This window comes from Macaca fascicularis, chromosome 16 (assembly GCF_037993035.2).
Source record: "Macaca fascicularis isolate 582-1 chromosome 16, T2T-MFA8v1.1".
NCBI classification, from domain to species: domain Eukaryota; kingdom Metazoa; phylum Chordata; class Mammalia; order Primates; family Cercopithecidae; genus Macaca; species Macaca fascicularis.
The window spans coordinates 48,443,068-48,585,363 of NC_088390.1; the positions used below are offsets into that span (position 1 = coordinate 48,443,068).

The window sequence follows — 142,296 nt, forward strand, 5'->3', positions numbered from 1 at the left end:
CAGGCCCTTTCCCGACGAGAGGGGCCTCTGCATCCTGCATCCTGGCAGCCTGGCACAGGGGTTCAGAGGCCCTCAAGACAGTGGACTCCTTCTCACTCATGGTGCACATGGCCCCTGGAGCAGTGAGAGCAGATGGCTGGGCCCAGAGAACAGGGCCAGCACTGAGGGAGGGGAAGGAGTGTATTTCCCTAGTAGTCTTGCCTGGAGCTTGAACCCTGCATCTGATTGGAGGACTCCCTCCCTCTCCCCTTCCTTCTCAAGTGTGGGGAGGGGCCGGAAGTGGTGTAGGATGGTGGAGTCTAATGTACTCAAGGGGCCCTTGGTAATGTTAGGACCTCACCATGGTAAGCAGCAGCATAAATACTGCTTGTCCTCATTTCCACGATGAGGAGAGGGCTGCTCAGAGGGGTGAAGCAACTTGTCTGAGGCCTTGAAGAAGTGGGGGGCAGTGCCAGGCTGCAGTCGAGGTCATCTGGCTCCTGGGCTCTTCCCACAGGATGACTGGGTGTCTCCCACTCCCATCCCACCAGTCAGGGGATCTGGAGGCCCTGGTTGGGCTAATCTTTCCCAGGGGGTCATTTTAAAAGAAGAACATATGAATATGTATTGGGCAGAAGCTCAAGGAATGTTCTGGAAGTGCTCCTTCAGAGACATCACAGGATCCAAGGATCACTCTAGAAGAGAGTATTTCTCAGAAGGGCCACTGGAAGTGATATTAGCTTCAGCTGTGGGGGACCCAGGCTTGGTTTTCCTTCCTGTTTTATCCCTTGGCACCGCCACCTACCATCCCCCCCACGCCCTCTCTCTTGCTACTCCACAGCCAGTGCTTCTTTTCCCCAGGAGCCCCCTGCCCCTCCCCTTTCTTTGAGAGCTCTTAGAAATCCCACCAAACCATCCCCTCTTACCCCAAGACCCATACACGCACCATCTCAGTGGTAAGACGTGTATGGCCTATAAACATCTAGTTACTTATTTGGCAGTGATTCCAAAGTCCGCTTTGCATCTTTAGTCAGTCATCAGGTGTTTTTGAGCACTTCTAATGTGCTGTGCACCGTGCTAGGTGCCACGGGGAACCCTCGGAGGCAGGCTGACATCCTGGACTAGGGAGCTTACAATCTAGGTGAGAGGACAGGAGGAAAGATAAAGGTCAAGGGCCAAGACTTGTGGAGGGAAGAGGACAGGTAACATCCAGCAAGCTGGAGCAGAAGCGCACCTCAGAGGGGCTAAGTCTTGACAGAAAGGAGAAGCCGCAGGAGCTGAGTATAAGAGCTGGGCGGGCTGAGGCAGCCACCCTGGGGCCTGAGCAAGCTGTTCACCCAGGGGTGTAGAGAAGCCCAGCTGCAAAGAAGGGCTGGGACTTGGGTGTGGAGCTCTAAGGGACCAGATCATTGAACTTGCTTGAAATGACCGTGTGGACCACAGGAAACTTTCCTGTGCAGCGCAGGCTGTATTGGAGCCCAGGCCCCTAATTCTTCACTGAGGCCCAGGGTGACAGGTCCAGCTTGTCAATGGCTGAGCAATCCACGAAGTCATAGGGGTAGCTGTTGGCCCGGAATGGGTCCCGTGGGACCTTGGTGATGCGGGTGTTGTCACAGACAAGGCGTGAGAAGGACATTTTCCGTAAAGAGTCCTTCTGCTCCTTCGTGAAGACCCCAGGGTTTTCCCACCAGAACCTGCAGAGATAGAAGTAGAGTCGCTCCACAGTCTGGCCGCTGGCCCCTCCCCACCCTGTCACAGGGGAAGGAAAGGGTCACAGGAACCATGAAAAGCCCTACTCACGCTGAGATCTGGAATCAGTGCTCATGCAGGACATTGGGATACCCCTCTTGGAGAAGGGACCTGCCCTTCCCTCCCTGGCTGAGGACGCACTTGCCTGTCTCCATCGCGGATCTGCTGGAACTGCTTGCCCAAGAGGCAGGCCAGGAGAAGCCCCACCCGACCCCTTTCCACCAGCGGCTCAGCAATGGCCCCTATCCAGATGTCGATGTTGTCAGGGGTCCCGTAGAGACCCAGTAACTTCTTGGCCAGCATCTTGTTCTTCAGCACTGTGTTCAACTCCTCTAGTGTCTGCGGCTGTGAGAGGTCGCAGAAGGCTCTCCAGGAATTGTACCCTAGGTTGGAGAGGCTGAGGCTGTCTCATCCCAGGGACTTCCTGTTCACAGCCCCCTTTGGAGCCATGTCCACTCCAGCTCTATCAGCCCTGGAAAGTCTGGTCCTATAGCCTTTGGGATGGGGAAGGAGGCAATCCATTGTTTTTTATTTGCACTTCAATCTTGAAGGGGCTAGTTGGTTAAGTCCTATGTAACCACTAAGTAATCGTGAAACCTATGTGGTACTTACTATGAGTCCAGGCACCATTCTAAGCACTGTGCAAATATGTAACTGAAGAACAGAAATGTTAACTAATTTGCCCAAAGTCCTGTAACTAGTAAATGACATAGGTGGGATTTGAACTCAGGCAGTCTGGTTCTTAATTAAATTGCCTTTCATGGGGACAAAAGAAAGGTCCAATAGTCACTGGTTTCTCTCTACTGTTTTCTTAATGTTTTTAGGGCTTTTAAACTGTTTTTAAAGTTAGTTGGTGATCTCTTTTTCATTTAAGGAATGCCAAGATAGTACCAGATATATCCTCTTTTCTCTGCATTAGGGGAAATGGAAGATTCTGCTTCATAGAGAAACAAAGTGGGTTTTAGAAATGGCCTGGGGCTGGACATGGTGGCTTGCACCTGTAATTTCAGTGCTTTGGGAGGCCAAGGTGGGAGATTGTTTGAGGCCAGGAGTTCGAGACCAGCCTGGGCAAAATAGCAAGACTATGTCTATATTAAAAAAAAAAAAAAGGCTGGGCATGTGGCACACCTGTAGTCCCACCTACTTGGTAGTCTTAAGCAGGAGGATTACTTGAAGCTAGGAGTTTGAGGCTACTGTGAGCTATGATCGCACCACTGTACTCTAGCCTGGGCAACAGAGCAAGACCCTGTCTAAAAAAAAAAACAACAAAAAAAAACCAAACAAAAAAACTGGCCTGACTTTTGTTTCAGAATTGATCTGATGATCAGATCCTCAGGGTTATAGAAGAGAGTCTCCAGGAGCCCTAGGAAGTTAGCTAAAATTTCCCCGGCGCAGGCCAGACTTCAGACCCACTCACCAGGTTGCCCATGGTCCCGGCAACGCTGTGTGTTGATGGCAGCCAGGTCAAAGCCATGGATCCTGTGAGTTGGCTGGAAAAGCTTGTTGCGCAGCTCTCCAGTCATCATTTTATTCTGTTTCATCAGCTTGGATTTCTTGGCCAGCAGGCCCCGCACCAGAGGATCAATTCCACCTGTCAAGGGAGACCCAGAAGCCATGCTTAGGATGGGGGTAGGGTGGGAACATCATCCATGGCTTGCCTGTGCCTCCACCAGACATTTTCTCTTGGTTGAATGCGGGTCAGCTGGACATCCCAGGCTGGAAGGAGGGAGAGAAGAGCACAGTGCAGCCTGAAGGGTATGCTCAGGGAGACAGGGGCATCCAGATTTTCTACTCTGGGGGTGGGCAGAAAGGGGCATTCATGCGATGATGGCATGACTATAAACATTGAGATATTTTTTGGCCATGCATGGTGGCTCATGCCTGCAATCCCAACACTTTGGGAGGCCAAGGTGGGAAGATTGCTTGAGCCCAGGAGTTTGGGATCAGCCTGGACAACATGGCAAAACCCTGTCTCTAAAAAGAAGGCAAAAAAATTGGCCGGGTATGAGGGTGTGTGACTTGTAGTCCCAGCTACAAGGGAGGCTGAGGGAGGAGGATCACGTGAGCCCAGGAGTTCAAGGCTGCAGTGAGCCGAGATTGTGCCATTGCACTCCAGCCTGGATGACAGAATGAGACCCTGTCTCAAAAAAAAAAAAAAAAAAAAAAAAAAAAAGATATTTTTAAAGCTCTAGTTCATGGAGTCAGCTTTTTCTTCCATATGTTCTGCTGAGGAACATTGCATAATGGGAAAAGGCTGCATAAATCTCAAGGAAATGGCCTTGACTTGTTAGGCTTTAAGTAAAGTTAATTTCAACACAACATAGCCTAGGGATAAAGGAAAGTTGGGTCCAACCTCTGGCACCTCTATGAAGTAAAAAACTCTAGAGGAGATAAAAGAGCAATGTATTTACCAAATCCATGAACTCTTTCTGTAGGAGTCAGAGAAGCCTACGGCAGGGGAAGGAAGTAGGGAAATCCCAGTCACCTTAGAAGCCAAGAGGAAAGAAAGAATAACTAATACTTATTGGTCACCTCCTGTGTGCCAGGAACCATTGTAGGGTGCTCCACATGTATATCTCATTTAATGTTTTGCATAGCCTTGTGGATGGGTGCTATTATTGTCCCCATTTTATAAATGAGGAAACTGAGGCTCAGTGAGGTGAATTCACTCGCCCAAGGTCATGTAAAAGTGCTTGGAATCTGACTTCCAAGAGAAGTTTCCCTACAATAAACTGCATAGTGGGAGACCAAGGTGACAGCACTTCCCTGAAAGGGCATACCATCTTTGACCATCCTCCAAGTGTTGAAGAAGAGGGTGTGGAGAGGGAGTTCTGGTTCTGGCCCCCATGGCTGATAATTCTCATCCAGGCGGAACACAGAAGAGGGGACCTCCAAATGGCCAAAGCGGAAGGCGAAGGTGAAGACATTGGAAATTCTGGGATCCACAGATTCATTGTAGCCTTGATATGGGGGTATCCACTTCTGCATGTGGTCACCTAGCAAAATGGGTAGGTAGTCCCTAAAGGTGATAATCTGGAGGGAGAATAAAATCAAGAGGAAATGGTGTAAGAAGGCTGAAACCTCTGCAGAGGGAGCTGTGAAAGAGCTGCAGCCAAGAGTGATGAGCTGTTGAAAATCAAGGATGGCAAATGGATAGCATATGTGCCCAGTTCCCATTCCTATGACCATAGTAGACATTGCTAATCAATCATGACATTTTTTCTGTTGATCTCTTACGATTTGTCTCAGCATAGGCTCTACTAATCAGTCATTTAAATTTGGCATATGAAACATACTCTCTTTGTCATCTTTGCACTAAGTTTATGACCTTGATGCTAAAGTGACAGTCTTTGTGTGTCACTTTAATGTAACAATGTCAGGGCAAAAGGAATGATAAACCACAGGAATGATTCAGGAGCAACTGAGGAAAGTTCATCCAGTCTCCAGTTCTGAAAGAAATACAGCAGAATGGAAAGACTGGTTTCTGGTTTTCTTTTACATAAAAACACAATGAACTAACACAAATAAAAAATCTTCGGAAAAGAAAAATGCCTCCGCATAACCTAATAATTATATTAATTTTTATTCTTGTAGTCTTTGCCTATATGTTACCCACTTTTACATAGTTACAATCCTACAGAATGCATACCTGTGCATTCTGCTTTTTCACTTCACGTTTTCCACGTTTCTGTCTAGCTTTCACAGTGAAGCCCTGTGTCTCTTTGCTCTTAACCCAGTGCCATAAGGAGCTCAGGTGCAGTAGTTCCTGTTCCCCTAGAAGGTTGCTCAGCAACAGCAGGCAGTCAGGGAAGTACTTTCCTGCCTTGCAGACAGCACCAGCAGGGATTGAGTGGGAAGCCCCCAAACACCAAAAGAGTGAAGTAGACAAGAATAGCATTGCAAGGCTTAGGAAACTAAGGTTTGGTGGACCTAAAGCCCACAAAAGCAGTCCAGAACCTACATGCTAAATCTAAACAGGGTAACTATGTGCTAAAATAGAAGTGCTTTTTTCTTTCTTTCTTTTTTTTTTTTTGACAGGGTCTCACTTTGTCACCCAGGCTGGAATGCAGTGGTGCCATCTTGGCTCACTGTAGCCTTGACCTCCCATGTTTAAGTGATCTTGCCTCAGCACCCCCAACTAGCTGAGACTACAGCTGCATGCCACCAAGCCCTGCTAATTTTTGTATTTTTAGTAGAGACGGGATTTCACCATGTTAGCCAAGCTGGTCTTGAACTCCCGACCTCAGGTGATCCACCCGCCTGGGCCTCCCAAAGTGCTGGAATGACAGGTGTGAGCCACTGTGCCTGGCCTAAAATAGAAAATTTAAATAGGATCAAGGGTCTCCTAATATAGTAACCAAAATGTCTAAGATACAAATGAAAATCACTCATAATACCAAGAACCAGAAATGCCACGTTTTGAGTAAAAAGGACAATCAACTGATGCCAAGGCTGACATGAATCACATGCTATAATTATCTAATAAAAAATTTAAAGGCAGCCATTATAAAAATGCTTCAATAATTAATTACAGATTATCCTGAAACAAATACAATATCACAGCAAAGAAATAGAAATTATAAAAAAGAAACAAATCAAAATTACAGAACTGAAAATACACTAACTGAAATTTTTAAAAAGCTTGAATAGACTCAGTAACAGAGTGGGAATGACAGAGGATAGAATTGGAGACAGATCAACAGAATTTACTCAATCTGAACAACAGAAAGAAAATAGACTTTAAAAATTGCTCAAACAAACCAGAGCCTCCGGGTTCTGTGAGACCGTAACAAAAGATCTGGCATTCTTATCAATGGAGTCCCAGAAATAGAGGAGAAAGGGGGTGAAACTGAAAAAGCATTTGAATAAATAATGCCTGAAAATTTCTCAAAATTGGTGAGAGGCACACATTTACAGATTCAAGAAGATGAATGAATCCCAAACAGGATAAACATAGTGAAATTCACTCCAAGGCATATAATTAAATTTCTGAAAACTAAACATAAAGTATTAAAATAGTCAAAGAGAAATGACACAGTACCTATAAAGAAACACCAATTCAAATAATGGTAAATGGCTGGGCGCAGTGACTCACGCCTGCAATCCCAGCACTTTGGGAGGCCGAGTTGGGTGGATCACCTGAGGTCAGGAGTTTGAGACCAGCCTTGCCAACATGGCAAAATCCTGTCTCTACTAAAAATACAAAAAGAATTATCCAGGTGTGGTGGTGTGCATCTGTAATCCCAGCTATGCGGGAGGCTGACGCAAGAGAATCGCTTGAGCCCGGGAGGCGGAGGTTGCAGTGAGCTGAGATGTCACCACCGCACTCCAGCCTGGGTGACAGAGTGAGACTCCGTCTCAAAGAAACAAAAACAAAACAAAACAAAACAAAAAAACAAATATCAGTGAAGTTCTCATCTGAAACCATGGAAGCCAGAGGAAGTGGTGCCACATTTTTCATGTGCTGAAAGGCAAAATCTGTCAACCCTGAATCCAATAGCTGGTGAAATGATTCTTCAGGAATAAAGAGGAAATAAAGACGTTCTCACACAAAGGAAGACTCAGAGAATTTGCTGCACACAGACCTATCCTTAAACAATGGCTAAAGAAAACTCTCTAAACACGAAGAACGGTAACAGAAGAAGGAAAGGACCCTCAGAAAGGAAAGAAGAACAATGTAATGGGTAAAAATAGAAGTAAACATAAACTCTTTTCCACCTCATGATTTTTTTTCATTATATTTTATGGTTGACGCACCATCTGATGTGGTATAAAATGTACGTAGAAGAAATGCTTCAGACAATTATATTTCAAAAGTGGGGAAGGTGAAGGGACCAAATGGAAGTAGGTTTTCTACATGTCACTTGAAATGATAAAGCACGACACCAATAGGTTGATACGTCGTAAATCCATATCTCTATCTCTATCTTTATTTCTATATCTGTCTACCTATCTATCCTGAGAACAACCACTAAGAAAATTATACAAAGCAATATGTGATCAACTGGACCTTTAAAAAATGTTCAATTAACCCACAGGAAGGCAAGAAAAGCAATATTAGAGGAACAAGAAACAGAAGGAACAAACAGAAAACAAATAATAAAATGAGAGATATGGGAAATTTAATACCTAACATGTTAATAATTACTTTAAAGATAATTTAAAAGTAATGATTACTAAAGGTCAGAGATTGGGAGAGTATATTTCTTTTCCTTTTTTTTTTAAGTGACCCAACAATATGCTGTCTAAAAGAAACTCACTTCAAACATAATGACATAGGTAGGTTGAAATTGACGGAATAAGAAAGATCATGGAGACATCCATTTTTAAAAGCAGGGGTGACTATATTAATATCAGATAAAATTGACTTCAGAGGACAAAAGTGGAAATTACATAATGAGAAAAGGATCTATCCATCAAGAAGATGAAGCAATCCTAAATGATACGGATCAAACAACAGAGCTTTAAAGCTTTAAAATACATGAAGCAAAACCTGACAGGACTGGAAGAAGAAATAGGCAAATTCTCATTTATAGCGAGGGATTTCAACACCTGACTCTTAGTAAATGGGAGAATTACTAGACAGAAAATTAGCTGGAGTACAGAACTGAATAGCACCATCAACCAACAGATCCAATCGACATTTACAGAACATTGCATTCAACAACAGCAAGATACACATTATTTTTAAGAACTCATAGAATAGTCATCAAGATAGTCCACAGCAGGGTTTTATAAAACAAATCTTAACAAATTTAAAATAATTGAAATCATACAGAGTATAGTTTCTGATCATGATGGAATCAAACTAGAAATCAATAACAGGAAGGCAACAAGAAAATCTACAAACACTTGGAAATTAAATAACACACTTCTAAATTATACATAGGTTAAAGATGAAGTCTGAAAGGAAATTTAAAAAATACATACAAATGAAAATGAAAACGCAATATATCAAAATTTGTGGGAGGCAGTCAACTCAGTGCTAAGAGGGAACGTTATAGCACTAAATACATTAGAAAATAGAAAAGATTGCAAATCAGTCATCTAAGTTTCTACTTCAAGAAACTCAAAAAAGAAGAGCAAAATAAATCCAAAGCAAGCAGAATAGTCTAAAGGATAAAAATCATACGATCCTATCAATTGATGCAGAAAAACCATCTGATAAAGTTCAACATCTATTCATGATAAAAACTCTCAGTACACTAGGAATGGAGCAGAACTTCCTCAATCTCATAAAGGGCAACTACAAAACATTTATAACTAATATTATACTTAATGGTGAAAGATTGAATACTTTCTTGATTGGGAAGACAAGGATGCCTGCTTTCTTACTATGTGCATTTAATATATTATTGGAAGTTTGAGCCACTAGGAAGTTCTAGGAATTGACACGTAATAAGGCAAGAAAAAGGAAGAAAAATCATATAGATTAGAAAATAAGAAATACAACTGTCTTTATTGGCATATTACATGATTACCTGTGTAGAAAATGCAAGCAATCTCTAGCAGAATGCCTAGAACTAATTGAGTTTAGCAAGGTCACAGGATACAAAATCAACACATAAAAAAAATAAATTATATTTTCATACACTGATAAAATAAGTAGAAACTGCAATAAAGCTGTAATACCATTTATAATTCCTCCAAAGAAAATGAAATACTGGACTGGGTGCGGTGGCTCACGCCTGTAATCTCAGCACTTGGGGAGGCTGAGGTGGGCGGATCATGAGGTCGAGATTGAGACCATCCTGGCCTCAGAGATGGTGAAACCCCATCTCTACTAAAAATACAGAAATTAGCTGGGCTTGGTGACAGGCGGCTGTAATCCCAGCTACTCAGGAGACTGAAGCAGGAGAATCACTTGACCCTGGGAGGTTGCAGTGAGCCGAGATCGCGTCACTGCACTCCAGCCTGGTGACAGAGCGAGATTCTGTCTCAAAACAAAACAAAACGAAAATGAAATGCTGAGGTATAAATCTAACAAAACATGTACAGAATCTGTGTGATAAAACTACAAAATATTGATTAAAGAAATAAAAAAATCTAAAGATTGGGGAGACATACTGAGTTTATGGATTGGAAAACTCAACATTGTAAAGATGTCAACTCTCCCTAAATTTATATATAGTTTTAATGCAATTCCTATCAAAATTTCAGTAAGGTTTTTTGGTAGACATACACAAACTTACTTAATAATATGTATGGAAAGGGAAAGATCCTAGAATATCCAAAACAATTTTGAAAAAGAAGAATAAAGTGTTTTAAGGCTGACTGGATAGCTACAGTAATTGAGCACTGTGGTATTGGTAGAGGAACAGACATACGTGCAAACCAGTGGAAGAGAATAGACAACCCAGAAATAGATCCATGTAAATATGCCCAAATAATTTTTGCCAAAGAAACAAAAGCAATTCAATGGAGAAACAATAGCCTTTCAATAAGTGGTGCTGGAGCAATCTGACATCCATAGGCCAGAAAAAATAAAAAAAGCATCTTGACCTAAACCTCACACTTTATGCAAAAAATTTACCCAAAATGGATCATAGACTTAAATGTAAAGCATAAAACTATAAAACTTCTAGAAGGAAAAAGCAGGAGAAAGTCTTTGGGACCTAGGACTAGGAGAAAAGTCCTGAGACTTGACACCGCATGCACAATCCAGGAAAGGAAAATTTGGTTAAAAGGACTTCATTAAAATTAAAAGGTTTTGCTCTACAAAAGACCTTCTTAAGAGGATGAAACAAAAAGCCCACCAAATTATAGACTGGGAGAAAATCTCTGCAAATCACATATCTGACAAAGGACTTGTGTCTAGAATACATAAAGAACTCTCAGAACTCAACATTACAATTCAAATAGTCCAGTTTGAAAATAGCCAAAATATATGAACAAGTATTTTATTGAAGAGGATACAGAAGTGGCAAATGAGCACAGGAAAAGATGTTCAACATTACTAGCCATTAGAGAAATGCAAATTAAAACAATGAGCTATTACTACACACCTATCAGAAAGGATAAAACAAAAAATGGTGATGACACCACCAGGACGCTAAGAAATTGGATCATGCATACATTGCTGATAGGAATGTAAAATGGTACAGCCACTCTAAAAAATGGTTTGGCAGTTCCTTTTAAAATTAAAAGTAGAAGACTCAGAGTAGCCAAAGCTATGCTAAGCAAAAAGGACAAAACTGGAGGAATCACATTACCTGACTTCAAGTTATACTACAGAGCTATAGTAACCAAAACAGCATGGTACTGGCATAGAAACAGACACAGAGACCAATGTAACAGAATAGAGAACCCAGAAACAAATCCACACACCTATGGTGAACTCACTTTCAACAAAGATGCCAAGAACATATACTGGGGAAAAGACAGCCTTTTCAATAAATGGTCCTGGGAAAACTGGATATTCACATGTGGGAGAATAAAACTAGATCCCTATCTTTTACCCATATATAAAAATCAAATCAAAATGGATTAAAGACAAATCTAAGACCTCAAACTGTGAAACTACTACAAGAAAACATTGGGGAAAGTCTCCAGGACATTGGTCTAGGCAAAAATTTCTTGAGCACTATTCCACAAGCATAGGCCACCAAAGCAAAAATGGACAAATGGGATCACACCAAGTTAAAAAGCTGCTGCACAACAAAGGATACAATCAACAAAGTGAAGAGACAATGGAATGGGAGAAAATATTGATATTTGCAAACTACCCTTCTGACAAGGGATTAATAACCAGAATATATAAGAAGCTCAAACAACTCTATAGGAAAAAAAATCTAATAATCCAATCAAAAGATAGGAAAAGATTTGAATAGACATTTCTCAAAAGAAAACATACAAATGGCAAACAGGCATATGAAAAGATGCTCAACATCACTGATCATCAGAGAAATGCAAATCAAAACTACAATGAGATATTATGTCACCCCAGTTAAAATAACTTATATAAAGAAGACAGGCAATAACAAATGCTGGCAAGAATGTGGAGAACAGGGAATCCTTGTACACTGTTGGCAGGAATGTAAATTAGTACAACCACTATGGAGAACAGTTTGGAGATTCCTCAGAAAACTAAAAATTGAGCTGCCATATGATCCAGCAATCTCACTACTGGGTGTATACCCAAAAGAAATAAAATCAGCATATCAAAGCGATATCCGCACTCTTATGTTTGTTACAGCACTATTTACAATAGCTAAGATTTGAAAGCAACTCGTGTCCATCAACAGATGAATGGATAAAGAAAATATGATACATATACACAATAGTGTACTATTCAGCCATAAAAAAGAATGAAATCTAGTCAATTGCAACAACATGGATGGAAGTGGAAATCATTATGTTATGTGAAATATGCCAGGCACAGAAAGACAAACATGGCATGTTCTCACTTATTTGTGGGATTTAAATATCAAAACAATTAAACTCATGGACATAGAAAGTAGAAAGATGGTTACTAGAGGCCGGCAAGGGTAGTGAGGGGCTGTGGGGGGTGGAGGTGGAGATGATTAGTGGGTACCAAAAAATACAATGATGGCTGGGCGCTGTGGCTCATGCCTGTAATCCCAGCACTTTGGGAGGCCGAGGTGGGTGGATCACTTGAGGTCAGGAGTTCAAGACCAGCCTGGCCAACATGGTGAAACCCCATCTCTACTAAAAATACAAAAATCAGCAGGACATTGTGGCAGGCGCCTGTAACCCCAGCTACTCAGGAGGCTAAGGAAGCCTGGGCGACAGAGCAAGACTGTCTCAAAAAAAAAAAAATTAAAAATAAATAAATAAATAAAAGAGTAAGACCTACTAGTTGATAGCACAACAGTGTGACTATAGTTAAGAATAACTTAATTGTACATTTTAAAATAAGAGTGTAACTGGATTGTTTGCAACTCAATGTATAAATGCCTGGAAGGATGGATAACTCTTTTTTTTTTTTTGAAATGGAGTCTCACTCTGTTGCCCAGGCTGGAGTGCAGTGGTGCGATCCTGGCTCACTGCAACCTCCACCTCCTGGGTTCAAGCGATTCTTCTGCCTCAGCTTCCTGAGTAGCTGGGACTACAGGCACGTGCCACCACGCCCAGCTAATTTTTGTATTTTAGTAGAGATGAGGTTTCACCATGTTGGCCAGGATGGTCTCGATCTCTTGACCTCATGATCTGCCCACCTCGGCCTCCCAAAGTGCTGGGATTACAGGCATGAGCCACCGCACCCGGCGGGATACCCCATTCTTCATGAAGTGCTTATTTCACATTGTATGCCCTTATCAAACCATGCAATGTACCCCATACATATAGACGCTTACTATGTACCCACAAAATTAAAAACATTAAACAATTTTTAAAAAACCCTAAAAATGGACTTAGCATGTGACCTAACAATTGCACTCTTAGGCATGTATCTCAAAGAAATAAACATTTATTTTCATGTAGAAACTTATGTTTGAATGTTTATAGTAGCTTTTTTCATAACAATCTCAAACTGCAAACTATCCAAATGCCCTTCAAAAGTTGAATGGTTAAACAAACTGTAGTTCATTCATACCATGGAATACTACTCAGCAACAAAAAGGAATGAACTACTGATATACACAACAGCATGGATGAACCTCAAAGATACTGTGCTTAATGAAAAAAGCCCATCTCAGATGGACACATGTCGCATAATTCCATATATATAACATCTGTGAAATAACATAATTATAGAGATGAAGAACAGATCAGTGGTTGCCAGGGGTTACGGATAAAGGGGTGAGGATGGATGTGGCTATGAAGAGATAGCATGAGGGAGTTTTGGGGGGACAGTACAGTTAAGAGTCTTTATTGTGGTGGTTACTTGAAGCTACATATGTGATAAAACTGCATAGAGCTGTGCAGACACACACACACAGAGATGATTACATTTATAACTGGTGAGATCTGAGTAAGCTCTATGGTTTATATGAATGTTAACTTCCTGGTTTTGCCACTGTATCTTGGTTATGTAAGACATTAGCACTGGAGGAGACCGGGTGAGGGGTGCATGGGACCTCCTTGTATATTTTTTAAGATTCCTGTATAATTCTTAGAATCTAATCATCTGCAGGGAGGGAGGCCCAAAAGCCCTGCCACCGGGGCCCACCTGGCTCCCACTCCTGGCTCTGCCCTCTGCTCGCTGTTGCGCCTCCAGCTACCTTTTCTCTTCCCAAACCTCTGTTTCCCCCGGCCTCTCTGCTGCTTCTCTCCTATTGTCTCATCCTTTGAAACCCCCCTCCTGTTGCAATATGTTAGAATCTATAATTATTTCAAAATAAAATGTTTAAAAAAATATATGCATGGTTAACATCAACACATCAACTTTGTCTCTTCTAGTTAGTTGATCAGCCAATCAACAATATCTGTTGAGTATGCCCATGAGACGGGCTTAGATGTAGACAATTAAAAAGGAAGACAATCAAATCAAAATAACCCAAATCACTGCGGTGTAGCAGTCCCGGGAGTGAAGGAGCCTACAGTCCAGTGATGGCACCGGGCAGGCACACTGAAGGGACCAACGCACAATTGACTTTCCAACACTCCCAATCCAGAGATTCATTTTGAGACAGAGAAGCTGAAGAAATGAAAGGAGGGGGATTTCAAAGGATGAGACAACAGGAGAGAAGCAGCAGAGAGGCCGGGGAAACGGTGTGGGAACAGAAGAGGGAGCCGGAGGCGCAGCAGTAAGCAGAGGGCAGAGTCAGGAGTGGGAGCCAGGTGGGTCGGGATGACAGTGCTCCTGGGCCTCCCTACCTGCACGAAGGCTCCCAGGATTTTCCGGGCTTCCTGGTAGAGCTTCTCTCCATCCCACTGAGGGTTGAGTCTCTTTAGTTCCCTGGCCAGCCGGTTATGCTCGCGGAGAAAGAGGGTGTGGGACGTGGCCAGCAGAATATGCTCTGAAGCTCGAGAATCTCCTGAAAGCCCAGAAGACAGGAAGGCAGATTCTCCCTAACAGCCCCAGGACCCAGTAACCTGCACAAAGAAATGATGGTGCCCCACAGGACCCCCCCATCAACAAGCTCTCCTTCCTGTCAGGTGGAGAGGGATGGGGAGGGGGTGCTGAATCATAGGTTTGACTCTCAGTTCTATATACACACTTTTTAGCTGTGTGACCTTGGACAAGTTACTTAACACTTCTGAGCCTCAGTCTTCTTACCTATGAACATGAGAATGAGGACTGTGACAAAGGCTAGTGGTGACACACTACACAGTAACATTTTGCTAATTATAACCCAATTGCCTTCTAGGAAGGGGGGCTTCGAATGAATGAGGAGCTTTTTACTTCACAGAGCAACTTTGAAGGTTTTAGGAATGCAGGTTTGAGGTGAGGAGCTTGGGTAGGGCTGAGTTCCTCTGGGTAATAAAGGGAGAATAATCTGGAGATGGGGGTCTATAGTGGGAGGGAGAGAGGAGTAAGGATGGAGGAGCAGTTAAATGGCCAAAGACCAGGTGTCTCATAAGGGAATAAGGAACTTCTCCCTGTGCCCGCTAATCTTTAGGGGAGTCTATCTATTATCTATCTATCTATCTATCTATCTATCTATCTATCTATCTATCTATCTATTATCTATCTATCTACCTATCTATCTATCATTATCTATCTATCTATCTATCTATCTATCTATCTATCTATCTATCTATCTGGACAGTCTTGCTCTGTTGTCCAGGCTGGAGTGCAATGGCATCATCTTGGCTAACTGCAGCCTCAACCTCCTGGGCTCAAGTGATCCTCCTGCTTCAGCCTCCAGAATAGCTGGGACTACAGGCATGTGCCACGATGTGTTGCTAGTTTTTAAATTTATTGTAGAGACAGGGGTCTTGCTATATTGCCCAGGCTGGTCTTGAACTTGTAGTCTCAAGCAATCCTCCCACCTAAGCCTCCCAAAGTGTTGGGATTACAGGCGTGAGCCACTGCACCAGGCCAGGAAAGTCTATTTAAAATTGCAAATTCTTGGTGTCAGTGCATATTTTTATGAAGAACAAAAAAGAACTCAGTTTTGTGTCTGGATTGATGTGGAGTATATGTGAACGCAAAATCCAAAACATCTATAAAGGTATCTTGGCCTATGAGCTGGCCTTCTGCAATGTCAGGGTGGCCAGGGGGTTTGTCCTAAGAGAGAGGATGTTTGAGGGTGAGATGGCCTCTAGAAGCCGGAAACAGAGAGGACCAGGAGGGCACCTGGAATGAACAGAATTGGCAGGGCTTTGGTCGTGCACAGGCTGTATGAGTGGGGGTTTTGTGCCCAGGTTATAAAAAGCTTTAAAAATATACATTCCTCTTCATCTAGAACTTCCTCTTCTGGGAAATTATCTTAATAAATGTATCAAAAATGAGAACAAAGATTTATCAGTGAAGATATTCCTTACCTAAACAGCAGCAACAAAACACAGAAAAACTGGAAATAACCCCCAAGTAGGGTTGAGAAAATGAATGATGGTAATATGTGTCATGCAATGCTAGGCAGCCATTAAAAACCATGTCATAGAAGAACAGTTAATGGCATGAAGTAGATTAAGTGAAGACGTCAGGTTTTGGAGCATTATTTATAGTAGGACCCAATTATTGAAAACAATGTAGAACTGTATCTGTGATAGGAAAAACACTGGAAAATAAGCATTAAAATGTTAATGTGATTATTGGTGGGTAGTGGGATTGTGTGAATTTTTTTTTTTCTTTTTTTTCTTTTTTTTTTTTGAGACGGAGTCTCACTCTGTCGCCCAGGCTGGAGTGCAGTGGGGCGATCTCGGTTCACTGCAAGCTCCGCCTCCTGGGCTCAAGTGATTCTTCTATGTCAGCCTTCCAAGTAGCTGGGACTACAGGCGCCCGCCACCACGCCCGGCTAATTTTTTGTATTTTTAGAAGAGATGGGGTTTCACCGTGTTAACCAGCATGGTCTCGATCTCCTGACCTCATGATCTGCCCACCTCGGCCTCCCAAAGTGCTGGAATTACAGGCATGAGCCACCAGGCCTGGTACTTTCTATTTATTTTCTTTGTTACTTTTCTGGACTTCCTGATGTTGTTTTACAGTGAATACATGTTCTTGAATTCTTTATTCATCTGGGCCTTTCTGCTAGTCCTGGACCGGGACCTGGCTAGGGACAGCGATGGCTCAGTGTGCATTTTTCAGAAAGATGACAAGAAGGGGGCAGTGGTAAAGCTTCCCTGGATAATCCCCTTGTCCTTGGGCCCTTCTGTTCCCAGGCTAGAGACTCACCTGCCAGGAAGCAGGGCACACGGGCTGTGGTGTTGATGAACTCACAGGGGCTTGGCTTCTTGCTGTCATAGGGTAGGTAGGGTAGCCCATGGTCTGAGACCTCCTGGTTGACAGCCATGAGGCCCAGGGGGCTGCTGAGGTTGCGGAGGCGGCTGGCCAGGCTTGGCTCGGAGCTGTACACAAAGCTGGCATCCAGGAAGGAAGTCAGGGCATTGATCTGCTCTCGGGCCAGGGACTTGTAGGGTGGAGTGGGGCAGACAAATCCAGCTCGGAAGAAAGGCATGCATTTCCCTTGAGTCCTCGCCTTGGGGTCATTGGGTGGGAACTGCAGAGAGATTGGGCAGAAGTGACTGGGCAGGGGTGGAACAGCTGGGCCCTGGCAACCTCTCCCCAGGGCAAGTCTGGATGCAAAGATGCTGATGGTGCCTTCCTGGGACCCTGGTACTGGACACTGACCCCAGACACTTCTTGCTGACATTACTCACCCTGGGCTCATAATATCCTGAAGTTCATTACATCCTGTGGTGTGAAAGAGCTGAGGGTAATCATTCAGTCCTCACAGTGAGGACTCCAAATTTTTGGTGGGGAGGGAGTCCTGAGCTCCCTGGACAGGAAAGCAGGACATGAGGTGGGAACAGATTTGTTAATAATTACTACTAACAACAGCTGCCATGTATTTATTTTGGGCTTACTGTGTGCCAGGAATTATGCATACTTTAACTCACCTCAGTCCTCGAAAAAGCCCTGTAAGGTGGACAATTCAGTTCCATTTTATAGATGAGAAAACTGGGGCTCAGAAAAGTTAAGTAAGTTACCTAAGAACTTACACACTGGAAGGGAAAGATGTAGGATTCAGATCATTGGCTTCATTCCACAGTTTATGCTCTTTATACCACAGCACATAGCCTCGATTTATTCTGTGAGTGAATAAATGACTCTCCAACTGTAACACCCACGAATAATAGGAAAAGATGCATTGCTGCAAGCTCCTCTCCCTTCCAGATGGAAATTCCTACAAATCCCTGCTGCTCACTCATATTCATCCAGGTTTCAGGTCCTTCTGAGTGGAGTTGAAGTCATCCTCTACAATGATGTACGGCAGCATAAACTTTAACATGCATAAAATGAATCTCTGGGGATCTTGGTAAAAATGTAGAATCTATTTCCTAACATCTTGGGTGAGACTTGAGATTTTGCATCTCTTTTTTTTTTTTTTTTTTTTCTTTTTTATGTTTTGATATGGAGTCTCTCTCTGTCACCCAGGCTGGAGTGCAGTGGCGGGATCTCGGCTCACTGCAAGCTCTGCCTCCCAGTTTCAAGCAGTTCTCCTGCCTCAACCTCATGAGTAGCTGGGATTACAGGCATGTACCACCACGCCAGGCTAATTTTTGTATTTTTAGTAGAGACGGGGTTTCACCATGTTGGCCAGGCTGGTCTCAAACTCTTGACCTCAGGTGATCTGTCCACCTCAGCCTCCCAAAGTGCTGGGATTACAGGCGTAGGCCACCTCTCCCAACTGAGATTTTACATTTCTGATAAGCTCCCAGGTGTTACCAATGCTGCTAGGTCGGGGATGTAGACAACCTTCGCCAGTGTTCCCATTCTGCTATCAGTAGTTTACTTGTCCAATTCCCACGCTGGCCCTTTGTTCTTGAGAGCTGGAGCAGTGTCCTGTTCCCTTTGGAATCCTCAGCATTTAGTGCATTGCCTGGTATGGGGTGGTCAATGTCTGTTTACTGAATAAATGAATGAGTGAGGCTTGGGAAACTACCAAATCAGTATCCATGATCTATCCAGAGATCCTAGCTGATGAGCTGGGAATGTCTGCTACATCAGGGTGGGCAAGGGGCTAGCTAGTCAGAGATGCCCAGCTGCAGGGCCTTACCATGATGGGGAAGCAGTTGTCTCCCTGGATACAGTACTCATCACACTGGGCTTTGGAGTACTCACTACTCCCCAGCTCGGTGTCAGGGGCAAAATCCAGGTCGTGATCTACAATCTGACCCCACTGCATGAAGAACAGGGACCTGTTTTGGTCCAGAACACCCTCCTCATTCAGATAGCCAACAATCTTGTTAGATACCTCCCGGGCCTACAGATGGAGACAGAAGGGGAGGGCAGATTAGAGGAAAAAGTGCTTTGAGGATTCAGATGCAACTACACCTCATTAACTACCTACCATGTTACAAATACACTTAATCCCTACAAGGAGTTTGTGAGGTGAGTGGCATTAGCCTCTTCTGTAGAGGGGGAGATTGAATCCTGGACAGGTAAAGTCAGTTCTCCAAGGTCCTGCTGCTACAAACGGACAGGGATGGGATTGAACCCAGATCCGTATGACTTGATGACTTGCCAGGCCAGTGCCCTTTCCACTAAGAGAGGGAAAACAAAGACAGGCTGCCTCTGAAATACGAGCTACGGAGGTGCCGGGTGTCCGGGAATAGAGAGGGGCTCTGGGTAGGGGCTGCCAGCTCCCATAAGGCCAACAAATAGGACCTCCAGGCAAACAACAGCTGATGCACTCCAGGAGCGAGGGTTGGGGTAAGCGCGAGCAGGATGGGGCAGGGAGGCCATCTGCCCGGGAGACCCCAGGGTATCTGGCCTGCGGCGACCGGGACGTGACCACCACGTGGCTGAGCTCCGGGCTCCGAGCTCTGCTGCCCTCTAGCGGCAGATGGGGGTCTGTGCAGATCTCCATCGCGCACCCCCGCTGCCCGCACCGATTTCTCCTCCTCCTTTCCCTGCGAGCATCCCGTCCCCTCTGACTCCCATCCTTCACCCCCGCCCGGCCTGCCCTCACCAGCGGGAGAGGGAAGCCGTTGCGCGTCTTCCCCGGCGTCCAGCCGAAGGGCAGGGAGAGCCCGTCCTCGTACTCCGCGGGCAGCCAGCGCGCCAGAGCCCTGTTGGCGGCGCCCAGAGCAGGCTTCCTCCTGAAACCAGCACAATCCTCGCTGAGCTTCTGCAGGCCGGCTCCGGGGCTTCATAAGCCCAGGACCTCATGGGGGAAGGAGCCTCTGCTCGAGGCGGAGGGGACGCAGAGAAGGGAGACTCTCAAATGTGCGGTCTCTGAACTGCGCCCACCCCCTGAAGGCGCGGGGCTCCCCCGCCCCCGGGAAAGGTGCCGCTTCCAGAGACACACAGTGGGCTAGCGGGAGAAGGCTGGAGATGCGCGATCTTGAGAAGGTGGGGAAGGTGGGAACGCCAGCCCAGGTGGGCAAGGCAGTGGCAGATCTGCCTGGAGTGCCCAAGGAGCAAAAGTCTTGGAGGGGCGGGGCGGGGTGGCTGGAACGGTCGGTCCCCACACCCCAAGCCCTGCCACCTGTTGTTGCAGTCTCCGGTAATGGTGCGGTAAGGGCTGCACGGGTCGCATCTCACCACGGGAGCAGGGGCACCACAGCCCACCTCCAGAGACAGCGAAGTCAAGTCCAGGCTGGGGTCTGAAACAGAAGGGACTCCAAAGGGACTGAGTTCTTTTTCCATTCACAGGCACCCGTGGGAGGCAGAAAATGGAGACCAGAGGTGAACCTGCATGTTTTGGAATGCATTCCGTTGTAAGTAAGCGTTTCTCAATTAATCTGACAGCACATTAAGGTAATAAATTTTATTCCCATTTTACAGGGAAGAAAATGAGACTACAGTGTTCAAGAGACTTGCCCAAGGCCACACAGAGTAACTGGTAATGTTCCCAGAATTGCTAGTAATTCCTGATATACCAGGTCCAGATTCATTTGAATTGACAGATCTTTCTTTTAGAATGGAAATACCCCTGGGAGGTTAAGCATATGTTAGCATGAGTTAGTGTGATAAGACCACTTTCTTCTAAAGCTTCATTTACATCTAAAGTACCAAGCGAGCAGGGACATAGCGAGGACAGATGTTGGGAAGGGATAGGTAATTTTTCAGTGAGGGGCAGGGGTTGTGGGAGGAGTGACAGAGTAGAGGGGCTTTAGGCATCAGAGGGTTCAGTGGGGGCACAGAGTGGAGAACACATACCCTCATGTGCATACCTCATCCACCCTGGCGTCTGCAAGAACAGGGAGGTGAGGGAATCTGGCTCATGGGGGCTTCTTTGGGGGCCATCTCTGAAAGGTGGCAGGATTTCAACTCTCAGAACCTTTTGGATTTCAGAGGTCAAAGTGCTTCGTACTTCTTACCCTGTCCCAGTTTCCTTTTTTTGGAGCTTTGGAATTTGCCCAACTCCTAGGCTAGGTTTCCCCCCTCACTTGATGTTTTCCCAGGGAGAACCTGCAGCCTCTTCCTCATGTCAGGACCAAACCTCTTCCTCATGACCCTCTGTGGGCTGTGGCATTTGGTTGGGGGTGAGAATGGAGGGGATGGAGGAGGCCATGACCAAGCCATCAGTTAAGTTCATTTACTGATAGCGCCATCTTACCCAGAACAAGATGGAAATCTTAGCTCCTGTGACATTATCCCAGTAAATTCCCCTGACACAAGTGGCTTAAATATCCCTTCTACTAGAGGAAGTGGTGACACTGTGGTTTAGGACAAGGAACCCATGTTTATTGACTTTAGCACTTCCTTTGGGCAGAGGCCTTACAGATAGTGTTATACAAAGAGCACCAATGTCCCCTCACTTGGAGTTGGCAATGTGAGCTTGCTAGGTCTCAGTTCCTTCCTCTGCAAAAAGAGCATTGCCCTGGCTGTCCTCTAAGCCCCTCCTTGCTCTGCCAGTCTCGTCTACTGGTCTAAGAAGGGAGAGACGGGAGTGTTTCTCTGAGTAGATAGCTCTCAACAGGAAGTGCAGCTTTGGGTGGCCTCTGCTCTCTCCTGTGGGGAGATGACCCCTTCCTGCCACAGAGGGCTGGTGAGTTTTCTGTACCTGTGACATTGGTCAAGGACGCCTTCTGCCCCAGTCTCTTTAAAGACTCCTCCCACACCTGTCCGTTGCGGATGGCTGTACGCGTCCGGCCTTTGGCATGCTTGAGGTACTCTGAGAGCTGTCGGCTGGTGGGAGTCTCAGAGCTCATGGCGGTCTTTAGCCTACAGTAGAGGGAGATGGGGATCATGGACTGGACCCTGTAGGAAGGGGGCTGGGGGCCGCTGGAGGGGTGGGAGGGGATGTGTGTACAACATGGCCTCATAACCCAGGCTGCTGCACTGTCCACTACAGTAGCCACTAACCACATGTGGCTATTTAAATTGAAACTTATTAAAATGAAAATTAAAAATTCAGTTCCTCAGCAGCACTAGACACACCTCAAGTGCTCAATAGCCAGGTGTGGTTAGTGATGACTCTGTTGGACAGTGCAGATAGAGGACATTTCATCATCTTAGAAAGTTATCTTGGACCCTGCTAGCCTAAAGTGGGCTTAGAGCTGATCGGACACAGGGGTGGATCTGGGTTCCACCAGGATTGGCTTAATTATATGACCTCTGAGTGACTTCCCCTCATTTATGAACTGGGAATCACAGTTTTCTCTCATCAGAGACTTATGTATGGACTTTGGGATAGACTGACTGGGATTGGCTCCTGACTGCCACTTTCCAGTTGTGTGCCTTTGAGGCAAATTACTTACACTCTTTGTACTCAGTTTCCTTATTGGTATAATGAAAATAATGATAGTAACCTTAGGTTGAACCATGCTGTTTCATCATTTTTGACCTTGAAAATAGCTGTTTTCTACAGTTTGATTCAGTACTTCCTAGGATTTTGGGGAGGAATGAATGTAGAGCCCCCAGAGCTGTATCTGCAGAGAGCACACACTCGCACGTGCGAGCATCACTGTTACCATCAGCCGGGTCCCACAAGGGGTTCCTGCAAGGTATTAGAGTCCCTGCCTCACACCATGAACAAAGGCAGGCAGGCTGCTGGGCCCCCATGGGCTTAGCCTGTAAGATCCCATCCAAGGTTCCAGATGTTCCTTCCTTTCCCGCCCCGCCCCGGGCTCTGCATGCTTCCCCTGCCTGGACACAGATTCACCAGGGACTCACCTCCTGCTCTGCCCTGGGGTTGGGCTCTGTTGGGGGCAGGCAGGTCTTGGAAGGACCTCTTTGCCATCTCCACAGTCTCTACCCCAGTCCTAGCCGTCATCCTCTCCCATCTAGACAGCTCTTACTTCCACTCCTGTCCTCTTCCCATTCGTTCTCCACAGGGCTGCTGGAGTGATGTTTTTAGCATAAAAATCAGACCGTGTCACCGCTGATTCAAGTGTTCTAATGGCTTGCCCTGGGGCAACACACCTCTGCTCTCACCTTATGCGTGATCTTCCTTGCCTCCTGCCTCCACTGGCCTTCCTTTTCCTGAGCACCCCACGGGCTTTCCTGCCTCAGACCCTATGCTGTTGCAGTACCTGGAACGCCACCCCCATGCCCTCTGCCTGGGTGGCTCTTTACCATTCTCCAACAGGCTTCCCTGATCCCTGTGCCTAGAGTGGTATCCCTTGCCCTGTTTATTTCCTTCATTTTCCTTATAAATTGTGAGTCACTGCACTGTGTGTATACTTGGGTAACAGAATGTTTAAATGTGACTCGTTCTGTCTCTGTGAGGCCCCTGAGTCCAAGGACTAACAAGCGGGGAAGGGCTCCTCCACATTTCAAAGCAAGGTACTGGTTTGCCTGTGCAGGACTTGCAAAGGAGGTGTATGAACCCCGGTTTTGTGGCTTTTATGTTGTCCCCCATCATGCGGCTATAAAGGGAATGAATTTGAGGAGGGTGAGAGAATTTTCCTTTGGAGACATTTGCAGAAATACTGGTCACTTCCCTCCCACCACCATGAGGCTCCTCCTTTGCCAGTTTAATTCTAGAGAGAAAGGTCTTAGGAGGAGAGCTTGACTGTGTGTCCTGGAGTACTGGCTGGGGTTTGACACTTGCCTGAAGAGCAGTGTCCTGACAGCACAGAGAGAGGGGCAGGGCAGCCCCGTGCAGAATCCGGAATCTGCACGGCCCCAACAGCAGGGCGAAGCTGCTAGTATTCTGGAGGCTGCTTAAAAGGGACCTGCCCCAAGACAGGGTGGGGAGGGGTGAAGGAGTGGGCCCAATTCTCCCAGGCAGAGAGGGTTAGAGCTGGGAGTCACTGGCCAGAGAATTTTCCAGATCACAGAGTTGGCAGCAGAATCTCTCTCTGAAACCAGGGAAGTACCCAAGGGGAGACAGAGAGAGAGCTTCCGGCCCCTTGAGGACTGAGCTGTTCAGGGGATGTAGACTCACCACCCCTTTTTCCTCCCTCCCTCAGCTTAACCAAGGAGCAGAAACCCAGGCTGGGAAGGAGGAGCCCCAGAAAGAGGGAGAAGGAGACTGCACTCTCTTCTCCCGCCAGAGGCCTCAAGCAGTTCTGAGCTGAAGGAAGAGAACAGGTCTGGGCTTTATCTTCTTATGCTGACATTTTAATTCCTGAGATAATCCTGGTCTGGGGACTAGAAGTGTCCAGAGCATGTTTTATCATCTAAGTCACCAAAAAAGTTATCTGAAGGCTTGAGAGTTCATTCAAGGGCCAAGGAGGAGTGAGTGGTGGCCCAGGTCCAGTGCAAAGGGACAGCGAGAGGAAAGAATAAGGTTACATTTTTTTCTCAATGTCTGCCTTTTCCCTGGAGTATGCGTTTCCTGAGGGAAGGCGCCCACGTTGCCCCTGCACAGGATTGGAGGGTGGTTGACTCTATGGGTGCTCTGTGGGCCCTGGGCTCTTCCCCTTGCTGCCACGGGTGCATCTGCTGCAAGCTCACTCCAGTAACCTTGTTGGGCGCCTGCTTCTGAGCCACTGGAGGGGCCTGGTTGGGGGTGCCAGGGAATTCCACAGGTGTGCCGCAACACCTCTCAGCCACCTGCAAGCCTGCAGCCATGTCTGACTGACGTGGGCAGATGAGGGCTCTGCTCCCTTGCTCCAAGATGGGACAGGCTCTGAGGAGCAACTTCTGCTCCAGGTTTCCCTGTAGGGTCAGGCTGAGGCTAGACCTGAAGTCACTTTATTTGTCCAACCTCCCCCTTTGCTTCTGCTGCTTCTTCACCCCGTCACAGCTTCCCTGTGAGCACTTGTGTAATATGTCACCTGCATCTGAATGCAGGGCTCGGATTTGGCTTCTGGTGGACCTGGCCTCAATTAGTCAATATCAGTTGGATGAATGAAGAACTTTTACTGAGAGGCTTTCTGGGACTCTGGAATGCATGACCCAAGAAAATATTGGGCCACGTGGAAGAAAGTCCTTCTAGGCCAGGTGCGGTGGTTCACGCCTGTAATGCCAGCACTTTGGGAAGTCGAGGCGGGCAGATCATGAGGTCAGGAGATCGAGACCATCCTGGCTAACACAGTGAAACCCCATCTCTACTAAAAATACAAAAAAATTAGCCAGGCGAGGTGGCGGGCACCTGTAGTCCCAGCTACTCGGGAGGCTGAGGCAGGAGAATGGTGTGAACCTGGGAGGTGGAGCTTGCAGTGAGCCGAGATCTCACCACTGCACTCTAGCCTGGGCGACAGAGCAAGACTCTGTCTCAAAAAAAAAAAAAAAAAAAAAAAGGTCCTTCTAGGGTTAGATTAGATGTCTTCTTCCAGGTGATGCACAGGCTGGGGACTTTAGGAATGTGGGCTATTGCTCCTACTTGTCATGTACTTGGAAGGCTGGGAGGATGGAAAGGCAAGTTTTATCATTGTTCGCCTCACTGGCTCATCGGGGCTGGCCTAGATGTGCTTGTCATGAACAGGAAGCCTGTGAAGGGAAGAGTGTGTGTGTGTGTGTGTGTGTGTGTGTGTGTGTGTGTCTCACGTACCTGGTTCGGGAGTCCAGGAAGGCCTTGTTGACTTGGACCTTGGCCTGACTCACAGCATCGGAGATGGCAGAGGTTCTGGTGGTCTGTGCTTGGGGTTGGAGAGGGGAGCAGGAAGTAGGTTGTCAGACACCACTCCTTTGCAATGTCTTCTACTTTTGTCTCCCTCTTTCTCAGCCATCACCCCCACCCCGCAAATCTGGGCAGGCAGGAGATCAAGATTAGGAAAGTTTCATAAGAGTCCTTAAGGGGAAAAAGCACAGAATGGGAAGAATACTCTTGGATCTTCAATAAGATGTCAAAACTGCTCTTCGGGATCTCACTAGAATGCCCAGAGATGGGATGAAGAGGGAGTGTGGCCACTCAGGGTGGCGTGGGTTACTGGGCTGTAGGGATTTTTCTGGTTCCTGGTGAGATGGTCTCGTGGACTATCACAAGTTCATTAAGGAGGACCCACTGATCACCAGGACCCTGACGTAGAGAAGGGGATGGCATGATAGCAATGGGATTCCCTGTTCGCTCTTGTATTGGTGTCTGGAGCATGGAGGACAGGATCTGTTTTCTCAACAAGGAGAGCGTAGTGGGTTAAATAATGGCCCTCCCAAAATTCACATATGAATGGAACTTCAGAATGTGACCTTATTTGGAAGTAGGGTCTTTGTAGATGTTATGAATTAAAATGAGGTCATACTGCCTTAGCATGGGCCCTAAATCCAATGAATGATGGTTTTTTGAGAAGAGGAGAGGACACACAAAGAAAAAGGCCATGCAAAGACTGAGGCGGAGATTGGAGTGTTGCAGCTACAAGCCAGGGAACACCAAGGATACCAGGACCACCAGAAGCTAGAAGAAGAAAGGAAGCATTCTTCCCTAGAGCCTTCAGAGGGAGCACAGGCCTGCCAAGACCTTGATTTTGGACTTCTATCTCCTGGACTGTGAAAGAATACATTTCCGTTGTTTTAGGCCACCCAGTTGGTGTGCTTTGTGACAGTAGCCCCAGAAAACCCATAAAGGGAGACACTCACCTCTTGTGGCAGATGCTGCAGCCTGAAGCAAGATGAAAGAAGCCAGGAGGGCTGGGAGATGGAGAAGGATCCTCATCGCTGAAACGAGATGCAGGATCACTCTGTGAGCCTCTCTACAGCCCAAGTGGGAGGGTTTGAATCACAGAAAGCAGAGAAAGCCCAAGGAACGCCAGACACCCTAACACTGGAACAGAGGAGGAGAAGCCACATTAACGAATGAAACATCTACTTTATGCACAGGCCTGTGCTAGGTGCTGGGAGCGATGGAAAGAGGAGAAGCCGTGGTGGAAGGGAAAGAACTCAGGCTTCGGGATCGAAGGCCCTGATTTATCATTCTGCATTTGTTCCAAATAGCTCTGTGACCTTAGGCAGGTTACTTAACATCTCTGGGGTCCTGGCTTGCTATGGGAGGAGGTGAGACCAAGTGATCCAGAATGTCCAATTCTGTCCTGACAGCCTGTGGTCCTGAGACGCTGTGCCTGTCTTGTCACAGGTGTGAGAAATGCTGTTACCAAGCCTGGAGCCTGCCTTTGAGTTCTCCTCCTTCCTTCCCTCCAGGATGCACGGCTCCCTGCGAGCCAGTTTCCTCTGGCCCAGCCCCAGGGGAGAGTGCCTGAGAGGTAGACACTCAGCGCCTCCCTTCGGAAACCTGGCAGGGGCTTCCCCATCCCTCAAAGTGCCAACTTGATGGCAATACTGAAAGAAAGTTATGACAAAGCTCAGAGCTCCCCTGAGCCCACAGCTGTGCCCCAGCCTGCCTGGGAAGATTCCAGCTCATGGATTAACCCCTTCGCCATGAGCTTTAACTCTGAACGAAAGTCTTTAGACTAAATTTTGTGCAGCTTTGTTTTCTGATGAGGGTCTTCATTGGGCTTAGTGGAACAGACCCTGTATGTCTTCTGAGGAGATTCTGGCTCCAGCCCGGGGAGGCAGCCACAGTGTACAGATGGAATGATTGTGTGTTTAGAGCATGGTCCTGAGAGGCTCCTCAGTTTTCACAAGAGCGCATGGGCTCTCCCTGCAGCACGGCATTCACTGGTGGAATCCAGAAGCACACCAGGGAGAGCAGCCTCAGGTTGCCCCCCAGCCATGTCTCCCTGAGGCTCAGCTCCCAGAGAGAAATTCTGGAGCTCTGCCTGACAGATTTCCCCACCTGTCTTGCACACCCTCTCCAAATCATCTCCACTTGGAATAGGCCAGACCAGGAGAACTCTGTATCTGGATCAGGTCATTTCAGCCTCTTTCACCCCTGTCCGCCTCCAATTTTTCCCTCGAATAATTTGTATCTTGTTGGATATACTTTTTGTAAGCTAACTCTAGAGAAAAGGCAAGGCATGAATAAATACCTCTCTGGCCAAGATTCTCTCTGTTACTTCCCCCTTCCCCAAGATGAGTTCTCAAACAGCTTGACCTCTCAGTGGGCTCTTGTCCTTAGAGTTGCATGGCCCCAAGGAGGAAGAGATTCTGTGACCTCCTATCCCTCTGTCACCATATTTTGCAACTTCAGGGGACCCATTGCAGGGTTCATTGAGTTAGCAGAAATCTGCCCTTCAGACAAACAGAGATGATGGTTTTGGAGGAAAAGGTATCATTGACTTTAAAAAACAATTGTGGTAAAAAAAAAAAAACATGGTCAAATGTGGTGGTTCATGCCTGTAATCCCAGCACTTTGGGAGGCCAAGGTACCAGATCACTTGAGGTCAGGGTTGGAGACCAGCCTGGCCAACATGGTAAAACCCTGTCTCTACTAAAAATACAAAAATTAGCCAGGCGTGGTGGCATACACTGGCAATTCCAGCTACTGGGGAGACTGAGGCAGCAGAATTGCTTGAACCTGGGAGGTGGAGGTTGCAGTGAGCCAAGATTGCACCACTGCACCCCAGCCTGGGTGACAGAGTGAGACTCCATCTCCAAAAAAAAAAAAAAAAAAAAAAAAAGAAAAGAAAAGAAAAGAAAAAACCAAAACCCAAAAAAACTACATAGCATAAAATTTAGCATCCTAGTCACTTAAACTATGTAGTACTATAATGTCAGGTATATTCACATGTTGTACAATGGATCTCTAGAACATTTTCATCCTGTAAAAACTGAAACCCTATACTCATTGAACACCAACTCCCTATTTCCCCTTCCCCCCAGCTCCTGGCAACCACCACATCATTGATTTTTTTAAGAGGGCTGTGAGCACAAGCATTCATTATGTTGTTCTTTGAATGACTAATGCATTTCATAATAAATGACAAACACAAGGTAAAAGATTAGTCCATTTTTTAAAGAGGCATCATCTGAGACAGCCTGAGGAAGACAAGATCATAGAAGAAGACATGAAAGTTGAGAAAATTAAACAGGAAATAATACTTAAGTACTCATTTCTCCTCTCCTCTTCTTTGGGACCCCCTTCATGCTCTCCTCACTGGAAAGTGGAGGAGTGGGGACTTCAAGGCCACAGATAAATTATTTTCCCATGTCTTTGGCAATGTTCTTGGTGGGTGTGAAGGAAGGGTGTGAATAAAAATCAGAGCCAGGTAAATACAAGGTCATGTCACTGAAAAGGGGGTGTGCAAAAAGATTCTAGAGGGACACTATCTGTAGCCAGAACCATGCAGGGCAAGAGGGCATGGGGCTTTAGAGTGTAAACGGCCAACAAGAGGCTTCTGTGATGTGTGGATATTTATCTGCATTCTTATCAACATGGTGAGTGCAGAAACCATTTCCCTAGCCCTTTGGTTTGCAGCAAAGCCTGGAGCCTTCCCTGGGACATGAAGCACTATCTGGAGACAGAGCCACAGCCTTTGCCCCTCAAATGCCAGGCTGATCCACAATCCCATGCCTCCGCTCATGCTCTTTCCTATACAATACCCTCTCTGCCTAATAAACTCCTATTCATCCTTCAAAACCCAGACCAAATGCCACCTTCTCTGTGAAGTTTACCAGTTTTCTCCAGGAAAAGTTAGATTGTTCTTTTTTCTGTCCTCCCACAGTATTTCATCCATATCTCATATTACTGTCTTCACATCTGTTTCCCCTATCAGACCATGAACTCCTGAAGGGCTCCATCTTATGTATTTGTTTTCCAGGACCTAAGTATGTCAATATATAATAGGTGTTGGGTGCATGCTGAATGAATGAAACTCCTAGAGCAGAGAAGTTCGGCATCTGGAGGTTGCAGAGGGAGAGGGCAGAGATGGTCTCTCAGCAAGCCTCTCACACTGTAATGTGCCTACTAATCACCTAGAGATTGGGGTAAATGCAGATTCTGACTCAGAAAGTCATAGAAGGGGCCTGAAAATCTGCACTTCCCGTAAGCTCCAGGTGATGATGATGTTGCTGGTCTGCAGACCACACTCTGAGTACCAAGGCCTTCCAGACTTTGGTTCTCAACGTTGCTGAGCAGTCACCAAAGAGATGGGGGAAGGCCCGAGAAGGGATGAAGTCAGTGAGATTCTCTTCCATGACTGGAAAGAGCCCTGTGGAGGGTGGTGGAGTGAGCCAACAGGAAAGCCATAATTCTTGCCCCATCACCCACAGGAACACTCTCTTGATCTTTTGAGTGACTCCAAGATCAGGATGAGAATGAAGAGATAGCTCTTATCAAGCCCTCTAGAGCAGAAATAATCTACTTCAACCAAAAGATTTGAGGCACACAATTGCATCAAAAACAAATATGATTTAACCATCCCATTCTCCCAAAATGAAGCCTGCCTAGCACTGCTGCAAACAGGTCACACACCTGCTTGACAGCCAGGTGTCCACAGGGCACTTCAGACAGCTAGGACCAGGCAAACTAGATGGACAGATCTGCTGCAGATGGCAGGCATGAGACGCTGGAAATAAGATGAAGACCTGACAGCTCCGGCTTAGGGAACGCTTTAAAACACTGCAAAATTTCCACTATAGTGGAGAGGCCAGATTTCATCACACTGTCTCAAGAATAGCACAGGGAGCACCATTGTGTCAATGTTTTTCCCCAAATTCTGATATGATTCTGGACACATTAAATTGCTTAGATCTCAGTTCCTAAGCAGGGTGGATAAGAGAGGTCTATGGTACCTTCCAGCCCTAAGAGTCTATGATTCTGTGACATAGTTTTCAGACACAGAAAAGCCTTTTTCCCCCACAGTGGTTGGGGGAGGCTTAATTACATTCTCTCATATACCAAACAAGGGGAGTGTGCCATGGGGTGGCTAAAGCTGGCACCAGAAAATGCCTGATAGAGACAAGTCCAAATCCAGTGCTAAGCTTCCTGAGAAGACATTAGGAAATTTCATCATCAACTTTGCAGAAACCAGGAAAGATGAAAGTTGAAGAGTCTTACCTGCCCAGTGCCTTGTCTTTTCGCAGCAGCCAGGGAGTTGCTTTGCTTGGAGGAGCTGGTCTTTTATACCTTCCAGCAAGAATGTATTTCTGGGAAAGGCCCAGAAGGAAAGATTTTAGTGTGGCTTGGAGGAGACGCTGAGGCTTAGCAGGAAACACCATGTGACTCTGGGCACATGCACCAGGAAACTGCAGAATGGCAGGGATTGGTTGATGCAATACCACTGACTGTGGGTGAAGCAACTCCTCTTTCCATCTTTCAACTTAAGTGCATGATCCTGATCTAGTCCTGGAAGGCAAAGCTGCACGCCCTGAGCACATTTGTCCCTCTTAAACTCCTAATGGGATCCGAATAGCTCTTAGAATTATGAACAATTATTAGGTAGATGCAAAAGTAATTGCAGTTTTTGCAATTACTTTTGCATCAACCTAAATGGTTCTCCTCCCCATTCATATATTCGCTGCCCTTTGATCCCTCCCTTACTTTCCACCCCGTTTACTGTGGAGTCCAATGGATTCATCTTTTGGATTTAAAATGATTAATAAACATTAATTTTTTTTGGTCAAAATTTCAAAATACTTTGGCCACCAAAGGATGAGAAGAGCCCTAAGCTTGTCATTAGGATAGTGGGTTGCAGTCCCCGCCTCTGCCATTGTATGGCTCTAGGCAAGTCACTTCACCTTCTGGTGTCTCAAATTTTCTAGTAGTGAAATCAGTGGTTGGTTTTGGTGATTATTATGATTCTATGACTTCATGCCTTCTATAGGGTGGCCCATTAAAAAACTCCAGTATCTGGGAGGCTGAGGTGGGTGGATCACTTGAGTTCGAGACCAGCCTGGTCAACATGGTGAAACCCCGTCTCTTCAAAAATTAGCTAGGCATGGTGGTGCATGCCTGTAATATTTTAGCAATAGCTACCTGGGAGGCTGAGGTGGGAGAATCACTTGAACCTGGGAGGCAGGGGTTGCAGTGAGCCAAGATCATGCCATTGCACTCCAGCCTGGGTGACAGGACGAGACTCTGTCTCAACAAAACAAAACAAAACAAAACCACCACTATCCTATAAATTATTGACCTAAAGCTCAAGTATAATGCTACATACCTTTCCTACCTCAATGACTTTGGAAATTCAAGCTCATTAGATTCATACAAGAAGGAAATAGGAAGATTCTGAGAAAACAAAATTTCATGAGAGTGTATTTTACAGACAGACAATTTAAAACATAATAAGCCTCTTTACGAAATCATACTCTGAGTTGAAAATACTCTGGGAGCAACTGTCAAAAATGTATCAACCCCAAACCAGACTTCTTGGTTCACCTTCAAAAAAGTGATATTTCCTTTCTCTAGATGATGGAATATATCTAAAAACTGCTTCTCTTGTGATGAATCCAGGCAAATGAGCTGGGCATCTCAGAAGAAGGCAGGTGTCCAGGAGAGGTGAGTGGGACATCAGGTTCTTCTTGTTTTCTTTGAAACACACTTCATCTCCTTAGCCAAGCATTGTTTCTTTGTCTGACCATTCCCTGAACTTTGGCACATGCTTCTCAAGGTTCTTCCCTCTGAATTTTATGCTTAATATGTTCAGGAAGTTGTGTCATTAGGCAGATCTTGACCTAGTTGGTTCTGAATAATTTGAAGATGGAACTTCCTTTTAGAAGACCCTATGGGATAACATTGCTTCCTATGTACAAAATGCAGTGAGTTATGGAGTCAGGGTAACAGCAAAATACAGGTCTGATCATTCCTGGGTTTTATCATGTTATGACATGATATGATATGTCCTAGATTTGGTCTTTCTGTAATGGGTCAAATAGGATGGGGCAGTGTCAACTCCAGCCCAGTAAGATCCTTCCTTGATATTGGCGTGAAGCACACCTGGAGGCAGTCAATCTGACAGTGACATGCCTATTGTACTATAGCTAATTTTTATTTTAGAGCTTTGCTGACATGTGATGACATGTTGTCATGGGTTTATCTCAGTCTAGTCAAATCTGTAGCACAGGTAGATGTCTTCCCATGTGGGAATGGCAAATTGGCCTGAGAAATGGAGAGTGGAAGGCAGAAAGTCTGGGAAAAAGCTAAAAAGGCCAATAGCTTCTCATATGACAGTGCAGAGTCCAAGATATTTTAGCAATAGCAGCAGCAGCAGGGAGTACCCAATGAAGATAAGGTCTATTGCTGGCACATGGCAGTACACACATCCACACACATACACAAACATGCATGCACACTTCCCAGAAATACACAGTTTATCAATGAGACTGATTTTGGACATAGCTGGCTCACCTCTGTCGCCTTCTAGAATTAGAATGCTGCATGCTGCATACACAACCTTTGGTTGATCCAAAGGATTCTCATGGTCAGTAACAAAGTGACCAATCTGTTTGTGTAAGGTGATTGTAGCTCTCACACTGGGTCCATGTCAGGTGCCGTCTCCCATGGGTGCGCAGCTAGTCCCTTCCTTAGCTGTCTGTTTTCACCCTTGTCTGCTGGCTTGGCTGTCATTCATAGCTGGGCAGGGTTGTTTTTTTTTTTTTTCTTTCCTGACTCAAATGCATTTCCTTTTGTTGGTTTCCTAGAACACCAAACAAACAGACTTCTTGTCCCAAGGATGGCTTTATATGCCCATGTTTACCCCTTTTGGGATTCATCCACTATTTCTACCCCAGAGAAGGGTGGAACCCAGGCACTCTGGCTTAAGCTGTCCCTGGCCTCTGGAGGGGTGTGCAGATGGCAGAGCTTCTCTGAATGGTGTCCTGGGGCAGCATGAGCTGTTGGAAGGAATGGGGACATTGCCAGGCAGCCCCTTTTGGAGAGAGGAGGGATTTGTAGATGAGAAAAAGAAATACTTGGGATGGGTTGTATGTCTCCCTAGCAGACAGGAGGAGGCTCTGTTACCTTCTCCTAGCAGTTTTTTCTTTCTTTTTTTTTCTTTTTTGAGACAAGGTCTCCCTCTGTCACCCAGGCTGGAGTGCAGTAGCGTGATCACCAATCAGTGCAAGGGCTCAAGCCATCCTCCCACTTCAGCCTCCCAAGTAGCTGGGACTACAGGTATGTGCCACCATTCCCTACTAGTTTTTAATTTTTTGTAGAGACAGATGTTCTCTACTAGTCCCTATGTTGCCCAGGCTAGTCTAGAACTCCTGAGCTCAAGTGATCCTCCTGCCTGGGCCTCCCAAAGTGCTAGGATTGCAGGCATGAGCCACCAAGCCCAGCCTCCTGGTATTTTTTAGTGGGAGAATTGATCTGATGATTGGTGGTTTCTGAGATTGGCATAACATAAGGTTTCCAACTGGCAAACCTATGATCAATGCATTTTTCCAATTAGCCACAGCATGCCGGGACTGAAGGGCTTCCCTGGGAACCAGCCTGGTGGGTGGGCAGAATGCTGTCTCTTCCTTCTCTTCATTAATGGAAAATCTTTTTTTTTTTTTTCAGTTAACGCCATTCACCCATTTCCCCTCAGTGTTCCCTCTTTCCCTGTTCCTCTTAAACATTCACTGAGCACCTAATAGTATGTGCTTCTGATTTTTTTCTTACTCCTAATCCTCTCTCTTCCTAATTAGTTGATAAATTATGAATTTTAATAAGTTTGCTTAAGCAAAAAAGCTGTCAGATCTGTTCCCTGCCTTGGCAGGGTAATGTAGGCATAGGGCTGGGAAAGGGGACAGACCTCAATGGAGCAAGACAATCTGACCCTGAATAAATCCTGAGTTGCTCAGAGTAGAGATGGGGCAATAAACCAACTCCCACTTAAGCCACAAATAAAGAAACACAGTATTTTAAACAAAAAACAATCTTGATTGCTATTGTTATTCTGTGAGCGGTCTGATGATACGCTTTGTGATAAGTCCATAAAGAAAATATCATGCCAATAAATGCCCTGTTTCTCAAGCAAGCAAGCATGTATATGTGTGTGTGTATGTGTTTGCACATGCACGTGAATACAGATGTGACAAAGCGACTAGTGAAAATGCAAGGAGCACTGGATTATTAAAACTCAGCAAGCCTGGCTCTAGTCCTAGCTTGCTAGTCAGCAGCATGTGACATTGGGGAAATTACTCTTTATTCAGAGGCCTCAGTTTCCTTCTCTGGAAAGAGAAATGGGTCCACTAAGTAATTGTGTTGGGTCCCTTGGGTTGTGATGTTTAGAATTCAATTGTGAATCAGTAGATCTTGTAGGTCCCAGTGCTGGTCAGCTTCTGCCTCATTGTACAGTCTTGTACACATTACACACCCTCAGGTTCTCTTCATATAAAAGGGGGATGAGAATCCTATGTTCTCACTCTTAGGACCAGCTGGGATGGGGTAGGAGGACAACTATCCCAAAGGCTGTTTCTCCTTAGTTCTGAGGGACAACCAGAAACAAAAGAACAGGAAAAATCTTGTTGAGAAAGAAGAAAAATTCTGCTGGGAATGTGATCATTCTCCCAGTCACTCAAGTTGGAAACCAGGGAGACACGCTGGGTACTTTTCTTTTTTCTTTTCCTCTTTTCTCTTCCTTCCTCCCATCTTCTTGGTCACCAAATCCTGTCCATTTTTCCTTCATAAATCTCTTGCAACTGTGGCTTCCTTGACTTCCCCACATTCTGGTTCTGCCCTGCCCTGAATTACCCCCATTTTTTTTTGAGACAGAGTGTCACTCTATTGCCCAGGCTGGAGTGCAGTGGAAATATCTTGGCTCACTGCAGCCTCTGCCTCCTGAGTTCAAGTGATTCTTCTGCCTCAGCCTCCCAAGTAGCTGAGACTACAGACTTGCGCCACCATGCTCGGCTAATTTTTTCTATTTTTAGTAGAAACAGCGTTTTACCGTGTTGGCCAGACTGGTCTTGAATTCCTGACCTCAACTGACCCACCCACCTTGGCCTCCCGAAGTGCTGGGATTATAGGTGTGAGCCATTGCGCCCGGCCCCAATTTCTGTAATTGCAAAAAAATTACAATTATTTTGCTCCAATGTCATAGCCTTCTCACTGGTCTTCCTGAGTCTGCCCCAAAACCGCATGTCCCTTTACGGTAGTTTTCTGTACACAGTACCCCACTATCCATAGGACAAGGTCTTAGGTATTAGCCAAGGCCCTATACTGCCTAAGCCTGTATCTATCCCAGCCTATCACATATTGCGCCTTTACCCAAGCTTTTTGTTGCAGCCAAGTAAACTATTCATTCCCTGACATGCCATGCACATTCCTGACCCTCTGTCTGTTCATCTGCCATTCTCCATACCTGACTCGTTTGCTCCCTTCTTGCCCAAGTCCAATATCTAGCTCAAGCCTTCTCTTCTCCATGAGGCTATCATTGTCTGCCAAGCTCCAGAAAGCATTGCACACTAATTCTTTTTCTCCCCTTTGCTTTTCCTATTTATTGTCTCTATGCATCTTTCCTCTTGCCCAAATTAAATCAGAAACTTCTCAAGAGCTGTAAATTACATTGTGCAATCAATAAGATTTGCTTTGATGATAAAGATGATGACACTGGTGTAAAAATTACCTTGGCTTAATTCAGTCATTCAAGTCCAAGTTCTTGACTGTCAGTTCTAAAGCTGTCTCTGAAGACCGTTTTCTAGCCTGAATGAAATACTGCACTAAAGTGTAGCTAGGGCTGGGTGTGGTGGCTCACACCTATAATCCCAGTATTTTCAGAGACTGAAGCAGGAGGATCCCCTGAGGCCAGGAGTTCAAGGTTACAGTGGGCCATGATAGTGCCACTGTACTCCAGCCTGGGTGACAGAGCAATATCCTGTCTCTTAAAAAACCTTAAAAATAAAAATTTTAAAAATGTAGCTAGAAGGAATAATTTCTGAATTTTTCTCTTTTCTCTTCTATTTTCCTTGATTTAGAGCCCCCACTGCCCATCACAAGCTGGAAAGGAACAGAGAGAGCCAAGAGATCATAATGAACGACTGAATCTTGTCTCATTTACAGTTGGGAGAAAATAGCAGTTCAAGCCCCCTTTTCCAAACCTAAGATGGAACTTCAATGCCTATTTCCCAGATGCTGAAAGAATCTTTCAGAAGCAACAGAACTCATGCTTGCTTCGCGCCCAGGCTTGCGAAGCTGCCTTCTTAGGTGTCTATGCTGGAGGGAGGCTGGGGTCCTGAGTAGGTGCCCCGAGAAGGCGTCCTGCCCTGCTTGCTGACTAACCCACAGGTTGGGGGGCAGAGTGCAGGGTGTGTGCTCCCTAGGACTTACTGTAAATGGCTGAATTCTCACTACTTCCCTCCTGGGGCTCCGCCCTGATGATTTTGGGGTACATGAGGATAATAGACGCTCTGGAAGATTGTGGTGGAGGCTGGAATGGGGTGAAACGCTCCAATAGTCTCTGTCTGTGATGGAATTCCTTCCACTCTGGTGGGAACCTGGGGAGGGTGAAGTGGTTATTGCCTCTCACTCTTCTCACAATGCTAAGAAGGGGACAGAGGCCGGGGAGAGGAAGTGAAAGAATCTTCGCCGTCCTACTCTCTTTAAATGAATACAGGCTTTCCAAGAGGCCGGAAGAGCGCACCGTAGAATGTGCTTCCACTCAGCGAGCAACACGGCCTCTGATATGCCTCTAACAAAAGATAATCGTGACCAGGTACCCCTGAAGGAAACTGAGATTCTAAAATTTCTTTGATATCTTACTTAAGAGAAAAATTTTTATTTTGGAACAATTTTGGATTTATCATATTATTACAAAGATAATACAGAGTTTCTGTACACTCCACACCCAGTTTCTGTTATGATTATCTTATTTTACAATGGTACGTTTGTCACAATTAATAAAGCAATATTGTTACATTATTATTAAGTAAAAGGTCAATATCCTACATTTTAACTTTCAAATTCATGCTTTTATGTCCCATTCAATAACTTATCTGTTTGCTTTTATATAAAAATTTAAAATTTACTTCACAGCAACCTACAATGGACACTCCAGGAACGTGAGCCAAATGTAACCTGTGCTCTGTGTTTTCTGGGCCACTACGGTGTTCCCTGGGGGAGCTGTCCAGCTTGGGCCACTGAGAGTGAGTTCAGAGCGGAGTCGGAAGGAAATCTCATAGGGCTCTGATGGCCTGCTCGGTGGCTGTAACCCCAAGGGTCACTCAGTCTCTGAGCCTCGGCTTCCTCTTCTGGCAAGTGGGAGTAGGAGCAGCAGCCCGCCTCACAGGGTGCCACGAGGATAAGCTGGGCTCAGGCGTGCAGACACGTAGAGCATGATTCCCACAAAGTGATTAGCATCAGGAGCATCCCTGAGACAGGAAGGTGAGCAGTGACTTCAGCACGAGCTGGTTCTTGAGACGTCATGCTTTCACCCTGCCAGCCTCCTCTGAATCTCCACTTCCAATCCTGAGGAGGGTCAGAAGCTGAAACTGAAAAAGGAAATGGCTTCAACCCCACGTCCTCATGGCTGGGTTGCATGCCACAGACAGGGGAGACAGAAAGGGAAAGTTTCTTTTTTTGGCTTCTGCTGCTGGACATTCTCTCTCTCCTGGTGACTGTGTGGCTCTCCAATGATCTGCTTGCTATCTAATGGGAAGAAAAAAGGAGGTGATGTGGGCCATGGCACCACCCTGTCCCCCAAGGAGCCAGCTCTAGTTTTGCCTCTTTTGGTCACATGGATTTGAAATAGTCCATCTTCAGCCTGAGGACAGCAGCTGGCCCAGGCAGGGTTTCTGCTCTTGAACTCGGCAACCTAGGCTAGTTGCTCTCACCTCTCTGAAGTCCCTGTGGACCCGGCTACTGCATAGCTGATGATGTCTGTCTGCTGAAATAAAGCCTAGCAGAATTTTCTAGCCTGACAGCTGAAAACCAGCCTGCATTGCTTATAGTAACTCATGTTTTCTCTTTTCCCTTCTTGCTACAGATTTTAGGAGGCCCATTTTGACCTCAGTACCTGGCCCCACATGAGGTGACGGCCCCACTGTTAGCTTTCCATGTCTAAACTCTGAAAATTTGCCCTGAATTTGGATCCAGTGCCTGAGGCACTGCCACTTCTGGCAGTTTAATCATGGTCCTTACTGGATTTCACATCCTACAAATTCAACTGGCCCTTCTAACCCCTGCAGTGGGGTAAAAGTCCAGCCTCGCCCTCCAGCCCCAAGTTCTAAAACCTGGCTCCGGCCCACCTTCATGAACCCTCCCATTTGTGGCTATGTCAAAAGAGAAAATGATGAATGGGCAAGAAAAACAGAAACTGATCAAATCTGCCTGAGATTCTGACCTCCTAGAACTTATAAAATCTGTAGCAATAAAACTTTACAGCCTCAGATTAGGGATCTGCAATTCCCTGCTCACAGCTGCAATGACAGCAAGAGACCATGACCTAACAGACTCAATTGGGACAATTCCCGTTTGTGGGATGTTTTCGATGTGTCACACAATCCTAGATTTCCTTGCTATTTTTATCTTTTGAAACATTCTCCAAGAAATCTAATGTGGAAGTTCCTTTTTTTTTTTTTTAACATAATTATGTTGTTTCACTTCAAGTTGATGGAGTTCTAGAAATCATTAATTAGGCTACTGTAAGAGGGCAATGTAATTCCAATCTGCAAAAATACAGGAAATGTTAATTCTCTAGAAATGGAGTTAAGCATAGATCTGGGACTCATAAATAACAGGGCAGTGTTTTGACCCTGGTGATATTTGCCAAGTAAATATAGCAAGGGGATTTTAGTCAGCCTGGCTTTGCCTCATCCTGATTTATATTTGTCTGATTCTTTTAAAAAGTAAGCTTAGAGTTTGAACAACATTTAAGAAGCCTCTGGTTCAGTGATTCCCAAAGGCTAATCTGAATCAGTGGAAAGCTTGGGAAAAATACAGGCATCCAGACTCTGCTCCTGGTCTATAGAATTCTAGCTCTGGCATTGGAGTTGGAGAACCTTTATTTCTAATAAATCTCCTGGGTGAGTCTGACATACAGGCAGATTTGGAAACTACTAATCTAGCTGAACTTTCTACCCTCTGTAGGATTCCCCACTACATCTTTGTTCCTCGAGGTGTGGTCCAAAGTCTTACAGCACTGGAATATTCTGGGAGGTACTAAAAAATACAGAATCTCAGGCCCCACCCAGATGTACCAAATCAGAATCTACATTTTCACAAAATCCCCAGGTCATATTTATTTACATTAAAGCTGACAGATGGTCATCAAGTCACTGCTTGAACACTTCCGGGGTTGGGGAGCTCAGCATTTACATGGCAACCTGCTTCACTGCTGGGAGGCTCTAATTATCCAGCTCTTTCTTATATTAAGTTCACTCACTCATTCATGCATTCATTCTACAAATATGGGCAGACTCTAAAAAGTTGACCAAGATGACATAGTCACATGATCATATTTCAGCCATTTTTAAATTGCAGTTCATAGGCAGAGAGAACCCTTTTTTTTCTTTTTCAGACGGAGTCTTACTCTGTCACCCAGGCTAGAGTGCAGTGGCGTGACCTCGGCTCACTGTAACCTCCGCCCCTTGGTTCAAGCAATTCCCCTGCCTCAGCCTCCCGAGTAGCTGGGATTACAGGTACCTTCCACCACGTCCAGCTAATATTTGTATTTTTGGTACAGACGGGGTTTCACCATCTTGGTGGTCTTGGCTAGGTTGGTCTTGTACTCCTGACCTCGTGATCCACCTGCCTCGGCCTCCCAAAGTGCTGGCATTACAGATGTGAACCACCGTGCCTGGCCAAGAGAGAACCTCTCTTAACAGAGATGTATTTTCTTCTTTGTTTTCACATAGGCCAGTGTGAAACTAAGGGCCTGTCTCTTGTAGAACCTTACTGAGGGCTGTAAGAAGTTGGTAACACAATCCAACATCCTGAATTTTCCCCACCATCCTCCTAATGCAACAGCCTGCATAGTATATGGTCCCCATTCCCAGGCACATCAGTGTAACTCCTTGCTATCCGAAGTGTGGTCCACGGCTCAGCAGCAGTGGCATCACCTGGCATCCTAACAAGCCTGCATTCTCTCAGGAATGCAGACTGTTAGGAATGCAGCTCTCAGTTCCCACCAAATCAGGATCTTCATTTGAACAAGATCCCCAGGTGATTTTTTTGCACATTAAATTTCAACAGGCAGAGAAACCGGTTCTATTTCACAATCCTTAAACAGGATCGCTAACTTTCTAGCTCAGGATCAAGCACTTCAGCCAATTCCATCAAGTATAAGCCTGTTAATTGCAGGATGCCTACTTCCAGGCACACATTCTGTATTACTTAGCATGTGTTTGCTGCGTCCAGGTCACCAACAAACTAGCTCAAATTGGCTTAACTAACAAGGCAAATTTCAAATTGAATGCTAGCCACATGGATGGTGATTATACAATTTGTTCCATATTTGTGTTGCTGCTGTTGGTGTAATTTTTTTTAGTCGTGGTAAAATACACATAATATAAAATTTACCATCTTAACCATGTTTAAGTGTACTGTTCACTTTTGCCAAGTATCACATTGCTATGCAACCAATAATTGTTCCATATTTTTTGATCATTTGAAACAAACAAACAAACAAACAAAAAACACCTCTAACAAGAATCCAGGGATAGGATTGAACTTCAGGATTGACTTACTTCAATGGGCCTGGCCTGCTTCACTCTACAGTTCTCCTGGATTTGCCTCCTCTCAGCTTCAACTCCGTCCTTCCCTTGCAGGCAAAATGGCACACAACCCTCTGCAGGGGAAGGCAGAGAATCTCACAGAAGAGAAAGAATAGCTTTCCCAGAAATCCTGGCAAGCCTTTTCTTACATCTCACTGGTCTGAATTGGAACATGTGCCTGTTCCTTAATTGGCAAAGAGATTTTATGGGTCAGCAGATTATTGCTCTAGACAGATCACTTGGCTTTAGGGTGGGGAAGAGTTGGAGGGTAGGACTGGAGAGAGGAAGGTCAGGAGGCACCCTGTTGCAATGATGAAGGTAGGAACTAATGGTATCCTGGAACGAGGTAGTCCTGGTGGTCCTGGAGGTGGAGACAACAGCTTGGGGCCCACCAAGTGCGGGTACCCAGAAAGGTTGTCACACTGGCCCTTTGCCCTCACTGGTGGAGGGCAGCTGCCCCACGTGATGAGGCAAGGGGCCAACTGAACTGTTAACACATCACTGTCCGTGGACGGTGGAACTAAAGGAGCACTGTAACAACCCTCTGGGCCTTTGGGATTTTGGGCATCCTTAGTTGGGTGCCTCTGTAGGCCCTGCATGGAGGTTGCTCCTGTGTTGTCACTTGGAGTGGCTGATTGGACCCCACACTCACTCACTCATGTGCTCCCTCCTGCAAAAGGTTGAGCATGGTGGGCTGAGTAGAGGGGGTACCCCTGCCGTGAGTCCAGTGAAGGGGCTGAGAAAAATCCTGCGTCAGTTTTAATACAGTTGAGACAAAATACACCCATGCCCCAGCACGCAGCTTTGCATTTCCTGTTTCATCTGCCTGGAATGCTCATTCTCCAGATATCCACATGGCTAATTTCCTCACCATCTTTGAGTACTTGCTTAAATATCACAGTCTTAGTTAGTGTTTCCAGATTTCCCTTTTAAAAAATGTCAAACTCTTCTTTTTCTACAATACTTTTTTTGCTTTTTTGAGACATGGTCTCGCTCTGTTGCACATGCTGGAGTGCAGTGGCACGACCACGGCTCACTGCAGCCTTAAACTCCTGGACTTAAGCAATCCTCCCACCTCAGCCTCCTGAGTAGCCACAACTATAGGCATGCACCACCATGCCTGGCTAATTTTTTTTTTTTTTAAATTTGTGTAGAGACAAGGTCTTGCCATGTTGCCTAAGCTGGTCTTGGCCTCAAGCAATCCTCTTGCCTGGGCCTCCCAAAGTGCTGGGATTACAGGCGTGAGCCACTGTGTCTGGCCTTCCTCCCATAATTCTTACTATCTTTGTTTTCTGTTGCTTATAACAGAATGCATGAAACTGGGTATTCCTATAAAGAAAAAGAGTTTCTTTCTCACAGTTCTAGAGGCTGAGAAGTCTAAGGTTGAGGGGCCACTCTGGTGAGGGCCTTCTTCCTGGAGGGGATTCTCCTTAGAGTGGTGCAGGGTATCACATGGTGAGGGGCTGAGCGTGCATGTGCCAGCTCAGGTCTCTCCCGGTTCCCCCCCCATGATAACCCATTAATCCATCAGTTCATTAATTCATTAATCCACACTGGGGATTAAGTTTCAACATGAGTTTTGGAAGAGACATTCAAACCATAGCATTATTCTTCCTTGCTTTATTTTTCTTTGTGGAATTGACCGCCATATATTGTACTATGTTTTACTTTTTTGTTTGTTTACTGTCTACCTACCCCAACCATAATGTAAATTTCATGAGGTCAGAGACTGTTTAGTATACTACATATTCCAAGACCATCAAAAAACAATTTTTTGAATAAATTAAGTGAATTAATTAATGAATTATGGCACTAACTCTTAACTACCACATCATGTAGTCTCTGACAGGATTGCTGAGAATTCTTACTCAAAGCAATTTCAATGAACCACCTAATTTCAGTTCTAATAGCTGGAGCCAAATGATTCTTTTGAGACAAGAGCCAAAATCTTGACTTAAAATTATTGGGTAAATATGAATGTATACTTTCAAAATCTCACTGATGATTTAGAAAAAGTCAGTGGGCTATAACGAGATCAAACTTGAAAGAATCTTATAGTTGGTGGAAAGTCCTGGAAAAAGAAAAGGAGAAGACTGGCTTATTAGAATTTGCTGAAGAGATTAATTTCTTTGTGATTTCCAGGAGAATACCCAAGAATGGGAGGACGTGGAAGGTGGATTGTAAAATCCCTGCATTTCTAAAAAATTGAATCCTCTTCTTGGAGGGGAAGGAGCCATAGGAGCCAATATTATCAGTGTCCTACTATTTAGAACACTGCTATTGCCCCAAGTCTTGACACGTCACTGGAGACCTGAGCTAACCTGTTGGACACTGTAGGGAAAACAGGGCTGCCCAAGATAAAGCAATTAGTTATCAGGAGCTTAGTATGTTTCTTTGGAAAAGACATTTGAGATCTGGCTAGGATATACAAGTGACCTGCTTCAGAGGCTCAGTTCCTGGGTGATGCTGAACTATTTTATTCTCCTACTGATTCTGGTAATGTCAACATGGTAGTCTCACTTGTTCTACCTGTTGACACACTGCCCGGAAGGGGCCTGGGAATAAGCAGGGATACTCATGATTTTAGTGCCCTAAGTTGGCCTAAGTTTAGCCCCACTCCCATCCAATGCTCCCTGGGGTCACCTCCCCAAAATGTACTTGTAGCAGATGCTGTTGGTGTCCTGTCAAGATCTTTACCAGCTGCTAAGTATGTTGACTGTTAACAGCACATACGCATACCCGTATCAGGATTGTTCTTGGCTGATGGGAGTTACCTAGCCAAGAAGTGTCTAAGAGGTTTCATTTTGCTGCTTCTCTGGGAATCAATCAATTCTCCAAGGAGCCCTGATTCCTTTGTAGTGGAGAATGGTCTTTAGAAACCAAGGTCTGGGTACTAGGTACCCTCATTCCTATTGAGGAGTGACTGCTTCTGGGCTCTCTTAGTAGACAGAGCTAGAAGTTCCATGTGTGGATACTAACTCATGCATACACACACACACACACGTTTCTGACTGTCTTTTACATATATTTTTAAAATTTCGTTTTCTTTTTTTTTTTTGTGATGGAGTCTCGCTCTGTTGCCCAAGCTGGAGTGCAGTGGCACGATCTCGGCTCACTGTAACCTCCACCTCCTGAGTTCAAGTGATTCCTGTGCCTTAGCCTCCTGAGTAGCTGGGATTACAGGCATGTACCCCAAACCTGGCTAATTTTCGTATTTTTAGTAGAGATGAGGTTTCACGATGTTGGCCAGGCTGGTCTTGAACTCCTGACCTCAGGTGATCCACCTGCCTCAGCCTCCCAAAGTGGTGGGATTACAGGCATGAGCCACCATGCCTGGCCTATTTATTATTATTATTTTTATTTCTTTTTTTTTTTTTTTTTTTTGAGACGGAGTCTCGCTCTGTCCCCGGGCTGGAGTGCAGTGGCCGGATCTCAGCTCACTGCAAGCTCCGCCTCCCGGGTTTACGCCATTCTCCTGCCTCAGCCTCCCGAGTAGCTGGGACTACAGGCGCCCGCCACGTCACCTGGCTAGCTTTTTGTATTTTTTAGTAGAGACGGGGTTTCACCCTGTTAGCCAGGATGGTCTCGATCTCCTGACCTAGTGATCCGCCCGTCTCGGCCTCCCAAAGTGCTGGGATTACAGGCTTGAGCCACCGCGCCCGGCCTATTATTTTTATTTCTTTAAAAAAAAAAAAACTCAACCAAGTGGTATTTATACATATATTTTAAAATATCCATGAATTTTTACTGCTACCTCCAACTCTGATCCAGCATCGCAGGGTCCATTCTTGCCTTCACCCCTTTCCTTATTTATAACTTCCTTCTCAGACACAGAAATGGTACTCATTATCTACCACATATTTGCTTATTTGTTTAGTGCTAGTACGTACATAAGGTAGCTTTAGAATTGCTCACTCAACTCCTCCAAGGAACAAATTTACCCACTAGAGTACAGTGTTTGTGGACTGTACCTTTCTGTCTTCATCCTTCAACTTTCAGCCAAAATAGTTTTCCAAAGTTACTTAGGTTGGCTTTTTGCTTCCTCACTCCCTTCAGCATGGTTAGGTGAGTCATCTATAACAGAGTCATTTGTCATAGTCTGCATTCCATTTTAAGTACCCCTCACAACTGGTAAATAGCTTAAAATTTACATACAGTAAAATTCGCTTACTGATACGTACTTCTGTAGGTTTTTAACAAATGCAACAAATTGTTTAGCATCACCACAGATATAGAACAGTCTCATCATCCCTAAAATTCCCTTACACTGCCCTTTATACTCAATCCCTATCCCCACACCCAATCCTTGGCAACCACTGATCTATTTTCCATCTCTATAATTTTTCCTTTTTAAAGAATGCCATATCGAATATATTGTATAGTATATAGTCTTTTATGTCTGGTTTCTTTCACTGAGCATAATGATTTTGAGATTCATCCATGTGGTTTTATGTAGCAGTAGTTACTTTGTTTTTATTATGGAGTAGTATTTCATTGTATAAATATTATACAAAGTATACAATTTATTTAAACATTTACACATTGATGGACATTTGGACTGTTTCCCATTTTTACTATTATAAGTTGTTATGCACATTTACATATGGGCCTTTTTGTGGACACATATTGTCATTTTTCTTGAGTAAATACTTAGGAGTGAGATTGTTGGATTATATGGTATGTAAATGTTTCACTTTATAAGAAATTTCCAGTTTCCCAAAGTGGCTGTACTATTTTGCATTCTGATAAGTAATTATGAGAATTTCAGTTGCTCCACATCCTCACCAGCATTTAGTATGGTCTAACTTTTAAATTTTAGCCATTGCAATAGGTGTGCTGTGGTATCTTATTGTGTTTTTAATATGTAATGTTCTGATGATTAATGATATCAAGTGTCTTTTCCTGCGTTAATGTCATTCATATATATTCTCCAGTAAATTGTTCAAATCTTTTGACCATTTAAAAAATAAGATTGTTTGTATTATTATTACTGAGGTGTAAGACTATATATTCCAGATATAAGTCCTTTATCAGATAAGTGTTTTGCAAATATTTTTTAGTGTGTCTTGTCTTTTTATTTTCTTGACAGTGTCATTCGAAGAAAAGAAGTTTTGCATTTTGATGACAATTGATTTTTTCTTCTATAGTTTGTACATTTTGAGTCCTAAGAAAATATTCACCCAACTCAGGATCTCAACGATCTGTCCCTATGTTTCTGTCTAGAAGTTTTATTGTTGTAACTATTACTTTTTAGGTCTATGATCCATTTTGCTTCAATTCATTAAATTGTGTAGGGTAAGGAGTTGAATTTTGTTGATCTTTGTATTTGTTTTGCTTATGGATTTATTATTCCAGCATTATTTGTTGAAAATGCTGTCCTTTCTCCATTGAATTACCTTGGGACCTTTGCCAAAAATTGATAGGCTATCTATGTACAGATCTATTTTGGACTCTTTTGTTTTTTTCTTTGAGACAGAGTCTTGCTCTGTCACCAGGCTGGTGTGCAGCGGTGTGATCTCGGCTCACTGCAGCCTCCCAGGTTCAAACAAGTCTCCTGCCTCAGCCTCCGGAGTAGATGGGATTACAGGTGCATGCCTCCACGCCCAGCTAATATTTGTATTTTTAGTAGAGACAGGGTTTCACCATATTGGCAAGAATGGCCTCGATCTCCTAATCTCTTGATCCTCCTGCCTCAGCCTCCCAAAGTGCTGGGATTACAGGCGTGAGCCACATTGCTCAGCCTATTTTGGACTCTTTACACTGTTCCATCAATCTATATGTCTGTGTTTATGACAATACCACATTGTAGTGATTACTGTACTTTTATATTGTCTAGAAATCAGGTCATATAAGTTCTTTTTTCTTTTTCAAAATTCTTTTAACCATGTAACTCCTTTGGATTTCCATGTAGATGTTGAGTCAGCCTGTCAATTCTACAAAGAAACCTGGTGGGGTTTTTACTGAGATTTAGATCATCTTGAGGATAATTATTTTAATGATATAGATTCTTCCAATCCATGGACATGTTATAGTACTCTACTTTATCCAGGTTTTCATCTTACCAATGTTTTGACATTTTAAGTGTACAAGGCTTGCACATGTTTTGTTAATTTTCTGTTTTGTTCTTTTTGATGTTACTGTAAGTGGTTGTGATTTTTAAAATTCAAGTTCAAATGGTTTGTTTCTAGTATATAGAAATACCATTGATTTTTGTATATTGACCTTGTATTCTGTAACCCTATTAGTTCTGCTGGCATTTTTGTAGATTCTTTAGGATTGTTTAGGTTCATATTGTATGTAGATAAACACAATTTTACTTCTTCCTTTTAAATTATGTTCACTGCAGCCTCAACCTCCTCAGCCCACGTGATCCTCCCACCTCAGCCTCCCAAGTAGCTGGCACCACAGGTATACACCACCAAACCCGGCTAATTTTTTTATTTTTTATTTTTAGAGACAGGGTCTCCCTGTGTTGCCCCGGTGGGTCTAAACTCTTGGGTCTAAACTCCACTGTGCCTGGCCCAAGCCATTCTTGGTATCAGGGTACAAACTCCTTTGAGAATCTGATAAAAGCTATGAACTCTTTCTAGAAAAATCCCCCATTCAGAATTCTAGGGTAAGGATTCATAGACTTCTTGAATCCCACTCATGGACCTCAGTTTTAAGAATCCTGGTTCATGCAAATCAAGACCACAGTGTGATACCATCTCACACCAGTCAGAATGGCAATCACTAAAAAGTCAGGAAGATTGTGGTGAGGCTGTGGAGAAATAGGAACACTTTTACACTGTTGGTGGGAATATAAATTAGTTCAACCATTGTGGAAGACAGAGTGGGTATTCCTCAAGGATCTAGAACCAGAAATACCATTTGACCCAGCAATCCTATTACTGGGTATATACCCAAAGAAATACAAGTCATTCTACTATAAAGACACATGCACATGTATGTTTATTGGAGCACTAATTACAATATTAAATACATGGAACCAGCCCAAATGCCCATCAGTGATAGACTGGATAAAGAAAATGTGGTACATATATACCATGGAATACTATGCAGCCATGAAAAGGAATGAGATCATGTCCTTTTCAGGGACTTGGATGAAACTGGAAGCCATCATCCTCAGCAAACAAACACAGGAACAGAAAACCAAACACTGCATGTTTTCATTCATAAGTGGGAGTTGAACAATGAGAACACATGGACACAGGGAGGGGAACAACACACACTGGGGCCTGTGGCAGAGTAGGGGGCAAGGGGAGGGAGAGCATTAGGACAAATAACTAATGCATTCGGGGCTTAAAACCTAGCTGATGGGTTGATAGGTGCAGCAAACCACCATGGCACATGTATACCTATGTAACAAACCTGCACTTTCTGTAGATGTATTCTGGAACTTAAAAGTAAAAAAAAAAAAAAAAAAAAAAAATCCTGACACATGCTACAATATGGATTAGGTATCTAAAGTAGTCAAATTTCATAGAGAGAAAATGTAGAATGGTAGTTGCCAGGGGCTGGAAGAGGGGGATCAGGAGTTACTGTTTAACGGGAACAGAGTTTCAATTTTCAAAAATAAGAAAGTAGTGGTAATGGATGGTGATGATGGTTGCAAAACAATGTACTTAAGACCAATAAACTGAATATTTAAACATAAAAGGATCCTGATTCATAGAAATCAGTAAACAAAATATGAAAACTTAGTTTACCTATATAAAAATAATACTAATTATGGTTGCTTACTTGACAAATAGCTTATATCTCCATACCATGTGATATAGAAACTATTTTGCATATAATTATGTCAGATTAGCTTTGTTGTACATTGGATTTGGTTATAAAATTAAACTAGAATCAAGCTCCACTTTATCAGCTGTTGTGCATGTGGCACAGATTGCCTACTCACAAAAGGAAACATTAGAGAGACCATTTCTTAGGAGCTAGAAAGATGCCTTTTTAAAAATCTGTTAAAATTATTATTTTCCAGGTTGGAAATGTGTGCATTTATAGAATAAATTAGTAGGTGAGAAGCCATGAGGCAAAGTGGAAGGTGGTTAGGCTTCAAAAGACAGAACTTGGGCTGGAATCCTAGTACTTTCACCACTTCCAAGTTTAGCAAGTCCTTTAAACTCTGGCCTTCACGAACTTCACTCTTAAAGTGAACAAAAATACCTTCTTGAGAGGCTTCTACAAGGATTTGGGACAATGAAAACAAAGTGCTGAAGCTGCACTAGATCCTAAATAAATGGTGCTATTTATGGTGAGTTGGTGTTACACAACTAGTGGCTATGGCACCCAGAGCTTCCAATGCCAAATCATCAAACTGGCATGAGATTCCTGAGTTCAGGGGACAATTGCTTACTTTGTTGGAGGAGGACCAGATGTGAAAAAGCCTGATAAATGTTGACATTCCCAAGGCGCCAGGGCGCCAGACGTGAGGTTACAGCATGTCCTTCCTTTGCTAGTCCAACGAAGCATGACTTCTTAATGTCACTTTTTTGGCTTTTCAGGAAGCCCGTGCAGTATCTGAAGTGTTTTAATGATCCAAAACTAACACACACAAGGTAAGAACTAGTTCAATAATAACATCTTTTCCTTCCTTACTGTTGACTTCCTTGTTTTTTCTTTCTTTGTTCAGAGAATATCAACACAAAGACTAATAAATCTTCTGACACACTTTTTTGTCCTCCGAGAATGTATTTTCTTGTTTGGCTAAGGGCCGTCACCTTCCCTGACTCCTTTGGGAATAATGGGTGCATTTCTTACAGTTACATCCACCGATTTTCAGGCCAAAGTTTTCATGCGTTCAGTGGAAGGCACTGTGGCATGGTGGAAAAGGTAGAGGGCGAAGACTCAGATCACCTGGTCTCCATCATCATTTCTGCATCTGGCTATATGAGGTGGGCTGATGGCTGTGCCAGTTTCCTCATTTGCACCGTGCACGAGGTCCCGCTTTGGGTGAGCTTTTCTCGCATACATGGTAAGCGGTGATTGGCAGGACCCCGGAGCCCTCTTGGGCGTTAGGCTTGGGCTGCACTTGCACTGGGGGCCTACTGGGACTGTGGCGCCGTGACGAGAACGGCGGGTTGCGCGCGCAGCACCTCCGTCGCCTCCCGATCCAGAGTCTCTGTTGCCGGGAAAACAGAGCGGCGCGCTTTCCGGCGCAGTCGCGGCGCGTCGCAGCTGTCATGGCGGAGACCGTCTGGAGCACTGACACCGGGGAGGCAGTGTATCGCTCCCGGGACCCCGTGCGCAACTTGCGCCTCCGGTAGTCACACCGCCCCAGCCCCGAGGCCCCATGGTTTTATGTCCTTAGATCATTCCAACCTGAACTCGGTGTTCCGAGGCCCCCACTTCTGCTTACAATCCCGACCACTTCTTCTCCGGGCTCCCCCCTTCTTTCACTATCCGTACCCCATCCACTCACAGTCTCCAAGAACCCCTTACAGACCCACCCAAGTCCATTCACGTCCTTGTTGCTCCCAGTTTCTCAGAGCCCTGTGTCCCCAGTACACCCTCTCACCCTCAGTCTTCCCCATAGGACCGCGCACCCACCCACCTCCTCTCCGTTGTCTGCACCCAGCACACCTTGGCAACCCCACCTCCTCCGTTTTGTTTCCCCAATCCTTGCTTTGTGTTCATCTCCTGGTTGCGTGTCTGGTAACAAATATTTTGGGCTTTTCTTGACAGGGTTCACCTGCAAAGAATCACATCAAGCAACTTTCTTCATTATCAGCCTGCTGCCGAGCTCTGGAAGGACCTCATAGACTTGGCCACTTTTAGGCCTCAGCCAACTGCCAGTGGGTGTTATGGTGATGATGTGCCATCTACTACTAATTCTGATACTAATCAGAATTGTGGCCAAATGTAGTGAGATAACATGTACTATACTTCTGATACGTTATAGATTTGCCTGGCAATCTACATTCTATTTGTGGCATTTTTAAAAGAGAAAACGTGTCCCAAACTCTAAATACACATATAAACACTTTAAAAAACAATTTTTAAACTGGGGACTGCTTGAAAAATATACATATAATGTGCATATGAAGATCAACTATATTCTTGTGGTTTTCCTTATCTGGGAAACCGAAAGAATGAGGAGGAGAGGACAGAGTGGTTGTGTCAGGTCACTAGTCTGTCTGCCTTTATTGTTTCTCTTTCTGTTCAGAGCTGTTCCTGGGCAAGAGTGTGGGCTTGCGGGTTGTGAAACATGTGTCTCTGAAAAAGGCATACTCAGCCAGCCAAGAGTGTATTAGATTAGATTTGTTTTCTTTGTTTTTGTTTGTGTTTTGTTTTGAGACAGAATCTCATTCTGTTACTCAGGCTGGAGTGCAGTGGTATGATCATAGCTCACTGTAAACCTTGGTCTCCCAGGCTCAAGCCATCCTCCTGCCTCAGCCTCCCAAGTAGCTGGGACTACAAGCTCACACCATTACACTCGGCTGATTTTTTAAAAGTTTTAGTAGAGAAAAGGTCTTGCTATGTTGTCTAGGCTGGTCTCAAACTCCTGGGCCCAAGTGATCCTTCCACCTTAGCCTCCCAAAATGTTGAGATTACAGGCGCAAGTCACTGCGTCCAGCCAGATTTGGTTCTGTTAAAAAATCATTTATTTGCCTTCACTGTCCTCTCCTGACACTTGGCCTCCTAAATTTCAGTGTTTGTGATACTACATATATGGCTTTAGAAATAGTAAAGATAAAAATGCCAGGGTTATTTTCTAGCAAACGCAGACAGTTTGGACTGCGGAAGGGCTGGCTATTCAGCTTATATCTAAATTTCAGTTTCTTTTTTTTTTTTTCTTTTTGAGACGGAGTCTCGCTCTGTCGCCCAGGCTGGAGTACAGTGGCCGGATCTCAGCTCACTGCAAGCTCCGCCTCCTGGGTTCACGCCATTCTCCTGCCTCAGCCTCCCGAGTAGCTGGGACTACAGGCGCCTGCCACCTCGCCCGGCTAGTTTTTTGTATTTTTTAGTAGAGACGGGGTTTCACCGTGTTAGCCAGGCTGGTCTTGATCTCCTGACCTCGTGATCTGCCCGTCTCGGCCTCCCAAAGTGCTGGGATTACAGGCTTGAGCCACTGCGCCCGGCCCCTAAATTTCAATTTCTTATATCCAGTTAGATTAGATATTTCCTGGAGGAGGCTGGGCGCAGTGGCCCACACCTGTAATCCCAGCACTCTGGGCGGCCAGGGCAGGTGGATCACCTGAAGTCAGGAGTTCAAGATCAGCCTGGCTAACATGGCAAAACCCCATCTCTACTGAAAATACAAAAATTTGCCAGGTTGGTGGCATGTGCCTGTAATCCCAGCTACTTGGGAAGCTGAGGCAGGAGAATTGTTAAACCCAGGAGATGGAGGTTGCAGTGAGCTGAAACAGTGCCACTGCACTCCAGCCTGGGTAATAGAGTGAGACTCCATCCCCCCCACCCCCAAAAAAATTCCTGGAGGGTATTTTCTTTTACTCAAATTAGAGTAGTGATTAAGACTTCTTGGGTTCTAATCTTGGCTTCCACTCATACTAACTCTTATATACAGCCTCTCTAGCATTTCTCTAGGTTGAGTGCTTAATAAATTGCTGAATTCCAGCTGGTTTTTGTGGCAAATATACGAATAGGAACTCTGGTTATAATCAACCACAGAGCAAGAAGTGGTGCTGGTTCGGCTCAAGCATTTGACTCACTCTGTTGTCTTTGGAGGTGGACACCGCCCAGAGGAAGACGAAGAGGAGGAGATTGTGATTGGGTGGCAGGAGAAGCTCTTTAGCCAGGTGAGCCAGTGTCTTTTGTCTGCTCTGTCTGTTCCACCTGGTCTGACTCCACATGACTGGTGATACATATTGCCAAAGTGATTTCCAGACAGGTTGTAACGGTTTATACTTCGCCCTGTTGTGTTTAAAGGGCAGTGTAACAGGGATTGCCACTACTCAGTTTTATGATTCTGGGTGAGGCACTTTTCATCTCTGGGCTATATGCCATCTGTAATCACAGATTTGGATTAGACTATCAGTCTGGTTCCTTTTAGGGCTAATGTTCTTGGTTCCCCTGCCATCCATTAATTTAGTGTTGGTTATGAAAACGTGTCAGATAGCATCAGCTCTGTAGAACTGATTTGATTAAATAGTTACAGAAGCAAAAGTTTGCTGTATTATAATGATGTACACATCTCTGTTTCCTTATGGTAACCTCAGTTTGAAGTAGATCTGTACCAAAATGAAGCAGCCTGTCAGAGTCCTTTGGATTATCAGTACCGTCAGGAGATCCTGAAGCTGGAGAATTCAGGTGGCAAGAAGAACCGACGAATCTTTACCTACACTGACTCCGATAGATACACCAATTTGGAGGAGGTATTATTCTTTCCAGGGTCTCATAGCTTCCCTCTTTGCTTCCTCTAGCTTTTTTGCCTCACTGGATTCTTGTGTTATGTCAGAAGCCTAGTAAGGGGAGACAGGTAGCCTGTCTAGGAACCGCTGTGAGCTGCTGCTGCTGGCAGCCAGCCTGCAATAGAATGGGCACAGTCTACAGGTGGTGAGGCTGCTGCTCCCTTCTCTGCCTGCTGGAGGGCCTGGAGGAGCTGCCAGTTCTCTGATTATACACTTGCAGAGTGCATACTGGGAGAAGTAACCATTGGGCTTGACTTCCTCCATGCATCATGAAAAAAGACAGGTGGTGGAGTCTGGAACAATCTAGATAAAATTCATCAGGGGATTTGGCCCAAACTCTGAGTATATGGGTTTGAAGAAGAGTTTAGTATAGCTGTGGAAAATGACTTATGTCCTCAATTTGCCAATGACAAAAATACCCTTGTGACCTTGTTTTGCATTTTCTTCAATCACTGCATTTCAGTTGCTTCTGTCTTCTCAGTAAGATTTTAAACTCCTTGAGGGTACAGCCTATATTTTTTTATTTTTTGTCTATGACTCTGTAGGTCTCTGCAAGGAACAGGTATTCAATAAATGTTTTTGAAAGATTGACATGCTTTCATTAGCAGAGCTGTGGATTGATAACATTAGCTGGTCATGGTGGCATGTACCTGTAGTCCTGGCTCCTTGGGAAGCTGAGGTGGGAGGATCACTTGAGCCCAGGAGTTGAAGGTTGCAGTGAGCTATGATAGCAGCACTGCACACTGCAGCCTGGGTGAGACACTGTCTCTTTAAAAAGTAATATCAATTAAATTAACTTTGGGTTGTCTGTTTTGGAAAAGCAGATGAAAATGCAGTTGGTGCTCAGTTACCATGTGAGGATTTCCCACAAAATACTTGTATCCCATTTGGCATTTTCTAACCACCTTGTTTAACTTCAACATCTACCAAGCAAACTAACCCAACATTTTGTTGGTTTGTGCTCAGAGAATGCAGACTGATTTTAATATTAACATAAATAACTCATTTTTAAAATCCAAAGGCACACCACGATGTGGTAGAAATCTTCTTTGGGTTGTTTGGCCACTGCTTCCTCCGTTAGCATGTATAATTGTGAGGTGGCGGAACCTGCAGGGTTCAGGTCCTGGATGAGGTTTCAGAAGGAAGACTTCCCTTCAGGTACTTGGCCCCATGTGGCGCTGACCAGATGGCTTACGCAGGGCTACTTGCTTTTCCCAGCACTGTCAGAGAATGACCACTGCAGCCAGCGAGGTGCCTTCATTCTTGGTTGAGCGAATGGCAAACGTCAGGCGGCGCCGGCAGGACAGACGAGGGATGTGAGTGCGGGCATGGGATGGGGGGCAAGCTTTTATTTTTTATTTCCTAAAGTTGCGTAGTTTTGCATTTTTATCAGTGGTTATATATAGTATTCAAGTATTACTTTATGATTAATTTAAAAAATAAATACGCTTGGGTGCAATGGCTCACACCTGTAATCCCAGCACTTTGGGAGGCCGAGGCGGGCGGATCACCTGAGGTCGGGAGTTCAAGACCAGCCTGACCAACATGGAGAAACCCCATCTCTACTAAAAATACAAAATTAGCCAGGTGTGGTGGCGCGTGCCTGTAATCCCAGCTACTCGGGAGGCTGAGGCAGGAGAATCGCTTGAACCCAGGAGGTAGAGGTTGCGGTGAGCCGAGATCGCGTCACTGCACTCCAGGCTGGGCAAAAAGAGCAAAACTCCATCTCAAAAAAAATAAATAAATAAAAATAAATAAAAATATAAAATGTCTTCCTCACTCTTCATGTGGACATTTTTCCAAAGTGCCTCAGAGAGAGGGAAGGGATGTCATTTCTGTTTGTCAAATATTTTGACTCTTAAAAAACAAAACAAAGCAGTTTGTCCACCAGCTCAAACTTCCCATTCTGCCATGGCTCTCCACTGGGGTGTGCTCCATTGGGGTGTGCCGAGGAAGTGACCTTTTTGCGGTGTCTCCCAGGGAGGGCGGCATCCTCAAGTCACGCCTTGTCACCTGGGAGCCCTCAGAGGAGTTCGTCAGGAACAACCACGTCATTAACACCCCTCTTCAGACAATGCACATCATGGCAGACCTGGGGCCCTATAAAAAGTGAGTGGCGCTTCTCACTGCCAGCTTAGAGCCTCATCCTTTTCTCCTCTCACCAGCTCTCCCCTTCCTGTTATTATCATCCTGGGTTATAGGGGAGGGAGGGACTTTTTCTTCGTTTTGTTCTTAGTTGCGAGTGAAACTTCTCGCTGCCACCTCAGATCCTCATCCTCTTCTCTTCTCACCAGCTATCCCCTTCCTCTTATCATCCTGTATTAAAGAAGAGGGAGGACTTTTTCTTCCTTTTTTTCTTAGTTGTACGTGGAAGAAAGTTTTACCATGACAGCTCTCCCTATAGCCTCTGTTCTCTCCCCTGAAGTGGGCTCAGTGTCTCTTCCTCTTTCCCTGGAGGACCATTGACCTCAACCTTAGTGTTTTCCTGATTTCTAGGCTTGGCTATAAGAAGTATGAACACGTCCTGTGTACTCTGAAGGTGGATAGCAATGGTGTGATCACAGTAAAGCCTGATTTCACGGGCCTCAAAGGACCCTACAGGTAAGGAGAGGAAGAAAGGGGTAGTGGAGACTGACATTCCTTCCCTTGGTTGCACTTCTTGTCCCTAGTCAACTAGACTGTCAGAAAGTCCTTCATCCGTTCTAACTTTTACATTCCCAGGCAATGGTTCGTATTCTGTTCCAAGTCATGGGCCTTAGGAAACCGGGAACTCCTTTCTCAGAAAATGTGCAGCTGCACCAATTTGAAAGGGATCACTTCAGTGATACATTTAAGTGACAGTGATTCTCCGTGCTGTTGAATGTAGGACCTGACCAGAACAGAGTGGGGTGAACTCAGCCAGGCTTTTCCTGTGGGCTCACTGTTCCTCATCTCTGTATCTTGAAAATGACAGAAGTATAAATTAGAAATTATCTGGACCAACCTGTCCATTTTTCAGGTGAAAGAACTGGGTGGCAGGAATGTTGTGCCTTACAGTTTGACTATAACTTCAGGCCAGAAATGGGCCCAGAACCTATACTGTCTGAGTCTAGTCTGGTGCCCTCACTGCTTTATCCTTTTGTTTCTCTTTCCTGGTCATCAATACAGCCATTTTTATCATCATTTACTTCAAGTGAGGTGTATGGCCCCTGATCGCTTTTCCCTGGGCTGGGAGCTATCCCCAGGCCCATCTCTCATTATTAGGTCGCTCCTTTCTGTGGCTTTGACCTTACAGGATCGAGACGGAGGGAGAGAAGCAGGAGCTGTGGAAATATACGATCGACAATGTTTCCCCCCTCGCACAGCCAGAGGAGGAGGAGCGGGAACGGCGTGTGTTCAAGGATGTGAGTGCGAGTTCATTCCAAGTATCGAAGGGACGAGCCTCAGTGCCTGGAGCTGAGACCGTTTCTGGACTTGATGTCAGCAGTTGCTTGGGAAAAGCCTTGCCCTTCATAGCCCCTTCTGACTTAGGCGGCATTGCTGACATATCAGAAGTTTTTGATCATATTATAATAATAACAATAACCATTTATTTGAGCATTTACCATGTTCTGTGCTAGGTACTTTACATACCTTATTTCCTTTAGTCCTTACAACAACCCTTTGAGGTGAACACTTTTCTTATTACTACCTTATAAGTGGGGAAACCGAGATTGAGGAGCTAAGTAGTCTGCCCAAGGTTACATAGCTTGTAAGCGCGAGAGTCAGGATTCTGCCCCAGACCAGCTGACTCCAGGGCCTCTGCTTCACAGTAAAATGGCGGTGGGTCAGGTGCTTGTGCCTCCAGCTCTTGATGATCCTTCCCACTATTGCTTTTCTTCTTCTTCCTGTTCAGAACTGAACTTTGGTCTAGCTTGGGTTACATCTTGAGTTTTGGTTTGGTTTGTTTCCTCAGCTTTATGGCCGGCACAAGGAGTATCTCAGCAGCCTCGTAGGCACTGACTTTGAGATGGTGAGTAGCTTGGCTTCCTGCAGCACTGTGAGCTGTGTTTAGCCGGAGCATTCTGACTGTGGATGGGTTACAGCACTTCTCTTAAAGGCCTCCAAGGTATACTCTACGGTGTGAAAAGGAAGTCAAAGAATAGCACATATAGTCCTTGTTATGTGTTTTGCAACATTGCATGTTGATAGAGAACTGTTAATGCCGAGAAAAAGGCCTGAAAGGCTACGCATATGCTGTGGGTGGCTTTTTTGGGGAGGGTGGGATTAGATGTGGTAGATGGGTAGTGGGTAGTGAGAGGGATATATCAGGGATTTTTGCTTTTTATTCCCTAAACTCAGGTAGTTTTGAATTTTTATCAGTGGTAATGTATTTATGTATTACTTTATAATTAATTTAGAAAATAAATATAAGGATGAAAAATGTCTTCTTCACCTTTCATGTGGATATTTTTTCAAAATACCCCATAGAGAGGCAGGGGTGCCATTTCTGTTTGTCACATATTTTGGCTCTTAAAAAATATAGGCCCGACGTGGTGGCTCATGACTATAATCCCAGCACTTTGTGAGACCAAGGTGGGAGGATCACTTGAGGCCAGGAGTTTGAGACCAGCCTGGGCAACATAGTGAGACCACATCCCTACAAAAATTTAAAAAAAAAAAAAATTAGCAAGGCATGGTGATACATGCCTGTAGTCCCAGCTATGCATGATGCTGAGGCAGCAGGATTGCTTGAGCCCAGAAGTTTGAGTTTGCACTGAGCTATGATCACACCACTGCATTCCAGCCTGGACAACAGATCAAGACCCTGTCTGAAAAAAAAAAGAAAGTGGTTTAGTTCAGCTATTCTGTCGTGCTGTTCTTTGTCTTTTCTCGTTCTAAGTGTTCCATCGCTAGACCTGGAAACAAGGATAGAATTACTGGTCTCCCTCTCTTTCTCTGAAAAATTAACATTCACTGTTTCCATATTGCATAAGCAACAGATATTCAGTATTTAAAAGTTAGATAAGACAGATGCACAAATAATTAAAAAAGAAAACTCCCTGGTTTCTTGACCTCAGCTGTGTAAAGGGAACCGGGCATTCTGGCTTCCTATTGCACACCACAGGGCAGTTGCTGTTGCTTGGCTAATTTCCCATAGTGCATTGTCCTTACTGCCATTTAAATTATGTACTTTCCCCTTACATTATGTATCTTAGGAATGAAGGAAACAGATCTGTGGAGAAGTGTCAGGGTGGGGAGAAAGTGCAGTAGTGACACCCAGGATCTGACCCCCAGTGTCAGGATATCTGCAGATTTGTAGATGAGGCTGGAGGAGAAGTGCCAGTTCCCTTCAGGCCTGCTGATCCTTTCCCACTTCTCTTCACCTTAGACTGTCCCAGGTGCCCTCCGGCTCTTTGTAAATGGAGAGGTAGGTAAGTGTCTTGCTAGCATAGATCTCTTGATGCTAAGGCACGTGCCTAGATGTAGCCGTGAATAGTCTCCTCCACCCTGGTAGAGGTCTTGTCTGCTGTACTTGGGAAACTCAGTGGTGAGTCTTTCCTGGAAATGCAGAGGGTTCCTGGCCCTCAAAAGACTTGCTCTCAGGGTGTGTTGGACCCTCAGGACTGGGTTGGGTGCTAAGGGTGGTAGGATAAAAAGCTAAAATAGCTTCCTGTTTTCTCTCTTAGTTTCAGCCCAAGGCTATGAGTATGACAATCTCTACGTCCACTTCTTTGTGGAATTGCCAACTACTCGTAAGTAATATTCTTAAGTCTCTCTTTTATACCCATTCAGACAGATGTAGAGGCATTTGGTCAGGCTTCCTTTCCCACTCCTCTGCTGAAACTGTTACTGTTCTTTTCAAGGTTGTAGATCACATCCACTTTGCCAAACCCAGTGGGAACTTTCCTGCTTTCACCTCGCTTGACCTTCCTAGAGCATTTGCCAGAGCCCACTGTGCTGCATGACACACTTCTCTGGCTTCTGGCTCCACATTCTCTCTCCTGTCTCACTGGTGGCCCCTCACCTTCCTTGGGTAATGCCTTCTCTTCTGCTGATCTTACACCGTGAGGGTACCCATGGCTAAGCCAAGGCCTTCTGTTACTCTCTGTCTGCAGTCTTCCTGGGTGACCTCATCCATCCCATGGCTTAAATACCATCGATGTGTCTCAGACTCCCAGGTTTCTGCCTCCAGCCTTAGCCTGGACGCCAGACTCGTATCCAGTTACCTCTTTGTCATTTCTGTCTAACATGATCAAAGAGAACTCTGGATTCCTCCTCTTCCCTCAAACCTCTCCTCCCTGGTATTCCCCATCCTAACAGAATGGCAGTATCTGAGTTGCTGATGCCAAAAACCTAGGGGACATCCTTGATCCCTCACTTTCCCTAGCTCCCTATAGCCAGCCAACCTGTCAACAGTTCCTGTGCGTTCTGTCTTCGAAAGCTGTTGTGAACCTGTCTGTTCTCTCCAGCACCCTACACCAAGCCACCACCGTCTCTTGTCTAGGCCAATGCATTCAACTTCTGACTTATCCCCCTGCTTCCTGCCTTGCTCCCATTTGCAGTTCATTTGCCACAGACACCAAAGCCAAGTTGAGTTTTAAAAAATGTAAACAAGTTATGTCCCTTTTGAGCTGAAAACCCCCAAGAGCTTCGCCTCCCACTTAGAATAAAATGTAAACTCAATACCCTGAATGAGCCTCTGCCTATCTCTTCCGTACAACATTTCAGTCGTTCTTCCCAGCCAGGTTCATTCCCCCCTTAGAACCTTGTAAGGGCCATTTCCTTTGTCTGAAACCCTTTCTGCCATATCTTAGCATGGCTGGTTCTTTCTGAGTTTAGGTCTCAACCTGTGTCACTTCTGAAAGGCCTTCTCTTACCACCCGGCCTAAATGAGCCTCCCAGTCACTCAGTCCCTTCCCGTTTTGTTTGAATAGAGCACTCATCACTACCCAATAGTCTCTTGTTGGTTTGTTTTTTGTCTCCCTGCTTCCCCCAGAATGTCAGCTCCATGAGAGATGGGGATCTTTTCTATCTAGTTACCAAGATACCCCTAAGATATACTAGCACATAGCAGGCACTCAGTAAATGATAAATGAATGATAGATTGTGTGAATAAATGAATAAAGAAACTTTGTCTTTTTCTGAACGACTTGCTTTCCTCCCAGGTGAGCTTACTATATTTGTTCTTTGGCTTTCAGACTGGTCAAGCCCAGCATTCCAGCAGCTCTCAGGAGTAACACAGACATGCACCACCAAGTCCCTGGGAGTGGTATGGAGAATGAGAGCGGGTATCTGGAAGGGAATGAGATCTGCTCCTGGGATGGCATTTGAGGTTTTGTCAGGCCAAGTGCTGTGCACCCTGGGGAGGATTCTGAGTTGGGTGACTTGTGTGTGGGTTCTGCAGGGCTACCTGGCCCGGAGGTCCTCTCTGCCTTTTTGAGCATGGCAGCAGCTTGTCTTCGGGTGTCCCTTTGCATCTCAGACTCCTATTTCCCACCTGGGTGATAATTTTTCTTTTTCCCTTGTGAAGATAACCTTGTCATTGGCCACAAGGAGAACAAATTCCAAGGGAGGGCTTGCCCACCCTATGACACTCCTTTTTATAGGACAAGGTGGCTCACTTCTCCTACCCATTCACATTTGAAGCCTTCTTCCTCCATGAGGATGAATCTTCTGGTGAGTAGCTCAGCAGTTGATCCTGGGCCTTGGTTCCCCTCAAGCAGTGCTGTCTTGGTGAAGGCCCGCCTGTGACCTGGCCGCTTCTCTCGTTTCTCCCAGATGCACTCCCGGAGTGGCCTGTGCTCTACTGTGAGGTCCTCTCGCTGGACTTCTGGCAGAGGTACCGTGTGGAAGGCTATGGGGCTGTGGTGCTGCCTGCCACTCCAGGTAACCGCTTGTCCCCGCCCTTCCGTGGCTCACATGCCCTAGGCCCTACGAGCAAGACTAACACTCGAATGCTTCTGGTGAGGGGTGGGGATAGCTGGGAATTAGAAGCATTTGGCTTGAAAGAGTTCCTGTTCCTCTGAGGACTATCTGCCCCACTCCACTAGAGACAATAGCGTGGCCTTGGCGCTGACTTCCTGACAGTCTTGCCATGTGCTTCGTGCTCCTCTGATTGGACTCAGGGTGAGAAGCTGTATGGCAAAATCGGCTCATAGCATGTGTGTATGGAATGAAGCAGCATTCAGTTTGGAATAAAAGCATCTGTCTTCTACTGTGTGCCAGGCATTGTGCCATACTTCTCACTTAATTCTCCCAGCCACTCTGTGCGGTGCAGGTGGTATTATTTCCATTTTACTAGATGAGGAGAATGAACTTCAGGGAGGTTAAGAAACCTGTCCTGGGTATGCAGGGAATAACTGGCAGAGCAGAAATTTGAATTTCTCCCTGATTGACTTCCAAACAGGTGCTGTGGGTAACCATGACAACCTTCACCAGAGGCCAGGTCATCACCAGACCAGGTGTTTTAGCGAAGTCTAGGCCTGTGTCATTGCTGGGGAGTCAGTGAGGGGCCACATGCCCTTTCTGGACCCGGCCCCAGTCTCCTCTTCCCTTACGCAGGCTCACACACCCTGACAGTCTCCACATGGAGACCTGTGGAGCTTGGCATGGTGGCTGAGCTCAGGAGGTTTTTCATTGGCGGTTCTCTGGAACTGGAGGACCTCTCCTATGTGCGGATACCAGGATCCTTCAAGGTGACTTTTGTCTTTGGAGCGACTTCATGCTGGGAACTGATGGTCCTGTCCTTCTGTTCTGTAGGAGGTGGGATCTGGGTCAACACCCCTTAGTTGTGCATTGCTTCAATATTAGCCGCTTCCTTCCTATGGCTTAAGCTGGAAGTCAGGACCACATTTTGAACCAGGTTCCAATATCTACACTGCTATCATAGGAGGTCTCTGGAAAATAGTATAGTTAGAGATTTCCCTTGGTCCCCATCAGAATAACGGGCTCTTTCTTTCCCCCGTCACTGAAGGCCTCAGTAATCAGATGTGGGAAGGATTCACAGTAAGCATGTAAGACCGCTACCTCTCAGATGAGGTTGGAATGTTCCCTGGTGTAGTTGGGGGAGCCCAGTAGCCCAGTATTAGCCTTGAGGTAATAGAGTCTGGGTGATGGAATAAGGTTTCCCCAACAGAACTGTGCTTCCTAAGAATGGGAATAAGAACCGGGGCGAGGCCAGCATACTGCGGGGGTGTCTAGAGACGGCAGAAACCTGATGCTCTCCCAATGGCATGCCGCAGGGGGAACGCCTGAGCCGCTTTGGACTCCGCACAGAGACCACAGGCACCGTCACCTTCCGCTTGCACTGTCTGCAGCAGTCCAGGTGAGGGACCTGGCCCTCTGCCTCGGGGCACCTTATCCCTGAGGGGTGGAGAACAGCCGTAACCATGTGGCTGGCCTCCCTGCAGGGCCTTCATGGAATCGAGCTCCCTTCGGAAAAGGATGCGGAGTGTGTTGGACCGTCTGGAAGGGTTCAGCCAGCAGAGTTCCATTCACAATGTGCTGGGTATGTCCCCTCCCCAAGCTGGCCACCCCGGGTCAGCATGGGCCTGTTGGGCAGCCAAATACCATATCTCCTTTCCTTACAGAGGCCTTCCGTCGAGCCCGGCGCCGCATGCAGGAGGCCCGGGAAAGCCTCCCGCAGGACCTAGTGAGCCCCTCTGGAACCCTGGTCTCCTAGCTCACAGCAGCCCTGGGCCACAGTGCAAGAGGACAAGATGGGGGATGTTTGAGGCCAGTGCTCTCCTGCCTCTTCGTCTGTCTGACTAGAGACCACGCTGGTCTGCTGGGAACCAGAAGAGCTGGGAAATTCCCAGCTGGCCCCTCTGCCTAGCCTTCTGCAGGGTTTTCTCCCTACCCTGGGGAAATAAAGCCAGAGACCCTGTGGCCCCCCCTTCATGTTTGCAGTCACTGTAAATGGGCATCACAGCAAGGCAGGCTTTTTGGTCTGAAGCTGTTTGGGGTGACCCCATAGTGAGTGTGGCCTTGACTCACTTTTCTGGCTTGTCTCACAGTAGCAGGGGGATGCAGGGATCTGCTGTTCTCCAGCCTTTAAAAATGGAGCCTTCCTTCTTGCAAGACCAAAGAAGGAAGGAAGGAAGGTGGACGGTGAGAGGGGTCTTAAATCCCCAGCCTGTGAGTCTCAGCCTCCTCTTTCCAGGGCAGCCTCATTCTACTGCTTGGGGCTTGCTGAGGTTGAGATATGAGTTATTTCTGAGTAGGTGAAGGTTGAAGGCAGTGCTGAGTCCTTTCTGCTAGCTGGTTGGTATCTTTTACTGTGTTCTTTTTGTTTTTTGGGTTTTTTAAATCCATAAACCCCTTTTATTTTGACTGATGTTCCGTTGGCTGTTTGTCTGCTCAGGTTGCTGGTATGGCTGGGGTGTTCTTCTTAATGTCAGGGCCCTACCATGTCTGCCCTTCCCCTTTTCTGCCTTTCCCTACTCCACAGTGTTTCTTTGGGCTCTCCTAATTCAGCCCCCAGGAGAGGCTTAGATGGTTGTGCCAGCGTGCGTGTTAGCAGCACTTCTCTTCAACACCTGGAGCAAAGCATGGAACTGAGGCCACGTCCTCCCTAGCCCCACACAGAAACAGCAGCCCCTGCCCTTAGCAGTGCTTTATTGGTAGAAGCAGAGCATGCTGCCCAGCCTCAGGCTCAGAGGAGGACTGTGGGGTCTCTGCAGGCTAGGACTGAGTGGTCTCTCAGTCACGGTGAGGGAGGGGAGGGAGGGCTGGGAAACAGTAGAAAGTGCTGTAAACCCTCCAGCTGACTTTTCTTGCCTGGGGTGCAAGACCACATAGCTTGGCTCCCAAGCCTTTGCACGTGGCACTGATTCATAACCTAATACCTAAGAGACTCCCACGGCGGGAAGGTCCATTGCTGCTAGGAGCCCCCAGCTCTCACTCCCGGCTGGGGAACCCAGCTCTGAGCTGTAGCCAGCAGAAGCGTCAGCAGGCGGCAGTTGCTCCAGGGGGACAAGGCAGCTTCATGGTCCTCCCCTTCTCCTTGTCTCCAAAAGTTGGAGGCTTGGGATAGACTCCTGTGGAAGTAACAGAACAGATAAGTGAGGAATTTACTGGACATTTAGAAATGGAGCTGTTTTTGGGTATTAGTGACCAAACTGAGGATAGTTGGATGCTCCTAATTTCCTCGCCAAAGTCCTAGGGCCTGGGATTGACTGTCAGCCCAGAAGCTAGTACATTGGGAAGCCACTTGGAAAGAGTACGGTATCCCTCGTGACAAGTTCTGTTTTCTCTGCTTAGAGACCTAAGAGGACTCAGCCATCCATCCAGGGAAGGATATGAGGGCCTAACCCAGCCCAGGGTGCTGGAGGTGGCCTCCCCTTACCTGCAGAAGCCTCATTTCCCCCGCCAGGCTGACAGGTTCAACCTGGGGATACGGCTGCAGCTCACAAAGCCCCGGGGATAGATGTTGGCTCTGAAGATGTCCCTTGAAACCATGGTGATACCGGTATTGTCACATATAATTCGAGACAAGGAAATTCTGCTCAGGGCCTCGCGCTGTCTTTTGGTGAAAACACCTCGTTTCTGCCACCAGAACCTACCAGGCAGTCAAGAGATGTGGGTGAAGGCTGGGGAGGAATTACCTTGTCATGAGCACCTGTTGTGTGCCAGGCACTTTACATATATTATTCCATTCAGTTCTCACAAAATTCCTGCAAGATTGGAATCTTAGAAATGAAACAAATTCAGTGGCCAAATAAATTGCCCAGTATTCAGTGCACAGTAATTTAAGTGGCCAGGGCTGGATTTGAACTCAGGCAATACCAACTCCAAATAAGGAGTCAGGTCTTAAATCACAAATTTATTGGAGGGAAACCAGATTTCGCCCTTTCTGCTCATGTTTTCTGGGATCTACCAACCCAGAACAGCGAGGCTGCCAGGCTACCTCCTGGGTTTAAGATGACTCCGGCTCAGGCAATGTGGGCCTTGCCTGGGTCAGTGTCTCTCTTCCTTTAACCCAGCTTTCCAGAGAAGAGCCTCCTGATTTCAGATCCTGTGAACTTGGAAGAAATGATATTAAAAAGAGCAGTGATCTTCAATGTTTAGTCTTGAAATGCTAGTGTTTTTCCACTCTGCCTCTGGTGCTAATGTCTTTTATGATAGGGTCACTTACCTGTCTCCGTCTCGGGCTCTTCTGAACTGGTTCTCGAACAGACAAGCCAGAAGAGGCCCCACTCGAGCCCCCGGCAAAAGAGGCTCAGCGATGGCCCCAATCCAGATGTCAATGTTGTCAGGGGTTCCATACAGATTCAGGAACTTCCTTGCCAAGTCCTGGTTTTTCAGCACCCGGCTAAGCTGTGCCAAATTCCGGGGCTGGGAGAGCCCACAGAAGCGCCTCCAAGCATTGTACCCTGCAGGGGAACGGGGAGAAGCAGCTTCAGTCTTGCTGACCTCCCATTAGCTTCTGCTTCTCTCCACCAGTCCTCTGGGAGGAAGCTGTGGCCAGTCAATATTGGGCAGACCCAGAAGATCCTGCTGGCAGAAGAGGCCCTAAACCTTCCAAAGACCAGGTTTCTGTCCTCTGATTGAAAATGTGAGTGGACAACCATGCTCAGTGTGCATCAGACTAAGGAGTGTGTCCTAACTTAAAAAGCTGTTTTAGCCCAAAACACATAACCACAAATCCAACACTTAATGATATTATTACTGGGCTCGAGTGCATTCGTTAGACACAAGTAAGACGGTACCCAGAACATAAAAGACTCTCCATCAGGTTTGTAGAATGAATGAATGAGTGAAAGAATAAATGAATGAACAAACCAATAAATGGAGAGCGTGGATAAAATTCATCTACTCAGAAAAGGACGGCACACTATGATTGATATGAGAGGTCCTGCATAGGCCAATATAGAGACACAAAGTAAATTAAGAGGTGATTGGGGCTGGGGTCGGGATGGGGATTGACTGTTCTTACAAGGTTTCTTTGGGGAGTAGTGGAAATGATGTGATATTAGATCATGGTGATGGCTGCATAACTCTAAATACACTAAAATCATTGAATTGTCCATTTCATATGGGTGAATTTTATGGTGTATCTCAATAAAGCAGTTTTTAAAGTTTTCAGAAACTTCCAAAGACCAGCCGTACCAATTTGTCAGCCATCAGGATCCCACACAGGACCAAGCCACATCATAAGATGTGACAATCAAGGTAGGAGATAGCTTGGCCATGTCCCAAAGGGACACCAGCCCAACATCATCCATTGAACCACAACTCACACACACCATCACCCAGCGGAACACATGAAAACCACACAGGGTTTTACCATACTGAGCACTGTTGGGTGAATATCTCAGGACCCTCACAGCACCTTTGTGAGGTACTTTTATGGCATGCTAACTATATCTACTATGTTTACTAAAGTTGAGCAACCATGGACTTCAGGGTCACTTTACTGTTCAGTGGAGCTCAAACCAGGTTGTCCAGTTCCCAGTTTGATATTGGACTTGGGAAGGGATTAGAGGAGATTGTAAGAGCTAGTGTCAGGATAATATTTCTGGAGGGCACAGCTATTGCGGGGAGCAGAAACTCGCAGTGTGGAAACTTGGGTGGCTAGCGATCTCAGCTCTCCAGCAGGGAGCGCCCACAGCTCCTTAGCTGCCAAGAGCACCCAAGTTTAAGGAAGGAAAGAAGCTCAGGTTTCTCGAGTGCCTGCTGTGCTCTACCAGGCGCCGTGTGAAGTGGGGTGGGCAGTAGGAGGTGCCACCACTGCTTCACACATGGGCACATGGGCCTTCAGGTTCTTTCCAGACAGGGAGGTAGGAGGTGGGAAGGAGAAAGGAGCAAGGCAGTGGCCAAAGCCTTCCCCTACTGGGGTTGAACAGGGGGAAGAAAGGAGAAATTGTAAATTTAAATTCAGATTTTACTACTTCTTATTTATGTGACCTTGGGCAAGTTACTAGCTGTCTCTGAACATAGTTCCTCATCTATAAAATGACTGTAATCATTGCTTCTCAAGGTGATTGGGAAAACAAATTAATGTACATGAAAGTGACTAACAAAGTGCCTACATTTTCTTCTTTCCTGGGATAAAGTCATTTGTGCCCTCACCAAACAGTCACTGCAGCCTTAGTTTTATTCCACCTATTCCCTGCCTCTAAGACTCTGCCTTTCTCCACTTAGAGCAAGGAATGTTTCTGTAGCTCCGAGATTTTAGCCTTCCTCCTTGGATCTTGCCAGAGTGTTGGGAATGGAGCAGTTCTTCCCTGCCTTTGAAGCCTATTGCGTTTTTTTCTACTTGGAAAGTTCAAGCCTCCCTTTTTCAGCTCCTGGGCCTAAGTCCTGGTCCTGTGGTGGACCTAAAGCTGGAGCCCCTACAGTGGATGGGGAACCATGGCAGGACAACAAGCGGTGTTCCAGGGGTGCTTTGGGAAATCAACCTTGGCCTTGCATGGCTTTGCACCCCTGTACATCCTGTAGATAGTCCCAGTCAGAAGGGAGGTACTAGGGTCCTCCCAGACCCCTTGAGCAGCCTGGCCTGAGCAAAGCTGGGAGAAGAGGCGGACAGCGCCCTCACCTGGAAGGCCATGGTCCCGGCTTCGTTGCATGTTGAGAGCTGCCAGGTCCAGCCCGATCCTCCTCACTTGCCGAAACAGCCGGTCCCGGAGTTCATCCACTAACATGGCATCCTGACGGTTCAGCTTGGCAGGGGTGGCCATGAGTCCCCGGAGGATGGGGTCGATGCCACCTGGTGGCAGGGAATGTGAGCAGCACAGATTGGACCAGCCTCTGGGAAGCTACTTGGGTTATCACATGATGCCAAACTAGCCCGGAGCTGGACAAGCCAGCTGGGTATGTTCAGTAATGTTTGTCAGGAAACAGAGCTCTGGAGAGGCAGGAAGCAGCTGGAGCTGGGAGACACTTCTTGAGTGGAAGGGGAGCTCCCCATCAATCTGACATTAGCCTCCACCCCTTTAAAAAATCCTCTCATTCCACAGAGGATGGGAGGCCTGTGACTGAGGGTCTTGCTGGCACCTGCCTTGTTTCCACTGTCCTGGGGAGATTTTAGCAGTGGCCTCTGCAGCAGTCTGGCTTCCTGGCAGTAAGCTTGTCCCACCTAGGGGAGGGCATGCTCCCCACCCTTCCCCTGGAAAACCTGGTCACCTTCATACACGATCCGCCAGCCGGCAAAGAAGGCAGAGCTAAGTGGGACGTGCGAGTTGGGTGCAGAGGCCCGGTACTGTCTGTCCAAGCGGAACATGAAGGGCTGGAGCATGGTGTGGCCAAAGCGGAAGGCCAGGGTGAAGACATTGGCCACTCGTGGGTCCACATTGGAGCAGTACCCCCTGTAGGGTCCCAGGGTTCTCCTGGCCCGGGCCTTGCCCAGAACCAGGGGCAGAAAGTCTCGGTAGGTGATGATCTGGAAGAGAAGACAGGAGGAACATTCCCTAGAGGCCACTCACCCACACCCTTGCCTTTTCAAAGGGTGGCTCAGACATATTCTTTATTGTCATCATGTCAAATGTGACAATATTAATTTCCTATTAGTGGGTGGAGATACAAAGCCCAGAGAGGGTGAGTGACACAGACAGGGTCACACAGAGTTAGAGGCAGAATCGGGGGAAGAGGACAGATCCAGGCGCACCACCAGTCACCCAGACCCAGCTGGTTTTAGGCACATCCCCAAGGATGTGTTAAGGACTGCTTCTTATGCCAAGCTTGTCATCTGGGGGATGCTGGGATGCAGAGCTCCTTACCTGGACCATGGCCCCCATGATCTTCCGAGCCTCATTGTACAGCTTGTCTCCAGTCCACCGGGGATTCAGGCGTCTCAGCTCGGTGGCCAGCCGGTTGTGCTCTCGCATAAAGAGAGTGTGCATGGCTGCCAGCTTGGGGGTTTCCGTTGATCGGGTGTCACCTTGAAAACCCCAAGCTCAGATTTACTGCAGCCTTTCCCAGAGCAATGTCTTTCTACTAGGGCAGACCCAGGGCTGGGGACTGGAGAGACGGGGTGGGCCACACTCCTGGCCCTCACTGGACCTCCATCTCTTCAGCTGTGCTGAGGCTCCTCATCGCCACTCTGCTCCCTAACACAACAGGTCAGGAGCAGAAGGACCAGGGGTTCCTAGGAGGCTTGGGTTAGGTGGGAAAGCACAGGGCAGCTGCTGGTCTCAGGCAAGGGCTTCTTTGCCTAAGGATTCTACTCTATAAGACAACCAGATCCATAGCCCGGACCAGCTATGGGCAAGGGCACCTTGACTTTGGGACTGCGAGCCCACCTGTCCATGAGCTGCCTCTGCCTACATGTTCTCTGCCAAGGGCTGGTGTACCTTTTTCCATCTTTGGGCTTCGTATAATACTGCTCTTCCCCGTGAGCCGGAAGGAAAGAGGAAGAGAGGGAGGGTTGGGCAGAGACTGTTCTTAGGAACAGACTTTCTACTCCAGGCAGGGAAGGAAAGTTAATTCCATCATTTGCTTGCTTTTAACTAAACTCTTTTGCACAAGGTCTTAGTTCAGTAGACCTCTCCGGAAGGCACACGCTGTTCTTCCCAGGACACACAAATATACAATCCTTCAAAAGAGGGGCTGGGGCCGACTCCCTGTGAGGAAAACAGTGGAATAGAGTGGACTGGGCAGAGACCTGGAAACAATACCGACTGTGTTCTCAAGTGGACTCTGCCATTTGAAACTAACTGTGTGCTCTTGGGCACATGATTCACCTTCCCTGAGTCTCAGTTTCTTATCGTAAAATAAGACCAATAATATTTCCCTCCTTTCAGGGCTGTTGCAAGGTTTAGAGATGGCATGTTTAAATATCTTAATAAGGTTGGGTGCGGTGGCTCACGCCTGTAATCCCAACACTTTGGGAGGCCAAGGCAGGTCAGTCACCTGAGGTCAGGAGTTCGAGACCAGCCTGGCTAACATGGTGAAACCCTATCTCTACTAAAAATACAAAAATTAGCCATATGTGGTGGCAGGCGCCTGTAATCCCAGCTACTCCGGAGGCTGAGGCAGGGGAATCACTTGAACCCAGGAGGTGGAGGTTGCAGTGAGCTGAGGTCGCACCACTGCACTCCAGCCTGGGCGACAGAGTGAGACCCAGTCTTAAAAAATAATAATAAAATAAATAAATATCTCAATGAGAAATGACTACCATTATTTTTGTAACCATGTACATGGGGCAAAAGACCCTGAAGAGAGTTCAAATTAAGCTTCCAGAAGAAGGTATTAACTGTCTAGCAACAGGTGGGGACAGGGAGGAACTAAGGAAATTTATCCCAGAGAAGAGGAAAAACGTGGAGATGGAAGTAACAGCTACTTTGAGGTATTCCTGTGTGAAAGAGAGACAGGGTCTTTTCTGAGGTTCCAGAAGCATGATTAAGGGGAATAGGTGAATATTTGATCAAAATAAGGAGACCTTTCTAACAGTCGGAGCTGCCTGTGGCTGAGCTGGGGCACCATACAGGTGGTGAGAGCCTTCTCACCAGAGATGGTTAAGCAGTTATCTCTGGGCACACACAGGGAGCTTGGAAAGGGACTCCAGCATTCTGATTCTGTGATGACTGTGCACAGATCTATGCCTATTGTGTGCCTAATACTGAGGTCCCAAACCATGTACCTTCACCACATCCCACCATGACTTCCCAATCGGGACCCCAGGGATGGCTGTTTCCTGGGAAGACACCACCTTCCTCCCAGTCTGACCTGCCAGGAAGCAGGGGATGCGCGCCGAGCGGTTGGTGAGGAGACAGGGGTCGTCACGCAGGTTGTCAAAGGGCAGCAGGGCCCGGCCGTTGTCTTGGAAGCGCTGGTTGACGGCCAGCAGCCCCAGATAGTTGGTCCGGTTGCGGAGCCGCAGCGAGAGGGAGACCTCACTGCCATACACCATGCTGGCGTCCACGAAGGAGGTGAGCGCGTTGATCTGGTTGCGGACTCTGTTTTTGTTTTGGGGGCATGAGGGTGCCGAGCGGAAGAAGGGGATGCAGTCACGCTGGTTCTTGATGCGGGGGTCATTGGGTGGTATCTGAGATGGAAGAGGAGCCAGTGACACGGGGCGCCTTCAATAGTAGACTCACTTCTCTCCCTCGTGTCCCACCTCTCTCAAAACCTTGCTTAAAACTCCCTTCCTCCAGGAAGCCCTCCTTGACTCACCCAGGCTCATGCTGCTCACCCCTTCAGTCTGAGTGTCCTTAGCATTTTGTTTCATAGAGTCTCAAAAGGTTAGGAATGAATGAGGCTTTGGAAACAATCTCGATCCTCATTTTACAGCAAGGAAAACAGCCTCAGAGAAGGGAAGTGACAACTAGTTAGCAGGAAAGGTGGGATTAGAACTTAGTTCTCTTGACTCTTAGGCTTGAGCTTCTTTAATTCTGTTCGGTTCGACAGACCTTTTCTAAGCCCCTTTCTTGCTTGGTGCTTTGGAGACTATGAAGGTCAAAAAACACAGGAAAGGTTGCAGGAAGCTGGCAGTTCAGTGGAAAAAGACACACACATGGAGTTAAGAAACTAGGTTGAAGTGGCATCTGCTGTGCTTGATAGAAAAGCCATATGTGGGCTGGGCGTGGTGGCTCACGCCTGAAATCGTAGCACTTTGGGAGGCCGAGGCAGGTGGATTACATGAGGCCAGAAGTTTGAGATCAGCCTTGTCAACGTGTGAAACCCCATCTCTACTAAAAATACAAAAATTAACCAGACATGGTGGCGCGTGCCTGTAATCCCAGCTACTCAGTAGGCTGAGGCATGAGAATTGCTTGAACCCAGGAGGCAGAGGTTTCAGTGAGCTGAGATTGCACCTCTGAACTCCAGTCTGGACAACAGAGCGAGACTCTGTCTCAGAATAATAGTAATAGAAAGAAGAAAGAGAAAGAAGAAAAGAAAAAGAAAGAAAGCAAGAAAGCAAGGAAGGAAGGAAGGAAGGAAGGAAGGAAGGAAGGAAGGAAGGAAGGAAGGAAAGGAAGAAAGCAAGAAAGAAGAGAAAGAAGAGAAAGAGGAGAGAGGAGGGGAGGCCATGTGTTAAAAGTATAAAAGGAAGATCTGAGAAGGCTCCCCAGAGGAGGTGCCCCTAAGCCAGGGATTGAGGAATAGATAAGATTGCTACAGGGAGAGGCCATCTAGAGGCCCTCACATGTCATCCCTCATGAATGTGGCCCCACCTATTAAGGGTGACTGTGTGTGTACGTGTGTATATGTGAGAGTGTGTGTGCATGTGTGTCAACCCTATGTCCCTAGCAGAGACTCTGCTCCTTGGATTCTATCTTTTCTTCCCTAGCACCCCACGCTGTCCTTGCCTTCTAGCCTGAAGGTAGGTTAGGACCCTACTCACAGCCCAAGCCCAAGAAGTTGGCAAGAGCTGCAGGGCCCTTAGACCACTCTGGGAAGGAGAGAAGGGCAAGAGCTAAGAGGCCCTTAGGTTGCCAAAAGCAGGGGCCCAGAGGCTTCCCCTGTTGGATTCAGACCCATGGGTCAAGACCTGTCTCGAGGGCTTCCCACCCCATGAAGCCTGACCTCAGCCTCCTGGCAGATTGCCCTACCCCCACCTCTCAAACACACACGGTGCGGGCTCTCTGCTCAGCTGTTTCTTGTGTCTCTGTCTCATACCCCAGCTCCTCAGGCAGCTGCTTAAGGATGGTGCTCCAGTCTTCCAGATCCCCACCCCCAGCACCTTGCCTTTTGGGGAGGCCACACAGGGGCGTGGGGGATTGGCTGAGGGTACCTTGATGGGAAAGCAGGGGGGCAGCTGGGCACAGGTCTTCTCACAGTCGACGCCCTCAGTGAAGGCCACTCTGGCCGGGGACTCCGGGGAGAAGTCCAGGTCATGGTCAATGAACTGGCCCCACTGCATGAACATGAGGGCCCGGCCACGGTCGGAGGTCAGTCTCTCGCTGGGGAAGCGCACAATCTGGTTGGAGACAGCCCGGACCTGGGGGGGAAATAACGTCAGCACGGGACATGGGCTCCCTGACCCCACAAGGTATTAGAGCCAACCCAGGACTCAGGGAGCAGCAGCTGCCCTGCTGGAACTGACAGATTCCCCTCTCTGCCCTCCATGCCCCCTTTGTCCCTGGAGATGTAGCCACCTCCTGCTCTGATTCCTAGAAGGATGGTTTCTGGCTGGGCTCCTGAGGATTCTGGTGATAAAGAGAAGGAGAGGAGCCAGGTTGACTGGCTCAGACCTCACCAGCTCTTCCAGAGGGGAAGGCAGATCAAATAGATAGATCAATTTATAGACTGATAGCTACCCAGATGATAGCACTGATTCACAGGTGCACGGGCTGGTTGCCAGGTGATGGATAATGCATGTAGGGAGTACTGAGTCAGTGGATGGAAGGATGGATAGAAGAAAATTAATTAATAGATGTTGATAGATGGGTAGATGATAGACCGCTATATTGATATATCAGTAAAAAACTGATGACTTGATAAATGTGAAACAGATCAATAGATAAAGTCAGATTAAGGTATAGAGCCATTTATATTTAGCAAGACTTGACACTGATTTTCTCAGAAAAAACTCTACAACACCGTAATGGTTAGCATGAATAGAGCACGTCCTATATAGCTATTGATACCAAGGACTTCCATATTCACACAATATTCTACGAGGTAGGTTTTAGGGCCATTTTACAGATGAGGAAACTAAGCCTCAGAAAGCTGTATTATTTGCCACAAGTCACTGCGCTGGTCAGTGGAAGGGCCTGAGTTCAAGCCCTGCCTGGCTGACTCTGGGCTGTGTTTTACTTCCCACATTTAAGAGATCAAGCAACCTCCCACGCCCTCAGCCCCAACTCACAAGAGGGAGAAGGAAGCCATTGCGCCTCCTGCCGGGGGTCCAGCCAAAGGGCAGCGACAGCCCATCCTCATACTCGGCGGGCAGCCAGCGAGCCAGAGCCTGGTTGGAGGCCCCTAGCCAGGGTCTCCTCCTGCAGCCGTGGGTGGGGTAGGTCAGCAGTGGGCAGAGCCTGGAGATGGCTCAGCATGGAGGGAGAGGGTGGGTGCAGGAAGGGAGGGGTCCCCAAGCAGGAGCAGCCCCCCGCACATACTTGTTGTTGCATCGTCCAGTGATGGTGCGGTACTTGTTGCTGCAGCGCTCGGCCTGGTCCTGGAGAGCACAGCCACTGGCCTGGGACAGCAGCCGCAGCTGTGGTTCTGTTAGCACATCTGTGGGAAGGCAGGTGGGCAGGCCTGAGTTGGCCTGCTCTGTACCTCCCATCCCTTTACCCTCTGTCCTCCCTGCACCCCAAGCCTGTGCACCCTGCCTCCCTCTCCTGGCTTCCTTCTACTCCAGGCCAGGGCAGGCCCAGGGGGCTCAGTGGGGATCAGAGTACCAGTGACATTGAAGGGTCCGGACCACTGGGGTTGTAACTTCTCTTCAAGCAGCCCCAAGGCCACATGCATATAATCTGCGGCCTGAACAACTGTCCTGGTGGCTGCTACCGGTTGCTTGAAGTAGGACAGGAGGTCCATGGGGCTGGCTGAGCCGCTGCGAAGCCGCTGCTTGATGCTGCCCAGGAGAGGAGAAGTGAGGGCTGGAGAGAGGGTGCAGACCCACCCAGCAGAGGCCCAGTCCTGGGGGACAGTCAGGACAGGGCATGCGGACAGAAGGATGGATGGAAGGGAGGCTCTACCAACAGGAGAGGTTCATAGGGTCCAGAGGTGGGTGATGGGTGAGAGGACCTTGGCTGGCGCCCATGCCCCTCACTGATCCTCCCAGGCCCATGCAGCCCCCAGACCCAAGTCCACCTCTTCTGGGTCCAATTGTAGGCAGCATCCACCCGCAGCTTGGCCTCTGCTATGCAGTCCCGCAGGACCGAGGTCTCCACTGCCCCAAGAGAGTCTGTTCAAAGAGATGGGGACTCAGGGTTCAGCGAGCCACAAGACCTCCATCAAATCCCAAGTGCTTCCCCTTCCATTTCCCTTCCCTCCTCCTTGGCTGTCTAGGGGCTATTACCTGTGTCAGTGCCCTCACAGGGCTGGGCAAGGATGAGTGTGGCCAGGACCCCTGCCAAGGCTGGAAGCAGATGCATGTCTGCAGTGAGGCTTCACCAGCCGGGATGTGAGTGACATTCACAACCTGCGAGGGAGGATCCTCTGTGCCCCTCTCACTGTGAGGACCCCCAGCTGACCTCTCACCTCCTCCTGCTCTTCTCTGGACGTAGCTTGGAAGGGACTTTTATAGCCCATTCTAGGGTGGGGGAGGGCAGCTCTGGGCCCCAGAAACCCAGCCTCTTGGGTGGAGTTCTGGAACTTCCCTCTGGTTTTCAGGGGAGTTTTGAGACTGAAACCTCCCACCCCACCCCCTGCCAGCCTGGGGACATTCTTCTTGCCTACCCTTCACTCCGTCCCTACCCTCTACTACCAAGCCCACTGATGCACTTCTCCCAGGGCCCAGAGCAGCGCCTGGGACACAGGTGTTGCTCAATGGATATTTGTTGGCTGACAGGAGCAGTGCACCTCAGTCACCACCACCTGGCTGCGTGGCCTCGGGCAAGCCACTTTCCCTCTCCAGGCCTCAGTTTTCACATCCCTAGAATAAGAGCTGGGCCAGATCATTGGCAAGGTGCCTCTCCTCCCACAGCAGGGCAGAAACTGAATCTGCCTTACTGTTATACACACCCCCAGACCCAGCTCAAAGCCCAGCATTTAGTAGGTGCTTAGCAGGTGTTTGTTGAGTGAATAAATGATCTGTGATGAATGATTTGGCTCCTCTCCTTATCCCCTAGCCCTACTCACTCCCTCCAAGGTGCCAGGGAAAGTGTGCGGCTGTGGCCGAGGCAGGGCCTGGCAGTGAAATCCCTCATGGGCCATTTTGGGGACACAGTGAGATGTCACAGGTGAAACACCCAGCCGAGTGAGCTGCTGTGGAGCCTAAAAGTAAGCACCCACCGTGGGCTTTATTCTCTTGGCATTTCTTCAGTGCCAATCAGTAGTAGGTTTACTCTGAGAAGTAGGTTTCAATTCTGAGTTCCTACTGGGCTTGGTGAGAAGTAGCTTCTTTAGAGGCAGTGTGCTGCACCAGGGTCTGATTGGCCTGGGTTGAATCCAGCCCTGTCACTAGCTTCATGGCCTTGGGTGAGCCTCCATTTGCACATTAAGTGCAGAATGCATCCCTGTCAGCCTTCTGACAGGGTCCATCCTCTCTGCACCTAAGCCTTCCTCCTGCAGTTCCCTGCCTTGGATGAGCCAAGTTCGTCCTTTGCCTCTGACCTCATCTCGGCTGCCTGGAGAGCGCGTGCTCATCCCTGAGACAGTTCCAGAGTCACCACCAATGCGGCCAGCAGCCTGCGTGTCCTCGCCCCTTCTTCAGGAGGACACGTCCATTCCTTCCTCAATGTGGACCCCATGCCTGCTCCAGACTCCCAGGGAGGCTGTTCCAAGTGTCCTTTCTCCTCCCCGACCCCCACACCCTACTGAAACCCTGCCCAGTGCACTCCACAGCCTCCTCCTCCCACAGCAACGCTACCAGCCCAACAGTTGCTCTTGAAACAACCACTTCGCTTTGGCAACCCCTTTCACAAGCTCCAGTGATGGCCTGAGCCCTCCTAATCTTATCTCCTTATCTTTAGCAGAGGCCCCTCTCCTGTGACAGGGGACCTGGGTAGAAGTCACTGTGTAGTAGCTGAAAGCACACACTGGGTTCCTTGATGCCGACCCACTGCGTGACTGGGTAAATCACACACCTCCATGGGCCTGTTTCCAAACCTGTGTGATGGGGACAGGGAACCTCATGGAGGAGAGAGATTGTATAAATCACAGAGCGCTCCTCAGCTGTGTGTCACCTCCCGGGCCTCAGGGAGCCAGGTGCTCCCCGGGTGGAGCCAGGTGGAATGCATGTACCCCAGGTTGGAGCTGGATGGGGTGTATGTACCACAGCTTGGAGCCAGGGTAGGGTGTATGTAACCCAGGTTGGAGTTGGGGTGGGGTGTATGTACCCTAGGTTGGAGCCAGGGTAGGGTGTATGTAACCCAGGTTGGAGCTGGATGGGGTGTATGTACCACAGCTTGGAGCCAGGGTAGGGTGCATGTACCCCAGGTTGGAGTTGGGGTAGGGTGTATGTAACCCAGGTTGGAGCCAGGGTGGGGTGCATGTATCCTGGTTGCTGTACTTCCAGGGTCCCCAGCACTCAGAGTGAGCTCTGCTCTCCCTGCAGAGGTTCTTCAGCAATAGTGAGCAGTGCAAAGGTTTCTCCACAGCCATGGGCTGCTGTGGGTTATTGGGACAAGCCTGAGACAGAATCCTGGGCTCTAAGCCCAGCCCTGCCATGCTGGCTGAGCTCTTTATAATTTGGGCCTATTGATTGCTCAGGGTGGTAATGAGAGGCTGCTGCCTGGCTGTCCTGGACTCTGACTCTGGATGTCCCCTTAGTCTACTTTCTGCCACGTTTCCCCCACAGGACCCTGCCCCTAGGCTCCAGTCATCCTAACCTTCCACATACAACCCCCACCTTTTCTCTCCTTCCAAGCAGCTCCTAATTCTGCTGGAAGCTTCCCCTTCCTCATAGGTCCCTCTGGGAAGCCATTTCTGAATCACCCCACAAGCTGGGCTAGGTGCCTAAGCCACAGTACTTAGCAGGCAGGAGCTCCTTGAGAGCAGTACAGGGAGGTGGCCACAAACTGACCTGGGTCCCCATTCCAGCACCGTCATCCACTTGGGCAGACTCCTCAACCTCTGAGCCCACCTCCTCATAGTCAAATCCATTGCACCCACTGCTCCACCCTTCAAGCCAATGGCAATCGCTGCCCTTGACAGGCAGCCTCAAGGGACCTCAATAAAGGAAGCAACAATAGGGCAGAAAAACAAGGTATGTTCAACAACACTTTTGAGCACCTGCTATGTGTTAGGCATGGTGTCTCCGAGGTAGACTAGGAAAACCTCCATTTGACTGTGAGGAGGTGGGCTCAGAGGTTGAGGAGCCTGCCCAAGTGGATGATGGTGCTGGAATGGGGACCCAGGTCAGTTTGTAGCCTGCTACAGTTTGAGGTGATGTAGAGAACGAAGAGCCTTAGGGTGGGCACCAGGTGGGTCCTGAGGCCATCTCCAGTGCAAGGCTGGCCAGGTGGTTGGTTAGAGCGGGTGCTGTCCAAGGGAGGTGAGGATGGACAACCCACTGGACATGGAGGCCACCTGCTGGAGACATCACTAGGGACACCTCCCAGGGCTGGGTGTGTGGGAAGCCTGGCTCCCTTCAAGGTCTGTGGGAGCTCTTCCCTCAATAAGTGGAGTCCAGAACCCGCTGCTGGGCCTGGGCCAGGCTCCCTACAAGCCTGGGACCTGGTTGGACCTCAGAGGCTGGGGAGTTGTATGGGAGAACTCTTCCCCAGAAAGGGAAATGGGCAAAAGAAACGTCCAAGACCGAGCCACGCAGGAGGAAAGGTTTCTATTGAGACCCATCAGAAAGACCGCTCTTGGGGTGACAGGAGAAGACAAGGCTGCTTGGAGACTGGGAATGAAGAGGACAGAGAAAGTAGAGGTGTTTTTGGCAACAGGGCCCTGACCAGCCAGCCCTCTGGTTGCTGCTGTCCTTCCCTCCCTGGTGGCTGTGGGAGTATGAGACCTTGGGAGATTTGGCACCACTGGCCCCGTAAACATCCAGTCTGCTCTGCTGCCGTTGCTCCGAAGGAAAGGGAACCCGCAGGGATTCGCACAGTCTGGCACCTGCCACTTTCCTCTCCAGTGTCCCATCCCCTCACTCTCTATTCCTCTGCCCTCTGAACCCACTGGCTTTTGGTCCCCAAAATAGGCTTATTTACTTTCTGCTTTGGGTCATAACCATGAAGCCTCCTCCTTCTGTTTGCCTGACCAACTCCCATTCATCCTCTGGGTCTCAGCCACAGGGAGCTTTTCTGTCCCACCTCCATAGTCTGGTCCTTCCCATTCCTTACTTTTGTAGCTCCTTTCCTAGACAGTAACATCATTAAACACTTATCTCTAGGGTTGCATTCGACTGAGCTCCAGTCCCTGCAGGTCTGTGAGTGTCACAGAAAAAAGGTGTGTGCCTGTTCTGATGCTCACTGTAACCTCATTACCTAACAGTGCCTGACAGAGGCTGAATATGTATTTGTGGAATGAGTACATTTGCTGTCATCTTGCCTGCCATGGCTCTTGAATCAGGGAATAGATTGTACCTGTACATCCATCAGGATCCAGTGCCTTTTGTCAGGGGCATTCTTCTTCTGGGGCCAGGCCAGCCCTGGGTCAGTGGATGCTGTGGCAGGCCTGGCCCTGCCTGGTCGGTATCCACACCCCAGACCATGAGGGAGCTTTCCTTCCTGGGCATCTTTCAGCTGCAATACCCAAGATCCTCCACACCTGCCTACCCTCCACTGGCCAGCTCAAAACCTCAAGCTTCTGCTTTCACAGGAACCGTCCATGGTGGAGCTGCTGGCCACAGGCCTGATTAGATCTCTTTATCTGCTCAGCTCCAACGGCCCCCACGGAGACAGCAGGGACTGGCCAGAGTGCAGGGCCTGAGGGGCCTGCTTCTGCTCCCAGGGCTTTCTGAGAATGAGGTCCTTGGCCCTATTTTCATGAGAACACTGAGGGTGTGCGGGGAGAAGGGTTCTGGATCAAACTGCGGTGGCCCCACACTGTACCAGAGGCGGAGGCAGGCCAGGAGTTCGTGCACATGTGTGCATGTGTATGTGTGCACATGTGTACATGTGTGGTCCAGAGCTGGGGACTCTCCTGACCAAGGAAGCTCTCAGTCCTCTGCCTTTAGCAAGGCTGAAGAAAACTCAGTTTGGGGACTTGGAGAGCTGACCTGGGAGTCTGGCACCACTTCTGACTGTGTGACATTGAACAAGGGTTTGGCCTCTCTGATCTGCTAGTAAAGTAACTAAAAGCCAAGAAGAAGATTGCAGGGGCAGGAGGGCTTTCTGGTGAGCACTTAGGAGGTGCACAGGTCCACGCTAGAGGGCCAGCTGAGGGCAAGCGCCGGTCCCCTCTCTCCTCCCTCCTGCCTTGGCCTGATGTGAGAGTTTATACCTCACCTCCTCTATCAGACTAGGAGGTCCCAAGGGCAGGGCCTGGGGCATGGAAGGGCCTGGGGCATGGAAGAGAGTTTGTGGGCTTGCAGAAGAGACAGACCTTGCTTTAGATCAATGAAGTAATGAGTGGGAAGGCTCAGTGGGGCATGTGACCCACGGGGCACTGCCAGTGTGACTGGAGCCCTGGTAGTGCTGGACTCTAGCAGGAGGGGACACGGCTGACTGGGGTGATTCCTTGCCCCTTGCCCCTTGCCGTATGCCAGCCTGGTGCCCTGTGCTTTACTGCTGTTACCTAAGTCCTTGTAACAACCCTCTGAGGCGGGAGCTGCCGACTGGGACTTGTTGGATGGTTGAGGCAGAGAGAAAAGAATGTGCCATGATCTTGGAGCCAGGAAGTGGATCGCAACCTGGGACTAATTCTAAACCAAGCTCCCAGATGCGACCCAATGGAGGGAAGCCACCTCCCAGAGGTTGGGAGGATGCCTCAGGCCTGAGCAGGCCAAGGCAGGCCTGGTGTCCCCTGCGTGGATACTGTTCTTGAGTGGAGTCTTACAGGTGGTGTTGGCTGCACCAATTGTACTGACTCTGCAGCTAGCCAAGAGGGGCTTCCTGGGACCCCCTCCTGGGTGAGGCACGTGGGCTGGTTGCTCCTATCCTGAGGAGGATAGAAGCTACTCAGGAGCGGGGGAAGCAGGGAAGGGGAAGGAACACAAAAAACGCAGGGGCTGGCAGATGCCTGGGAGGGAAGGCTGCACCCCCACCCCAACCTCCCTTGACTGGCACACTTTTTTATTTTATTTTATTTTATTTTTTTGGAGAAGGAGTCTCATTCTGTCACCCAGGCTGGAGTGCAGTGGCAAGATCTCAGCTCACTGCAACCTGTGCCTCCCAGGTTCAAGCCATTCTCCTGCCTCAGCCTCCCAAGTAGCTGGGATTACAGGCGTGCACCACCACGCCTGGCTAATTTGTATATTTTTAGTAGAGATAGGGTTTCACCATGTTGGCCAGGCTGGTCTCAAACTCTGGTCTCAAGTGATCTGCCCTCCTCAGCCTCCCAAAGTGCTGGGATTGTAGGCATGAGCCACAGGTCCTGGCCTGACACACTTTAAATACAAACCCAACACAGTCTCTCCATGAGAACAGGCCCATGCTGCTGCATTTTTGCCTCATAGCATCTCAATACACCTAGAAAGAATGAAGGCCTGAAGGTTATAGGGATCTAGACACCCTGTTGAATGAAACAGTCTCTTGCCTGGGCACTCAGAAGGCTCAAAAATGCAAAACAGCAATTTAAAAAAGTATGCAGTGCCCCACCCCCAAGCCCCCAGCCACAGCTTCCTCAATGTCTCTCTGATGGTGGTGGTGAGATGGGGGCGGTGATCTTGGCAGTCTCAACCCCTCGGCAGCCCTGGAGATGGTTGCAGCCAGTGCCCAATGTCAAGGGCAGGAATCCCACTAGCTGGGGCTCTTTGTGCTAGGGAGGGCTGCTCTCTCTCTCCACTCCTCCTATTCTACCCCCTACGGTGTCATCTTCTGGTAGGTGTCATGGGAAAGGGAGAGGCTCCTCTCGCCCCTCCTCACTGTCTCTGGAGAGCGCATCAGCCAGCCATAAATGTGCCACTTGGTGTTGCCTGTAGTCCCCAGAGCAGGCTCTCCTGGGTCTGCCACCCTTGCTGGGCTCTGGGCAAGAGCTGGCCTTACTTTTCCTTGTGTCTCTCTGGGCAGTGGTGATGGTTCTGAATGAAATCAGACCTCACGGACTTGAATTTAAGATGGGGCATGGAATTATTTCAGAAGAGATGGAACCCAGAGCCTCCCCAGTGTTCCTCCCTGATGCTACCCAGTTCCTCAAAGTTTGTTGGGTTGGTGGGTACACTCCAGATCTGGAAGATCAGAGAAGTTTGACCTCAAAGACTAATGCAGGGTTCACAATATTATATGTTTGTTTACTCTTTCAACAAATATTTATGGAAAGCCTCCATATGCCACAGCCCATGCTGGGTACTAGGTACATGGTGGTGAGCAACAACAGGCACCTGATGGAGAAGGACGTGAAACAAACACTTTCCTGCAGGTCTTAGGTAAACCCTCATATAAATGCAAGAGAGTATCCCTGCACCCTCCCGTGTTAGGAGACTTTCCCAGGGTAACATAGCCAGCTAGTGCAGAAACTTGTACTTGAATCAGGTCTCCTTCTCCAAGTCAGATTCTTACCCTGCTTCATTTGGCTTGACCTCTATAACCCATTCTCTGCCTAGCAGCCAACATGACCTTTGTAAAGCATAAATTAGATTATGCCACCACTCACCACCCCAAACCCTTCAATGACTTTCCATTGCACATAGAACAAAATTCAAGTTTTTAAAAATGACCTGGCTCCTGTCTTCATTTATGGTAATTTAAAAATATGTCCACAAATTCTTTGACATGCCTCACTTAAAGTGTGAGGTCTGACTCCTCTTTCTTGAATGTGGGCTGGAGTTGATAACACACTTCTTTCTAACAGAATGTAGTAGAAGTGAGGCTATGTAACTTCTGTGGCCGAGTGGTGGAAAGGATACTGTTGCCACCTGGCTCCTATCTCAGGATACTTGTGCTTGGAATGTGGCTACCATGCAGTGTGGAATCCCAAGCCACATGGAGAGATCAGTTAACAGTCCCATCTAGCACCCAGCCGACATCAACATCAACAGTCAGATTGAATGACCACATGAAACTGCAAATGATTTTATCCCTGGCCTTTGAATCTTCTGGCTGGGGCCCAGGAAAGACATCATGAACCAGAAATAAGCTGTCTGCTGTGCCATTGGAGTTGTTGGTCCATGGCATCCATGAACGATGGTAAATGATTACTTTCTTTTAAGCTTCTAGGTTTTGGATTGATTTTTTTCTGCAGTGGCAGATAAATAATGCAATATTAGACTTCACCTCCTCCCAAGATCCTCTTTGCTCATTACACACCCGTTACAACAGCCTCTTTTCTTTTTGCTTTAACACCAAGCTGATTCTCACCTCAGGACCACTGTACTTGGTGTTTCTTCTGTCTGGAATGCTTGCCCTTCTTTCAGATCTTTGCCTGACAGGCTTCTTCTCATTGCCCAGGTCTTTGCTTAAACACCTCCTCGTCAGAGATTGCTTCCCTGACCACCTTTCATGATGCTGCCCACCCTACCAGTCACATGACTCCATGCATCTGCTCCACAGTTCTTGTTAGAAGAAATTATTTTTCCATTTGTTACTTGTCAGTCTCCCCCATAGACCATATACTTTATGAAGGCTGAGCCCTTATCTGCTCAGTTCAATGCTGTATCCTTGGTATTTAGAGCTGTGCTTGGCACCTAGAAATCGTGCAAACATTGTGGGTAGAACTAACACGGTGGTGTGTGGCCTCAAGGCAGCAGGAGCTGTTACAACTGAGGCCGTCCCCGGAGAGGCTGGCCATGGAGCTCACTTATGAATGGGAAGAAAGATCCTGATGTAGGAAATGTGGCTATGGGAGAAGCAGAGTTGTGTCCATCTAGATGCCAAGACAGAGTTAGAAGAGGGTAATGTCCATGAGAGAAAGAGCAGAGAGGGCAGGCATAGGCAGGGGATGCCTTCAGACTGCAGCACAAGCCCAGCGCTGGTGAACAGGAGGGAAAAGGAGTGAGGAGTGGGCAGGAAGAGTCACAGACCATGGTGGGGCTCTGAGAAAGCTCCAGCCAGACTAGTGAGGAGCCCTGGCACAAAGACAGCCAGAAATGGGGGACCCTTCACCCACTGCCGTGCTCAGTCATCAACTGGGGCTGCCTGGGAAGTGTGTGGCCGTAGCTCCAAAGCTGGGGCAGCCCCTGATGTCACCCTGTCAGCTGATCCTGTCAGCTAACTGCCTTCCTTGTGGGGACATCGGAGTGGCACCCCTCCATGCCTGCCACAAGGGTACAGGGAGGGAAGCAGGCTATCCCTTCTCTGGCTGGTGACTTGCCAATCCAAACCAGGAGGGCACTTCTCTGTAGCACCCTGGGCCTGCAAGTACTTGTATGTACACAGGTACAGCTACATGTATTAGGCCACTGCTGTATGCCATTAACTGTATAAAACATGTTATTTACATCATCAGCCCCATTGGCCTCATGAAGACTCCATGACAAAGGGGTCATCATTCTTATTTCACAAATGAGACTTAAGGAAAGATTTAACTAACCAAGGGCTAGTAAGAAGCAGAACTGGAGTTTCAACCTTGGTTGCCTTGTTCTAGAGCCTTGTGTTGTTTCTACTATGCCTGCTTCTTTCCCACGGGGACACAGTGAAGGGATTTGCAAAAAGTAGGACCTCCATAAGCTTTGTTGAATGAAAGGATGAATGAATGAATGAATGAATGAATGAATGAATGAATGAAAGAAACATCTTTTCCTTCAGGGGAAACGAGGACTTTGGACTAAGCTTACACAAAGGCAGAGAAAGAAGGCAGGGGAACGTTTGTCAAGCTTACAGATGTCTCAAAGGTATGAAATAAAAAACTACCTTTCTACATTCCAGCCATGTTGATCTTTTTCTGTGCTGGATTGAACATATTGTTTCTGCAAATTAAGCACTGCCCCAATGAACCTGACTGAGAGCAGGTGTGGGGGCTGAAAGCCAGCCTACCCTATACTCCCCACGCTGTGTCCAGGTGTTGGGTTAAATCAGCCTGGTGAAAGGGCTGCCTTTTTCTAGTTCCTATAAAGGCACTGAGTGTGCCATCCATAGCCCTGCCACCATGTTGGGTGACAGAATCAAACTCAAGAAAAGAATTCTGCTTCTGCTTCGGAGGAAGAAAGTCACAAGGACATGCACAGCTCCTAACAGAAGAGTAAGTAAATGCAGGGTAATCTACACAACAAACATTTTACAAGCCTATTGGAGAGATGAGGTCACAAGGCAGCCAAATGAGCTGAATTCTAAAGGGTCACCAGCCCCTTTAAGAGAAACAAGATACACGAACTGCTTCACTCTATGTATTAGTCAGGGTGCTCTAGAGAGACAGGACTAATAGAATAGATGTATATATGAAGGGGAGTTTATTAAGGAATATTGTCTCACACGATCACAAGGTGAAATCCCCCAATAGGCCATCTGCAAGCTGAGGAGCAAGGAAGCCAGTCTGAGTTCCAAAATCTCAAAAGTAGGGAAGCCACCAGTGCAGCCTTCAGTCTGTGGCTGAAGGCCCAAGAGCCCCTGGCAAACCAATGGTGTAGGCCCAAGAGTCCAAAAGCTGAAGAACTTGGAGTCCAATGTTCGAGGGCAGGAAACATCCAGCACAGGAGAAAGATGAAGGCTGGAAGACTCAGCCAGTCTAGTCCTTCCACATTCTTCCACCTGCTTTTATCCTTGTGGTGCTGGCAGCTCATTAGATGGTGCCCACTCAGATTAAGGGTGGGTCTGTGTCTCCCCATCCACTGACTCAAATGTTAATCTCCTTTGGCAACATCCTAACAGACACCCCCAGGAACAATACTTTGCATCCTTCAATCCAATCAAGTTGACACTCAGTATTAACCATCACTCTGGGAGAGCAGGGGAGGACAACCTGGCTGGGTGTTGGCAGGGCCTCAGCGGGACAGACCTGTCCCTGAGGTGGGCATCCTGAAGCCTGCATTCAGAATGGGAGAGGGAATTTCGGTGGCCACCTTCCAGGATGATCCATCCCTCCTGCAGCCTCAGAGCTCTCTAGTTCTTCTCCAGCTGAAGTCACATAGGGTTGGCCTTGAGAAGGGAAAAAATATCCTGGGGGGGTGGGGGTAATATTGGAATAAATTCAGATCTTGGGACTGAGGATGGGATAAAGGAATGCTGGGAGTTGTGAAACAGTGTTCAACTTGTTGCATAAAATCATCCACACCCTTTCAGAGACAAGCTGGAGGCCAAAGTACCATTTACAGAACCAATCATACCACTTCAGAGGAGCCTAGAATTAAAGACTATGATCTAGAAGGAAAGACCCTTATTCCTTAATAAGAATAACATTGGCCTGTAGACAGTGCTTGATCTCGCAGTCCCTTTAATGTGTTCAACTAAGCATAGAAAAATCCAAATAAACAATTGTGTGTGTGTGTGTGTGTGTGTGTGTGTGTTTTAAACAAGTACAGTCACACAATTTCAGTGTCCAGGTTTGTAGTTGGGTTTACAATACAGCTGGCCTCAAGTAATCCTACCTATTTATTTATTTTGAGATAGAGTCTTGCTCTGTCACCCAGGCTGGAGTGCGATGGCGCGATCTCGGCTCACTGCAGCCTCCGCCCCTGGGTTCAAGTGATTCTCCAGCCTCGGCCTCCCGAGTAGCTGGGATTACAGGCACCTGCCACCATGTCTGGCTAATTTTTGTATTTGTAGTAGAGACGGGGTTTCACCATGTTGCCCAGGGTGGTCTTGAACTCCTGGCCTCAAGTGATCCACCCACCTTGGCCTCCCAAAGTGCTGGGATTACAGGCGTCAGCCACTGCGCCCAGCCTAGTCTTGCCTCTTTAAAAAATGCTACACATAATAATGCTTTGCTGCCTTCAGCACTGTTTGAATGAAGGATCATATGCAAAACGAGGTGGTGGGAAAACTGAGTGCAAACACAAGACACGTGGCAGAATGAAAATGCCACATTCGAAAACATTCCCAGATCAGTAGTATAAATCTGTTGTTAGTGAATTGGGTTTTTGTTTGTTTGTTTGTTTGAGATGAGTTTCGCTCTTGTTGTCCAGGCTGGAGTGCAGTGGTGTGATCTTGGCTCACTGCAACCTCCACCTCCTGGGTTCAAGCGATTCTCCTGCCTCAGCCTCCTGAGTAGCTGGGATTACAGGTGTGTGCCACCACGTCTGGCTAATTTTTGCATTTTTAGTAGAGGTGGGGTTTCTTCATATTAGTCAGGCTGATCTCGAATTCCCAACCTTAGGCGATCCACCCGCCTCAGCCTCCCAACTTGCTGGGATTACAGGCGTGAGCCACCGCGCCTGGCCTGAATTGTGTTTTTGTGTACATTTATTTGCTTTTGTGGTCCCAGAAGACAGAAGAATGAGAAACGTGTACATAACTTTGTGTTTGAACATACTTACCATCACAAAAAGATTTTAAGTCAGCAGTAGAAATCCGCAATACATTTTAAATTTGTCTTTCCCCATATTACTCAGGTTTAAGAAACACGATGTAATCCGTTTAACAAGGTGTTGCTACTCACTGAGGAACAAACAAGAAAAAATTCTTGTTTTCTCAAGACTGCTCCCAGTGGTGCCTTGTCACCCCTCTTTCCTGCTAGGTGACTCTCTCCCTTCACAACAGCTCAGTCCAGTCCTATACACTTTTCATCACTTTTGTTTATTTCAACAGTCACCAGTTTCATTCCAGTTTTTAAGACTGTCCTATTTAGTGATAATGCCCTTCTCACATTTGACTCCAAGTCCTCCTTGTCCCTCAGCTTGGGAGGCCTCCGAGGGTGGAACGTGGTTGGTGGTGCAGGACTCTGCTCTCTGACACTTCCTCCTTCTTTCCAGCACCTCTTGCCTGCTGTCTGTGTGGGGAGGAGGAAAAGAGAAAGCGATGTCTCCTTCCCTCTGAGCTCTCACTGCAAAGCAGCCAGCCTCCAGGTCCTCACGGCTTTTCTATCAGCTGTGGGGTAAGGCCTAAGGGCCCGTGGGCCCCATTTCCGAGTTTCTGGAGGGCTGTCCAGGGGCTTCCCCTATATACTCCCTGTCTTCAGAGGCTGGGCTCCAGCTCAACCTCCTCCCCCTCAACCTTAATCTCAGTGGTCACTCGCAGTCTCGCTGCTCGATTGACACCTGTTCAGTGAGAGGGCACAGAGCCCCTCTCCCCATTGCTCATGCTCCCCTCTATTGGCAGGCCCCTGGGCTTCACCCCTCCAATTCTGATTCTTTCCTTGCTTTCTCAGATCCCCTCTGAATCACACACACACAGCTCGTGAACGGCAGGGCAGTGGGAGCAAATCCACAAGGCAGGGAGGAGTATTTTATCTCTAACATTGCCCGGGCATGGTGATCATAAAAATCCATTCTAAATAATGGTTGTTTTTACATTCACGGAAAAAGAACCCCCCATGGGCTGCACAGAATTTTACAGATGGTGCTATAAAAATGGGTATGGATTAGAAATTGCCCTTGGGGTCTGGTTCGTAAAATTTAAAAAAAAAAAAAAGAGGATTTAAGTTTCCAATATAGTATACAAACATTTTCCCACCTATTACATTGCCCAAGTTGAAATTTTTTTTTTTTTTTTTTTTTTTTTTTTGAGACGGAGTCTCGCTCTGTCACCCAGGCTGGAGTGCAGTGGCCGGATCTCAGCTCACTGCAAGCTCCGCCTCCCGGGTTCACGCCATTCTCCTGCCTCAGCCTCCCGAGTAGCTGGGACTACAGGCGTCCGCCACCTCGCCCGGCTAAGTTTTTGTATTTTTAGTAGAGACGGGGTTTCACTGTGTTAGCCAGGATGGTCTCGATCTCCTGACCTCGTGATCCGCCCGTCTCGGCCTCCCAAAGGAAAAATTTTTTTTAAAAGAAATCAAACAAGTTGTCTCTGGTGCTGTGTGAGAGAGCTGTCCGTTGTGCTGAAGAACACTGAACAATGAAACTTGAAGTCAGCAGTCTCAAATTGTGGCCCCTAGATAAGCAATATGAGCATCACCCAACTTGCTGGAAATGCATATTCTCGGGCTCTACTCAAGACCTACTAAATCTGAAACTCTGCATTGGGTTTCCAAGTTTTAGCAAGCCCTCTTGGTTGATTCTGATGCATGCTCACACATGTGAACCAGTGTTCATTTTCTATAGGTCCTTCCAAAATTTGTTTCTTGTGAGGATAATTTTGTCCTTTCTGATCTTGACCTGCTAATCCTACATTTCATAAATCTCTGTGATTTTCAATGTCTTTGGCAGACCTCTCTAATGGTAAGTGTTTTGAGAGTCTTAGAAACTTCTTAACAAAGTTAAAATAATTAACTGGGCATGGTGGTGTGCACCTGTAGTCCCAGCTATTTCAGAGGCTAAGGTGGGAGGATTACTTGAGTCCAGGAGGTCAAGGCTGCAGTAAGCCATGACTGCACCACTCTACTGCAGCCTGAGTGACAGAGTAAGATCCTGTTTCAAAAAAAAAAAAAAAGTGAAGTTTGAAATTTTTTTCCATACATAGAGGTTCAAATCAGCATTTTATTGCCTCACTCTTAAATGTAGCTAACCAAAGATCACTGGGAGTTTAAGAAAGGTCTCCAACACAAAAGAATAAATAAATAAGAAGAAAACAGAAGTGACATAGAAAGCAAAAGAAAACTTGAGAAAAACCTTCAGCTTATGTAATTAGTATCATTTGAGAGAAGCAAGAAAATATAATATCCCCAAAATAAGAATAGAATGGCATAAAAAGGAGAACATGCAAGAGCTCTTGAAAACTAAAATTTGATTTAAAAAATACAAACTTTAATAAAAATATTGGAAATTAGAGTTGAAGAAATCTCCTGTTAATGTAGAACAAAAACACAGTGTGAATAAGGTGTCCACAAGATGTGGCCCAGCATGGGTTGCCAGAGCCTGGGCGTCCACTCCTGTGAGCTGCCCATTGTGGGTGTTAAAGCAAGGTGAAGAGGGTATCCCAGCAAGGGCTGACTCACTATGAGGAGTCAGAGCATGGGAGGGCTAAGAAATGCATCCACACAGAGGTACAGTTGAACATCAGGTGTTGGAGCTCAAGCAAAATAAGGAGGAGCATGGAAAGTGTCCTAATGTGGGATGCTGGAGCATGTGTGGGGTAAGAAAAGTGGCTGGAAAGGGTGCTGGCCTGAAGCAGGATATCAGAGCCCAAGTGGAGTGAAGAAAGTATCTGGTGAAGGAATGGAAACAGATATGGAGCTACTAGGAAAGACCGGTTGCACAGAGAGAAGTGAATTAAGTAAATTAATATGTTAAATATGGTGATGTCATAAAAATAGCAGTCTGGGAATCCAAGGGCTCATCTCTCCATAGAAATGCAAAAAGAAACAAAACACAACAAAACAAAAAAAAGCAGAAGTGATCAGAATCAACCTTGTTTGAATTCTGGAAAATTGTCAAATAAAATAGTCAAATAGCAAATAAATGAACTTTGTTTCAAAAGATGACTGAAACACAATAGGAAAACTTTGAACTTGTAGTTGTTCCACATTCCTCCCAGCTTGGTGGTCTTGAAGATGGCAATGTATGTTCCTGGTGTGAGTCCCTGGTTCCAGAAGGAGCAGAATGAACCTTGTTCCCTAGGATTGTATTGTCTGTTTTGAAATGTTTGGGGGTTCCCTGAAGGACTGATGTGAGAAGTTTGCCTTTGTTTTACCTAACTCAGAATTCACTCTGGCCAGAAAAGGGGCTACATAAAAAAGTATTCCTCAAAAATACTGAAAATCAAATGAACAAGCCTCTGCCACCTGGGCAAAAAATTACAGCTGGGGCAATCAAACACACACCAAAAGCTTGGGAGGAAAAGTTAGGAACAGAGATACTTTGGTGAATAAGAACTTTGGAAAGTTCCTGTATACACTATGAAATCTAGAGTGCCACATTCTGCATATAAGGGCAGGCTGAAAGCACAGACTTGAGACAGTCCTTTGATATAAGTTCTGGCTAATCTTTAGGCTCAATGCAAGCAGAAAGTGAAGGCTAAGGCAGAGCTGTAAACATCCTTGTTAAGTGTTGAGGGAATATCCAAACACAGAGCCAATCTGGAAAAACTGGGAGAATATGTTCTCTTTCTTTTTCTTTTCTTTGTTGTATTAGTTCATTCACACATTGCTGTAAAGAAATACCTGAGACTTAGACTGGGTAATTTATAAAGAAAAGAGGTTTAATTGGCTCATGATTGTGCAGGCTGTACAAGAAGCATGATGCTGGCATCTGTTTGACTTCTGGGGAGGCCTCAGGAAACTTACAATAATGGTGGGAGATGAAGTGGGAGCAGGCACTTCACATGGCTGGAGCAGGAGGAAGAGAGAGTGAGAGGGAGGTACCACACACTTTTAAATGACCAGATCTCATGAGAACTCACACACTATTGTAAGGACAGTACCAAGGGAGGGATGGTGCTAAACCATTCATAAGAAATTCATCCCCATGATCTAATCACCTCCCACCAGGCATCACCTCCAGCACTGGGTATTATAATTCGACATGAGATTTCGTGGGACACAGATCCAAACCATATCATTTGTATCCAGGCACTTAACAAAGTTACTGTAAAATCATTAGCTGACTATGAACTAAGGAAACAGATTTCAGAGGTCATATTTGACAAAAAAAGTTTTACAAGTCACTAAACAAACAACTGCAACTCACAGCAAGGGAAAACAACAAACATTAGGGAGGGGGAAGAAAACTATTTCCACTCCTACCACATTACAATATTTAAAATGTGCAGTTTTCAACAAAATATTATGAGACATGCAAACAAACAAGAGAGTATGGCTCTTTCAAGGGAAGAAAAGAAATTAGCAGAAATCTCCTGAGAAAAAACAGACATTTGACTTAACTAGACAAAGACTTTACAGCAACTTTCTTGAACATTCTCAAAGAACTAGAGTGAACTATGGATAAAGAATTAAAGGGAAGAAGAAGAATGTTTTACATAGAGAATATCAAAAAAGAGAGAGAAATTGTTTTAAAATAAGAAATAGTCTGGAGCTGAAAAGTACAGTTAAAGTAACTGAAATGAAAATTTCACAAGACAGTTTCAATAGCAGGTTTTGAGTAGGTAGAAGAAAGAATCAGCTAGACTTGGTGGTTCACGGCTGTAATCCCAGCACTTTGGGAGGCCAAGGCAGGTTGATCACGAGTTCAGCAGTTCAAGACCAGCCTGGCCAACATGGTGAAAGCCCATCTCTACTAAATATACAAAAATTAGCTTGGTGTGGTGGTACGTGCCTGTAGTCCCAGCTACTCAGGAGGCTGAGGCAGGAGAATTGCTTGAACCGCGGTTGCAGTGAGCCAACACCACACCATTGTATTCCAGTCTGGGCAACAGAGTGAGACTCTGTCTTAAAAAATAAAAATAAAAATAAAATCAATGAACCTGAAGATAGGTTAATTGAGTTCCAAGATCTCTGTTTGACATTTTGGAATCATTTCGATCTCTTTGTTAAATTTCTAAATTGCTTTTCTGTGTTTTCTTGGAGATTAGTGAGTTTCCTCAAAACTGCTATTTTGAATTCTTGGTCAGAGAGCTCACAAATCACCATTTTGTTAGGATCAGTGACTGGATTTTTGCTTTTTCCTTTTGAGGAAGTCATGATTTCCTGTTTGCTGTTGTTTCTTGTGGGTATGTATCCATCTTTGCACTGAAGGATTATTTATTCCAGTTTTCTCTGTACAGCTTGTTCTGGTTTTTATTGAATACATTTGTTTATTGAATCTTCACTACTAGGTCACTGCCTCCTATTTGGCGCTAGGTGGTGCCTTAAGCCCAGGTTCACCTCAGGACTAGAAAATGGTTGAAGCACTTCCTGTCTCAAGTCAAGGAGATCCCAAAGAGATTATTCTGGCAGTGTGGGAAGGCTGGCTAGGGGTTTGTGCCCAGGGGACTTGGGGAACATGCCTCCTACAGCATGGTGCTGCTGGACAGCAACTCTGAGTTGGTGTCTCCTTTGACTGAGTTACAGAGCAGAATTTCTCTGCCTTTCTTCAGGGACATTTCTTCTTTCAGGCAGTCATGATGCTATATGTGGATTAAGGCAAGAACAGGTCTCTTGCCAGGGAACCCAAGGAGGTAAGGAAGGTAGTGGGCGGCCTCAATTTCAGTTTTTCCAGTGTAGAAACTGTAGTTGGGAGGAGATTTTTTGGCACTTGGTGCTGGACAGAATGGGGAGGAGAGATGTCCCAGATGTGGAAGTCTGATTCTCCTATTAGCTGCTTGGAGTTTTTTCATCTCTCTGTGGCCCCAGGAACTGTCTCACTCTTATATTTGAGCTCTGGGTTGTTTCTGGTGTAGATCTCAGTGCTATATATTTGTTTTTGGCTCTGTGGAAATGTGGGAGTGAATCCAATTTGCTCTATGCTGGCATTTCGGAATCAGAAGTCTAGACATATTATAGGTCAATTGAAATCATCCAGTCTAAGGAGCAAAAAGAAGAATAAAGGAAAATGAACATAGGCTAAGAAGCCTGTGAGACACCATCAAGGATACCAAGACACACACATAATGAGAATCCTGGAAGAAGAGGAGAGAAAGGGGCAGTAAAAATAGTTTAGGCAATAATGGTCACAACTCCCCAAATGTGATAAAATACATGAATCTACACATCCAAGAAGCTCAAGGAACTCTAGTTAGAATAACTCAAAGAGATCCACACTAAGATACATTATAATATACAAGGTGCTGGAAACAAAACACAGAAAGAATCTTGAAAGCAGCAATAGAAAAGTGACTCATCATATGCAAGAGATCCTCACTAAGATTAACAGCTGATTTCTCATCACAGAGATCAGATTCATAAGATGATACATTGAAAGTTCTAGAGGAAAAAAAATTATCCATATAAATTCAATATCTGGCAAAAATGTCATCCAAAATTGAAGAGTAAATTAAGATATTCCCAGATAAATGAATGCTGAGGAAACTCAATATTAGTGAACCAACTCTGTAAAAAAATGGTAGAGGGAATCCTTCAGCTATAATAAAAGACTACTAAATAGTAAGTCAAAACCATATGAAGAAACGAAGAACACTGGTAAAGATTATATAGGTTAACAGAAAATCCAGTATAATTATATTTTAGTTTGTAACTCCTCTTTCCCTTTATGACTTAAAGGACAATGCATAAAGCAATAATGATAATCTATGTTAATGGGCACACAACACATAAAGAAGTAATTTGTGATAATAACAACATAAATGGAAGGGGTTAGAACTGCATAGGAGCAGGGTTTTTTAAAATATTACTGAAACTGAGTTGCTATTCATTCGAACTAGATTGATATGAGTATAAGATGTTAATTTGAATCCACAGGGAAATTATTAAGAGATTTTTAAATCTACTGAAAAGGGAATAAAAATGATATACTACAAAAGCAATTAAACAGAAAGAAATCATTAATGGAAGAATCGAGAAACAGAAAAGAAATAAAACATACAGAAAATAAACAGCAAAATGGCAGAAAGAAGTTCTTTCTTATCAGTAATTATTTTACATATAGATAAATTAAATCCTCAATGTTAAAAGATAGAGAACAGATTGGAAAAAAAAAAAAACATGGTACAACTATGTGCTGTCTATAAGAGAGTCACTAGATCCAAAGACACAAATGGGTTGAATGTGGATAGTGGAAAAAGAAATTCCACACACAAAAAAGAGAAAGAGATTGAAAGATTTCCCCTTAAGATCAAGAAAAAGACAAGGATGCCCACTTTTGCCAGTTGTATTCAAGTTCTATTCCATTATACTCAAAGTTCTAGCCAGAGCAATTAAGAAAGAAAAAGATAACAAAGGCATCCACATCAGAAAGGAAGAAGTAAAACTTTATCTATTTGCTGATGACATAATTTTACATGTAGAAAATCCCAAAGAATCCACAAGAAAACAAAAAGCTAATAAAAACATTCTGCAAATATTTAGCATATAAGATCAACATGCTAAAATCAGTTATGTTTCTATACACTAGCCATGAATAATCCAAAAAGGGAAATTTAAAAAGTGATTCAATTTACAGTAGCATAAAAAAATAATAAAACAGTCACAATAAATTTAACCAAGGAGGAGTAAGACTTGTACACTGAAAACTACAAAACAGTGCTGAAAGAAATTAAAGACCTAAACAAATGGAAAGACATCCCATGTTCACTGATTGGAACACTTAATATTGTTAAGATGGCAGGACTCCCTAAAGCAACCTACAGATTCAGTGGAATCACTATCAATTCCCAACAGCATTTTTTTGTTTTGTTTTGTTGCAGAAATTGGAAACATGATCCTAACTCTCATATGGAATTGTAAGGAATTCAGAACAGATAAACTAATCTTAAGAAGAACCACAAAGTTGGAGGACTCACACTTCCCTATTTCAAGGTGTACTGTAATGCTACAGTAATAAAGGCAGTGAGGTACTAGCACAAGGATAGGTATGTAGACCATTAAAATACAATTGACAGTCCAAAAATAAACTCACAAGTCTATGGTTAATTGATATTTGACAAGAGTGACAAAATCATTCAATGGGAGAAAAATGGTCTCTTCAACAAATGGTGCTGGAACAACTGGACATCCACATGCAAAAGAATAAATTTGAGCCACTACCTCACACCACGTACAAAAATTAACTTAAAATGGTTCAAAGGCCTAAATATGAGAACTAAAACTATAAAACTCTTAGAAGAAAGCATAAGGGTATATCTTCATGAACATGGATTTCACAATGAATTCTTAGATATGATATAAAAAGCATGGGCAACAAAATTGATAATAGATAAATTGGACTTCATCAAAATTTAAACTTTTGTTTATCAAAGAACATTATCAAGAAAGTAAAAAGACAACATAAAGAATGGGAGAAAATATTTGTAAATCAATATCCAATAAGGGTTAAATATTCTGAATACATAATTAACACTTCAAATCAACAACTAAAAGACAAACAACCCAATTTTTTTAAATGGGCAAAGGACTAGAACAGACATTTCTCTAAAGAAAGTAGACAAATGCCAACAAACACATGAAAAGATGCTCAACATCATTAGTAATTAGCAAGATGGAAATAAAAACCATAATGAGATACCAACCACTTCACACCCAATAGGGTGGTAATAATAATGATAATGATAATATAGGTTGAGTATCCCTTATCCCAACAAAACAAAACAAAAAAATGCTGTTGGGAATTGATAGTGATTCCACTGAATCTGTAGGTTGCTTTAGGGAGTCCTGCCATCTTAACAATATTAAGTGTTCCAATCAATGAACATGGGATGTCTTTCCATTTGTTTAGGTCTTTAATTTCTTCTGATTCCCTTATTGGGATCAGAAGATCCCAACCATGAAAAGTGTTTTGGATTTAAAGTTTTTCTGGATTTTTGAATATTTGCACATACATAATGAGATATCTTAGGAATAGATATTTAGATTCAAGTCTAAATACAATTTAGATTCAAGTCTAAATACAAAATGTATTTTTCACATATACCTTATACAAATAGCCTGAAGGTAATTTTACAAAGGATTTTTAATAATTTTGTGCACGAAATGAAGTTTTGACTGTGACCCATCACATGAGGCCAGTGGAATTTTCCACTTGGGGTGTCATGTTGGTACTCAAAAAAATTCAAATTCTGGGGCATTTTGGATTTTAGATTTTTGGATTAGGGATGTTCAACCTGTAATAATCATAATAATAATGAAAAATAACAAGTGTTAGCAAGGATGTGAAGAAATCGGAACCTTAATGCATTACTGGTGGTAATGAAACATGGTGCAGCTCATGAGGGAAAAAGTTTGGCACTTCCTCAACAAGTTAACTGCAGAATTACCATATGACTCAGCAGTTCCAGTACCAGATCTATGCCTAAAAGATTTGAAGACAGGCACTCAAACAGTTGTACACAATTGTTAGTAGCAGCACTGTTCACACCAGGTTAAAGATAAAAACAACCCAAATGTCATTCAACAGATGAATGGATAAACCAAATGTGATATATTCATATAGTGGAATATTATTCAGCTATGAAAAGGAATGGAGTATTGATACATGCTACAATGTAGATTAACCTTATTAAACACTATGCAGAGTAAAAAAAAAAAGCCAGGCACAAAATGTCACATACTATATGATTCCATTTACATGAAATGTCCAGAACAGATAAATCCATAAAAATCGAAAGCAAGCAGATTAGTGGCTTCCAGGACCCAAGAAGTGGAGGTAGGGGACTGCTTAAAGAGTATGGGGTTTTCTTTAGAAGTGGCAAAAATGTTTTGGAACTAGATAGGGGTGATGGTTGTACAACATTGTGAAAATACTAAAGGCCACTGAATTATACACTTGAAAGTGGTTATTTTTGCGTGAATTTCATCTAAAAAATAAAGATATTAAGAATTATGGGAGTCAGCTTGCTCACCACCAGAGAAAGGAGTTATGTGTAGAAAGTGGAAAGCAGAATGAATTCTGTGGTGTTGGACTGGAATTGGAAGTATCTCTGTGAACATATGGTTAACACTACATAGAGAGGGTCAGGTGCAGTGGGTCACGCCTGTAATCTGAGCACTTTGGGAGGCCAAGGCGGGCAGATCACCTGAGGTCAGGAGCTCGAGACCAGCCTGGCCAACATGGTGAAACCCTGTCTCTATTAAAAATACAAAAATTAGCTGGGCGTGGTGGTGCACACCTGTCATCCTAACTACTCGGGAGGCTGAGGCAGGAGAATCGCTTGAACCCAGGAGGCAGAGGTTGCAGTGAGCCAAGATCACACCATCGCACTCCAGCCTGGGTGACAAAAGCAAAACTCCATCTCAAAAAAAAAAAAAATTACATAGCTAGAGAAAATAAATATAGATTGATCGTGTTAATGTATGTTCATGTGCACACGTGTGTGGATAGATACATAGCAATGAGCACATTCGGCACCTAGATATTGACTTCTAAATATCATTCTCCACTAAAAGGAACCAGGACTGTTTAGAGAAATCATTCATTCCAGACCAGGAGCACAGAAAGTAAGCATGAGACATTTCATTGTGTCACAAAGTAAGGAAGTGTTAAAAGAGTAAAAAGAACACAGAAGCCAAGTTGAAGAGACTCCTACTGGCAACACCTGGGACATATTGGGCAACAAAATAAATAATAATAATGGATTATAACTCGATGACGAAAAGAGGAGCACATGAGTTTGTACAGATATAAGTAAGTAAATAAATAAATGGAAACTGATAAGAAACCAGATAGTCTCCAAGTACTTACCCACAAAACGTTTACTAATATCCAAGGGAAAATGAGTCACCTAACAGGTAAGAAGCCTAACATTTCTTTAGTCTAGTAACCAAAGGGATGAAACATCAGTCATGGCACAAAGCAAAAGCACATACCTCATAGGATGCAATGAGAAAAACACTGCGTAATTTCTGTGATATCCCTGACAAAGATGCATCGGCAAAATCCAATCATCGTAAAACATAAGACAAACCTAAACTGAAGAACATTTTACAAAATAACTTATCTGTAATCTTTGAAAGTGCCAAGGTTATCAAATTTCAAAAGAAACCCTTTCAAGGCTAAATGAATCTAAAGAGTTATGACTACTAAATGCGACAAATAATTCTGAACTAAATTCTCTCTCTGTAAAAGACTTTACTGGGACATTTGACCAAACTAGAATAGGATCTGAAGACTGGATACTAGTAATGTATTGACACTGTAACAATTTTGATGACTACATGGCAGTATTGTAGGAAAAATGTCTTTTCAGAAAATGTACATTAAAGTATTGAGTGGTGGGTGTCAGACTGTTGACTTACCCTCATACCTTCAGGGAAAAAAATGTACTTTATACTATATTTGCAATTTTTTTGTAAATTTGAGATTTTTTAAGTTAAAAAAGTTAAATTTTCTTAAGTAAAATTTAAGAATTGTGTAGAAGAATATCTTTATGCCCTCTGGGTAAGAAACAACTTCTTAAAATTAGACCCCAATAATATTTTATACTAAAATAAAATATTGATATGTCTGATTACATTAAAATTAATGCCACAAATAGAGAAGACAAACCACAAACTGGGAAAAGGTATTGTAATAAATATAACTGACAGTAGATTAGTCACTAAATTATATAAGAACTCCCCCATCAATTAGAAAAAGCCAATAGAAAAATGAACAAATGACATTCATGAGAAACCAGAATACAATAAAAACATGGAAAGAAATATTAGAGAATAGAGAAAGGCAAATTAAAACTACAATGAAATATCATTTTTTACTCACTAAATTGGCAAAAATTACGAGGTCTCACAATATCAATTGTTAGAAGGGTGTGAATCAATGAGAACACGTAAACTGCTGATGAACTTGTAATATGGTACTACAACTTTGGAAAACTATTTGGCACTATTTTGTAAAATTAAATCTTTGAAGACCTCATGCCTTAACAATTCCTCTTTCAAGTATACGAACCAGAACACTTCAACATAGCAACTAGAAACAACTAGAGGAAGTTTTTGAAAAGCACTCTTTGGGCCAGGTGCGGTGACTCACACCTGTAATCCCAGCACTTTGGGAGGCTGAAGTGGGCGGATGGCTTGAGGTCAGATGTTTGAGACTAGCCTGGTCAACATGGAGAAACCCTGTCTCTACTAAAAATGCAAAAATTAGCTGGGTGTGGTGATGAGCGCCTGTAATCCCAGCTACTAGGGAGGCTGAGGCAGGAGAATCACTTGAACCTGGGAGGCAGAGGCTGCAGTGAGCTGAGATCGCACCACTGCACTCCAGCCTGGGCAGCAGAGTGAAACTTCATCTCAAAGGAAACAACAACAACAAAAAAAGCACTCTCCAGTAGCCAAAACCTGGAAACAACCCAAATAAGTTTATTCTGACGGTGAAATATTCTACAGCAGAGCAAATGAATGAATTACAGCCAAACATGAACATGTGGAGCTTAGAAACAAAACGTGGAGTGAAAAAAGCAAATCCCAGAATATTATGTACAGTATGAAATTTTTATAAAACTCCAAAGTAGCAAAACAATATACTGTTTTTATAAAAAATGTGATAAAACCATTTTATACAAGCAATGAAATGATAAACATGAAATTCAAGAGAGTGATTTCCTCTGGATAGGAATCCAGGTGAACGTAATAGAGAGGACAATACAAGTGAATGCAAGTTATTGGTAACTACTGGTTCTTGAGTTGTGTAGTGTATACATGAGCATTCATACATAATGACATAATGTTTCATAATGTGCAGGCATTCCCCATGATCTTTTATTTACAATTAGTATATTACATTAAAATGTAAATATAGAGACATAAAGCTTGAATACTCAATAATTTCATATTTGAAAATAAAATACAGTCATTTTTAAAAGCTTAGAAGATAACATATAGTTATATGATTTATTCGTTGTTTTATCATAAAATTTTTTGTTTTGAATCTCATAACAAACCTAGAATATTTTAGGGACAGATACTAATTTAAGAAAGTTTCGTGAGGGAGAAACCATGAGGCCAAGAGAAGCTGGGCGGCTTATTCAAAGTCATCAGTTTGGTCAATGATGGGTCAGGGCCTCTAATTTAGAGCTTAAGCCTCCAAATCTGTGCTGTTCCCAACAACCCAGACTCACACCAAAAGGGAGTATTGGGAAGAGGGCTCAAAATACTGAAAACAGAAATGTTCTCACAGGGGAAATGCTGTCGACAGGAAACTGTCTACCAAGAAGGGAAAAAGGAGGGCGTGGTTTTCAGGGGCCGTGTGAACAATTTTCATTGTTGCGCGTGTGTTAAAACTCTTTATCACAAACCTTAACCACCAGAGAGGATCCTTTCTTTTTTCCTAAAACACGAAGTTGCTTAGTTTCAAAATTCATTCCCTGCTACGATGACTCTCAACACACTATGAAGACAGCAGATGTAGTAGCTCCCTCTCCACTTCACAAAGGGAAGACAAAGCCAAAGAGAAGCAACCTACCTTTGTCACTGTCAAACCAGCCAGTGTCTCCCTAATCTTCTCACTGCTGCCTGCATGTCCTGGTTCCTCAGGGTATAGATCATGGGATTGAGCATGGGGGTCATGACTGTGTGGCCGATGGACACAACTTTGTCCATAGGGAATGGGGTGAAGGGCCGGGCGTAGAGGTAAATGCTTGGAACAAAGATCATGGAAACCACAATGATGTGGGTGGTGCAGGTGGAAGCTGCCTTCCTTCTTGCCTCCTCTGGATGTGACCTCAGCATCACCAGGATGAACAAGTAGGAGGTCAGGAGGAGGAAGAACAAGATGACATCCAGCAGCCCACTGTTGGAGATCATGAGGAACTCCAGGAGGGAAGTGTCAGTGCAGGCAAGTCTCAGTACTTGGGGAACATCACAGTAGAAGTTATCCAAAATGTTGGGGCCACATAAGGGCAGTGGGAGCATCAGAGCCAGCTGGACAATGGAGTGGACAAAGCCTCCCACCCAGGCGGCCACCACCAGCCCCACACAGAGCTGACTGTTCATGATGGTGACATAGTGGAGGGGCCGGGAGATGGCAATGAGGCGGTCAAAGGCCAGCACTGAGAGGAAGAAGACCATGGCACCTCCCAAAAAGTGGAAGAAGAAGATCTGGCCCATGCAGCCCTGGTAGGAGATGGTTTTCTTCTCAGAGAGGAGGTCCACTAGCATTTTGGGCACAGTGACTGAAGAGAAACAGAGGTCTAGGACAGCCAGGTTTCGGAGCAGAAAGTACATGGGTGTGTGGAGCTGGGAATCAGAGGTCACTGTGATGATGATAAGGATGTTTCCCATAACAGTGGTGATGTAGACAAACAGGAACATAAAAAACAGGAAACGCTGGACCTCCCGAGTCTGTGAGAGCCCCAGGAAGACAAAATCTGATGCCCATGTGAGGTTCCCTTGTTCCATGGGGTTTTCTCCATACTCCTAAAGAAAATGAACCACAGACACAGATCCATGAAGTCACTACTTTCCCTTTCAGGGCTCAGGGGCTCAGAACCAAGGTTTTGGGCCCATATGATGAGCATCCTATGTGTAGACTATGATACTAGGTGCCGTCCTGTCTCTGGGGAGTTTATAGGTAGGTGCTGGGATACACATTCCTGAAATCTTAACGTCATCCAGAAATATATGCAACCTGCCTTTCAAAGATTCATATAGTGGTGGGAAGACACTTGGAGTCAGATACATCTGAAGTCAAATTTCAGGTCTTTTGTTTCATTGTGATTTGACCATGAGTAACTTACTTAATCTTTCTGGGCCTCAGTTTTCACATTTGTAAGGTAGAAATAAAAATACCTGCTTTATAGAATTTTCTGAGGGCTTAAGTAGAATGATAGATTAAAAGTTCCTAAAACGGTGCATGGAATAATCAATGGCAATTACTCACCTCTGTGAATTCTCTTAATCTAAAGATACCCTCTCTTCCAGTCTCCACTAAGATTCTTTGCCAATTATTTTTCACATGACATTTAACACATCATCATGTTAATGGATTTTCCTGTGTCTATTTTTTCCCTCCACAATTCAACTATTAAGTCCAGAGGCTATATCTGGATCTCACAATTTATTTGCACCCTGCAGTACCCATTCTTAATGATAGTCAACCTTAAAAAGCACGTGGTGTTGACTGCTGGGTGGGTGAATAGCTATCGGGTGTACAAGTTCAGCACAAGGAAGACACTGGATGCAGCTGGATGCCTGAGACATCCAGTAGTTCTCCTGCCCATCACAGTGGGCAGCCCCTTATGAGTGAGGCATATGTGGTGTGTATGCTGCGACAAGAGGGAGAAAAGAGAGGGAGAGTCATTGGATTGGGAAACAGATGATGAATATTGTATTAAGGGGACTCAGCTTCTGAATGAAACAGGAATTTTACAAGATGTTACTGAATCCAAGGGTGGGAGACAAAGGAAGTTGTTGAAAGAAAACAAATAGAAATAGACAAAGGAATAAAGGGAGATGAAGAAATAGAGCAAGTGAAGGTAGGGGAAGTGGAAAAGTGCTGGGGAGATGGAGAAAATGGGACTAACGGGACAGAAGAAGATGGAGGAGCTGGGTGAGGTGGCTCATACCTATAGTCCCAGAACTTTGGGAGGCTGAGGCGGGTGGATCGCTTGAAGTCAGAAGTTTGAGACCAGCCTGGTCAACATGGTGAAACTCTGTCTCTACTAAAAATACAAAAAAATTAGCTGGGTATGGCAGCACACACCTGTAATCCTGGCTACTTGGGAGGCTGAGGCAAGAGAATCGCTTGAAGCTGGGAGTTGGAGATTGCAGTGAGTAGAGATCATGCCACTGCACTCCAGCCTGGGCGACAGGGTGAGACTCTGTCTCAAACAAACAAACAAAAACAAACAAACATACAAAAAAAAAAAAAAAAAAAGGAAAGAAAAGAAGAAGATGGAGGGTGACAGGGTAGGGGGTCAGTGGTCTCCTCCCTCCCCCTGCCCTGTCTCAATCTCTCCTACCCTCTCTTACCTGGCCTATTGCAATCTATTATCTACAGTATTAGAGGTTGTTCTAATCTTATTCTGCTCCTTCAGTTTACTTCCACTCCAGGACACCTTCTACACAGCTGTCCATGAGACCTCTCTGACTCAGACGTGGTCATATTCCTCCTAGTTATAATATTTGATTGGCTCACAGCTTAAAACTCAAACTCTCAGAAGCCACCTAAAATGCTTTGTGGATAAACTCAGGGTGGAAGAACGTACCTACATATGTGCATGCAACTCTCTCTCAGCATTTCATACAAGACTGTAAAATATAGCCTCCCTATACCTTTCTAATCAGTATCACTATAACCGAGGAACCGACTGCTGTTCAAAGAATTCATAGCTTCTGTGTAGGCAGTCTACTTTATTATTTTCATATCTTTGGTAATAAATCCTGTTTCCTGAAATGCCTTTTGCTACCTTCTCAACCTAGAGGCAGTAAGAGAAATATCACTTTCCCTTTGACTCCTCCCCCCATTTCTCTCATGCAGAATTAATTCCTCATTTCTCTGTGTTCCAATAGCATTTGATAAATACCTCCATTATAGCATTTATCATTTTTTCTATTGCTCCATTTAACTAGATTGCAAATTAAATAACTTAGTAAGCCCAGAGTCTATGACAGCATCTCTGATTTAGCACTTGCTCAGAAATGTTCACCAACTTAATATATTAGCAGGTAAATGTGACTTTGTTTTATATGACAATGTTGAGAATCTTGTGATTTTCCTCATCCTTGATATCCTTTGCTGTGAGCATCCTCCCTCTAAGTCTCATAGGGAAAATTCTGTGCTTTGGAAAAGCTTAGGAAAGCATTCATATGTAACCAGAGGCATCTGTTTTCAACATCACATCCCCCCTGCAGTTTTTCTTGAGTCTCTGCTGATCCTTTAGACTTACTACCATCAGGTCTATGTCACTTGTTTATTACTCCCACCCTCTAGTGGGTGTTGCAAGATCTTTCTTATAGCTGATCTATGTGCAGCTGAGGAAACACTGGTCTCTCACCTCCCTTTAGCCCAGAATGGCGCTTCAGCCTACATCTTCTTGGAGATCCTTTGCTTCAGCCTCACAGTTTCCTAGCCCCTGCCCTTATTTCATGTATAATACCATGAGTGAGACCCCAGGGGAAGGGGGAATATCCTTGGGGAGAAACTATTGGACAGGGCTCAGGAAGCTGAGCTGTGCTGATTATCACTGGGGCCAAGGGAGCAATGGGAGTTGTTAAAAAGTTTCTAAATGTCTCAAAAGCGCACACTCTTTGAGAGGTCTTCCTTGGGGGACCCAAAGTACCAAGCACATTGAAAATTTTAGAGATCTGAGGAATGGATAATATTCATGCCAAGATCCAAAAGGACGAGAGGGTCTTCAAAAAAAGGGAGACTCTGAAAGTTTTAGAAGAACCTATTTCTTAGACCAGTGACTCTTACCCTTGAGAGAATTACCTGAAGGCCTTGTTAAAAGGCAGACTTGTGTTCCCAGCCCAGAATTTCTCATTCAGTACATCAGTGGTAAGACCAAGAATTTGCATTTGTAACAAGTTCTCGGATAATGCTGATGCATCTGTTCCAGGGACCGGACATTGAGAACCAATGACTTACTCATCAGCACAACGGACAGTTCTCTTTTGTGGAGTCGTTAAGGTAACTAGTTTGATTTCTTCTCCTTTTAAACTGAATTGATGTTTACATAGGCAATGTCATGGATGGGAAAATGTTTGTATACTAAAATGAAAACTTAATTACCCCATAAATCTTGTTCTTCATCTTGTCAACCATGCCCTCACAGTTGATTCACTACCCATATCAACTATACTCACACCATCTACAAAGTGCTTGCATTCTTCACATGTCAATTATTACTCCCTTTAATACAAGGATTGGCACAAGAAACCCATATATTTTCTAATTATGAGAAACTGATTAAAAATTGGAATTAACCAACATTGTAACCTTGATGTGCTATAAAATCTGTGTGATTTCTTACAGCTCTCTGATCCACATGAGGTTCTCAGGTTGATCTGAATTCTTTCATTGCAAATGTCTATACTTGGCAAAATAAAGAATCTGCCTCTGGGGATAAGAGCACGATGTGAAGTTCTTATACATACAAGAGATGTCAATTTTAAAAAATCACAAATTCTTCCCATTATTTGGAGCTTTAGTCCACTTTAAAATTGAGCTACTCAGAAAAGTAGTCTAGATTGATGGTGGGAATGGGCAGGCCTTGTTAATGTTATTGACTCTCAGATGGGTGATTCTGAATTACCTGGATTAATTCTTTATGATTCCAATTTAGCTTTCAGTAATAGAGACCTGGTAGATTCCAGTTTATGTATTTCCCCAGTCAAGGTACCTGTAGGTGTGTAAAAGGTCCATCAAAGCTCATTTTTACTGTAACCACTAGCCAATATAATAGTTGCCAGTGTATGAATGGCCTGGATGGAGTAATTATGCTGAAGACTCAGTCATGGAAAATTGAGCTGAGAAAATTATTTCCATATGTATCACATTCTTAAGAAAATAAATGTTTGTCAGACTTAGCTACTATTATAATGTCAAGCCATTAAATGGATACAGGACACATGTAGAAGAAACATCATGTAAATTCTCATGCAGGAAGCCCAGCATCATTGATAATTAATCATTCTCCCTTTGTGATGGTCAGTGTTATGTGTCAACTTGATTAGGCGATAGTTCCCAGTTATTCAATCAAACTCTCATCTAGGTGTTGCTATGAAGGTATTTTGTAGATATAATTGATGTCTATAATCAGTTGACTTTAAGTAAAGAGGTTATCCCAGATAATCTGGGTATGCTTGATTCAATCAGTTGAAAGAACTAAAGAGAAGAACTGAGGTTTCCTTGAAGGAGGAAAATTCTGCATGTAGACAGCAACTTCAGCTGATGGCCTGCCCTACAGATTACATACTTGGCTAGCCAGTTTCATATCATGTAAGCCAAGTCCTTGCAATAAATGCCTCTCTCTCTCTCTCTCTCTCTCTCTCTTTCTCTCCCTCTCCCTCCCCCAGAGAACATAGCCTCAGCAAGAGATGCCTTAAAGGCATAAATTCTCATAAATATAGCCACATTCATTTTAATGGGTGCATATTCAACAAATTCAATTAAGCACCTGGTGTTGTGGAATAACCATGTGTAAGATAAATCTGGAAGAAATTTTACTTATATTCCTTCCCTTTGTGTCAGTGTTGTAGATTATAAGCAGCTTTTCTGTGCTGCTTATTACTTTTAGAATTGATATTCTGAATCATATAAAAGTAAGATTTTTATAAACTAAAAAGTGGCCCAAGACAACTTTAAAAAAATTAAATGAATAAATGACTTCCGGTTATAAGAAAACAAAGGTTTTTCTTTTTTTCTTCCTCAGTGGAAACAGAAATCCCACCTGCAATAAAATTAAGACATGTTTACAACTCAGATGACAACAAAACCCAAAATGGACCGTGAAGGACTATCAAGTACTGTGAAGAGAGAGAGGCTTCTGCCCACGACAACTCCTGGACAATGCTGGCAGAGTTGGCTCCTAAGTAGGTGGTATACGATGAAAGATAAAACAACCACCTTTGTGTGGATGGACCAGATCCGGGCACACAGGCTGGCTGCAAGAGCTTCCTTAAGTGATATGTAACACCAAAAAGGGGTTGAGAGGCTGGGCTTATGTCACATTTACAACTGCACTATCCACTAAGATAGAGAAACTGTGGGCTATGGGCACCCCTGCAGCTGCTGATCTTTACCAGCTGAAGAGATAGGCTAAATTCGCACACACACACACACAGACACACACACACACACACACACACACACGCCTCTATCATTCAGTGTTTAGCGCTGCGCTGTGAGCCCAGGACAATTAACCAGAGCACTTCCTGGCCTGTCTTCACTATCATCACCACCACTTTTTATTTTAACACATAACTAGTTAAATTGCTTCTTTAAGAACGTGTAACAATTAAAAAGCAACTTGCAGAGTCTATAAAAAATAAGTCAAAAAGGAGGAAAGCAGGCAGGTGAAGAGCACAGAACAGAATAGAGAAGAAAATTTTTATTGATGAGTTTTTCAATAATGTAGATAACTCAGGAAAAAATGAATCAAACTTCTATCTATTAAGAGCTGAGAGCAGAATAATTAAATCTTAAGAAATAAATGACAGTATGAAAACAGAAATGGAAAATTTAACTGGCAGAGATTAGGAAAAAAAGAATAGGAAGAAAATAAAATCATCACAAAAAAATGGAAACAGTGAAAATGAGAATAGTCACTGCTTAAAATACAGTAAGATATCTGAAAGACAGGTTTAAGAGAACTAAACAAAATGAATGGAAAAGTGTACACGTTTAAAAGGATCAGTAAGAAGTGTGTGTATATATGTTTGTACATGAAATATAGACAAAGAATATCAGTTTAATTAATACTTGGATGTCCTTGAAGAAGACATATAAATAATTAGAGCAAAAAATATCCAAAGACGTTAATTCAAGAAAATATTCCTGAAAATGAAATAAATGGAATCAATAGATTGAAAAGGCAGACTCTGTGCCAGGAAATGTGATAAATATCAACCATGCTACAACAGAACTGAATAAAGTTACAGAACTCCAAAGATAAAGAAAGAATCCTAAAAGCTGCCATGGTAAAAGATGAACCCGTCTATAAGAAGAAGGCTGGCTTCAACTTCTCAATAGCCCGAGAAAACAGAAGAACAACATCTACAAGGACCTGAGAAAAATAAAAAGTATTATCCAAAGATGCTTATTCAGTGAAATTGTCATTTATATATAAAGACAACAGATAAATAGTTTCATTTAATTCAGAAAATATAGTTCTCATAAATCTTTCTTGAAAAACCTACCTGGGGACAAATGCCGGTCCATCAAGATATTAATAGAAATGCAAATGGCCTCTCCATGTGGCTACTTGGGTTTTTTCCTAGCATAGTAGCTTGCTCCCAAGAGTGGGCATTCCAAAGAGAATTAACTGGAGTCTGTATTGCCTTCTACGACCTGTCCTCAGAGATTACATGGTGACACTTTCACCAAGATCACAAGCCCTTCCAGATTCAAGGGTAGGAAACAAAGATCCCACTTCTCAATTTAAAAAATGTGAAATTCATATTGTAACGAAGAGCATGTGAAATGGAAGATATTGATGTGGTCATCTTAGAAAAATACAATATACCACAAACATATCTTTAATTTCCAAGAATTTTTTTCTCATCCTCTTATTGTACCTTTCTAAAATAGCATCCTAATCTTGTTTTGCAAATACAATGACTTATCTTTTCTGGATATTAATGATAGGATTTTAAAACGTTTCCTGTTCTGTGTCTTGACTGTATCAATGTTAATATCCTTGTGATATCATACTATAGTTTTGTAAGCTATTTCTGCCTTAACGTGTTTGCACTGCTATAACAGCCCACCATAGACTGGGTGGCTTATACACAACAGAAATTTATTTCTCACAGTTTTGAAGGCTTGGAAGTCCAAGACAAGATGCTGGCTGATTTGGCGCCTCATCAAAGTCCACTTTCTAGCTTATGGACAGCTGTCTTCTCACTGTCCTCACATGGCAAAGAAGCAAGGGAGCTCTCCAGGGACTCTTTTATAAGGGCACCAATCCCATTCATAAGGCCCCTGCCCTCATGACCTAATCGTCTACCAAAGGCCCCACCTCCAAATACCATTCCACTGGGGATTAGGTTTCAACACAGGAATTTTGGGGAGACATAAACATTTAGCACATGGCAGTTACCATTGAAAGAACCTGGGTAAAGAGTACAGGAGATCTCTATTATTTCTTACAGCTTCAAGTAAATCTACAGTTACCTCAAAATATAAAGTTAAATTTGTAAAAACTTAGAAAGTTTTCTTCTATTATTTGAATTTCTTCTGTTTACTTGGACTTCTCTTTTTTTCAGTTTTGTTTTGTTTTTGTGTCTGCCTTTTATATTGGAAATTTTCTTCATCTGCCTAGTGGTCTCCAGCTAAACATTGGTATTTAAAATCAAACCACTAAAATGCTGATTGCAAGCACTATGTACCTGAGTAGGGCTTGAGAACTCGAAGGCCTCTCCTAGGATTATCATGTCAGCTGTTTTGTCAATTGGAGAAAATAGCCTGGGACTATTTATTTGGGGCTGTTTGGTATCTCCAAGTAAAATCCTTCCAATTTTTCTGTAAGAACTTAAGTATTGGAATTCTGCATTAGGGTCGGAGAGAAGACTTGAAGTAGGATTTCCTCTTTTATCAGGATGAGGACCTCCAGTACCCGTTAGTTTGCACTGGGCCCACTTAACTTATTCATGTTACTTGTCACCTTCTCTAGTCATTTGATTTTATGCTCACTGCCCATGACAGAGTTTTCTTATCAACAAGATTTTTCACTCAAGCCAATTGTGTGTCTTCATGCTGCCAGGGGCTTACACCTACATGGCAGACACTGTTGATTGCCATTCCCAATCCCTTTTTCCTGGCTGAAGAAAACAGACATTCACCTTCCCATTCCTTTTTGCAGGTTGGGGTGACAATATGATGCAGTTCTGGTCAACTGGGTCATATGATAATTCTGCTGGTGTGGTTCTTTTCACCCCTGGTAAGAAGAAAAAACAGCACATGGATGCCTTTTGTTATCCTTCTCGCTGAATTATTTGAAATAAAGGTGTGATGCCTGAAGCTTTGACAGCCATATGGCTACCATGAGAGAAAAGGCAAGGAATTGAAGAGCAGCCAACCCAGAGCCCTAAAATATTTAAGTTACTGAATTAACCAACTCTGGAATTGTTTATCCTTTAGTCTTCTATTTAAATGAGATAATTTCCTCTCTAGTTAAGCCACTGTCACTTGGTTATTATGCTACTTGCAGCTAAAAGCATTGTTATGGATGTATGTTTCAGAGGAGAAAATAATTTTTTTCCCGGAGAAATTACAGCCCAGTGCAGCAGTGTCATATGGTGAGCATCACACCTTAAGAGGGATGTTGTCATATAAGAGTAAATACAGAAGAGATGCCTGGGGTGGTGGAATCAGCAAACCTGTCACAAGAGGAACAACTATAGGAAGGCAGACGTTGCACGTGGAGAAGAGACAAATTGGAGGATGTGAAAAGTATCATTTGATATTTAAAGGATCTTAACGTGAAAGAGGAAAATGCCATTCTAAGGGGCCACAGAGATCAAATAAGACAGAGTCCATTTTACCCTCCTCTCATTTCCAAAGGTTGAGTGTGAATATGGAGAAATGTGTGAAATGGAAACAAGGAGGAAGAAGTGAAAGGATAGACTCAGAGTTGCCATGATGGCTTCAAGAGAAACCAGGAAGAGCCTCTGACTTTCTTTTCTTTCTTTCTTTCTTTCTTTTTTTTTTTTTTTTTTTTTTTTTTTGAGGCAGAATTTCGCTCTTGTTGCCCAGGCTGAAGTGCAGTGGCATGATCTTGGCTGAAACCTCCACTTCCTGGGTTCAAGCGATTCTCCAGCCTCAGCCTCCTGGGTAGCTGGGATTACAGGCATCCACCACCATGCCTGGCTAATGTTTTGTATTTTTAGTAGAGACGGGTTTCACCATGTTGGTCAGTCTGGTCTCAAACTCTTGACTTCAAATGATCCACCCGCCTCGGCCTCCCAAAGTGCTGGGATTACAGGCGTGAGTCACCGCACCTGGTCTCTGACTTTCATTTCTTGGATAGGATGGTTGTTGGGAGAGAAGGGGGAACAAAAAGCTTCTGCATTATTTTCTTAACTTTGGGTCCATATTACACATTGCCTCAGACTTTTACAAAATGATGCACACCCCAAGGAAGATGGAAGAAATAAATATACAGAAATTGACAGAAGGAAAGTATAGGAAGCCGGAAAAATGTTAAAAAAAGAAAAAAGTAAAAATACTTCCTCTCTCTGTCAGGTACCCTTCAGGTGCTGGGAGGATTTAAAGATGAATAATGCATAGCACCTGCCCTCAAGAAGCTCTCATTCCACTTAAAGAGAAAAGCAGAAACACATGAAGTAGTAGCCTTGGAACTGAATTCACTACCCCAGATTTGGAACACTAGTAGGCATGGCCCTGCCCTCTCTGGCCTTGGTCACTCAATTATACTATGCCATCCTCCTCTCAGCCATACTATACAAATGATGGAAAGATTGTGTTGAGTAATGTCTTAATCTGTTTGTGTGGTTATAATGAAATACCACAGACTGCATGATTTGTAAAGAACAGAAATTTATTCTTTTGCAGTTCTGGAGGCTGGACAGTCCAAGATTAAGGTGCCAACAGGTTCGGTTGTCTGGTGAGGCCTGTTCTCTGCTTCCAAGATGACAGCTTGTTGCTGCATCCTCCAGAGGGGAGGAATGCTGTGTCCTCATATGGCAGAAGACCAAAGGGCTAGCGAGCCTAATGTTGCATGAAATCTCTTTTATAAAGGCCTTAATCCCATTAATAAGGGAGGAAGCCTCATGGCTTAATCATCTCTTAAAGGCTTCGCCTCTTAACACCATCACATTGACCATTAAATTTCAATACCTAAATTCTGAAGGGGACATATTTAAGCCATTTCAGCTAAGTAGCACAGTGTGAAGATTATCCAAGGAGTATTTAGTAAAGAAGGAACAAAAACAAAGGGCAAATGCCTTCTGGGGAACTATTTAGACAATGCTAAAAGTGAGATAACTTTCTTTTCTTTTCTTTTTGCAATAAAACAAATGTTTAATTTAAGTCAGAATAAGAGATAATAATTCTTCAATAAAATATATAAAATTGTACAAGGCATCCTTTCAAAGGGGTAACGGCATACTGGAGGGAGGGGAGAGATGGAGAGGAAGGTGAAATATCAGGGAGCTTAATGGGCTGTTTGGCAACTCCATTTTCACCAAGTCAAAACATGGTTTTATTTTCTGCCCCCAGCATGTTAAAAATTATCTCAAAGTTTCTAATAAGTTTAGCACATACAACAGGTACACACACAGAGAAAGCATATTTTTTTTTCTTTCTGGATCTACTAATTGTTCAAGAATATTTAGCACATAGGTAATGATTACAAGGTACTCATTTTTTAAGCAGAAAATTACTATAGCCTTGCACCCAAATCACCTTTGCAATCTGTGAGGATGAGTGTACCTAGTGTTTCTTAGAAACCATCAATTCCTCCCAGCAGGCTTTAACTTTTTACTCTCCAATTATCTGAAATGAAGCAACAGCCTTGAGAAGAATTAGGAAATATTTCTAATTTTCTACATCACCTCTAGGCATTCTCAGGATTCTTCTCATCCCAGTTATTGGTCTTACAAAAAAATTCTTTAAAAAGGTAAAACTGTGAAAATGTGTGTGTGGTGGGGTGAGGGTGGGAAGAGATAGGAACAAATATGATAGTATATAAAAAGGTTTCTTTTAATGCAAGCAAAATGCAGAAATGTGATATGTCACCTTCACTTTGAATAATCTCTCCATATCTAATACTTTCTATGTGCATTGTATCCAATTCTAATATTTGTTTTCCATAAACAGAAGTCAATAATCCCATCAAAATCATTGACTTTATCAAATTTTGCAAACAATTTGTCTCCCTCTTTAAGAAAATACAACAAATGGACTTACACAGTCTCTTTAAGAAGGTGATATATAGAAAAAAAGCACATATATATATAAATGTTGCCTTTTAAAATAATTTGAATTTTTACATCTACTGTATAAAAATGTATTATATTTTATTATATACATTGATACATAAAAACCATCAGAGCCTTTCTTTGTGAAAGGAGAAGGGGGCATCTGGAAGATTACACCAAGAAAACAAGGCTTGGTGCCTCCGCCTAAAGAACAAATTTCAACTATGTCGTGTGGCCCTGTCGGCCTAGCCGCTTAGGGTGGTGCACGCAGGGTGTGCAGAGCAGGAGTACTGGCTGGTCCTGCCTTCTTGGAGAGGGAGAGGAAACCCTTTGAAACAAACATCCATCACGGAATCTATTGCTGGTCTTCCTTAGGACAGGTGGTACATGCCATATCCCACTGGCGTGGCATAGAGTCCCACGGGCGGGATGCGAAGCACAGGTCTATGGAACGGGTAGGATGCCCCGTATATGGACGCTGCCTGCCGGGGCGAGCTGATGGGGAAAGGGAGACTGAAGCTGGAGGATAGCATGGGTTTTGCAGTCATTTTCAGCTTTTCCAATTCTGACTCCGGCAGTTTTCGGTTCCGGAGCCAGATTTTGACTTGAGTCTCTGTGAGGTTCGGAGAGCTGGAGAACTCCGCACCCTCTGCAATGGAGAGGTACTGTTTCTGGCGGAACTTGCGCTCCAGAGCGAGGAGCTGGGAGTTGGTAAAGCTGTGCGCGGCTTCGGATTGGTCTTGAGTTTTCTCAGCGTGCAGGTGGTAGGGCTCATATGTCTTGGCGGGGCGAATATCGACCGGGTTCCTGCATCCACGCCGCTCCGTCTCAGGGAGTTTTCCGACTTGACCCAGGCGGTCTCCAAGGGCTTCATCGGCTGCCCCCGGCTGTGCGCTTCCCCAGCGCGGTGCCCCAGCAGCAGCAGTGGCCGCAGGGTGGCCCCGGCCCAGGCGCTTTCGGCCGGCATTGGGGATGCCTCCCCTGGGCGGCTTCTTGTCGGACACCAGCGGGTCCACGCTGTAGGGCAGGCTGGAGACCTTGACGCGGCGCTCCTCTGCGGCCGCCTGGGCGTCCCCAGGCCCCGGACCCGGCCCGGCCCCGCCCCCACCCCTGGGCCCTCCTCATCCGACGAAAACAGAAGCTATGCCTTCCCTGCGCTACGTAGCTCCCGACGCGCGACTCCGCGGGCAACCCGGGAGCGGCGACTCAAACTTTTTTGCGAGGGAGACGGGAGGGCGAGATAACTTTCTAAATTCCACAGTGGGGAATGAGGCAGGGAGGTGGGGAGTAGAAAAGAATGTAACTGTTCCAGAGTTAAGATGAAGCAGTTGACCATTCATCACAGATACTTCTCTATAGATGAAGACCTCTCTAGGTTTTCTCTTGTGGTTGCAGGGAACTCTGAGTTTCAAATCCCATTCCTATTTCTTGCCTCTGAACTTGGAGTCAGAAGCACCAGGTTTCAGGGCAAACTCTGCCACTCACTTACTGTTCACCTTTGAGCAAGTCACTTCTCTCTGAGTTTTCTCATTTGTAAAAACTGTTTAATTTAACAACAATAATAATATATCCACTGTCGGTTTCATTAAAAGAATGAGATAAAAGTGTGGAAGTGTTAGGCCGGGCACTGTGGCTCACGCCTGTAATTCCGGCACTTTGGGAGGCCAACGCGGGTGAATCACCTGAAGTCAGTAGTTCGAGACCAGTCTGGTCAATGTGGTGAAACACCGTCTCTACTAAAAATACAAAAATTAGCCGGGCATGGTGGTGGGTGCCTGTAATCCCAGCTGCTTGGAAGGCCGAGGCAGGAGAATCACTTGAACCCGGGAGGTGGAGTTTGCACTGAGCCGAGATTGCACCACTGCACTCCAGCCTGGGTGACAGAGCAAGACTCCATCAAAACAAACAAACAAACAAACAAACAAACAAACAGCGTGGAAGTGCTTAACACAGTACTTGACACAGCAGTAGGTCCTCAAGAAATATAAGTGTAATCTGATTTGTTATGCTTTATAAAGACTTTCCTCCATTTTTCACGTAGGAAAACAAAAATCCAGAGAAATTTGTCATTTGAAGTCAACTTACTTAAAGTTTACTCCCTGCAAATCACTAGGCACTTTCCTAATCTCCTCATGGCTGCTTTCATGTCCTGGTTTCTCAGAGTGTAGATCACGGGATTGAACATGGGGGTCATGACCGTGTAGCTGATGGACACAGCCTTGTCCATGGGGAATGGGGTGAAGGGCCGGGCGTAGATATAGATACAGGGAATGAAGATCATGGACACTGCAATGATGTGGGTGGTGCAGGTGGAAGCTGCCTTCCTCTTTGCCTTTCCTGAGTGGGACCTCAGCATCACCAGGATGACAGTATAAGACATCAGAAGGAGGAGGAACCAGATGATAACTAGCAGCCCACTGTTGGAGATCATGAGGAACTCCAGGAGGGAGGTATCAGTGCAGGCAAGTCTCAGTACTTGGGGAACATCACAGTAGAAGTTATCTAGGATGTTGGGGCCACAGAAGGGCAGTGGAAGTATCAGAGCCAGTTGGACAATGGCGTGGACAAAGCCCCCCACCCAGGTGGCTACCACCAGCCCCACGCACAGTTGAGTGTTCATGATGGTGACATAGTGGAGGGGCTGGGAGATGGCTATGTAGCGGTCATAGGCCATGACTGAGAGAAAAAAGACAGTCCCACCTCCCAAAAGGTGGAAGAAGAAGATCTGGGCCATGCAGCCCTGGTAGGAGATTGTCTTGGTCTCATGGAGGAAGTCCACCAGCATCTTTGGAGAGGTGACTGTGGAATAGCAGAGGTCTATGAGAGCTAGATTTCGGAGCAGAAAATACATGGGTGTGTGGAGCTGGCAGTCAAAAGTCACTGTGACCATGATAAGGAGGTTTCCCACAATGGTGGTGACGTAGACAAATAGGAACAGAAGGAACAGGAGTTTCTGAAGCTCCTGGGTCTGTGAAAACCCTAAGAGGACAAACATTGATACCTGTGTGGTGTTCTGTGGTTCCATAGGATCTTCCCCCACAGGCCTACAGAGAAACCATTGAAACAAACAAACAAAAAAGAAAATTCAGTCATTTTCCTTGGACAGTCAGGACTGAGTTGATTAAAGTCATTGTTGAGTGCCAATCCAAGATGTAGCTTAGGAAAGCCCTCCATAGGGAGGATGTTCCATATGTGTTCAATGGTTCCACAGACTTATTTCCCTGACCATGCCCTACAGTATATTGAAGGAATCTGGGTCTTTTTTCCCTTTGGCCATACTGTCCTCATCCACAGGTTTCATATCTGGTTCTTTTTCATGCCTGCTATGCCCAGCATAGTGTCTTGTGAACCATAGGTTCCATAAAGCTAGCTGAATCAATCAGTGAATAAATAAACATGTCAGCAAGTACCTGTGACCACAAACACCGTCAACCTATGTGCATAAATCTTGATAGGATATACAGTTGAGAATAATGATTTTAGATAAACAAATAGATGCTTCTTTATGGTGGGAATTTGAGAGGCTGTTAATTGCTGGAGAAAGAGAGGTTGCATTAGAAGAAAATTGTTATGTACAAAATCAGAGGTAAATGTGAAGAAAAACAAGCAGATAATCTTGGTTGTAGTGAAGCTGGGATGATTAGTGTTTCTCAAACGTTTCCCCGGAAGGTACTTCTCTAGTAGCATTTGTTGCCATGGGCCATCTCTGGGGGCAATTCAAAGCAGCCCAGGACAAATGCACTATCTCCTTGAACTCTCATGTTTTAACTTTTAAAATTTATGCGAATTTTCTATTATACACATATGCCTAGACAATCTTTGGCAGAGCTTTTAAAATGTAACTATTATGGTTCATAAAACTTTGACGAGACCAAAGTGTTATTAAAAAAAAAAAAAAAAGAAGAGTGTTGGCTGGATGCAGTGGCTCATGCCTGTAATGCCACTGCTTTGGGAAGCCAAGGCAGAAGGATCACTTGAGGCCAGGAGTTTGAGACCAGCCTGGGCAACATAGCTAGACTCCCATCTCTATAAAAAATTTAAAAATTACCCAGGTGTGATGGCATGCAGCTGTAATCCCCAGCTATTTGGGAGGCTGAGGTGGGAGGATAGTTTGAGGCCAGAAGTTTGAGACAAGCCTGGGCAACATAGTGAGACCCCATCTCTACAAAAATTTTAAAAATTACCTGGGCATGGTAGTGCATACCTGTAGTCTCAGCTATTCAGGAGGCTGAGGTGGAAGGATTGCTTGAGCCCAGGAAATCAAGGCTGCAGTGAGCTGTTATGGCCATTGCACTCCAGCTGATCTTATCTCTAAAAGGAAAAAAAAAATTAGAGCATGGCAGGAGACATGATTCTTTAGTAAGTGAAAGTTCTAGAAGACATTAGCTTGAAAAATAAACTGAGTTCTTGGTGTTAAAACCCATTCTTTTGGGTTATATCTTTCCACAAGTATTTTCTCTAATTGTTCAGAAAAATTTGTCCCAAGGCCCCATCCTATAAAGACAATAGAACATAAAAAGGTCTCTTTTCCCTGATTCCCATCTGGCACATGGGCAGGGTAGCAGCAATTACACTGATGCTCTTACACAGGAATTGAATGAACATATTTGGAAAGATCTCGATAAACCTCTATGGACAAATGTAACAGGATTATCTCAAAAATTATCTATGAGGGATTTCAATACTCAAAATATTGTCATATTTGTCTTCACATAAAATTCACATTTATCCTGAGATATTTGTACAAAAATGATACTCCAGGAAGATCTGCTATGTTTGTTCTGTGGCTTCACCAACTCCCAGCCTAGGACTGTTTGAAAAATGTCCCCATGGGCAACTGAGAACCCTGGCAAGCTCTTCAGCAGGAAATGATGTGATAAAACAGGGTTAGAATGGGCTTATCCCAGTGCACCAGGGCAGGAGGCTCTGAGACAGGCAAGGGTAGTACACACCTTTCCTGGAGCATTGTTGCAGCAACCACAACAGAGGGTAACACATTTTGGTCTCTGACTTTGTGTCCTTTCTCTACCACGTGGTGTCGAGGTTAGACTGCATGGGCAGCCATTTAAATGGCATGGTTTGGCCTCTCTGGGAAAGCCCCTGACCCCTAATCCTTCATCCCCAGCTCCAACTCTCACACTTGATTACTGATTCCTGAAATGTTAACAGCATACTTCATTATTTTATCTTAAGATCTTTATCCCTACTAAGATTACACCCACCATACTTTTTCTTTCTTTCAGACAGGGTCTCGCTCTGTCCCCAAGGCTGGCATGCAGCGGTACGATCTCAGCTCACTACAGCCTCCAGCAGCCAGGCTCAAGCGATGCGCCCACCTCAGCCCCCCAAGTAGCTGGGACCGCAAGCACACATCACCATGCCTGGCTATTTTTTTGTATTTTTAGTAGAGACAGGGTCTGTCATGTTGCCCAGGCTGGTCTCAAACTCCTGAGCTCAAGCAACCCACCTGCCTCTACCTCCCAAAGTGCTAGAATTACAGGTGGGAGCCACTGCACCCAGCTTACCACCCCCATACATTTTTATATGCTTTTATCAGTTAGAGATGAACAATGAAGTTTTTATGGATGTAAAGAAAAGATGTCTTGGTCTTGCCTTATAATACTTTACTAAAGGGAAGAGGAGTATGTGAAGTAAGACTGGCAAACTGTTGGTAATAGTGGTAGTTCTGAAAATGGTGATTCTCTCTGCTTTGTAAATATATACAAATTTCCATGATAACACATAAGATGAAAAGCCTCAGAGATACTCTAGTTTTGATCCTGATGTCTTTGTGTTATTTGGATATTTTTACTTTGAATGAACTATGTATAAATCGTGATGGAAGGAAGGAATTTTAAAATAAAATAACATGGCTATGTGCAGTGGCTCATGCCTTAATCTCAGCACTTTGAGAGGCTGAGGCGGCCAGATCACCTGAGGTCAGGAGTTCGAGAACAGCCTAGCCAACATGGTGAAACCCCATCTCTACTAAAAATACAAAAATTAGCTAGGCGTGGTGGCGAGCACCTGTAATAATATAACAATAATTCAAACTTATCTAGAATTCACTAATTATCCAAAAAGTTAAAGATAAAATATAGTAAGGAATAATTTTTTAAATTATATTAACAATGATATTTTAAAAACTTGTAAGACTCAGCATTATTGAGAATTTAGGGCAATAGATAAATAACTGGGGGTATAATCTTTCTAGAAGACAATTTGAAAATATGTGCCAAATCCATACATTATTTATACTCCCTGACTCAGTAATTTCTGTCTTAGGGATTTGTTTTAAAGAAACAATGAAAACTAATTTTTAAAAATGTATGTTTAAGGATATTCATCACATTATTATAATATTGATTAACTAGAAACAACTTAAATGCATGACTATGAGACATTGGTTAAATAAAATATGACTCCTCCATATGATGAAATACTAGTTAAGAATAAACATATATCCTAAAAGGATGTTTAACTATATGGGATTTTATTTTACCATGACATATGGGAGGGGCAGCAGTGAGTGCACTGATGCTCTTATAAGGGATTTGAATGGATACATGTGAAAAGATAGCTGTATTGATCATGTCCTTTGCCAGGACATGGATGGAGCTGGAAGTCATTATCCTCAGCAAACTAACGCAGGAACAGAAAACCAAACACAACGTGTTCTCACTTATAAATGGGAGCTGAACGATGAGAACACATGGACACAAGAGGGGAAACAACACAGTGGGGCCTGTCAGGGGGGTGGCGAGGGGAGGGAGAGCATCAGGAAGAACAGCTAATGGATGCTGTACTTAATACTTAGGCGATGGGTTGATCTGTGCAGCAAACCACCATGGCACACGTTTACCTATGTAACAAACCTGCACATCCTACACGTGTACCCCTGAACTTAAAAGTTGAAGAAAAAAAACATCTCCATCAACCTCTACAGACAAATATAAACAGGATTATCTCCAAAATTATCCATGAGGGGTTTTAAGACTCAAAGTATTGTTGTTTTAAAGAGAGAATTACAAAATATTTTGATAAAATGGACATGAAAAATCAAGATGTTACCAGGTGTACATAGTGATTATCTCTGGTTGATGGGATTGATGGAACATATATTTTTTCTTCTTTACAAATTTTGTTTATTTCTTGTAATTTATAAATTGCCATAAAATTTTAATCAAAAAAATAAAAGTAAAAGAAGTATTATAGTGAGACCAAGAAAGAGAAAAGGTAAGAGCTGAAAAACTTCTTAGCATGAGCACTGTAGGGGCAAAAGATGACCCCAGGTGTGCAAGGGGAAGAGTTTGGGGAAGGAGAAACCTCAGAACACTGAGGAAAAGGGAGAGAGAAAAAGAGGAGGAGATGCAGTGTGGGAAAAGGGAATGCTCTCCTGTAAAACAGGGGAGAGAAGGAGACTGTGATTCCCAGGACTGTTGCAGAACCACCCGATCCCTCCCCTCATCATAACCAGTTCTCCTTCACAGTTCGAGTGTCACTGTAATGGCTAAATCCAGTCAGTAACCGTGGGTTCTTTCAGCTCCATCTGGCACTGTGAGCTGCCTGTCATTATTACGAAATCATTCTTGCTACTTCTTTACTCCAAACCCAAATACCTCTCTGGCTCTCCTATTTCTGTCTGTTATCCCCTCACCCAGCTAGACTTCTCCCTTGCGTTCCACATGTATTGTCACCAAGGCATATGCGTTCTTCCTTCGAAATTACTGGCCAATTATTTTTCCTATCTGGCTTATTGCTGTGGGCCTCCAAGTGGGTTCTTGCCTCCAGGTTTTGCTCCATTTTAATCCACACAGTGCAACATAGTACATACATAAACTTCCTCAACAACATCTTCCCCCTCTATTTCAAGAGGTTTTCAAAAATTTTCCATGGCTCCTTATTGTCTACAGGAAGGAATTTGCATTTGGTTAGGGCTTCAGGGGTTTCCACAGAAACAGGCTCCTACCTTTCTTTCCAGGTCCATCTGCCCCTTAATAGTAGTAGTAGTAAGCATTTATTATAATTATAGTAATAGTAATAACTGTGGTAGTAAGCATTTATTGTTGTAATAGAAGTAATTGTCATCGTAGTAAACATTCTTTGAGTGCTTAGTATGTGATAGACACTATACTAAATATTTTGCTAGCATTATTCTTTTTAATTCTCATATATTATTCCCATGTTTGTAAATATAGTAAGTACTATAAATTATCTGCATGTTACAGATAAGTAAACTGTGGCTTAAATAGGTTAAATAATTTGTCCCAGATCACATGGAGAATAAGAAGCAGAGCTGGGATTCTGAGCCAGGTCTGATGGACCCAGAATTTGCACTCCTAACCACTATTCTCCTTTTACCTGCTCCGCCCTAAGAAGATTCAGCTTCAACCAAACTTATCCCTTCCTTGGTCCCTCAGGTCTCAGTGCCTTCATCCAGTCAGTGCCACACCTGAATTGCTTTTCTGTCCTGTTCACCTGTCTGAATTCTACCCTTCCTTCAAGGTTTAAGACTAATTAGCTCTTCCATAATGTTGCTATGCCTTGGTATTTTTTCATGAGGATGACTGTCTCCTCACATGTGTTGTAATTTCAGTGCAAATCCAATAAGTTAAGTATTATACAGTACGTGGTACACACAGACCCTTTCTCATAGTTGGTTCACAAAAGAATGTGTGATTGCTTAATGGTGGACAGGGTGCTGGGATGGGCCAGACCGCTGTGAGAGCTGGGAAGAAAGAGAGAGTAGCCACTGGATACAATGCAGTTTAAAGGACCTCAGAGAGAATCCAAGAATCCTAATTCCCAGCATCATCAGATTTACAATCCTAGAAGCATCATCTTAGCATGGCCCAATTCTTTCCACAAACCCATCAGAATCTTTGCAAATGCTTCCTCCCTCTACATGCATAGAAAATAGATTTAGAGGGATTCTAGATAAGAAAGAAAATAGACATAGGGAGGGACATGGATCTGTATGGGGAAAGGGGAGGATTCTAGACCTCTTCTGTTGTTACTCAATCTTCTCTCCCATCTGTCTTTGCTCTTAGAAAATCAGCCCACACAGGACTAGGAGAGACGAGGGGAGAAGGAATAAGTGGGTTCCCAAATTGGGGGAGAATCTAGTCTGTGGTCATCCAGGGAGCATTAACAGGTGTTATTAAACACAAGGTTTAAGAAAAGAGAGGATCAGATGGAGGGAGAGCAATAGAGAAGGGATGAAAATCCAGAGTGAGAGAGCAGCAGACAGGAGAAGGGGGAAGATGGAGGAAGATGAGACTTAAAAAGGAATGGTAGAGGGTGGAAAGTGTGAGAGCAAGACCTGTTTGTGTTTTCTCCTAGGTGTGGGAAGAAGCTGTGGGAGGTGGGGGAGAGAACAGTGTATGTCTATATTCCGCTCTCCCTCCCACCCTGTGTTCTAAATTCCACTCAGCACATAAGCCAATACAGACAAGAGTCTTAAAGCTAGATAAAATCAATGTTTCCCAAATCCCATTCCTCTTGCATTAATGCCCAATGACTTCCCCCATGCCTTCCCTCCACTCCATGCTTATCTCATGATAGGCTTTGTCGGGAGCCTCCTCAGTGCTGACTTGTCCATGGGAAGGACACTGGGGCCATCACCTTCCTCCAGCCCACAGTGGCCAAGAGGACTTAGAGCCCCCCATCTCCCAGATCACTCTTCTCCTGTAGCTCCATTCTTCTCCTGGCCTCTCTCAGACCAGGAACACATATAGGATTGGCCTTAAGGAAAGGGAAATTCCTTGGGGAGTAAAACTTAGGCTTAATTCATAAGATGAAGCCTGGCTCAGGCTGCTGAGGGCAAATGAGCAATGGGAGTTATTAAAAAGTTTGTGAGATGTTGCATCAGATACACATAATTATTAGGAGACTGTCTTGGGGCCAACATTTCAGAGGTACTGATCACAGGACCAAGAGAAAGAAGGATAAGAACCCTAAAGAGAAATGAATTCCCAGCAAGGTTTACAAGAACCAAATCCCTCAAGGTCAGCACCACGGGCAGTGCAAGGCCTCCACCCTCTCCTATCATCACTGTAGTTGGAAAAGTGAGTTATGTCCTGGGATGCAGTTTAGGTCACCTCCTCTATAAACACCAAAGCCTTTTTCATATGTACAGTCATTAAGGTACCATCTCTCATCCCAATCTCTGATCTGCTCTTCTCTCAGCCAAAGTGAACTTCTCAATGTAAACTGGCTAAGTTCATCCTCAAGATATAATTCAAATGCCATAAGCTTCACAATTATTAAGTGATTTTAACCATTCAGTGGTTTTTAGTATATTTGCAAGTTTGTGTAACCATCACCACTATCTAATTCCAGAACATTTTCTTCATTCTGAAAAGAAATTTCATATCCTTTAGCAGTCACTACCCATTCTGTTCTCTCCTCAGTCTCTGGAAACCACTAATCTACTTTTTGTCTCTGGATTTGCCTGTTCTGTACATTTCCTAAAAATTGAATCATATAACACATGTATGATGATATATGGCTTTTGTGTCCTGCTTCTTTCACTTATGTTTTTAAGTTTCATCTGTATTATAGCATGTACCAGTACTAGTCATATACAAGTCATTCCTTTTTATGACTGGATAATATGACACTGTATGGATATACAACTTTTGTAAATCAATCAGCTCTTGGACATTTGAGTTCTTTCCACTTTTTAACTATTATGAATAAAGCTGCTAGGAATATTCATGTATAGGATTTTGTGTGTGTGGATGTATTCTTTCATTTCTCTTTGGTATATAGCTAGATGTGGAATTGCTGTATTTTATAGCAACTGTGCCTAATCTTTTGAGGAATAACCATCTTACTTAGAATAGTGAGAGTGAAGTAGCATCTCATGATTGTAACTTGCATTTCCTTAATGATCAATGATGCTGAACATCTTTTCATGTGCTTATTGGCCATTTGTATATCTTCTTTGGAGAAATGTCTATTCAAATCCTTTGTCTATATTTTATTGAGTTGTTTGGTTTTTTTGGTTGAGTTGCCACCGTTCTTTCTATATTTTGGATATTACACTCTTATAAGGTGTATGACTTATAAATACTTTCTTCAATTCTGTAGATTATCTTTTGATATTATTAATAATTTGCTTTGATGTATGGAAGAATTTAATTTTTATGAGGTCCAATATATTTATTTTGTTGTTGTTGCTCAGGCTTTTGGTGTCAAATTTAAGAATCCATTGCCAAATATGAATTGATGAAGAATTTCTTTTCTAAGAGTTTTATGGTTTTAGCTCTTATATTTAAGTCATTGACTCATTTTGAGTTAATTTTTGTATATGAAGTGAGGTAGAAGTCCAACTTCGTTTTTTTGTTATTTGTTTGTTTGCATGTGATTATGCAATTATTTCCCCACCATTTGTTGAAGAAACTATTATTTATTCATTAAATGGCCTTAGCACCATTGTGAAAAATCAATTGGCCAGATATGTTTTGGTTCATTTCGAGACACTGAATTATATTCCATTGGCCTCTATATTTATTCTTATGCTAGTACCACATTGTTTTGATTATTATAGCTTTGCAGTAAATTTTGAAATTGGGAAGTACAAGTCTTCCTACTTCGTTTTTCTTTGTCAGTGTTGGTTTGGCTAGTTGGGGCTCCTTGCAATTGCATATAAATTTGAGAATTGGCTTACTAATGTCTGAAAAAAATGGAATTTTCATAAAAATTCTATTGACTGTAGATTACTTTGGGAAATATTTCCGTCTTAACAATATCAAGCTTTTCGATCCATGAATGTGGGGTGTCTTCATTTATTCAGGTCTTCATTCATTACTTTCTTTCATTAGTGTTTTGTAGTTTTGAATGTACAAGTCTTTCACCCCTTGGTTAAATTTTTTCCTAGATATTTTATTCTTTTCAATGTTACTGTAAATGAAATTGATTATTTACCTTCCTTCTCTGATTGTTTTTACCAGTATGTAGAAACATAACTGATTTTGTGTGTTGATCGTAGACCCTGCAACTTTGCTAAATTTATTAGCTCTAAAAATTTTTGTGAATTCTATGGGATTTCCATATATAGAATCATGTCATCTGCAAATAGAGATAGTTTTACCTTTTCCTTTATAATGGGGATGTCTTTTTTTCTTGCTTAATTGCTCTGGTAAGGACTTCCAGTACAGTTGTTGAATAGCAGTGGTTAAAAGGGCATTCTTGTCTTGTTTCTGATCTTAAGGGAATAGAGAAAAGCTTTCAGTCTTTCACTATGAGCTGTGGGTTTTTCACAAAGCCTCCTTTTGATTCCTAATGTGCGGAGTGTTTTTATCATAAAAGAGTGTTAATTTTTTTTTAAAATGCTTCTTCTGCTTCTATTGAGATGATCATGTGACTTTTTCATTTGTTTTATTAATATGGAGTTTTAGATTGATTGATTGATTTTCTTATGTCAAACCACCCTAGCGTTTCTGAGATAAATCCCAGGTGGTAATGGTGTATAATCCTTTTAATGTGCTGTCAGATTTGGATTGCTAGTATTTTGTTGAGAATTTTCGCATTTATATTTATAAAGAATATGGTCTGTAGTTCTTTTCTTGTATCTTTGTCTGGGTTTGGTATCAGGATAATGCTGGCCTCATAGAATGTGTTAGAAAGTGTTCCCTTTGCTTCTATTTTTATTTTTTTTATAAGAGCTTGCATAGTATTGCTGTTAATACTCCTTTAAATGTTTGGCAGAATTTACCACAAAAGCCATCTGGTACTGGACTTTTCTTGGTTGGGAGGTTTTTTAAACGCTGATTCAATATTTACTTGTTATAGGTCTGTTGAGACTTTCTATTTCTTTTGAAATCAGTTTTGGTAATTTGTGTTTCCAGGAATTTTTCCATTTAATCTAAATTAGCCAATTTGTTGGCATATATTGCTCACAGTACTCTCTTATAATCCTGTTAATTTTTGTAAGGTTGGTAGTAATGTTTCTGATTTTATTCTGATTTTATTTATTTGCTTCTTCTCTTTTTTCTTAGTTTAGCTAAAGATTTATAAATTTCATTTATCTTTTCAAGAACTAACTTTTGGTTACATTGATTGTATCTATTATTTTTCTATTCTCTATTTCATTTATCTCTGCTCTAATGTTTATTATTTCTTTCCTTCTATTGGCTTTGGTTTTAGTTTGCTCTTCTTTTTTTAGTTCCTTAAAGTGTAAAGTTAGATCATTGATTTGAGACCTTTTTCCTTTTTTATGTAGGATTTTACAGTTATAAAATTCTAAGTATTGCTTTCACTGTACCCTGTATATGTTGTGTTGTGTTTTTGTTTGCATTCACTTCAAAGTATTTTCTGATTTCACTAGTGATTTATTCTTTGGCCCATTTGTTGTTGGAGAGTGTGTTGTTTAATCTCCACATATTTGCAGGATTTCAAGTTTTTCCTTTGTTATAGATTCCTTCATCCCATTGTAGTCAGAGAAGATACTCTGTATAATTTAAATCTTTGAATATTTATTGAAAATTTGTTATGGCCTAACGTATAGTCAATCCTGAAGATTGTTTCATGTGCACTTGAGAATGATGTACATTCTGTTGTCTTTGGGTGTTCTGTAAATCTCTTTTAAGTCTAGTCAGTTTATAATATTTTTCAAGTCCTGTATTTTTTTATTGATCCCACTCCAGTTTTCTTTTGGCTACTATTTGCACAGAATATCTCTTTCCATCCTTTTACTTTAAACCTATTTTTGTCTTTGGATCTAAAATAAGTCTCTTGTAAGCAGCATATAATTGGATTATGTTGTTTTAATACAGTCTTTCAATCTCCGTCTTTTGACAAGCTTAATCCATTTGTATTTCAAGTGATTACTGATAATAAAGGACTTGCTTCTGCCATTGTGCTATGCTATTTGCTTCCTATATGTCTTACATTTTTCCTCCTCAGTTCTGTCAATATTGCCTTTATTTAAGGCAAAACTTACATTCAGGTGTTTTGGCTTTCTTTATTCAAGTGTACTATTTTGATTTTCTCTTTTTTCCTTCTCTATAGTTGTTTAAGTTATTTTCTTAGTGGTTACCATGGGGACTACAGTTAACACCTTAAATTGATGACAATCTACTTTGAAGCTAGTCTGAATCTAGTTTATTAACAACTTAGCTTCAATAACATACATTAACACTGCCTATATTTCACTCCTTCCCTCCACCTTTATGTTGTTACTTTCATAAATTACTTTTTTATATATGTGTGCATTTTAACATAAACTTGTAATTATTATTTTATGCATTCATCTTTTAAACCACATAAGAAACAAAAGAGGACTTATATACCAAAATACAATACTACTAGCATTTATATTTACTGGTATAAATATAAAAGACTTTTATATTTGCATAACTCAAAGCCACACAAAGATATAAAGATCACTTTTACTAGTGATCTTTTACTAGTGATCTTTATATCTTTGTGTGGCTTTGAATTACCATCTATTATCCTTTTGTTTCAGCCCGTAAGGCTCCCTTTAGCACTTCTCCTAGGGCAGGTCTATTAGCAATTAACGTCTTTTGCTTTTGTCTGTCTCAGAATATGTTTATTACTTTTTCATTTTTGAAAGATAGAATTCTTGGTTGACAGTTTTTTTTCCTTTCAGCACTTTAAATATATCATCCCACTGCATTTTGGCCTCCATGATTTCTCATAAGAAACTGGATGTTAATTCTATTGAGAATCCCTTGAATGTGATGAGTCACTCCTCTCTGGCTCCTTTCAAGATTCTCCTTTTGTCTTTTGAGAATTTGATTATAATGATCCTAGTGTGGATCTCCGAGTTTATGCTATTTGGAATACATTAATCTCGGATGTGTAGATTCATATCCTTTATCAAATTTGGGAAGTTTTTGGCCACTATTTCTTCAAAAAAAGTTTTTGCCCCTTTTTTCTCTTCTTCTTCTGGGACTCTCAGAATGTGTATGTTAGTCTGCCTGGTGACTCTCCATAGGTCTCTTGGGCTTTGTTCATTTTTCTTCATTATTTTTTTCTTTCTCCTCCTCAGACTAGGTAATATCATTTGTCCTGTCTTTGAGTTCACTAATTCTTTCTTCTGCCTGATCAAACTCCTATTGAACCTCTCTAATACATATTTAATTTCAGCTATTATGTTTTTCAGCTCCAGATTTTCTATTTTGTTCCTTTTTTTTTGGTGAGACAAGGCCTCACTCTGTCACCCAAGCTGGAGTATAGTGGTGCAATCATTGCTCACTCTAACCTATAACCTCAAACTCCTGGGTTCAAGTGATCTTTCATCTCTTTCCTGAATAGCAAGAACTGTAGGTGTGTGCCATCATGCCTGGCTAAATTTTAAATATTTGTAAAGAGGAGGTCTTGCTATGTTGCCCAGGCTGGTCTCAAATCCTGGCCTCAAGTGATCCTCCCACCTCAATGTTCCAAAGTGCTGGGATTACAAGCATGAGCCACTGTGCCTGGCTGGCTTCATTTGTATTATTTCTGCCTCTTTATTGGTATTACCTACTTGTTCATATATTGTTCCTCTGATTTCACATAGTTCATTTCCATGGTTTCCTTCTGCTTATTTGAGCACGTTTAAGACAATTGATTTGAAGTCTTTGTCTAGAAAACTCAATGTCTGGGCTTCCTCAAGGACGATTTCTGTTTTTCCCCTCTATATGAGCCATATTTTCCTATTTTCTTGTATGCTTTGTAAATTTTTGTTGAGAACTGGACATTTTGAATATTGTATGTCATAATGCTGGAAATCCATTTGCAGAGATTGCTGTTGTTACCTGATGAAGGCCACGGTCATCCATTTCTTTGGTAATTTTTCCAAACTATTTTGCAAAGACCATATTCCTTGTCTTGTGTGGTCACTGAAGTCTCTGTTCCATTATTTCCATAGTCAGCCAGTGACCTTACAGAGATTTCCTTAAATGTCTGGATCCAATAAGATAAGAAAAGGAGAAAAAAAGAATGTCTGTCTTTTTCCATTCCCTCCAACCAGTGTCACTGGAGAAGCCACTTCAGCCTATGGGGATTAAAACAATGGCCAGCCTTTATTCTGTCCCCTCAATGATAAAAAGCAGCAATCAAAATGTACAACTCCAAGTTCTGGAGAACAATGTTTTTATTACCCACCCTGACAAAAGCAAGTCACACCAACAGTGCAGGCTGCCACCCCATAGCTGCCTGCCATCAGGGTAGGGATGGGGAGGGTAGCCATTCGTGTAAACCCAAAAAATTTACTAAAATTTTTCTACCTCTTTTTTTTAATAAAGCACTTTCCAGAATTCTGCAAGTGTTTGACTAGACTTAGGAGTTCCAAAATAGTTGCTTCAGTTATCTTCCATGATGTCATCCCACTAGTTATCTTTATGTTATAGATTTCTAATTAATTCTGCTGTGGTCAAAGGATATGCTTGGTATGATTTCAGTGTTTGAATTTGTTGAAATTTGATTTCTGGCCCTAGCACATGGTCTATTTTGGCAAATGTCTCATGTGCATCTGAAAATGATTTTGATGTCTGGAGGCAGTGTTCTATAAATGCTAATTAGGTCAAATTTGTTAATTATGTTGCTCAAATCTTTTATATCCTTCTTGTTTGTTTATTTCTCTCATCCTATCAGTAGCTGAGAGAGACCTCTTTTAATTTCCTACCATGATTGTAGATTTGTCTATTTTTCTCTTATATCTAGTTTTACTTCTATCATCTTATTTAATGAAAATTATCTAGCTTTAATGATTCTTTTGCATTTTATTTTTTACAAAAAATCTTTCTTTTTATGTTTTCTTATCTATTTATAAGCATATATATATATATAATCAACTGAGACAGTATCTATTGACTATCCATATTAAAATATTAAAAAATTAGAATGTTCCCTTTTCTCAGCTCCCTTCCCTCTCCTCTGTTTTATTCCCCAACTTTGGTTGTTTGTACAATTTTTATTAGTTGGTCTAGTGGTGCTATTAATTATTTATAAAATGAAAGTTAAACTCATACCTCCATTACTTGATTCATTAGCTTTAAACAATGAGAAAGGAAGAAATTAGTATGCTTAGATTACTTTTCATTTTTTTTCTACCTTCCAACTTTTACTGATTCTACCTCTTTCTGGTTTGTAACATTTACATTATATTTGGAAACCAAAATTTCTTCACGTGTTTGACTTTAAATCTACTTTAAATAGGTTTAATGCTTAGCATCAATACCTTTGGCATAGCCTCTTATTTATCTTTTGATAGACTGAAGTTTGTTCCTGTATTTTCTTTAAAGGAGTTGACTGGGAACATATTCTCTACATCCTTGCATATTTTAAAATACCTGTTTCCTTTAGTTTTGAAGGGTACTTTTCCTGGATGTAAGCGTAGCATAACACACTCTTTTTCTGAGGACAATATAGGCATTACCTCGTTGTCTTATAATATTAATTGTTGGCCAGGCATAGTGGCCCAGTCATGTAATCCCTACACTTTGGGAGGCAGAGGTGGGAAGGACCGCTTGAGGCCATGAGTTCACGACCAGTCTGGGCAACATAGTGAGACCGCCCCGCCATCTCTACAAAATACAAAATAAAAAATCTTAGCCAGTTGTGGTAGAGTGCTTCTTTAATTCCAGCTACTCAGGAGGCTAAAGAGGGAGATCACTTGAGCCCAAGAGTTCAAGGCTGCAGTGAGCTATGATTGCGTGACTACACTCTAGCCTGGGTGACAGAGCAAGATCTTGTTGCTTTTTAGCGACAAAACAAAAACAAAACAAAAAAAAAAAAATCACAAAATTAAATGTTATTGTTGGAGGCCTAAATCCAGTCATGTTTTTGTCCTTAAGGTGGTTTGATTCTTCTGCATGTCCCGAAAGCCTGTTGTTGTCTTTGGAGTTCTCAACCTTTACTGGGATTCACTTTATTTTTGATCCTTCTGCATCAGATTTCCCTGGGATTATTTTAGGGACATAATAGCGGTGGCATCAGTATAGTCTCTTATTATCCCAGAATCCCCATGTTAAAATAGCAAAGCAGCAATATTCTGGGTGTAATCTTACACTATGATTTAACAAAATATCACGGCTATGGTTTTAACATGTTCCCCTAATTTCATGTGTTAGAAACTTAATCCCCAATGTGGCAGTATTAAAAGGTTGGGCCTTTAAAAGGTGATTGGATCATGAGAATTCTGCCCCCATTAATGGATTAATCCATTCAAGGATTGATAGACGAATGGATTAATGGGTTATCATGGGAAAAGAACTGGTGGCTTTAAAAAAAGAAGAGAGACCTGAGCTAGCAGGTTAGCATGCTCAGTCCCATCACCATGTGATACCCTGTGCCACCTCAGAACTCCTCGAGTCCCCAACAGCATGAAGGCTCTCACCAGATATGGCTCCTCAACCTTGGACTTCTCAAGTTTTCATATCTGTAAGAAATTCCTTTTCTTTATGAATTCCCCGGTTTCGGGTATTCTATCGTAAGCAACAGAAAATGAACTAAGATAGTTATCATTTGAGAAAACGAGGCAAAGTATACAAGAAGTCTCTATTATGTCTTACAACAGCAGGTCAGTCTATAATTATTTCAATAAAAATTTCAATTAACCACAGCAACAACAATAACAACAACAACAACAACAAACTCCGGACTAGGATTCAGAAAATGTATGTGCAAGTATCAGCTCTACTACAAATAAACAGTGTGACTGGCTGGGTGTGGTTGTTCACGTTTGTAATCCTAGCACTTTGGAAGGCTGAGGCAGGTGAATTGCCTGAGCTCGAGAGTTCGAGATCAGCCTGGACAATATGGCGAAACCCCGTTTCTCCTAAAAATACAGAAAATTAGTCGGGCATAGTGGCGGGCGCCTGTAGTCCCAGCTACTTGGGAGGCTGAGGCACGAGAATTGTTTGAACCCGGGAGGCAGAGGTTGCAGTGAGCCGAGATCGCGCCATTGCACTCCAGCCTGGGAGACAGAGCAGGACTCTGTCTCAAAACAAAACAAAAACAAAAACAAAAAACTGTATGACCTTTAGAAAACCATTTAAGCTTTCCCAACTTCAGTTGCACAATCTGTAGAACTAAAGAATTAAACTAGAAAAAATGAGCAGAGAAGTAAATAGCAAAATTAAAATCTATTGGCAGCATTTACAATAAAACTAAATAACAAGGTATCCCCATGGGCCCCAACAAGAAAGTGGAGAAGATCCATGCACAAAATCTTACTCAGTGGTACCAACATCTGTGGAAGCAGCAGAGCGAAGCAACAGGGTACCTGAGGCATCTGAAAATAATAAAATAAAAAATAGCCAACAGGTATCCTCTGAAATGCATGGCAGGCCAGTTCAAAAATGGTAGTGGTTCTTCCAAATTCAGTGGAAGATAAGTAGCCAGGTGTTGAAACTGAAGAACTGGAGGAGTCTAAGTCACAGAAATTCTCAAAACTGATAAGCCAGAGCCTCCTTTCAGCACAAACTCCACACTGAAGAAGGAGGATTAAAATTGATCCAGAGACATACTATCAAGACAAAGAAGGTACAAATAGAAGATATACATAAAAAATGGTGAGGCAGATAGAGCTAGAAAAATATCAGAAAGCAAGTCACCATATTTTTTGTTTTGTTCGAGATGGGGTCTTGGTATATGTTGCCCAGGCTAATCTCAAACTCCTGGGTTCAAGCAATCCTGTCTAAGCCTTCCCAGTAGCTAGGACTACAGGCACATATGACAGCACCCAGCCATATTTTTGAATACTACATAAAAACAACTGAAGAGGGAAATGTGTGAATCATGTTCCCTTCTAAAAGTTTAGTAAAACTACTTTCACATGAAAATGAGCCACAAAAAAATATGGAGGGAAAATTTCGTACAAGATTGTTACAAGGAATAAAAGACTAAAGAGCAGAATAATTTCTGAAGATACTATGGTCTGAATGTTTGTGCTCCCCCTAAATTCATATGTCGAAACCTAATCACAAAGGTGATGGTGTTAGAAGGTGGGGCCTTTGGAATGTGATTAGGTCATCAGCACTCCACCTTCATGAGTGAAATGAATACCTTTCTTAGTTCATTTCATGCTGCTATAACAGAATAACTGAGACAGGGTAGTTTATTTTGAAAAACACAGAAATTTAATTCTCACAGTTCTGGAGGCTGAGAAGTCCCAGATCAGGCACCAGCATCTGGTGAGAGCCTTCTTACTATGTCCTCTCATGGTGGAAGGCAGAAGGTAAGAAAGAAATCAATTTCCCCTATCAAGCCCCTTTATAAGGACACCTGAGCCCATTCACAAGGGAGGAGCTCTCATGGCCTAACCACCTCTTAAAAGTCTTATCTTTTTATACTGTCATATTGGCAACACGCGAATTTTGGAGGGGACACATTCAAACCACAGCAATGCCCTTATAAAAGAGGCCCCAGAGAGCTGTCTTACCCTTTCACCATGTCTCTTGCCATTCATTTTCTTTCAGAGAGTCTCTGTTTCCCAGCCTCAAGAACCGTGGCCAATAAATTTATGTCATTTTAAATGACCCAATCTAAGGTGTTTTGTTATAGCAGCCCAAATGGACTAAGACACAAGGACAATGAGATCACACCAGAAAGGCATGTCCACCAAACAAATCAATGCTATAACCTAGGGGTTCTACAATTCCACCCAATTTCTCCCACCTATTATAAATAAAAACTAAAGAACTCTGGAAAGTAAGTAACAGCAGTTTGAGGAAGGAAGTCAACACTTTAATGTAACCAATATCGTGGTTAGTTTTCTGATTTTTGTTTTTCCTTTCGTGGCTACTGGCTTAGACCCTGGGCAGGGGTGGGGGAAGTCCATAATATATTTTCTTTCTCTTTACTTTCACCACTTTGCCCTGAGACCGACCCAGTCATGAAAAGTTTGTGACAGTAAAGGGAAGCTAAAACCCCAGCTTTGTAGCCAGAGCACCAGAAAAAGGGGCCCCTAGGAGCCAGACAGTATGGAGTAAAGCATAGAAAGGAGGCAGCTGTAGAAAGGGGTCCTTAAATCTGTGCATGTGTAGAAATGACTTGAAGCAACATCGCGAAGGCTTTGGGAACTGAAATATGGTGTAAACCACCACCCGGGTCCCAGACTGGCCCCTAGGTGGCACACGCATGATGCAGACCCAAATGGCACTGCAAAGGCTTCAAAAAGTGTGAACGTTGGAACCGCATACCTCACTCATGGCAGGTCAGGATTTAACAGGGTTAACTGACAGCTAAAACAAACAAAACCAACACTCTGCAGAGGACATTGACAGGATTCAAAGTCTCACAATATAATATTCCAAGACACAATCCAAAATTATGCAACATTAAAAAAAAAACAGGAAAAGTCCAACAAATTGTAGGAGAAAAGACAATAAAAAAAACCTGACATGATGCTGATTTAAAAATTATCAAAGACTTAATAATAGCTATTACAACCATGCTGGATGAGGCAGAACTAAACACCCTTGAAACATCGAAAGATAGCAGCTCTCAGCAAAGAAATGAAATCTGCAAAAATAAACCAGGTAGAGATTTTAGAACTGAAAAATACAAGAATGGAAATTAAAAATTTACTGAAGAGGTTTAATAACAAAATGGGGATGACAGAGGAAGAGTCAGTGAACTCGAAGACAGATCAGCAGAACTGGGCCGGGAGCAGTGGCTCACACCTATCATCTCATCATGTTGGAAGGCAGAGGCAGAAAGATAGCTTGAGCCCAGAACTTTGAGACCAGCCTTAGCAACAGAGTAAGACCATCTCCACAAAACATTAAAAAATTAACCAGTGTGATAGTGAGCACCTGTAGCCTCAGCTATTCAGGAAGCTGAGGTGGGAAGATCGCTTGCGTCCAGGAGTTTGAGGCTGTAGTGAACTATGATCATGCAACTGCACTCCAGCCTGGGTGAAAGAGTGAGACCCTGACTCTAAAGAAAAAAAAAAAAAAAAGATTGAATCTGAAACAGGGAGAAAAAAGATTACAATCAGGGCTGGGTTCACACATTCACACATGCTCCGAGTTCACCTGGGAGATGATGCTTCTGGGTCTCCTGGTGATCTGAACTCAACATCTCCCCATCTCTCCAGGTCTCCCCTCTGTGAGTGTGTGCATGCGTGCACACGTGTGTGTGTTCCCTTCCCTTTCCTACTTTGTCACCCTCTTCTTGCTGGCATAAGTGGGAGTCAACAGGATCTCAAGAGCTCTGTGGTCTCTCAGCTTCCCTGAGTAATTGTCCCAGATTACTTTTCCTTATTCAAAGGCTCAGCTGATTCCAACTTTAACCTTGAGGCTATTTAACAGGTTCTCAAAGCTCTTGTATCTGCCTTTGGTTAGGTGCCTCTCCTGTCTCCTTCCCATACATTCTCTTTCAAAGACGTCTCTGCTTATGGAATCAAACTTACTTTTATCTCACTTTTTTTTTTTTTTTTGAGACAGTATCACTCTTGTTGCCCAGGCAGGAATGCAGTGTCATGATCATGGCTTATTGTAGCCTCAACCTCCCAGGCTCAAGTGATCTTCCTGCTTCATTTTTATTTATTCGTGTGTGTGTGTGTGTGTGTGTGTGTGTGTAGGGACAAGGTCTCATTATGTTGCCAAGGCTGGTCTCTAACTCCTGGGCTCAAGCAGTCCTGCCTTAGCCTCCCAAAATGCTGGAATTATAGGCATGAGCCACTATGCCCAGACTTATCTCACTTTTTAAAAAGCTTCCTTCTGTCAAGGTTGTGAATATGTGACATAGTTTGGATATGTATCCCCTCCAAATCTCATGTTGAAATGTGATTCCCAATGTTGGAGGTGATTGGATCACGGCAGAAGGTAATTGGATCATGGGGGCGAATTTCTCATGAACAGTTGGGCACCATCCCCTGGGTAATAAGTGAGTTCTCACTCAGTTGACAGGAGATCTGGTTGTTTAAAATTCTGGGACCTCCCCTCCTCTCTCTCTCGTGCTCCTGCTTTTGCCTTGTGAGATGCTGGCTCCCACTTCACCTTCCACTATGATTGTAAGCTCTCTGAGGCCCTTAGCGGAAGCCGAGCAGATGCTACCACCATGCTTCCAGTACAGCCTGCAGAACTGTGAGCTAATGATATCTCCTTTCTTTATAAATTTCCCAGCCTCTGGTATTTTGTATAGCAATGCAAGAATGGACTAATACAATACGGGACCAAATTTTATTCTCTCCTCATCAAAAATGCTCTTAAAAGTGACTTGGTGGCTGGGCAGTGACTCACGCCTGTAATCCCAGCACTTTTGGAGGCCGAGGCGGGTAGATCCCCTGAGGTCAAGATTTGAGACCAGTCAGGCCAACATGGTGAAACCCGTCTCTACTGAAAATATAATAATGAGCCAGGCATGGTGGTGCATGCCTATAATCCCAGCTACTCAGGCTCAGGAGGCTAAGGCAGAAGAATCACTTGAATCTGGAAGGCGGAGGTTGCAGTGAGCCGAGATCGTGCCACTGCACTCCAGCCTGGGCAACAGAGCGAGACTCTGTCTCAAAAAAAAAAAGTGACCCGGTCACTTTCCCCAAGATCATCACTTATGCCCTGGATCATTCTTCCTTATGACCCAGATTTAAGTGCAAAATGTTTCAACCATGTTTGTTTGTTTTCATCTACCCTCTCCTCCCACCCGGCTCCCTTCTTATTCTACCTCTTTAGCAAAGTCTTTCTATTCCAATAATGAACAGAGAGAAAGAGGTAGAGGTCATGGCATCCACTCATTCTGCTGAAAAGAGTTCTCATGGAGGAACTCACAGATTATTTGCCGAGTGATGGAATAAAACCTCAATTCCTGCCATGGGTCTGCCACAAACAAGCCAAGTAACCTTGAGCAGGACATAAAATCTTAGACGTTTGAAACTCTGTGGAGCCTTAAGAGGTCATCTAATCCAACTCTCTACTTTTACATATGCAGAAACTGGTGCCTGGAGACATGATATAACTTGTTCCAAGTCATGAGATTGGTTAATGGCATAGTTGGGTCTTACACAGAGGACTATCATAATAATGCTCTTTCCATCAACCCATACCAAGTCCCTCCATTTCGTCTACAAAATGGGCACAGTAAGAATTATAGATGAGATCAAATGTGCTAATGCTGATGTTGGAGTTTGGAAAATAGAAAATATTCAAATGAGGGGTTATTTACTTTGCTGACAATCCCCACTGGAAACTGAGTCACTGCTGTGCCACAGTGGAAGGTCAAGTCCCAAGGGAGATCTAGACTGGCTCGCTCACCTCTCTTGGGGCCTGCAAACTTTTAATGGCAACACAGCAGACAGCCATGGCCGCTGAAGCTAATGAGGCTCATAGGAACCACTTTCAAAGTTGTTCTGCTCAAATATACTGGCAGTAAATACCCAGATCTCAACAACAAATGTTAAGGGATGTGGGGTGAAGATGGGTTGTCTTCTTCCTCTATTTTACAAATTGATTACAATGTTATTTATTGTTTTTGGTGTATAATACCTGGCCCATTGTGGATATTATGCACATTTTTATTAAAGATGGAATCAATACTTTAAAATTTAATTTCTTGAAGAGTAGGAGAGCAGCAAGAGGCATGACCAGATGTACCTCTATGCTCAATGCTGGGGATTCAAAAACAAGACATCCATTCTACTCTCAGAGAACTCACAGTCTGGTTGGAGAGAGAGACCCAGAAACACATAAATGCACTAAAGACAGAAATGCCTCACTTAGAAAAATGCTCAAAGGCTAAAGGCAACTAGCCATGCTTGGGAGACAGGGGAAGCCTTCTTAGGTAAGGTGTCATTTGAAGAAAGGAGAAGTTCAGGTGTGTTAGGCAGACAAAGGAGGGAGAAGTGTGTTTCTGGCAAGAAGAACAAAGGCTCAGAGATGAAATGGCCCAGCATACACTGTATAATCCAGGAGCCTGGAGAGTCTCAGTAAGGCTGGAGCACAGGGGAGTTGGTGAGAGCTGAGGGTAGACAGCAGGCAGGGAGACGATTATGCAGAGCTTTGAGGAACCAGGTTAATAAATATAGATTTTATCTTATAAGACATGAGGAACCCAGGGAGGACATTATGCAGGTGAAGGTCAGAAATCGAGGCTTTCTCACCCCTTCTTCAGTGTTTATCCCATCACTCTGCAAATAATCTGTGAGTTCCTCCATGAGAACTCTTTTCAGCAGAATGAGTGGATGTCATTCTGATGAATGTGATCTGCCCACCTCGGCCTCCCAAAGTGCTGGGATTACAGGCATGAGCCACCGTGCCCAGCCACCAAGTCACTTTTAAGAACATTTTTGGTGGGGAGGGAATAAAACTTGGTCCCATATTGTATTAGTCAGATGAAGGCCTCTGTGGCAGCAAGGAAGAAGAAAGACAAGGGAATCTCATTTGGACATCTCTATTGGACAAAGGGGGAGCAGCCCATTTGCTTATTCATATCCCATCTTGTTTCAGAAAAGACCTAATGAGAACAGGTAAGAGTTACAACTTTGCCTGTGTTCCCATCCAAGCTTCAGACTCTTTAAAGATCTGAAAGAATGAGAGAAGAAAAAGGGGAGAAATAGAAAATGAGACAGAATATTTAATTACAAAGAAGAAGGAAGATTTAAAAAATAATAATTAGGTAAATTCAGAGGATCAAAGTCAATGAGCCAGCTGTGACCCAGTGACTCGATGATATCAAAATACCAGTTCAGTGTATCTGTGATGCTCTTGTTTTTTCCCCTCATGATCCAAGATAGTTTCCATGGCTTAAATCATAATGTATGTCCTCATGCAATCTCATTCAGTACTAGAAGTGAGGAAAGGAGTGTGGGCAGTGTCTTCCTGCATCTTTTGCCTTTAATCATGGAGAATAAATCTTTCCCCCAAACTCCCCAGTGGATGCCCCTATGTCTTACTGGTAATTACTGGATTTATCACATGACTACTAGCTGCTAAATGGTCTGGCAACATGAATACCTAGCCTTTTCAGGTAATTTAGCAGGAATCAGGCAAGGAAGAAGGAATGAGGCATGACTGCTGAGTAGACTACTTGCAATGTCCACCATGTTATAGTAAAGTACCTGACAACAGGAATGAATGTGATACGCCAAAAGCAGGAGACCCTTGAGAATGATGCAAGTCTGTCTTGAACGGAAAAATTTTTGTAATATCAGGGTCACAGACTCAAATGTAGGTAATGTAAATGATTGAAGGACATAGGTGGGAACTTCCCTGACCAAAAGAAAACTGAATTTCATCTTCTTTCTTAATCCAGTGCAAAACTCTAGCATCTAACTTAAAGACAGGAAACCAGTATTTTCCCCCTCTGGAGAAACAACAACCCCAGAAAAATAGGCCCTATATATTGGCACTTGGGGGTCCTCCAGTGAATTGCCAATTTTCCACCTGCTCCACTAAAGTGAAGTCCATCAGCATAAGACCTCTGCCTATACATAGAAGTTCTAATCTAATTTTAGCGCCTTCCTCCTAAATGGATACAGGCAACCAAAGATTACCAGGCATTTAAGAAAGGTTTTCAACGTTAAAAAGCAAAAACAAAATAAATAGAGAAATGGATGAGAAGAAAACAAAAATGATACAGAGAATGTAAGAAACCTTGACAAAAAACCCTCTAGTTCATGTAATTAGTATCTTTAGAGAGAAGCAAGAAGATATAATACTTAAAAACGAAGAATAGAATTATATTTAAAAACTAGAGAACAATAAAAGAGCTTTTGGGAATTCAAATATGTTTACAGAAATTAAAACTTCAACAGAGGGATTGGAAAATCAAGTTGAGGAAATCTCCTCTGAATGTAGAATAAAAAATCAGGTAAACAACTGAAGAAAATACATAAGAGGCTTAAAAATTATTTCAATAGGAATTCCCAAAAGAATGGCAAATACAAAGGTGAAAAAATTATCAAAGAAATAACAGTCTCTCAGATTGAAAAAAAAACTTCATCAGAAGAAATTAAACCCACACTTAACACCACTTTTTCATAAAATTTCAAAACATTATCTATAAAAAGGTTCTAAAAGTCTCCAGAGATAAGGAATAGGTCACCCACAAAATAACAAGAAGCATAACAGGTTCAGATTACTCAAGAACAAACTGGATGCTAAAGGGAAATTAAGAAATACCTTCAGCCAGGTTTGGTGGTGTATGCCTGTAGTCCCAGCTGCCGGAGGCTACGGTGGGAGGATCACTTAAGCCCATGAATTTGAGGCTGCTGTGATCTATGATCACACCACTGCGCTTCAGCCTGAATAACAGAGTGAGACCCTATGGGGGGGGGAGGGGAGAGAGAGAGGGAAGGAAGGAAGGAAGGAAGGAAGGAGAAGGGGAAGGGAGAGGGAATAATGTAAGGACTCCCATTGACCTGTTTTTCAGATGGTTTCCTCAAATATGTAAAGATCCCTGGATAAACATTCATGTGTAAGATGCTGTGAGGATTGAAAAAAGCAAGGATGGCTACTCTCACTACTCCTATTCAACAACATACTGGAATTCTCTGCCAGTTAATTAAGGTAATAAAAAGAAATAAAAGGTGTATTAGTTCATTTTCATACTGCTATGAAGAAATACCCAAGACTGGGTAATTTATAAAGAAAAAGAGATTTAAAAGGCCAGGCATAGTGGCTCATGCCTGTAGTCGTAGCACTTTGGGAGGCTGAGGTGGGTGGATTATTTGAAGTCAGGAGTTCAAGACCAGCCTCACCACCATGGAACCCCGTCTCTACTAAAATAACAAAAATTAGCCAGGTGTGGTGGCACACACCTGTAATCCCAGCTACTCGAGAGGCTGAGGGAGGAGAATCTCTTGAACCCAGGAGGTGGAGGTTGCAGTGAGCTGAGATCGCACCACTGCACTCCAGCCTGCTGGGCGATAGGGGCTCTGTCTCAAAAAAAGAAAAAGAAAGAAAGAAAGAAAAGAAAGAAAGAAAGAAAGAAAGAAAGAAAGAAAGAAAGAAAGAAAGAAAGAAAGAAAGAAAGAAGAAGGAAGGAAGGAAGGAAGGAAGGAAGGAAGGAAGGAAGGAAGGAAGGAAGGGAAGGAAGGGAAAAAGAAAGAAAGAAAAAGAGGATTAATGGATTTATTAAACCAAGTTCCACATGGCTGAGGAGGCCTCACAATCATGGTGGAAGGCGAAAAGGAGCAAAGGCACATCTTACATGGCAACAGGCAAGAGAGTGTATGCAGGGGAACTGTCCTTTATAAAACCGTCAGATCAGCCAGGCACAGTGGCTCATGCCTGTAATCCCAGCACTTTGGGAGGCCCAGGCAGGCGAATCACCTGAGGTAAGTAGTTTGAGACCAGCCTGGCCAACATGGTGAAATCCCATCTCTACTAAAAATACAAAAATTAGCTGGACATGATGGGGGGCACCTGTAATCCCAGCTACTTGGGAGGTTGAGGCAGGAGAATCACTTGAACCCAGGAAGTGGAGGTTGCAGTGAGCTGAGATCATACCACTGCACTCCAGCCTGGGTGACAGAGCAAGACTCTGTCTTAAAAAAAAAAAAAAAGAAAAAAAAAATATTCAGATCAGATCTCATGAGACTTATTCACTATCATGAAAACAGCACAGGAAAAAATCCACCCCCATGACTCAATCACCTGCCACTGGGTCTCTCCCATGACACATGGGGATTATGGGAGCTACAATTCAAGATGAGACTTGGGTGGGGACACAGCCAAACCCTATCAAAAGGTATAT

The 142,296-nt window shown here is 44.2% G+C and overlaps 5 protein-coding genes, 1 long non-coding RNA gene and 1 pseudogene across 23 annotated transcripts; 2 read left to right on the plus strand and 5 right to left on the minus strand.

The window, feature by feature from the left end:
* Window positions 1-1,324: 1,324 nt before the first annotated feature.
* On the minus strand, window positions 1,325-31,064 carry LPO (lactoperoxidase). 2 transcript variants are annotated; one of them, XM_074019199.1, is made up of 13 exons: window positions 31,026-31,064; window positions 26,711-26,788; window positions 25,689-25,776; window positions 21,810-21,970; window positions 20,289-20,406; window positions 19,770-19,899; window positions 18,855-19,061; window positions 16,970-17,294; window positions 14,506-14,666; window positions 4,509-4,761; window positions 3,146-3,319; window positions 1,874-2,111; window positions 1,325-1,673 (listed from the first exon to the last, which is right to left on the minus strand). In XM_074019199.1, exons 2-13 carry the CDS (start codon window positions 26,784-26,786, stop codon window positions 1,466-1,468), a joined length of 2,139 nt encoding a protein of 712 aa, XP_073875300.1. In that variant the 5' UTR covers window positions 26,787-26,788; window positions 31,026-31,064; the 3' UTR covers window positions 1,325-1,465. The 2 variants fall into 2 exon arrangements, with proteins under 2 accessions (XP_073875300.1, XP_045231017.3); XM_045375082.3 differs by lacking the exons at window positions 1,325-1,673; window positions 1,874-2,111; window positions 3,146-3,319; ... (2 more) ...; window positions 16,970-17,294; window positions 18,855-19,061 and having other exon boundaries at window positions 19,122-19,899; window positions 26,711-26,894.
* LOC102129261 (uncharacterized) lies at window positions 19,642-50,579 on the plus strand. Of its 11 annotated transcripts, XR_012425596.1 has the most exons (7): window positions 19,642-20,152; window positions 20,456-20,488; window positions 20,588-20,645; window positions 24,163-24,283; window positions 32,376-32,465; window positions 33,994-34,079; window positions 36,866-37,805. It is a non-coding gene; the product is annotated as an uncharacterized lncRNA (long non-coding RNA). The 11 variants fall into 11 exon arrangements; XR_010581803.2 differs by lacking the exons at window positions 20,588-20,645; window positions 32,376-32,465; window positions 33,994-34,079; window positions 36,866-37,805 and adding exons at window positions 47,946-48,007; window positions 50,110-50,163; window positions 50,368-50,579 and having other exon boundaries at window positions 20,456-20,520; XR_010581801.2 differs by lacking the exon at window positions 20,588-20,645 and having other exon boundaries at window positions 20,456-20,520; window positions 33,975-34,079.
* A 185-nt stretch (window positions 50,580-50,764) lies between these two features.
* On the plus strand, window positions 50,765-64,267 carry MKS1 (MKS transition zone complex subunit 1). Of its 7 annotated transcripts, none has more exons than XR_012425591.1 (18): window positions 50,765-50,867; window positions 51,290-51,399; window positions 53,237-53,364; window positions 53,785-53,940; window positions 55,195-55,292; window positions 55,957-56,085; window positions 56,473-56,577; window positions 57,251-57,359; window positions 57,911-57,967; window positions 59,327-59,365; window positions 59,625-59,690; window positions 61,137-61,207; window positions 61,545-61,614; window positions 61,717-61,824; window positions 62,500-62,633; window positions 63,180-63,262; window positions 63,348-63,445; window positions 63,528-64,267. XR_012425591.1 is itself a non-coding variant. In XM_015438348.4 (18 exons), exons 1-18 carry the CDS (start codon window positions 50,788-50,790, stop codon window positions 63,617-63,619), a joined length of 1,737 nt encoding a protein of 578 aa, XP_015293834.3. In that variant the 5' UTR covers window positions 50,765-50,787; the 3' UTR covers window positions 63,620-64,267. The 7 variants fall into 7 exon arrangements, 3 of the variants coding, with proteins under 3 accessions (XP_015293834.3, XP_005583880.3, XP_045231016.2); XR_012425593.1 differs by having other exon boundaries at window positions 53,294-53,364; XM_015438348.4 differs by having other exon boundaries at window positions 59,327-59,369.
* Window positions 64,268-64,537: 270 nt separating this feature from the next.
* EPX (eosinophil peroxidase) lies at window positions 64,538-76,044 on the minus strand. The gene is made up of 13 exons (XM_005583818.4): window positions 75,848-76,044; window positions 75,640-75,733; window positions 75,225-75,400; window positions 74,940-75,057; window positions 74,690-74,819; window positions 73,613-73,819; window positions 71,605-71,923; window positions 69,657-69,817; window positions 69,064-69,319; window positions 68,477-68,647; window positions 66,074-66,311; window positions 65,285-65,497; window positions 64,538-64,976 (listed from the first exon to the last, which is right to left on the minus strand). Exons 1-12 carry the CDS (start codon window positions 75,921-75,923, stop codon window positions 65,296-65,298), a joined length of 2,148 nt encoding a protein of 715 aa, XP_005583875.3. The 5' UTR covers window positions 75,924-76,044; the 3' UTR covers window positions 64,538-64,976; window positions 65,285-65,295.
* Window positions 76,045-100,674: 24,630 nt separating this feature from the next.
* OR4D2 (olfactory receptor family 4 subfamily D member 2) lies at window positions 100,675-102,441 on the minus strand. Its single transcript, XM_005583817.3, has one exon. The coding sequence runs from the start codon at window positions 102,439-102,441 to the stop codon at window positions 101,518-101,520; it is 924 nt and encodes a 307-aa protein (XP_005583874.3). The 3' UTR covers window positions 100,675-101,517.
* An 11,309-nt stretch (window positions 102,442-113,750) lies between these two features.
* LOC102120941 (homeobox protein MSX-2-like) lies at window positions 113,751-114,781 on the minus strand (annotated as a pseudogene).
* Window positions 114,782-115,738: 957 nt separating this feature from the next.
* On the minus strand, window positions 115,739-116,955 carry OR4D1 (olfactory receptor family 4 subfamily D member 1). Its single transcript, XM_005583816.4, has one exon. It carries the CDS (start codon window positions 116,669-116,671, stop codon window positions 115,739-115,741), a length of 933 nt encoding a protein of 310 aa, XP_005583873.3. The 5' UTR covers window positions 116,672-116,955.
* Window positions 116,956-142,296: the final 25,341 nt, after the last annotated feature.

Coding starts and splice junctions, on each gene's coding strand:
- MKS1 (XM_015438348.4), top strand. CDS start 50,788: ATGGCGGAGACCGTCTGGAGCACTGACACCGGGGAGGCAGTGTATCGC. Junction 57,968..59,326: donor TAGGCACTGACTTTGAGATG/GTGAGTAGCTTG, acceptor TCTTCACCTTAG/ACTGTCCCAGGTGCCCTCCG. Junction 62,634..63,179: donor GGATACCAGGATCCTTCAAG/GTGACTTTTGTC, acceptor GGCATGCCGCAG/GGGGAACGCCTGAGCCGCTT.
- LPO (XM_074019199.1), bottom strand. CDS start 26,786: ATGAGGATCCTTCTCCATCTCCCAGCCCTCCTGGCTTCTTTCATCTTG. Junction 25,777..26,710: donor TGCAGCATCTGCCACAAGAG/GTGAGTGTCTCC, acceptor TCCAACCCCAAG/CACAGACCACCAGAACCTCT. Junction 2,112..3,145: donor CCGGGACCATGGGCAACCTG/GTGAGTGGGTCT, acceptor TCTCCAACCTAG/GGTACAATTCCTGGAGAGCC.
- EPX (XM_005583818.4), bottom strand. CDS start 75,923: ATGCATCTGCTTCCAGCCTTGGCAGGGGTCCTGGCCACACTCATCCTT. Junction 74,820..74,939: donor ACTGGACGATGCAACAACAA/GTATGTGCGGGG, acceptor CCACGGCTGCAG/GAGGAGACCCTGGCTAGGGG. Junction 71,924..73,612: donor CCCCCTGCTTTCCCATCAAG/GTACCCTCAGCC, acceptor CTTCCATCTCAG/ATACCACCCAATGACCCCCG.
- OR4D2 (XM_005583817.3), bottom strand. CDS start 102,441: ATGGAACAAGGGAACCTCACATGGGCATCAGATTTTGTCTTCCTGGGG.
- OR4D1 (XM_005583816.4), bottom strand. CDS start 116,671: ATGGAACCACAGAACACCACACAGGTATCAATGTTTGTCCTCTTAGGG.